Raw genomic sequence first — 144179 nt, 5'->3', positions numbered from 1 at the left:
AGGTTTATTTCAAACTTAACAGCTGGTTATATCAAGTTAGAAAGAAAGTGTTTTTCTTACTATGTACTTCCTTTTTGAATGTCCATCAAAAGGTAGATTAACCCTTATAAGGGATAAATACAAGAGGCTCTGGGAAACCCCTGAGGGATGCCTTAGTCAACTGCACTTGAGCAATCTGAGAGGAGATCAAGGGAACTGTTACCAGTGTTAAGAGGTCTTCTGTCCCTTGGCTGGGCCAAAAGAGTAGTCGAAACAAGCTATAGAACGAGTGGGAATGGACTATCTGCGACTGTCTGTCAGGTATTTTCCTGAACCCACAAAACCATTTGAGAAATAAAGGTTCCATAGTATTCTCAGATTGTAGGTCATTGTTGAGCAGTTCATGAAGAAGAGTCTGAAGTAAACGGGTGCTTTTTATGCAATTAACATCTTTGTGAAGATTGGCTCTCTTCTGAGGAGAGCCTTGTCCAACCCCTACAGCTAGGACATTCTCCTGCCCATCTGCAGCCACTGGATTACTCCTACGGGAACATTTCTCACACTTTGTTAACCTTTGATCTTGAAGACAATGTAGGGACAATAACAGTGTGTCAAGGCAGTCTTTGCTCAGGGAATACTCCATCTGAGACTGGTGGAATCAGAGTAGCATATAAGGCTATGAGGACATGCAGAATTTGAACGTTACTCACTTCAAAAGGATTTACTTCTTGCACCTGCTTTTCTACTGGAATTCAGTGATACTTTATGATATGTAAGCTAGTCTCTTGACAGTGGAATTTTTTTTTTCCTAAATGACAAAGAAGCTTTGAAAGGTCAATCTATACAAATACCAGACATTATCCTTTCTACTCTCTACTCTTTGTATTTCTAAGATGTATTTGTTTATGTTACATATTACACCATCTGTGAGAAGCCTCATAATACTTTGATTATTTACCAACTTATCTTTAGCACGTAATTGATATGCCAAGCTCAGAGCAGTTGAGTTTTTATAAAGTTATGCTTCAGTAAGACAATGGCACTCTATTACTTAGTTACGACTTACAAAGCTTGCCAGTAATTCTTCAAAACCAAGCTGCAGTCATGACTTCAGCAGCATATTCACTACAGCAATGACATTAATCAGCAGTTACTACAGAGCAATGGCTTCATGTTATTGTGCATTAATGCAGATTATTGAATTTCTGAGCAATTTTTCCCCCTCGAAAGATGTTGATAAGAGTTCTACAAGCCATTCTTCGGATTATTACATACTTTAACTAGTAAGCTCACATCTTCCCTTCTACCAGATTTTTTGTTTTCAAAGTTCCCCTTTACATCCCATTTTCTCCCAGAATGCAACAAGGCTTGGGTTTCAGTTGCCATGCTTTAGAGTCAAGTAGCAAGTGGGGAAAAGGCTGAAATAAGCCTTTCCTGCTCATGAAGGATTAAGCCACTTGCAGATACATTCATCTCCGAAGGTGCCAAAGTCAGAAGGTAAGAGTCCAGCTTGTCTGAAGCACAGAACCAGCTGAGACGCAATCACAGACCTTGTAAGCATTCTCAGTCAGCTCAATGTGAAAGGAAACTAGTCCCTAAACTACTGTCATGACCATGTATATAAATAAGTCACAAGTTATACAAATTTATCAAAAAGTGAGGCCTGCTACCAACTTGATTTAAAGCTTCAGCTTTCCAGAAAATTAAGCTGGAAAATTAAGAGCAGTGAGGACTCAAGACATGCAGTGTATTAAGTGAGACTTTAATCCAACACATTTCACTGCAGTTTTCCCTTCTGCAGCAGTCTGGAAGTAGACATATCACATAAGTTCTCCAGTTTTCATTCAGCTCAAAATGACTGTAGGATACCTTGCAAATGAATAATCTTGAAAGGTTAATCAATCAGCAGCCATTTTCTAGGCTGTGTGTGAAGCCAGGAAAAACAGAACTAGTTTTGCTGTCTTTGAAATTAATTATTTTTTACTATTTTACAGTGAAAATACACAGTTAGAAGGTATCAAGAAGGATCCATCTCATGCAAATACAAGGTCATATCCAATGACTAAGAGGCTGACAATTCCGGTGGGTCATAGGGTCATATTGCTGTTATTTATTTCATAACAATATAAGGAGGAAAAGTTCCTTTGCTATATCTGTCATCACAAGATCAACCACATTGTGCAACCACAGATGCTACTACCATGTAGCAACAGGGAATCAAACAGCCTGTGTAGTTCATCATTGATGTGCATTTGAAGTGACTTACAGAAAAAGCATCAGAACTATCGCATTTCTCAAGTTCTATGTAACAACTGAACAGTCAGGTTATTTACAATTCTTGTTGGATCTATTTGCGGTGATAGACCACAAATTCTGTCCATCGGCTGATCCTCAGGGTAAAGTTCTGTCACAGAAAGACTTTCAAAGCATCTCTAAATATCTCTATGTACATAAATGCTCAGCTATACAGCATGATCCCTACCTAGGTCATGCTTACAAAAACACTGTTCAACCTCGTGATAAAGGAATTAGAATTCCATTAAAATACTGAAAAAAACCCAGCACGTGTTCTGACTCAGGTTAAGCAAAACTAAAGCAATGATTTGTGAAGTGTGGTATTCTGATTTCAAAAATCATGCATTACTAAAAAAGTTATGGTCTTTTCCTGAAGCAGCCAAAGAGAAACAGGAAAATATTTTGTCTTTAAACCTGAAAGGCACAAATCTTGACCTCCTATAACTAACCTGCCAAAGGAAAGAGTAATCACATTTCTTTCAACATGTAGTTTTATATTATGAATTCTTAAGAGACAGGAAGAAATGAAACAGAAGTGACAGTAAGATGTCCAGGAGATGCAATGTTAGTTAGAGAATTGCATTCCCCAAATTATGTCCAGCACTTTAGAAGTTGTGTACTATACATGAAAGCTCTGAAGCATTACTATTTTTGCATTCTACTTTTACATTAGCCTCCTATTCCCAAAACAATGGTAGCATTTTTTTTTTTTCCATAAACACAGCTAATCAAATATTTAGGCGTTGAACTCCTAACTCCACAGAAGTCACTGCAACATTCCCACTCTCTTGACCCCACTTAAATATTTTTTTTTTTACTGGACAGAAATAAGACAGGAGGAGTTTAACCAGAGAAACTAATAGCAAGCACAATCCAGACCACCTTGGAAAGACAAACTGCCTAAACTACTGAGTAAAAAAAGGCAAATCACCCTCCCTATAGACTTCAAACCTCATCTCAACTGCCCATTAAAAAGAGATGAGACTGGAGGGATGGCTAAGGTCAACAACCTACTCATTTGCTGAGGAAACAAGGGTGAATGTCAGAAGCAGGACAGAAGCCCATCTCAGAAAGCTTTTCATCAGTAATCTAGGGAGTTGCTGACTCCATCAGGTCATGGGGCATGGAAACATGAAGCAGCCTCCATCTATCAGGCTCTATTAGAGAGAAGCAGCATTTTAAATTCAGAGTGTCTCTCCTTCCACGAAGGGCAATTAGATTGACAAGGCAGCAGTTGGCCTCTCTGTGGAGCTGCATCACACAAACCAAAGCAGAGTTCAGAGCATTATGAATTGTGATCTATCAAAGGTGAAAACAGACCCAGAACAAGAGGTTGCTGGGGTTTTAGGTATGATTGAAATTGATTTCAGGTAGCCGAGGCAGTGTTGGTGTAGGAGTGGGCAGCACTGTTTCCACCAAGGTGCCTGCGTTACAGCGCTTTGCCCTAATGGGAGCAGAGAGCCTCAGAGTGCAGCTTCTCTCAGTGCAGCTGTAAGCTACAGCACTCTCACCCCAACATGAAATCAGGACATTTCCACCATCATTTCCATCCCAGTAAACCAATATTCTGTCACAGGACTGGCCTCAGTGAAAGCCAACGCCATGCCAACGGCTACTGCCTAACCCTATTTCTTTGGGACAAGCAAAGACTTACGGCACAGAAAGAAGCAGAGTTCTCCAAAGACTCCTAGGGAAGCCTGAGGAGACCACTTGGAGGTTCACAGCTCTCCCTGAGGCAGCAAGGAGGCTGCCGGACACAGGAATCAGATGAGACCACAGTGCTGGAGGAAAAGCTCAAAGCAGGAAAAGAAATATGTATTTGCAGTGTCCAGCTGCTGGAAGTGGAAAAGTGTCTGTAGTCCTGCCTTTGAACCCAGCCACTCTCCTTTTTATCACAAGTCCCTGCTTTAAAATATGACAGACACTACAAAACCTGAAGTTAAACACTTTGGGACTAGAGATGAAATCTGAGAAGGAACAGTAAAATAGTTCATCCCACAAGAGATTTCTCTCATCTCTTTTCAGAGATAAGCACACAGGGAGCTGACAAGATAAATTTGCCCTTGATATCTTCCTGGGTAACTGGGAAGGAAAATTAAACCCAGTTTCTTTCCTGAACATATTTATTTTGCTTAAGGAAAATCATGTTTCTCAATTATGTGTAGCACTTCTGATTAACTGTTAGGGATGAGGGGAAAAAATAAAACAAGTTTTGTGGGTTTAAAGTGACCATGTATATAAAGCTGTACACGATTTCCCATGTATAAGCAGAAATTAAGGGTAACAGAGCCTATAATTTGGTCATATGCTTACCACAGAGCACTCCTCTGCTTAAGCTATGTGATGTGAAGACTTCTAGAAACTCTCATAGGATCAGGCCTTGTTCTTGACCTGTCAAAGGGTGCAGTGAATTGAATAGAAGGTTTATCCTTTTTTGTAAAATAAAAAACAAATTACCATTATCTATCATTTCACATATAGTCTTATATTGTTGTCTCAATTTCTTTCCAAAACAATTTTTCAAATTCTCTTCCCTCAGTGAAAGAAGTTAAAGAAATCTGCCCTAACACATTATTCAGAATTACCTCCCAAAGTCTTGTCAAAAACCAACAACTGTTTACAGAATATCATAAATTTATTTTTTTTATTTTCTTTTTATACTCCCTGTCTTATCAAAGAGGCTGATTTTCAGGCATTCAGCAGACATAATATACTGTATTGTCTTCCAACATCAGCATGTATTTATAATTAATAAGAGGCTAGGGATGTTTGCAGAACCAGGATCCCAGTTCACATGATGTTCAATTAATTTAATTTCATTGAATAGCCAATTGATTTTTTTTTTTTTTAAAAAAAAAAGCTTTCTAAATATGAGTGCTTCAGCAAGATAAAACTGTTTAGCTTAGATCCAGTTTCAGACCTTCCCCAGTTGAGAGTCTTCTCCTGAGCCACAGGAGACATCTTACAGAAACTTTAGTACACCTCTCTTTTACTGGGCACTAATCTCAGCTGGCCATTCACCAAGTGGTATTTTAAATGGAGGAGATTTCTGTGGGTTCAGATAAAACCTTCCAACTCTCTCCCTAATCAAGTTTCAGTCCTGCTAATAAACAAACCAGAAGAGCCATTGCCATGAAGCCATATACAGTCTCAACATTTCACATTACTTTTTATTAGTTGAGTAAAACCAAGCTAGAGTGGTGTGAACCCACCTGTTTCCTTAGTATCATAAACCTAACGAAAACCCCAAAGCCCTTTATCACATACTGCTTTGCATTTCTAGGCTTTAGACAGGCTACCAAGCACAACAGCGCAGGACGCAGAGATGCTTCACTCAACTCTGGCTGTTATAGGGTATTCTGAACACCGGTTATCAACTAAGCGCACAACTAGGGTAACAATTTTGGGGTCATATGGGGTACAGAAATCCCCATGTGCTGCTTCTCTGTAGAAGAATCTTTCCTCAAACAGCTTTTTCTGGCACACAAGTTTGAAGCACATGACAATTTTTTTTGAAAGAATGATTTCTTAAAGTGGTACTTTTGTTGTAAAAATAACTAAAGTAAATTTGCTGACTTTATGCTAAACTTTTTCCCTCCCAGTTTAAAGTGACCTTTGATGCAAACTAAACTGTGCAGGTGTCAAATTGTATCAGTATTGTATACCAGAGACGTGTACAACTGAGGTTTTTTGGCACTTTCTCCTTCCAATTTATTAAAGGTTGTGTCAGAATAAATTTATGTAAGCAAGGATCAGATTTTATTAGAGGAACATCATTTACTTTTAATGAATAAGGGTAATTTAGGAAAATAGTTGATTAACTAAGCTAACATTTGTGAGATTAGCTGTTTCTTCTCATTCCTATCACCACTTGTTTTAACCCTGCAAGTAAGCGTAGCATACACTACTGGATAGCAAGAAAAGGTGTGTTAAGGCTGTAGCCCCAATTCAGCAAAGCAGCTGACAATTTTCTCATGTCTATCATTTTTGAACACAGCAATGTGTGTTAAGGCTCTGTTACCTTAATGGAACTTTATGAAGTGCTTAGAGTGATGCAAATTTTTTTCTAAAGACAAGCTAATTCAGCAGACTCTCCAAGACTGCGACCATTTATGAGGTTATGAGAACAGGCTACAAAACAAGACTCCCCCATGGTAGACGAGGACAGACAGAATGAAGATGGCCCCTGGTCCCAAAGTCTAAGTCACAAACTCTTGGAATATCTTGCGGATTGTCCATCAGGAATGTAACTGACCCTCATGAGCAGAGAGAGATTTAAACTGACAAGGAGCTCTCCAAGCTATCACAAAGGACAGAAATTTGTTGAGCTCTCCTGCCACAAAGCAGCTCTTCCCCCGCTTTTCAGCAGGCTTGTGGGGACTGCTCTCTCCACCACCAGTGGTGATTATCATTCCTGCTTGTATCTTATTATCAGCCAGATGAGACTAAGAGAAAGTGTGCCACAGTTACATAATTCTACTTTGAAAACCAGTGCTTGATGATACCAGTGTGTAGGCTTTGCCAAGCTCTGGTAGGATGCATCAGCAATGAAATGCAAAACATCTGTGTGTGCCATTAGCATAAAATTTTTAAAAAATTCTTGCTGGAGGTACAGTATTTAGAGCTCACACCGCTCTTGGAAATGGAGATCTGTCTACTCTCCTACTGACTGTGAAACAGCTTACAATTTTTGTTAGACTCACCCCTTTTGACAATGAGTCAAACACACTTACTCCTCAGCACTTCCCATTTAGCCCCATGCATCAGACCTCAGGGGTGGCAGAGGCACTGGCAATGCCCTTCCTCCCCCGCCTGCTTTGCTGGGCACTGCTGGCAGCCACAGATGCTCTCCGTGTACTGGAACGTGTAAAGACACCGACCTGTAGAAGGCATATGGAGGTACCACCTATTACTTCAATACCAGAAAGAGCACCCCCCCACAAAAGGCACGGACCTGCTACACAGCAGGTTTGCTTTGATTTTTCTGGACACAACACAGCAGAAGACATTGCAATTTGACAAGAGTAAATCCAGATTTTGGGTCTTGCTACTGGATTAGCAAAATTAGGGCAGTTGATGCAGAGTGTCAAACTCATGCAATTTTATTCCACTTTTTGATATTTGGAACAGCTTTGCATGCTTTACATTGGACCATATTCCCTTAGTACCTCTGTAGGCTACCTAAACAAAGCTGAAGTAAGCTCCACCACGTGCCCAGTCCCATTTGATCATTCTTGATCCTTATCATGTTTGCATCCCCAAAGATCTAGTAGTACACACTTCCCCCTCTTTTTAAAACATATTGAAAATCTCTCTTGGAATTCAGAGACAGATCTGTCAGTCAAACAGGAGTAAATGCTAAAGGACCATTAGGTTTCCCATCCCTAATCATTATGGGCCACAGAGATAATTATCTTCTTGGTCTGAATCTGAGGTTTTTGGGAAACACTGCTAAGAAAGATTTTTCTTCCGCTTTCCATTGGAAAACTTAAAAGAAAAGTTTCTAGACAGCTAAGGCACAGATATCACTAAAATGTACCAGAAGCACATTAAAGATTTGCACGACCTTAGCCAGAAAACATACCACACACTCCAGAGACCAGATAATATGATAAAGCCAGGTACCTGTAATAATATCTTTGCTAGGCAACCAGATATCAGCATTCCTTAAGTTTATTGAGCCTAGGCTTAAATCCAAATCAGCTAAGTTCTTATAAGGATGTAGTTCCTCAGTTTTCCCCAGAGTAGCCCTGCTTATATTAAAAAACAACATCAAGGATCTAGGAAAAAAACATATTTACATATTTGTTTCCATTAAAAAGTGTTACTAACACAAGGTTGGTGTCTGTGTATGAAGTAGAAAATCCCTTATGTGCACAAATAAGTGTCATTTGAGAGATTTTCAGTTGTATGCAGTATGTGTCTATTGATTCCTGTTAATTTGAGGCGGCTGTTAGTGAACTGAACAGCCACTTTCCTCTTCTCTCACAAATGTCTGCAAAGATATGAAAGGAAAATAATCTCAGCTTTTTAACATACGCCAACAAGATAAAAGATGAAAGAATCAGCAACTCAAATCCCTGCTTTTTGAGCATGCAGAACACAAGCTAAACCACAAACACATGGAAGCAGAAACTAAAGGGCCTCTTCCCTGTTATTCCAAATTTTTACAGTTCATTGGTATATAAAGTAGCATCTGAACAGCCTGAAACAGCTCCATCATTGCTGTAATTACTGAATTCTAGCAACACACCACTAAAAATGCCTTCTTTAACTGCTTTCATACTTTTCCACAGTATATAGCCTATGCCACCCTGCTTCTTACCATGTATTTATACACACACACGTATGTATGTGTATACACACACACACACTCCCTGCCCCAAACCCGGCCATTGCTACAGCAGTTCGACACTGCAGATTTATTTTAACAGCCAAATGGGATCCAACAGACAGTTGTACTGTGGACTATGCTATTACCCTACCTGAAAAGAGAATTTTTAGCAAGCGTTAGAAGCAAATGCTGGGCAGGTATGAGTCAGTACTACCCCGAGTTCAGTTGAGTAACATCAGTTTAAGCAGCTACAAGATCTGTCCAATAAAGCAATGGTAAGTTCACTCGTTGAAGTTACCTACCTACACACGAACACTAATTTCATACTTTAAGATATTTATCTCTGAAGATTGGATCCATTTGGTATATTAGTCACAAGTTTCCCTAGCTATCCTTCAAGCACAGCATAATGTAACATATAGCATGAATCACTATGCTGAATAACCTAGGAGTATGTTTCAAGTATAACTTTTACCATACTCCTTTTTACTGATCTTTCTTTGATGGATCATAATATGATCACTTTAAAAGTACTTTAAATAATAGCTGCACTTAATTTTTTTCCCTTTTATCTTATTTAAAACTTATTACATCAATTGTCATGTGTCATAATTCAGCATGGTTATTAACACAATGACATTTAAATATTGCTTCCTTGTGAATTTATGTGTTAGGTGTTACCTGTTGCGTTCACCTCTTTAAACAGGAATATTTATTTCCTACAACAGCAGCCTCTTCCACTCTAACACACTTTCTACTTTTTAATCCTATAGCTGCACTCTATACTTTTATTAATAAAAGTCCTATGGACAGCAGTGATTGTTCCATATGGCTTATTTTTTTAAATAAGTGCAGGAGTCAGCAGCATTGGCAGGAGCACAGATTATAAGCCTTGCTAAAATAAATGTCATTCTGCAACCTCCGGTTCTGATAATGCCACGTTGCTACAAGAAATTCACGGCCAGGAGATACAGGTTCCCCTTCCAGTTCTGCCTCTGAAGTATAGATTGATTTCAGAGAAGCTGTTTGATTTTCCTCCATTAGGGAGCAGCCCTATTTTATTTAAGTATTAGAGCCAGAAAAGCCATGCCCCCGCATTATGATAGAGGGTGTACTCCCCTGCTTGGTTTACCTACGTTTCATTAGAGTAGAATTTGTACCTGACAGATTAATTGTTGTCAACTATGATTTTGGGACACCTGTGGGGGGAAACCCAAAGCAGCAGCAGTCAGTGTGTCTGGCTGTGAGAAAGCCCCTGTCTCCTCCTCACCTAGGGCCTTCCTGTCTACTCCCCATCCCCCAAATCAGCACCAGGATCCAGAAGAAAGACGACGACATGCTCAGGACAGAGGGGAAGGGCTGCATTCAGCAGCCAGGAACTACTCCTTGGGAAGCCAGCTAAGGCTGCAAGACTCCTTTCATGTGGTATATACCATGGGCTGAGGGAATTAAAGCTTCTTTTTTTGTCTTGGAAGAAAAATCTACTCACCTGTAAGTAATTATGCCAGGTCAAACTCAAAGCAAAAGAACATTTAGTTCTTCCCTTTGAACTCTTCTCCTCCCCACCCAAAAAACATCCTCTCATTATTTTAAGGTATCATTGTTTTTACTCCACCCAGTATGAAGCAAAAATATGATGCTATGCTGGACACACAAGCATATCCCATGGGCAGTACCAAAAAAAGCATCAAAGAATATTTCCTTTTTTCATTTAACTACTTTTCTCTCATTAGCAAGCACAGTTCACTCTCATCCTTCTGCTGACAGTGACAGGTATTCTTATTATTGAATGATGTTACGCTTTCTGTCAGCCCACACTCTTGTTGGAAGGCTACTAATCCTGGAGTTTGACCAAAAAAGAGAGGGCATGAAAAGCAGGTTTTTTCTACATGCCTTAAGTAGTTCTACTTAAGAGAGGATGACTTACTTTATAAGAGGTGAGAATTAGAGTTTAAACCAGGAAAACAGCCTCAAACTGAAAATTCTCACCTTATAAGAGGTGAGAATTAGAGTTTAAACCAGGAAAACAGCCTCAAACTGAAAAATCAGCAGCTAGCTTCAAAAACCCAAACTTACAAGTTAGATAAAATAGTTGCAAATAAAAGTCAAAGCTCATACTATGCAAGTGAAATCTTTCCAGCAAACAGCTGAGTACATCTGTGTAACATACAGCTGAGTAGTGACCTGGAAACACAAACATCAAAGCAATTTTATTTTTTTTTTAAATAATAATCCAACTTCCTTATGCATTGGTTGTAAACACTGACACCCTTGTTTAGAGCCACATTTGTCATGTTACTTTTGTGGCATCATTTCAAACATTTTGCAGTTTTGGGAGGTAAGCTAGTAACTGGTGTGCCACGCACAGCTCAGACAAATGCTCTTCCAACTAAAGCAGCTGCAGTTCATTTACAAAATTAAACTTTATGAAGGGAGAAAGGTAAAGAGTTGAAGTTTGCATATACTAAATTCATGGTTTAGTTTTATTATACATTCTCCTCACTCAGCTTTCAGTAGTACCTGTGCATTTCTGGTTTGGCAGTTTTACTGGTTTGTTGTTTGGTTGTTTTTTTTTTTAGACTTGCCCTAATTTGTGAGTGGTTCCCCCATTTTTATTCTCATAAAAGTCTCTCATCAATCCACATAAACGTCTGCTTTTCTGTGAGTTCCACTGCTCTTTATTTGTAAAATAGAGGATGTAAAGACAAGGCTTGAGGCACTGTTGCACAGTTATTGTACTTAGCAGAAGTATTAATATGCTGGGTTCTGCAGTACTCAAAATTATACATTCATGTAGTTGGCTTATTTCTTTTTCAGTTAAAACTGCTTCAGAGAACAATTGACCTAAGCTTCTTTAAAAACAAACAAACCAACCCCCCCCCCCCCCCCCCCAACCCAACAGCCCTTTCCTGCTTGGGAATGAAGTTGTTTATTGCCATTAATGTACTGAATACACCTGACTCATACTGACCTGGCCACATGTCAACATTTCTTAGTGCATAGAGTTGATGATCCCTTTAAGTCACAACCATTTTATTACTGAAATAGAAAAAACAGTTCCCAGCATGCTATCTAGATCCTGTAATTCCTGCAACTCCACACACTCACATCGTACAGCTACTGATAATGGGTGAATCCACTTGTTTTCCAGGTATGCTGCTTCTATCACTCTGTTGTCTTCAGTCATAGACTCTCTCAATAAGGAAGCCTCTATGTAGAAGAAGAAATAGGGGAAATGACAAGAGAATTGGAAGAATTATTATACTGAGTTACATCAAGAATTGCTTCATTTTGCTATGATCCTACTCCCACAGCCCCTGGAGAAAGGCTGCTCTGACTCAGCTACTTCATACGGTGATTCGGTAGGATTAAGTTTTTCAATGAGAATAAAGAACAATGCACCAGGTGAAACCTCTCTGTGTGAGCTCAAAGGCCACAGGTCTCCCCTGTTTGCAGAGATCTTTCTGCTCATATCAGCCAAGGGTCAGAATAGAGGTATGAACACAGGATTTTAACTCTGCTCTTCTCTCATTTTGGGACCTGTTTAGTTCCCAAATGAGTTTACGAGAACAGCCTGAAGCATGACAGTCCACTTACTTTGGCTCAGCGAAGGTTCACAGGACTGTTTATTTTGGGTCAGAGCAAATGTTTCTCTGGTACAGGAGATGAAGACAGCAAACACTGCAGGACTGCCTCAGATTGAGTCTCCAACATTCATACTCAGCTTTCTAGAGTCAATGCAAACCATATCACTGGGACAACTCACAGATATCTCATGTAGGGGGGTTCCTGTAGGAACACCGTACTGAATACGTGCCTCTGTCCAGCACCTCCATTCAGCAAACTGCACTGAACTATCCACCTTGCATACATTGAGTGTGCAAGGACATATCTTTGCAAAAACCTCCGCACCAGGGTCACCACAAGCACCAAGTACCAGCCACACAAAGCACAGCCCCCAAAGCTTGACTGGATTGTTGAACATGCCCAATTTCAGACAGACTATTTCTTCCCTGCTCAGATGAGCAGCTACCATCTAGACAGTGTATATAAAGGCTTGGACTTAACTATCAGGTAAAGACTAGATATAATGAACTAAGCAGCAATGCCTCCAGAAAGTATTCTGTATGTTCTGCCTTTGGTTTTGCAGTAATTAAGGTTATTTTCAGGATAAGACTATTACATACTGTTGAGTTCCTGGTTATGTATGAGCAAAAACCCTGGCAAAGTTGCATTTGTTCTTTTAGCATGAAAAGAAAGCATTAATGAACTGACAAGGCTTTCTCTCTTTCCATTTATAAAGGCTTTGTTTTTCCCCACCTTTCTAACGTATTAAATTAATTGGTTTTCACAATGTTCCCTGCCTGTTTAGTATAACCAGTAAGTGGATTTACCTTTTATCTCAGCCGTTCATAGACAGGTTTCTTTAGGAAAAAAAGGTGGTTATTGCTGCAGCTACCACACAGTACCCTATTCGTTACATATAGGAGACTACCCGCCCAGAAATTAAGACAAGTCTTGCTCAGCACATCCAAGTGTGCATTTAAACCTATTGTTTGCCCCTTTTTTGCTAGCAGAGATACTCTAAGCTTCATTTTTCACCTTGCTTAAGCCAAGTGTTATGGCACCTTCACTAAGCACATGGGGTGTCCAACCAGATTTATTTCCAATGCTGTCTCAGAGATGAATGGGAGACAAATGACTGCTTGGTGTGCTTAATCATGTCGCTGGCAGTCTGCATTCTGCTTTGGTCCATGGACACTTAAACATACACCTCCAGGGCACATTGCTGGGTCTTTCTCTAATCCTCTAGGAACTGAAGGATGGATGATGCTAGGCAGTGCCTGGGAAACACTGGCATTGACTTGCTGGTAGCATTCATTAAGAGCAAGGCTTTATTATATTGCCCCTGCTAGGCAATCTGCAGGATCACCATTTATGCATTGTATGGTGGTTTCACCTAGGAGATACAGCCAAGTACAGCCCGTAAAAGAAATCTGCACACTCCTATCATCATCTAAAATCTATACCACAGTTTTGCTGAGCTCCACTATGAGAAGACTTCCATTACATTCTGTCTAATGGTATAAAACTGTTGTCCCTTCATAGAGCAGTCATTATCATCCTTGCAAAAGTTTTAAAAAAATATCAAATTGGCAAGGCAAGGATCCCTTTATTGCACAAAATCCTTCCAGCAGCTTGATAGAATTTGAAATTACTTCCCACCAGCAAAGGAATATAGAAGTGATTTATGGCCCAGAAGTGAACCAAATGCATATATATCTGATCATGTGTGTTCATGTTATTTAATATTAACTATTGGCCATTTTTATCCAAAGCATACCCTCCCTTGATTAAGACTTGACTTTATCCCTCAGCTGAATTAATTGTACATCAATCTTAAGAAGGCAGATGTTTTCAACGTGGAAGTCACATAAGACCAAGCTTCTCTGGGCTGTTCAGTTCCTCTTTGTTCCAGAGGGACTGGAAGTATTGTGTGTCTATTATTACGCTCCTGTGCCCTGTGAAGGCTGGCAAGTCCTCTAGTCCAGGTACAAATGCAGAAACACAAAAATTCCTCATTCACATTTCCCCTGCTGCTTTCTCCCATAGGATGAGGGACGCTCACATCCAACCATGCTCTGGGAACTTTGTTTCAAAGTCCACGCTAATCACGAGTTTCAGCTCTGTATTCAGAGCTCTCCACAGCAGTGATGGGAAGTCCAGGTTGTGTTTTCACTTTGTATCTGCTCTTCTTTTTATAATTTGCATGATCTCTGTGAAAGGCCAAGAAAGGGCTTTAAAAAGGGACGGGAGACTGAAGCATGTTTTTGCAGCCGAGCTCACACAGCCCTGGCAGCAATTGCATTCCCACTTCTTTCTGAAGTCAGGGGGTTTGAAGGGGTCTCAGCCTGACTCAGGTAAGTGTCTGAGACACCATGAACACTTAATTCAAAACAAACTATAATGGATGGTGCCCCAGAAAACCACAGGGTTAATTGCTCTAGATTTTAATGTACTTAAAGTCAGGGAGCCAAATAATGTCAGTCTAGGTGACAAAGCAGGGATCAGAGGGGTCCGAGCTCCTCATTATGCTTTGTTTTCAAAGAGGTAACAATCTGTGGATCCTCTAACATCGCTGGCCAGCAGCCACATCACTGTATGATCATATCACTTTCCACGCCATTAAATAATTCTCATGTTATCTGAAATGCAAAGTAACACATCATAAGTTTTAAATAAAAATAAATCAATTACACATCCAGAACACTGGCAAATACGCGGTCAGGTTTTTCGTAGAAAAAGCTGCAACTCAGTGCTGTTTCACATCAAGACTTACTCCACTCCAAATTTTCGAACAAAAACCTAGAAAGTCCTAAAGACAGAATAACTTGTAATATTCCAATGAGTGGCTTAAGTGTACTTCATTCTATTGAAATCATCTTTCTCCAAAGCAATACATTTTGTAGAAATGGAAAGATCATCTCTGCAGTATTCCTTAAAATGTGAACTTTAGGTACCAGTGCAGAATCTTAGATATTTTACATTAAATACATGCAAATATTTTATTCAATTCACAACAGCAACACAACTCAAAAGAGACACAGTGATAGTCTTGATTCCCTCTTGCCAGATCCATTTTATTCTGGTGAGATGCCATTAGTTTCCAGATGGTATTGCTGTATAGAAGTGACATACGCTAGAATTGCTGTAGTAACAATGAAAACCAATCAGGCTCAATAATCCTGACATTTCAGTTTGTTTTTAAGTATCCCGGATAACAAGCCAAGGTCAGAATGATTGGTTTCAACGAAGTTTACCTAAGCACACAATCCTTTGAATTTCAGTAGCAGATGAGATCTGCTGAAGGTTTGTTCATCTCCTGCTCAATGAATTGCATTTCCCTAGTTAGTACTTGTTAAGCTAACAGATGCTTGAATAAGTTGTTCTCTGAATAATGATAGTAGAAGAAGCTATTTCAATTTTATCCATGTTTGATAGTTGTAAAATGTCACATAAGTGTGTGGCCTAAGCAGTCAGCCTGAAGGAATAATTCTAACATTATTTCTTTCATTTCATTTCTGCTGAAAGTCAGAGTTATAACAAAAACAGTGTTACTGTAATACAATGAATTGTATTTTGGGTCTCGATTCTTGGATATGCTTTCCAGAGCAGCTATGTTTATGGCCTCTCCTGTGTAACATAACTTAATATCTCCATTATGTAGATAACTCAGATTTATGCCTCTGTCCTATGAGACATTTCACAAATGCAGGCTTAGTGTTGTCAGGCAGCTTGATGGATGTTAAATCCTGAAATTTACTCAAAGACATCCTGATAATGGCATGGCAATGCTGCTTCCAAATATAAATGCATCACTGTTGTAGTAATCCATTCACTGCTTCCCCACCCTCATCGCTTTCTGTGATAGCAGTCATATTGCTAGAGAAGTGTAATATATTGGACATCACGTTAACATTACCCAATACACATGCATCAACACATTGAGACAGCCAGATAATTGAGTCCCACCTAAAGGGAAGCTGCATTTTTTCATTATGGCTCATGCATGCTGTGATCATCTAATGCAGTAAAAATGAAGCCAGGAATGAATTAGCAAGAAATTAAGAATAGAGTCTTTTTGCTTCATTCTGATTTTAAAAGGACTTAAACAACACTCGGAAGTGATGACTGCATGACAACCACTTCGTATTGACTAGCCTGATAAAATTTTATCTGACAACAGCCAGTAACACCACTACCAGATCCCCAAACAAGAAGCAATCATCCTGATAACTTTGTAGTCCTGGAACTCTTGAACCAGCTACCAGATCAAATGAAACAACTTTAAAGGAATCATGGATGCATATGTAAATAGTTTGCTCAATAGCATCTCATCCTTATTCTGACTGCAAGAAGCCTCTGTACAGCAAACAAGGAAAGAACTAGAAGCTGGTGTGACATGAAGGCAGGCAAAGTGGCCGTGTACAGTAATGCTGTAGGAGGCAAAAATGTAGCGTCATGTTGAAAGTCTTTAATGACTGGAAACAGTGGGCAATACCGAGGAAGAGGTGTGCTACCAGGAGCAAAATGATCCATTGAATTGGTCTGCTGCTTTTCCAAAAGACTGTTCAGTCTTGAATCTGTTGAGACAAGTCTTCAGTAGTAAAAGGGACAACTTTCTAGACTGGCCACCTTCTGTTCTGTTTAAACACAGCTTAAATACAAGGTCTTTAAAGGAATTTCAGACACTATTTCAAAAACCAAAACCCCACAACTGTATGAGCAAGTATGGTCAAAGTTATCAAGTACAGACATTAATGACTAGCTGAATATGAGGTAGCCACTTGCATAAGACCACTATTTTAGCTTTCAAGGAGCATGCAGTTTCTGGGCAGAGAGTTGCTTTTGACTGAACTAACCAACTTTCTATTATTATTTATTCTTTATTTGTCCAGAGCACTCTCATTCCCTTACAAAGCTTTCCAACCATTCCAGCGTGGCTTGGATCTGGAAGTTAGACTCAGCTACTTCCCAGCCAGAGGCTTCAGAAGAAATCACGCAGTGCCATGAGACTGAGGACTAGCAAGTACCAGTGGATGTGTGGTTCTGGGGATAAATCATTAAAACATCTGGGTAATTAGTTAGTGGTTCTAGTGTAAATCATTTATCTGAACCTAAGTAAAAGGGCAGAAACCTTACTATAACCACCCATAAATCCATGACAGATGTCGTTACAGCCACCTGGGGAACACAATGGGCACTCTATGCCAGAGGTCCACAGTTTAAAATCAGTTCCCTTTGTAATAAAATATTAGACTTGCAAAGAAAAATTAATGAGCAGTTTTCTTGAACCTTAAATGCAAGCTGTTATTTTCCATTATTCCCTGCTCTCCTTTAGGTGTGATGAATTATGTATCCATTTATCCATTGTTGGTTTAGCAGAGCATCAACAGGAGGTAAAATGTGAGGAGAAACAGTCAGTATTAGTTGTATCAAGCAAGTCTCACATCTGCAGGGCTCCTTTTGGAAAGCTGTTCAAAAGAAGTTCTGAAAGAATAAGCGTGACAGGAGGAAGATATAACTTCAAAATAGTACAAGTAGCTCTAAGCAGCATTGAAAAAGTAGGGTACAAGGTGCAGTGTCTAACAGAAGTTCAGGCCACATAGAAATCCATGATAAATGATTCATGCACTGCAGATTTGATAAATGACACAACAGAATCATTTTAGTAACAGAATGGAGAGATATTCCTAGTTGAAAGGAATGGAATAAGTTTGTGACTAACAGAACAGTATTTTACTTAATTCTGTAGGGGTCCTCCCATCTTGAGTTCTGTGAATATAGAGCATTTCCTTATCCCTTAGGCCAACAAGTTAAACAGCATTAAATTTATTCAGAAATCGGTAAGACTTCCCAGTCCCTATCCTTGCCTCTTCTAAATCTGAAGAAGGGAGAAGTAAAAGCAGCATTACAGAATGCTTTAAACCAAAACATGATGCTGGCTCAGGATGATCTGTCTCATTTCAGCCTTGTGGGGTATTTTGCCGAGTACAGTGCATGTATACTATGATCAGAAACTTATGATAATCTCAGTTTAAGACATTAGTGCATCATCACCTTACTTTTTAACCTGGTCCAGTCATCCTTTAATGACAATTCTAGAGAGTCAAAGTTAGCTCTATGGTCATGCTACTTCTCTCCCCAAGGTAGTCAACCCTACTCAGTCACTGATAGTACCTATTGGTGCCAGCTAAGTACTGGAGAAGGAACAAATGCATTCATCTTTGTTAGATAAAGATGATCCTTTGGGTTATCTGTATGGTGATCAGATCTTGCACAGCACACTGCCTTGTTGCTGTATAATGCAAGTCATTTAACTCACTTTCAGAAAAATGGGACCTTAGACTGGCTCGGAGGAAAAAAAAAAATTCAATTAGAGCCTCTCTTCTCAACATCAACATTAGAGCCAGCAGAGAGTCCTGGCACTGACCCCTTTCAGCTGGAAGGGCAGCAGTGCCTCCTCCTGCTCCCCTCTGCCTGATTCGGTGAGAGATCTGTGGCAGGGACCTCTCTCTGCTGGGAGGCAGATACTGCACCAGCTGCATTCAACTCTCATTTTCTCCACAGCCAGGAAAGCCGGTATTGTGAAATTCTGACTTCACAGGCCATTCGGGCCCTAAACCTGGGCAGAAAGAGCCCTGAACAGTAGTAGACCTGCGTCTCCCTCAAAAAATCAATTATTCAAGATACAAAAAAGCTGAAGCTTGGTCACAATACCATCTGAAGCTACTCATTGATTTTTGTTCATCCTGACAGTAAATTTCTCTCCCAGGTGCTATATCTTGATGTCCAGTAAGACACTTTTCACATCACTGCAGCCTGTTAAATAAACCAACAGACAGGTAATTCAGAGAAGGAGGAATCTGTGTGTATATATACATGCAAGGTGTTAAAGACAAGTTTCTTAGAGGTCCTGGACTTTCCAGTAAGTCCAAACTCCCTTCGGCATTGCCCACAATATTATCGCCACACACTGGATCTTTGCTTTGCAAGTTGTGCTTCCACAGGGAACTTTCCACTATTTAAGTTTTAGTATTGCTTTACTCTAGAGTGAAAGGAATGCAGATAAGCTATTAATCATGAAGAAAGGACAAGGAGCAATTTTGGCAATACATTAATCCTGTCACCATCTGGGATGAAATTAATCCAGAATTTACAAGAGAACTGATAATACTTTGTATTTCATTTCACTGCTACATTATACCAATATATTGTTTGCATGAAGAGGCACCTTCGTGGTCCTGGATTCCTGGCCCTGCATCTTCCTGTGTATGCCATATTTTGTATACAATATCAGTGTCTAGTTTACAGTAAAACAGTCCCACATTAGCCACCATGAAGTGGGAAATAAAGCCAGAAAATCCTATTTGTAATCCAGGGAAAGGATATTTATCCCCCTGCCAATACCCAAAGATATAGTGGTTTACTGCCACATAGCATTCTGGCCATGGCTTTGCTGCATATGACATGGCACTGAACAAGTCTAGGGAAATAAGTGATTAATGGCATTAGGGAGACCCTGCCAGGCATTTGGCACACACCGACAAAAGACCAAAGCTGCTGCTGCCACCTTTTTTTTTTTTCTCCCCTCTTTTGGGAGCCATAACTGAGACTTGGAAAATTTGTGTTTGGTTTCATTTTGTGTCATAATATTCCTGCATACAAAGCAGCACAGGGAAGGTCTTTTAGTCTTGCAGGCTCTATGCCCTGTATGAACAGCAAGAGAAGTAACTCCCAACTTCACAGCAGTATTAGGAAGATAAATATTTTAAAGTGGGATTGTGCTCCGATGCTACAGCTCATGCAACAATACCAGTACTGAGGAGGCAATAGGGCATAAGGTTAATTATGGAACCAGCCATGGTCAAAAGTGTGTTTGCAGGTCAACTCACTTCACACCAGGCATTCCTCCCTCCCACCGCCCTGCCCAGCCACTCTCGTCGGTCATGAATATGCCAGCTGGTCTAGGGCACTGCTGGTAACAGCATGTGTCTCAAATAACAGCAGGTACTGCTTTGGAAACATGATGGGATTTAGCAAAACAGGAATGCAAGATATCTACAGAAACAGGAGTTTATTGCCAGTCCATTTGCTTTACTACAAAGTTTGCGGCTGTGATATTTAATGCCAGTTTTACAAGATTTTTTTTTTAAGTGGCAAAAGATTCATCCTTAATGGAACAAAGCAGGATAATCACTATTGGAGGGGGACTCGTGGAGAAACAAGAACTTAAGAACTTATATACTGGCATTTCATAACCTCACATAAGGAAGCATAGCCTTTTACATAAAGCCAGCCTACACCTTAATAAAGTAGCAAGTTAGCCATAAAATGCTAGTATTTTTGCAGAAAGCAAGTAGAGGAGCAGGAATACTAGACAGACAAGCCATAGTAACCAAAGCCACATTATTACTGACAGTATGTTACACTCCAAGACAAGGTAGGTTTTTTATGTTATGTAGAAGTACAAGAGAAGTCCACATGGTGCTACTAGGGAAGAGATTTTACCATATTAGCTCTTCAAAGACTTTCAGAGGTCCCTCTCTGCTCCTACTACACATGCTAACGAAGCAACACTAACTGATGGTCTCCACACAAGTTTCCTCCCTAGTCAGTATTATAACTCTATGACTAAGCTTGCAAGCATTTCCCAGTCTTAACCTCAGGTCTTATTTTGCAGTCAGTTCCATCTGTAGTTCTTCATGGCAAAGTAAAGCAAAACAGGACTCAGCACGTAGAGATAGCAATGCAATCAATAAAGGTTATAAATTTGTATATATTTATTGTAAGCAGTCATGCATTACTACATGTCACGTCCAAAACAAATGCTAATTCTTGCCACTATCTAGCAAAACCCAGTATGAATGTGACAATACCTATAATTCTCTTTCATTTCACTAAGTCCTGAATGCAGGAGAGTTGCAAAAACTATTTTACTTGAGAGAAGCAATAAAAAGATTTATAAAAAATAAAGAAAAATAAAAAGGAAGTTTTACTAGATAGAACATCATAACTTTTACAGCTGTGACAATGAACATAATGATTGTTCTTACAGTAAAGCTGGTGGTATATGCTCACTGAAGGGCAGCATACATTTTCAGTTCAAAGTACCATGCTCTTCCAAGATGTGTTTTTTGCAGGAAAGAAAGGTTCTTCCTTATGTCAAATGCTGATTTCTTTAAATCAGCGCTCAAAGATCCTTGGCACTTCTAAAGAAGTGTTACCTCATGACAGATTGTCAAAAAAGGTATCAATTCTCCTTACACAAATGGATAGTGAAATGCAAGCTGCGTTAAGAAAACACCTTCAGTACTTTATCAGTTCCTCAGCAGAGGAGGATACCTCCAAAATAGATTACCCTCCTCCTACACAAAGAGAAGTCATTCCAGTGCAGCTAAAAGGTAAATTTGACCCAGTTTAAATGAGACCATGGGAGATAACTCCAAGTGCAGGTTGAATTCTTTCAACACCAACTCAGATACATATGTTTCACCTTAATCAGTGTAGTGTATTAGCATGCTCCATTCTAGATTAAAGCTTAAAATCTTAATAAATTTTGAAAAGCAACATGCATCCAGTCTCAAGAGACAAGCTATAAAGTTGCCACTATTTCTGTAGCAAAGTCTTTTCATAAAAAAATACATTTCCATCCAGAGATTTCAAGTCCAGAACTTGACTGAAACTTAACTACAGACGTGTACTATCAAGTCATGCTTTTCCTTATTGCTTCTGAGGAATTCCCCAGCATATTCAGTTCCAAAATCCAAACAAAGCTTCACTAAAACAGAAGGTAAGGAGCTAGAAAATAAAAAAGAGAAAGATACTGCTAAGTGACCTATCTAGTAGAAACACATCACACAGACATCCTACATTTAGGAACTTCTACCTTTCCCATACGCAATAAATGCTAAAGCACATCTTACATAATATCTCCCAGTATTAGGATTGAAATCATCTTGCATTAATGTAAGTATATTTACACACTCTCACATATTCAAACAAGCATTGCCTACTCAAACTAGCAACACTGAAAGGCCAATCCTGCAACTCTAGCAGAAGACAGTATTAGAATTTGTATAGAAGTAAAAAAGAATTAGGAAGGTAGTCAAACCCACAGTCAGACTTGTCCCTCTCAAGACCAACAAAATAGGTTACACAATTAAGCCAGAAAAGCATTTCATCAGCTTACCTTAGAGCAGGATGTCATTCTCCAGAATTAAGTCCATCTGGATTTCCTTTCCAGCAAAGGATCACAAATACTATAGCTTCTCTTTTTACAACCTCTTTTAAACTATCAAACACAGAAAAGGCTCCTAAGCCCTTTTGTTTTGCCTTCCTGACCCTGATTGGTCTTTGTTTCTCCTGGACCTCCCAGCAATTAGAGAACTAATTGATATTGGTTTCACCTGATGTTTGTTGGGCCTGATTCCCCTTTCTGAGCACATGGTGGGCGTTTGAACTCAGTACCCTTTCACATAAGTCCTTTTCTTAAAATTCCTGTTCCCTTGGTTTTAATTAGTTACTGTATATACTGTTGTATTTCTCCAGACTTCTTTGTTTGAACCTTCCTTTCACCCTCCCCCCCACCCCCTTCGTTCCAAGCCCTTCTTCTTCTCTTAGCCTTAAAAACCAAAAGTGATAAGAAAACGTGTATCGTATGCAACAGAAATTATGGTATTTTCCACAGCCTTCCCCAGGTGAAAAACACTGAGGCCAAGAATTCTCAGGTACTTTCTTATAATCAGTGTGTTCCTTCAAATGATGTGTCTCGCTTGGCCTGTTTATATTCTATGGTATCTATTCCCCAACTATGTATTCCTAAACTAAGAAACCTACAGAGAATTAATGAAATATGTGCATTTTACCCATGCCTGTGGCTGAAACCATTTTTGTAAAATGAAACCATGAATGGAAAATAAAGCACAAAATATGCAAGTGGCTAAAGGTATTGAATAGAAATAACAGCAAACAATTGGCCACGGAGGCTTTCTGCTTGTGATCCTGAGTCCTAATACATTACCAGAAGACCAAGCGATCTTTAGCAGAATGAATGAAAGACACCATCCCAAACTGCAAGGGACCCTCCACATGTTAAGAGCGACAGACGTGAGCGGCAGGGAGCAGGGTCTGTGCTGCGGGAATACCAAAGAAGACAAAGTTGGGAAGTTCACGCTCATTCACACAGCAATGTAAATTAATAACGACATGAGGGATAACACAATATGAACAAAGACATCAAATTGTTGCTAGCAGATTTTCCATTAGCATGAGAGAATGAATTTGTATTTCTAAATTATGGTAATACTTTTGCTAGTACTTTACTAGTTCTTTGTGTTTTGCTTGAATACTTAAAACTCAGAAAGAAGGTTAAATAAGGTTTCTTCAAAAGAAAAAGCTAGTTAAAAAATTAGGAGACTAGAAGCACAAAAAAATAAACAAATAAAAAACAACCCCCAAACAGATGGAAGTCAAATATCTCCCTTTAGGGGTGACTGTTATTCCTGACAGTCCAAACCAAAGATTTTCTATGGTTTGTTTCAAGACAAGGGAAAAATGTATATATTTGGGATGGCAATATCAGAATGCTCTCAGCATTATTTTGGGAGACATTTATAGACTGTGATAGGCTTCCAGAAAGACAAAGTATTTTAGTAACATGTCTTTATATCTGTCATAAAGAATCTTTCATAAGTGCTGTAAAAAATCCTGGCCAAGAAACAGTGTTAAGTCTCCCTTTTATAATTTTCATTTGTTTGAATGATAAGATTCAATACATACACTTTGGAAAGTAACTTATATCAAGCAGTTACCAAATCAAACAATAATGAAGACAGATAGAAAAACTCATTACAATCCCATCGTGTTATGGTGAAAATTATGATACCTTATATACAGGCTAATTATTTAATACTGTGCAGCTGTTACATTAACTACAACTAATTACTATTAGAAATTACTACCAGAAGTTCATGGGGTTTAATAAAAGCAGGATATAACTGTGGTGTAAGTGGAAGGTAAGAATATATTCTCAGTTTTGCCACTGATCTTAATGCATGTCATTTCATCTGTGAAGACAAATGATCACATTAAACGATTCACTATGAATAGTCTAATATTTGGGTTCCTCCAAGAGGTCCATCTTTAACTGAAGAAAAACAGTGTTTTAATTTAGGAAAACATTCAAGTACATGCTTAATTTTTCCCTAGTCACAAAAATTCTCAGCTTCTGACTAACTTTGATTTAAATGGGACAGATTCATAGATTTAAAGTCAGCAGTGTGCCTAAGACTATCCCGATGGGTCTCTTTTCTTTAATCTCTCTGTGTTGCATCAGCCCACGTTTCTCCCTCCTCTAACACCCAAGATCATGGGCAAGTGTCTAACTTTCTTCAGCTTTGAAGAGCGGAGAAGAAAGGCACAGGGCTCAGTTCTCTGAGCAATGCAGTATCACCATTTGTACGCTAAATCCTCATTCTTTCACAAGCCAGCATGAAGGCAGGCCTCTCTTGCAAGCAGACCTAAGCTCCGAATTAGGTACCACATACCAGCATTCAAAGGCCAGCGTTAAAGATGTGTTTTCCTCATACAGTGCCTAAGGAGGGTGGGGTGGCTTGGGACAGACTAGGAAAGCCTGTATGATGAATGCAGAGATGCTGATAAGAGGCATCAAGCACACCAGCAGTCAGCAAAGCAGCAGAGATGCTCCTACCTGCTCAAATCACATAGCTGGGAGCACCTCCTGGATGGACGCTGACTAAGAATCACTGAAAAATCCAAATCAGGAACATTTTCCTAAAAACAGCAGAGGAATACAGGACTGTGATGTCTGGTAGCTAAAGCACTTGGCCAAGAAGTTGGAGGTAGGGGTTTCAGAGCTTTAATAGGCTGAGAGAATTCAAACCTTCTTCTCCTGTAGAAATTTATAAACCAGGAAACCTGGGAGCCTGCAGAAAGGTAAAAGCAGCCCTAGAGTTTCCTCTGCAGGGAACAGGAGAGTCCTGAGCTTGATTTCTGCTCTTTTGATTACTGCTTTGGGTTTACATCTAGCATGACTTCATATAAAAAGAGTAAATAATCTTGAGGTCTAAGACCTGAAGCACACTGTGTGATTCTTTCAGTACTGTTAAAAATATATTAAATTGTTTGCCAATGCAACATTACACTTTTTAGGATGGCATGACATATATTTAGTAGCTGTACTATGTCCTCCTCCCTGGTAAAATGTGCTACTTACTTTCTAAGCAATGAGATACTGGACCCATCCACTAGACTTACAATGAGTAATAGGCTTAAAAGTTTAACTGCTGTGCTGCAGAATAGGTAGAAAAATTGCAATAAGTTATTTTCCTGGCATAACTCTTCCTAAACAAGTTTCCACTCTTACAATAGATGTGGAGGTTGAGAGGTTTAAATGACACGCATTGCAATGTGTCTTCCTGAGCATCTCAGCCTAGGTTGCGGTCAGAAACAGAGAGGCAGAGCCAGCAGACCTAAGATGAATCTAGTGAGGGTTACAGTTTTTGCAGTGCTGAATCAGAGCGGGACCACCTTAGCACAGCATCTTGTCTCTGGTAGTAGATGTCTTAAATCCTTCTGCAGAGAATGCAAGGAACTTTACAGTGATCTGCTTTCAAATAATCTGCTTCAGGAAAATTTCATCCTAACTACAAGACAGTAATAGTTATTTTATTCTATGAAGAGTCATCCTGTATTCACTGATTACTACCAGTCTTCTTACTGACACCAATGGGCTCTGAAACAAACTTACTGAAAAAAATATAATAAAAAATAAGGTTTACAGGTGAAGAAATTCTGAAAAAGCACTAATATTTTTTAATTTTTGGTTAGCTAGGAAAATCCAGTTATAATTAAGTTCCTAGTGTTTGATGACTCCATATCTTCTGTCTACTTTCCCCAGAAAACATTTTGCTGTTCTCTCAGCAAGCAGTGAGATTTCACAAACAAAGAACTTTTCAAAAAATGAACCTACTCAAGGCTATTCTGTGAAAAGTATGACATTCATTTTGCATTTATGGTAATGTTTAAATAAATACGCTCCCCAATGTGTTTCACAAGACCCTGGAGTGCTGCACAGAGTGGATAGATGGCTTCCAGTCATCTTCATTACAGAAAGCAGATTAACATGGGAGAGCAGCCAGCAGAGCAACATGCAGAGAACTCACTGGAATGACACTCCTGATTTGATAAAGATGCTAACAATAGCTATTAAAGAGGTCAAAATAAAAACAAAGCTAGAGAAAGAAGTTGCAACAGCTGGAGGCTTAAAGCTGCTCTCTATCTTCAAGCCTGTGCTACCACAAGCGTGCAAGCCTGCATTGAGGGGGACATGTTTATCCAGGCAAATGTGAGGAGGGAAAGAGCACACTCAGAACTCATTGTGAACTGCACAAATCCATCTGAGGTTGAAACAAATTCTCAAAGTAGTTGTTTAATCAGAAATATCAAAAGCACTTCAGTGATTCTCCTTTAGTTCATTGGGAGGATTGAAGGAAATAGGGTTGGGGTGGTAATTAATGCAGTATCTCTACTTCTCAAAGGATGGTAGTCCTGCAAAACATTATTTATTTAATAAAAGAAATAAAATATTAATTTTCTCATCCTGGAAAAGCAAATATATTGAGCATTTTCTGTTGCATTTATATTGAGGTGAGCCAAGGGGACTGGAGATTCAATCCTATTAATAATAGATAAATATGAGATTTTCTTGTATAGTTTGGAGAAGTGCACAAGGCTTAACAGATATGGAGCAACACACTCCCTTCTCTTTGCATGAGGGAGACAAAATGCAGATGTGACATTTGCAACAGGTAGGGAAAGAGTTTCTGTGAATACAGGGAGGAGGGCTGTAGGGGTTGACCAAAAACCACTAAGCCCATGAAATGAGTGCTGCATTTCTACTTCGGCCTCAAAAAAGTGGAGTAATAGGTGGGATGGGATGAAAGGAATAAGAGCAGCATCATAACAATGAAATCCCCAGTGCTAGTGCAAAAGACAATAGTGCACCTCAAATTAGTTTTAATGAAAGGAAAGATTTTCAAGAAGGATTAAATTTGGGATACAAGGCTCAGAAGAGGATTTTCCTGCTATTGTTTTCAGATGACAGAAGAATAAAAATTAAAATACAAAAAAGACCACAGTTGTCAAAAAGAGATGCCAAAATTCAGGTCAGGATTTCAGAAGCACAAGAGTGACAGAATTACAGATTTAAGGGGTCTGAAAGATGGACCAGAGATTTAAGTCTTGAAGGAAAATGGAGACCTAAAAATTAACACTGAGTCAGTAGCCAACAGAAGACCAAAGACTGGCATTGTAATCAAAAATAAGGAAGTGAAAGCATGAAGGAAAATGCTTGAAAGACTGAGTTGGATGATGGGGTAGCACTTTAAGGTGGCTGAAAAGGACAAAGTACCAGAGGTGACAGGTAGACAGAAAAAGCTGGCAGACAGACACCACGGCTAGAAGTGGAGGGAGCAAATCCTTAAGAGACAGATACACCAAGAGCTTTTATTAACTAAGACAGTTGTTTTGCTTTGCCACATCACAGTTAGTAGTTAGGCAGTACACAGAGCTGGTAACCTGCTGACAGTGCTGTATTTACTGCTGTGTATGTCTGTGTTGCTGCTACGCGTTCATTCGCAGCATCCCCAGCTTCTCTTTAGAAATCCCCAGAGACAATGGAAGAGTGCAGTGTTTTAGGGGGAATATTCCTCCTTTTATAGCTGGAGTTGCAGGAGCGACAGGTCTGTGTGCTAAGCACCGTGTTTCTTACTATACTGCATTTAAGTTTCACATGCGTCATTCAACAACCAGCAATTTAGAGTGACACTTGGTACCTTCTGGCTGCAGGTCCCAATTAATATGCGATACTGGAGAGCGTGGCTGTTGAAACAGCAGTGCTGATGGTGTAAACAAGCCAGTTAAAAGTGTGTCACATCTGTTATGAGCTGAAGCACCACACCTGATTCTTTTAGATTAACTGACAAATTGCTGCTACGTAAATCTGCACTTTAAATATTATACTATGCCTCTCCTGAGGCTGAATGAGGATCAGATGAGTGAGAAAGTGAAACAAAAAAACCAAACACATGAAACCTGTGATATCTCACATGGCAGCATATCCTTCCAGCGTAGAATGCAACTCTGTCCTTGAGGCAGGATTACTCACAAACACCACATATATATATATAATAGTATCCCAATGCAGACAGAAAAGAGATGGTATTTCCCAAACTGTCTTAGTAACTACAAAAGCTGAAATAGAGAAAATTGTCAGTGCCACCTCTCACTCCATGGAGAAATTAGTTAAATGATCTCTGACAGTCATTATGAATGTTGGACCTTCATTCCAATCCTGCTTCTAGGAACATGCAGGCAAAATGGCCCACTGCAGTTAAACACAGGGTCACTCTTTTTATCATTTGTGGATGTGTAGCAGTGGGGGACATTGCCGTGTGAGCAGTGTTGTCCTTCTGAAAACCCCATCATCCCACCAAGGACCGATATAATGCTGTCCTGACATTCCTGCCCCATCTGAAGCCACAAATTGGGTTCACAGGTGAACAAGCAATGGAAGCAATATCAAGCTAGGCTGTGATAATAGTGTCTGCCATGTTGTGTGGCTGGCACAATCCCAGACACAGCTGAGAAAGATGCAGTTCCTGCTGCACCAGTAGGTCTTAGCTCATCTCCCTAATCCCCTTGCTAGTTTTGGGAGTGTACTAATGGAGTGGAAATCCTGAGACTTTATCAAAATGCTTTAGACTTATTCAGGCATCCAAAATATTTGAATACTGTATGGGGGTGTGAACCTGACAGCTGAGAAACCTTTCTCACCTGATTCTGAATGTGTCGGCTGCTAGTCACCAGCAGAGAAAGAATACTGGGCTAAATCATAGAATAGTTTGGGTTAGAATGGACCTTTAAAGCTCATCTAGTCCAACCCCCCTGCAATGAGCAGGGACATCTTCAACTAGATGAGGTTGCTCAGAGCCTCATCCAACCTGGCCTTGAAAATTTCCAGGGATGGGGCATCCACCATCTCTCTGGGCAACCTGTGCCAGTGCCTCAGCACCCTCACTGTAAAAAATTTCTTCCTTATATCTAGTCTACATGTACCTTTGTTTGATTTTCTGTGACAGTGCCCACATCCTCAAAAAGTCTTTGTGTCCTGTCTGGCCGATTACCTGAGCATGGGAACGATTCAGACCTAAATCCACTCTTTCCCTTCTTTGATATTCAACAGGGTACTCTGTTTCTTCTTTCAGATTCTATGCACACTATTGAACAATTTAAGACACAGTCAACCAAACAACATTTGTTGGGGCTTAATATTCTACACTTTGCTGAAGTGCTTTATGCTGAACAAGAAACAGTGGCTGGAAGCATCTATTTAAAGCCTTTGGAACAGAGTATGGACAAAGAGTAGCATACAAACTGCATTGTCAAAATACTTCCTGCTCCTTTTCATGCCAAAACCCCAGGAACAGCAACATTTTCTATCCAGTCTTTGAGTTATCCAATAGTGTGACAAAGTTGTTGCCTTTCTAGCTGTTCAAGGAGATGTGGTTTGAAGTCAGACACATTGAACATGTCTTGTTGCCTTAGGAAAACTAGTTTTCCTGTCAACTTCTGGTGCACCAGATGCATCAGTATTTTAACATACCTGCCCAGCTATACTGTTCAACATATTTCGGGAAGACAAACTGCTAGGTACTGAACAATTATCAATCAACAATGACAGCACTAGTGTATACAGCTGAGCCTCTGAAAAGAACAAAACCAGCATTTTTTGAAATTTTGAAAATTATAAAACCTAAATTCTAAAATCCTATATTTTCCCCATTGTCACTTAGTTTAAAGCTGAGAGATCTAAGACAACAGGCAGAGGGAAAACTGTACATATAACATCTAATCATTCATCTCAACTAAATATTATAGATCCTGACTTATCAGAATGGATACTTAAGAATTAAATGAGTAGTCAAAATACAACCAAAAAGTTGCAAGTATGACTATATTATAAGTACATTTTTACTTTAAGATTAAAGTAGGACAAATCAATTAATTCATCAAAATCAGAAGAGAAAGGAACTTCAGTTTCTGTAATTCAGTGATTTTCAAAAATAGAACTTAATTGCATGAAATTGTGCTCTGATCCATATGTTTCCGCGGACAAATGCAATTACTGCCTCTTGTAAACAAGTTAATTGATGTGAGACAGTATAGTTCAGAATACCTTACATGTGAACGTTTCACAAAAAGCGCATAGACTTGGGGTTGTGCTATGATCAATAGTAATCAATATAGTCCCACTGAAATGGTAAAACTATTCTGTTCTGTTGGTGTATCAACTGAGCTGGTTCAGTTTTCCTTAAAATAAGAAAAACATGTCCTCTCACCTAGCAAAACAAATTAGCTTTTTAAGCTCTCAAAAAAAAATGCTCATTAGCACAAAGGCAAAAATACTTTTTTAGACATAGCAATCAAAAAGCCTCAGAGCAACTCTAAAATCCCAACTCAATCAGTGATTGCTCAGTCATTAAGCAGAACCCTCTCAGGAAAAGAAGCATTCAAAATGGTAGCTGTTACATTGCCAACAAAATTACAAATGCTAGTAATTTTTGATTTTTGCTATCAGACTCATAAATTAGGATGGCATAAGACCTTGTGATCAACCAGTCAGACATTTTTGTGGGAAAAAAAGGGTCATGGGATTGCCGTTAATTCATCCTTGAACTGCAGGGCTACAGTAGAAAAATACACACTTCCGAAGATGCTTTAATCTGCTTACTGTATATTTTATCTTGTGTCCATCTACCTTCTAAACCTGAGACGTGCATTAAAAAAAAATTCTTTCAACAAGCTGTATTTTTCCAAAAACTGTAAGTATTGCTATTAATTATGAAACTCAATAAATCAGTCTCCTCAAAGATTGAAAAGTTTCATGTTTTTTACGTTCCTGTTTCTTGTTAAAAATTAATTTTTAATCATTTTTAATATAATACATTTAGTTTTAATGTCTTGCCTTTAAAAATGTTGGTTTTCTCCTAAATGAGATTTGCCCAGAAGTTACTCCCATGCAACAGGTGGGTGGAAAGGTGAAAATTTTCTGTTTACAAACTGTCTTTGAACAGGCCATGCACTTTTCAAAATGTGTTTGGCATTGGTTGAATGGAATTTATACCCATCACAAAATGAGAACAACTTGTCAAGATTTTATGGAATTGCTTTCAAATAAATTGTCAATTTTCTTTTTCCTTGTAAGGCCTGATCCAAAATATGCTGAAGTAATTAGAATGGTACTGAGCTTTGCATCACATCAGGCTGTATTTATTCAGCATATAGAGCTGGCTAAATAATTCACAAATATATTCACTGAATTATTCATGTGTTAAATTTTATGTTTTTACGCCTAAACTATTTGGGAAATAATATTGTCCATTATTCATTCAGCTCTAAATCATGTTCACTTGTAAACAAAACAGAAGACTAAAGAAGCATTGGATAAAAATTACGGTTTTTTGTTCTCCTGATAGATGTGATTTCATACTTGGTAAAATAAGATATGGGTGAAGAACAACATTTCTTGGGTTTGCTGCCATGAAATAGATCCCGCTGAGGACTTCCTTGCCATTTCCTAATTGTGCTGAGAAACAGAGCAGCCAGTTTGTGGGAAGAGCTGCTTAGACATAATTGCAGAGGCGCTGGCACTACCTCTTTGGAAAGGCAACGTTTCTGGCAGTCAGAGACAGCTCCCTACCCCCGGCAGAAGGGCTCACCTTGCTTTTACAGGGATGGCCAAGTGAGCTGCGATGTACACACATACAGGACCCTCTCCGAGCTCTCAGCAGCTTTCTTCTTCTCATCTTGTGAAAGGATTTTCCCAATGTCCTGCTGCAACACTGGAGCAGGCTGAAAAGGGAGCAAGACCATTGCAAGCTACTGTGCCCTCCCGAGCTTTTGAAAAGAAACTGTTTCCCACAGACAAAACCGTATGGCTGGGCTCTGCTATTTATACCCGCAATGGTCCACTGCACAGGACCAAGGGCTTTATACTGTTGCTGTGAAGAGCATCTATTCTATGTGAAGCCTCACGGAAGCAAACTGACATTTGATATAATTTCTTACAGATATTGCAATTCTCCCTCTTGTATATGCTGCCAAAATATTTGCAACCAAGTGCATTTGACTGAAAACTTGGCATAGGACTTCCATCAATTATTCTCAATTCACTGAATAGGTAGATTAGTCAGGGAAAAAGCACAATATATATGGGCAAATCAGCAAGCCAATCATTGGCAGATGCCTTGCCTCAGAATTAAAGTATTTTAACCTCTCATGGCAGATAGTTTAGGGAAGTTTAATAACAATGCTTTGCTTGTTGAGATCAATACACCACATGTGAAAGGCTGTCTCACAAATGGAGACACTCTCAGCACAGTGAAATGACAAGCTTTTTATAAATAGAAGAGTATTCGGTCACTGCAACGGCAAAGGAAATGTGTACTTTCACATTAGAGTGAATTAGGTAAAGGGAACATCAGGTTGTTCCTCCAATACTGCAAAGAAAATCAGATGGTGAGGTGGCTGGGCTGCAAGGAGAGGCCTGGAAGAGACACCTCACTCTTCACCTTTAAACATCCTGGATCTGCCTGCCTCAAGGACAGACAAGTTCTGAAGGAAACCATCAGGGAAGATCACGTCACCAGACCTTTGGATCTGACAATGTTACAAGTGGGCAAATACTACCTAACACCAATGTTCATTTGAGATAAAATCCTGTCCACTGCTTAAAGACACATGTTTTCCACCAGGTAGTGCAATGCCTTCTCTCATACTAGACTTGCTCCATTCACAGCCCAACTCTTGCACTGACTCTTGCAAAGTGCTTGTGACAAAACCACATCTCTGCTGTTATTCGTTAGTATTCCCACATTTGCCAATTGATCTGTTTGCTCTTAGCGCTGTTCAGCTCATGCCATAGCAATATTTTACTCAGTGCTGTAGTAGTAACACTGCTGTTACAGCTATGATATAAGCTTCGACTTAGGAAAACAAGATTGTAGAGAGGAGTCCTATTTTATATCAAAGCAGTTAAAACAGCTGGGAAAATCAGAAACCTGATAATGGGACTGCATGATCAAATGCTTTTCCACTTTTCCCGATTTCCATTCCTCTAATGAAAAATATTCTCTTTGTCTTCAAATCTCACTTCTCTTATACTTACTCTGTTATCACTTTCCCATAAATCACTTTTTCCACTCTCTGGATGAATCAAACTCCTCGTCTCTGAGTGCCTGAAAGCCTGTCACGGCCATCTAGTGAGGATGTAGAAATGGCAAGTACAAATGCAGCCCAGGACATTGCGTAGACTGTTGCACATTCATCTCAAAATCATTCTAAACCGAACATTGCATCCTCTTGGATTTGTTTTAGCCTTCCTGGAACCTGACAGAAAAATTGCTTTTACCAAATATTAAACAGCTTGTTAAGAAATTAGGAAAGAATTCTTCACTGAAAGGGGGGTCAGACATTGGAACAGGCTCCCCAGAGAGGTGGTGAAGTCACCATCCCTGGAGGCATTCAAAAAGCATGTAGACGTGGCACTTTGGGACATGGTCTAGTAGGCATGGTGGTGTTGGGTTGACGGTTGGACTTGACGATCCTAGAGGTCTTTTCCAACCTTAAAGATTCTATGATTCTATGAAATACTAATCAACTTGTTTTAATCATGATAGAAGCTCACCTTTAACTGGTCTACATTCAACAATAAAAAATCTTATTATACCAAAATATTTTACAAAGCAAGGGTCATAGTACCTAGAGGCTGTTCTAGTTTATGTAAAAATAGCTTGAAACAGCAAAATAAACTGTAAGTTATTGCTCTGTGGACAGGCTTTCAAAGGTATTTCACAGTAGACTAGTGGTTTTTTTACAACCTCGGCCGTTCTCCTTTTCAGAGAGAGTGTTTCAGGAGATTTTCAGATCATGTTGGATAGAAACTGAAGTGCAGCTTATATTAACACTGTGGCAATTCTGAAACCCAAATAATCTTTCCTCAATTCCTTTTCTTTTTATTGCTATTTTCTTTCGAAATATTTACTTACTATATTTTATCTGGTTTTCTACACTGATGTAGGAGGGTTAGTTTCTCCATCATAGAAAGTATCATTTATAATACTTCCATGATGACAAGTAGACTCAATGGATGTAAACACCCTTTTGAAAGATGCCTCCCTGACTGGTTTAAATCTCTGTAAAGCAAGATACCAGCCCCGTTCTAACTGCAGTACAAAGGGAAATTTGGATGTGATTGAAATCATCTGACTACAGATGCCAGAACAGTTTTGTTATATAAAGCATGTGACCACAGCTGCTTTCTTATCACAAGACCCAAGATGAATACATCACACACTGAAGGGCAGAGTTACCTTCCCTTCCGCCTCCTAATAAATCCCCGTTGACGGGTTACTTTCCATGGGCTGCTCACAATACAAACTGAACCTGTCCAGAGTACAAGACACAAGGAGTTGGTACCAAGCCATCTCCACTTTCATCCCTCACCCCTATTACTTTCTGAATGCTATTTTCCAAAGGCAGCAGGAAGGAGATCCACTCTGCTCCTTTGGGTACCTTTGTGCTGAATAATACAAATAATTTCTATGGAAGCTAATAGGGTGCAGCCAGTCAGATGCCTGATTTGGAAAATCCTGGGGTGCCATTTGCCATGTAGGCATTGCAGTGAGTCTGCAAAAAACTTTCACTGGCAAACAGTGAGAAAGCCATTTCTAATCTATTCTTGACCTGGGAGCACCATTTTATTGAGTGAGCTCTGCAATTTAGTCAAGACCACTGTGATGATATCAAGATCTACATGGAATCTCTAAGATTCACCCCATTCCCTGACATGTGAACAGAAACACATTAAAATTTCACTGTCACTGTATACACAGGACATACACAGTTTGACCACCATCTACCTTCTAAGAGAGGGTGAAATGTAAAATATCTAACCAGCAGAACCCACATTTAAAGCAAAGTTTTCCTAACTTTCAACATCTCACCAGTCTAATCCATTTGGGCTTCACAAGTTTCCATTTAGAAATCTACTTCAATATTTTGCTGATTCAGAATATATAAGAAAGGGGAGGAATATTCCACTAACCAAGATTTTATCATTTGATATGGAAAATACAGTACAATAAATACCACTTTAAAACAAGTTTTCCAATAATTCTCACAAACTTTTCTGCTTTCTCTATGTAGTATTCACACTTCACATGATAACCATCTTCCACGTGACAAGATCCTGAATATTTTGGGGAGAGCGCAAAAGATCTTTGTGTCAAAACCCGGGAGAGTGAATGGCAACACAACTCCTTCAGCTTCTCAGATGCTCAGAAAACTGAAAAGAGTGAAGAAAATTGGCTAGCTATAGCACGAATCAGATGTTAGTACTGAACTAAAACTGATGCTCTTGACTGAAGGCTGGACAACACATAGTGGCAGTGATGAGAGAAAAAGAAAGGCATATTTGAAAGACAGCCTCTACTGTCAGAAATCCAGAGGCTTCCTTCAGAGATGGGGGAATCTGTGAGAGCAAAGGTGGGTCAGTGAAGTATGAAAGAAAAATGTTTGGCAGGGGCTTCATTTCTATTCTCACACAAGGCTGTGAACACTTAGGATTTTATTTTTTTTTCCTTACAAGGTGACTTTCTGCTAAAATTACACACAAAATTCTCCCTCTGACTCTAACATAAAAATACAAAGACGAAATCAGATTTATATACATTGGAGGAGATCAGGCTCCTTTACCCCTTCAGGTGCAATAGTATCCATATAACTAAACCATTCTTCGCAATCTGTTACCAGCAAAAAGATTATTTACAATTCAAGTCTTTGATTTTAACTTGTCCAGAACAATTTCATTTCTATGTTCCATAAAGGCGAGAATAGAAGAGATATCAGGTACAGGAAACTGTGATGAAAAAAAATCTCCAGAATGGGTTTTGCCGTACTGAATGTTGCCCTCTGGTCTGGTTTCCGGCAAGTTGTAATAATGTAACCTGACTCTCAACTATCCTGACCTGTGGCTATTGTCACATACTTTCCCGAATCATCTGCAAGATGTTGAATGAACTCGGCATAACTTATTTTTGTTATGCAACCGTGTGAAGAATACAACTCAGTATCATGGACTGGCTGGCCCAGAATAACTCTGTGCAGAAATGACTCAGTATCCAGGGAAAACTTTTAAGCTTGCAAAGACATGACATTTTCCTGGAAAGCAACTGTTAAAGCTCTGACTAATGCATTCCCTTCTTTTCTTCTCCTCTTTTTTAAAGTCTATCCATATAAGTTTTGAAGCTCTGAACATTCCTGGGAACTGAAGACAATGTGAAGTGGAGACTGTAAAAAATGTCTGAGCAAGAAGGACAGTACTCTCTATGCAATATTTTGGGAACATTTGGGGGAAGTGTAGTGATCCAAGGGCCTAGAGCCAGACATTTCCTTTTTGCCCAGGCAGACTGAAAATTGGCCACTTAGTGAGCTGCTTCTGCAAGCACAGTTCTTACGCAGGTTGGATGAGCCACACTGACAGGCTTTGAGTCCCAAGTCCTGCTGGCCCAAACTAGTGAGGGCAGCTCTGGGGACTTCAGGAATTATATCCCTGCCACAAGCCTGGCAGGAGCAAAGCTCGTCTCTCTTCACCCTCCATTCCAGCTGGAAAGCCTCCTGATGCCACATCCAGAGATGTACTTGTAGTGAAGTGAAACTAGGTGAAAGTGGACACTAAGTGTAAATAAATATTAAGAAGTTGCTTTAGAAAAGGAAATCTACAGATTTTGAAAATATATATCATCCCCACCCAGAACTCACCTAGAATTTGCTCCTAGGAAGCTAAACTTTAATGAATGTGACAGAGAAAGTTCAAACTTGGGAAAACACTCTGATATTATATACCCCCGGCTTTGTTTCAGGCTACTTCACACTATTCCAGTCTCCTACGTGAAACAGCTAGTCAATCCCCATACTCTAGGTATGCATCATAGGAATGCCACAGAACTTAATAAGAAACTTTGATGTAAAGCTTAACATGAAATAGTATCACCTGAGTATGCTACAGAATCACAGATACCCCATAGGAAGGCATGCAAAATCTCAGTTTGTTGGAAACAGGCCTCTCACCTTGTACCTTGAGGTACGCCCATCTGTTTGCCATGGAGATAACCTTGGGCAAACTCTTCTCCCTCTCTTCATCTCAATGTATGTGCTCCCAAGATAGCTAAACAAGACCAACATCACAGACAAGCAGCAAGAATTACTAAGATTTGCAGTGTGCTTTGAAACATTCAAAAAACCACCACTATTCTAGGCCTGACTACCAATACCCATTGTGAGAAAATTACCCTCTATTATTACGTAAAGCCACAGAGTTGCTAAATACAACATGGAATATAATAGATGAGCATGAATGTTAACTACCTGAGCTAGCAAGAGAAACTCTTTCCTCACTGAAATAGCCTTCAGCATGTTTGGATGCAGTACTTTGTCTTCTCCAGAGCAACGGTGACATTTTAGATCATCTTCTGTGCTATAAATGGAATACTGTGATCTGCTGAACATTTGCTACCTGGAAGACCATTTCCTGGTGCCCGAGTCATTAACTTTCTTGGATGACATTGCCACATCTGTAACGAAAAGATGTAATGTGCTGCTAATTTATGAGGCTACCGTAGTGCTGATATTTTAAACTACTCAGGTGTGAATAGCAAAGGCTGGCTGGTATTTGAAATCTCTTTGGCAATATTAGCTCACTGTGGATGATATTTGAAATCATTCTGGCACTTGGGGCATCAGAGACAGACAGAACAGTACTGGCCACTGCAGGAGCTGAGACAATATTTCCCAAGGCCAATGTTTTATTTCTAGTGATAGGAGAGGAGTGTATGTGAACAAGAACTTAACGGGGTTCTCAGATTAGTGCTTTGAACAAACAGTGTTCCTGTAGAAAAGGAAACCACTGACTTCAGATTTATCTTTTAACAATAGATGGGGAGGAAGCAAAACTTACTTCCGCAAAAAATGCAGAGCTGGATGGTAAAAGGTGGTTTTCGCTTTACAAAGTAGAAAATTAATCCATGTTCTGTGGGTCCTATTGTAAGCCTTTAGGGGACCATTATTGCCATCTAGTGTGACTTTGAGCGTAATATAAGCCACAAAATTGTACCCGCTCAAGTCTACTTTGAGCCAAATAACCTCCACTCAAAGTAGGTCATGTCTTTTGGAAACATTTGCAGGCTTGATCTAGAAATATGTGCTGGCTACGGTTTCTCTGACTGCTACATCATATTACTATATTGTTTGAGTATCCAAATTGTTGCCATACTTCTGATGTCACCGCTTACCTTCTTGATGCTGATTGATCTATGTCTTATGATAACTTAGAGAAAATCAAAATCCCTATCCCTATTCAACAGAAAATTGAGATAATCACATAAACACCTCCTCCCCAAAATCAGGGAGTATGGCTTGTGCTGAAGAATTAACCTTGCATTAAAGAAACCGTCCTGCCCAGAGACACCACGCATGCTACCACTTCAGTGTCCAGTAGAAAAACATGCAAATTCTAGTATGCTGATTTTATAACTATGGCTATTAAATTATTAAAATCTAAACAAGATGCATGTAAGGCTGTCAAAATGCTCAAGGAGAGATTTATTTCAAGTTCAAATCTGTAACTGCATGTCATCCATGTAGACTGACAATCAATAAACATGAGGACAAGAAATCAAAAAGTCTCTTGGGTAACACCTTATTACACCAGTGCTCACCCCTTTGGCTGGGAGGAAGAACAGTCCTCTCCTAACTAATCCCAATTCCCTTCTTTCAAAATATAGAATATAAATTAGTTTGGCTGCAGATAATGATGTTTCCATTATTAGTAACACCCTGAATAGCTCCAAACTCTGGCTGGGATTTTAACTCCTGGGGACTTGGCTTGGCAGGATCTCCTTTTAATAGACCCTGCTCAGCGCAGAGTGTGAAATGGCTTCAGAGTCCTCTCCAGGGGCACTGATAGGCCTGCATGTTTCATCACAGGCTATTACACACTCAGATTCACTGAGTTGAAAATCTGTGGGCAATATATATAACTTCAAAACATCCATGAAACTCCTCAATCTGTCTGGAATCATTACCCTGTAATTCTGAATGCATTTGCTGACAGAAAATAAGGATTTGGTATGAAATCCTTTTCTTCTGTGTTGTTTCTATGGCTGCCCAGGGATTCCCAGCAGAGAGACTGAACCAGAGGCTTTCAGTTTCATTTTTAAGACACAATTTTATGGTGTAAATCAACCGAACAGCTTGAATTGCAATGGAAGTAGCCTCCTCAGACAGACCAGAGCAACAAGACACCTGGCTAGGAGAAGATCCTTTTATCCTTCACAAAAATGGCCTCATTCATAATGGCCAAGACTTGTAAGTCTTTGGTAGGGTTACCAGCAGGAATAAACCACAGGTCCTTCACTCAGTTACCTAATTACTGCTGGTTTGTGTTATCTTCTAAGCACTAGAGGTGGAAATACCTCGGCACTGTTATCAATGGAGAGAAAAGGCATTGCCACATGGGATGCAGCCACCCGAAGCTGCTTATCTTTCTGCATTGGCCATACCAGCAAAGAGACTCCTTTCTCAGCACGTCAGAGAAACTGTGAACGTGACATGGGATAAATCTGGGCCTAGGTTTTCCAAAGTGGCAGAGTCCCACAGGAGGATAACACTTATGGGGACATATAGCCTTGAATACAGTTTACAGCATGTTTTAATCCAGTTCTTTTCTGTAACAATGGTGTCTTCACAGGAATTGAAATTTCACTTAAATATGGATTTTTATGAAAGTGAATTTTTAAAATTCTAAATGTGAATAACCGTTTTTAATGTTTTCAGAATATGTTTCTATTCTTTTCATGAAATATATGTTAAAGTTCATCGCATTTAATATCCATTGAATAGTCTAGACATTTTAAAATAGAAGATGGAACACTATATTTAAATCATCCAGTATTTCTTTCCTCTCGCAACATCTGCTTTGGGAAAAAAAATCCAAAAATTCCAAAACCAGACCCAAGCCCTGTGCTCATCCTGGCTTTGGAACAAAAAGTTATACAACTGTGGAATTCCCCAAAAGCCAGACAAGGAAGTGCTGCCAAAATCTTCACTGCCTCTTTTGAAAACATAAAGTTCATGCAGTTCAATAGATTTCCATCAATTTAATCAGATGACATTGTCATCTAATTAATTCTAGTACAAATTCATGTGCCTGCAACAGAGAATCAGCTGAAGATTGAGGCTTCTTTTAGTTAATTATAATATAAAGACAACCTAGTTTATTATAATGTTTCTTGGGGCAATAAATCTACAGTGACCTTAACCATGATTTTTTCTCTCAGTTCAAAAACATAATCTTCATTCTTGGTTAGCCAGGTGATTTAGTGTGTTCTCCAACTGCCCAGCAACAGATTATTTCATTTATGCCTTCCATTTATTCTTCCAACATCGCTGATCCAGGTAATAAAGAATCAGGTTCGCAGCTATTATCTCTGGTTAATCCATCATAATTGTCTACATCTTAAATTAGGGATATTATGCTGAATTGCATTTAATACAGTAGCTTCATTGTGTGCATCAGACAAGCTCAAAAAAATGACCTTGACTGACACATAAGCCATTTTAGATTCCAATTCACTAAAAAAATCTCATTTAGAAGCATTAGGCAGATGCAGACAATGGTCCTTGTCCTTCCACGTTACTGTTGGTTTCCACAATACACTGACAATGTATCTTAAAAAAATGTACTCCCTCGCAATAAGAAGAATACTATAAATGACAGAAGTTGCCATCAGAAGATGAGTTTGCATACGGACACTGGCATTGTGTTTTGTCCTGTACTACTCACCTAAATTATGTTCTGCTCTACTCGACCAATGCTCATTGCTGAAATCTGTTTTCTTCCAAAGGATGCTTTTCTTAGGTTTTGTTTCCACAGATAGATTGAAGAAATGAAACCCTAGCAAAAAAAAGAAGGCAAGTGGGTTAGTAGGTTTAGTTTGAGGCTAAAGAAATCCAAGTCTTTTGTTCCCGCATCATGGCTTTATAGCCACAGATGACATCAGAAACATTGAACAGCAATGTTACACTCACAGAATGGTTGAGGTTGGAAGGGACCTTTGAGGCCAGCTGGTCCATCCCTCCTGCTCAGGCAGGGTCACCTAGAGCAGGCTGCCCAGGACTGCATCCAGACAGGTTTTGAATATCTCCAAGGACAGAGAGTCCACAACCTCTCTGGGCAACCTGTGCCAGTGCTCGGTCACCCTCAGAGTGAAAAAGTGTTTCCTGATGTTCAGAGGGAACCTCCTGTGTTTCTGTTTGTGTCCACTGCCTCTTGTCCTGTCACCAAACACCAATGAAAAGAGCCTGGATCCATCTTCTTTATATCCTCCCTTCAGATAGTTGCACATGTTGACGAGATCCCCCCTAAGCCTTCTCTTCTCCAGGCTGGGCAGTCCCAGCTCTCACACGTATGTGAGGTCCTCCAGTTCCTTAATCATCTCAGAGGTCCTTTGCTGGACTCTCCAGTAGCTCTCTATCTCTCAATGTTGAAATAATTCCTCCTTCTTTTTCTTCTTTCCTTTTTTTTTTTTTTCCCCCCGGCAATCAGAGAATGCAAGCAGAATAGTCAACTGTTATCAAGAGCACAAAGAAGTAAAAATTTTTAAAAAATAGACAAAGAAGAGATATACACCAAGTTGAAGGAAAGATGTCAGGTGAGACTGTGATCTTTTGTTCTACCTCATCAAGAAACTTAACAGCACACAAACCATTTTGCTTTAAGAATGTCCTCCAGCACCTGCTATGGAGTGACTATTGGAAGGTGACATTTTCCTTTTCTTGTGACTGGTTATGTGCCCTGGGAAATGTAAAAATATCACCAAGGTATGCATAAGAGAGGAGTTAATTAGTTTAACTTCCTGATGGGAATATATTAACAGTGTAATAAGATGCTCAAATACTCTCTTTATGATTGTCCCTGCCAAAATAGTTGTTGGAAAGCTTTTTTGTAACACAAAAAGTTTTATCCTCCATATGGAGATCCAGATGCTGACTATGAACTTTGTGTGGCAGAGGTCACTGCAAACACTCAGCCTCTACATCTCAGCAAGCTGCACCTCTGAGACTGTTACTGGAAGGATCCCATATCATGATCGATGTCTATAGACAACTTCCTCCTAAATTCCTCCCTGAAGCCAAAGGGAATCATTTCCCTGTATCAATACACAATGTTTTGAGAGGAAGCAAATATGGTTTGGAGCGTTTTTATTGTTACGCAGTGCTTTTGGTTTTTAAACTCTTTTGTGGCCAAGTTCACACGCGATTTGTCCTGCACAATCATTGCCCAAAGTGGACAACATAATTAATCATCTATCTTTATGTACTTGTGACTTAAAATGACTTTTCGCTAAACACTCTTACCCTAGCTCTCCCCTTGATTAATCCTGAACCATGTAAGCATGAATTTTATTACTGGCTCTCTCCTGTCAGCTGGAATGTCACTTTGGAGCTTAATCTAATGAAAAAAGCATAGTATGTTGATTTCCCCACTGTTCTAAAAAATGTCATCTATTTTTCTTTTGAAATACTTTTTAAAATAGATTTTCGATAGCTGGGATGACCAATATGATATTTCCTTCTGAATAGCTTTCTAAAATGATACATAAAATACCTTTCTACTTAAATACTGAATATGAGTGATGTAGAATTATGTTCCCCATAATAAAAACTTAAATCAACTTCTAGTTTCTTTACAACTGTCTAGACAAGAAAAACCTTCTTGAAAAGCCCCACTAACGTTAGGATCATCATTTAAGAGGACACTGTCTCCTAGGCTATTTATACTTTTATCTGTATCTGATAGAAATCTGTGGGTAGGACACACAGCCTAGTTTCTATTTCCCTGCTTTATAAAACCAAATAACTACATTTAGCTGATTCTTTCTCTCCAAGAAATGCATTACATAAACAATAAAGAAACTAAGACTTTAAGCGGCATAGGCAGCAGTATGTTCATTTATATCATTCCAGGTTTACAAACAAGAAGGACTGGAAAACCTGCTTTTTTAAGGTTACAGTGGAATGATGGCAAATTTCCAATTATTTCAGGAGATCAAGTAGCCCTTTTCAATGCCAGAGTTTTTTACATTTCTGTAACGTTGTCTTGACTGATTCAGCCATCTCATTAGTAATTGCTTGCATTAAATTATAAAAACTTTTGAAGATATCAAGACAAATGTCTGTGAAAATAAAAAAATTCAAAATTCAAAATAAAATAAAATTTAATAAAAAGCCTCCTGTCACTGCACAACTCCAAGTCCCCATATTATTTTGCTGATTCATTTATAAAATTATATATTAAACAGCCATCATTTTGAAAGGCCTTTCTGGTGCAAAATAAATTAACTTGACACATAAATTGTTCCCATTTTGCAACTTTTCTAAAAGATTAAATCTTGTTGCCAAAAAAGCAAGCATTAAAAAAGACAAAAGAAAAGAAAAGAAAAGAAAAAGAACAACAAAAATACCCAGTGTGGGGAAGAGAGATCCCCTGGTTTCCAGCACTCACTGATCACAGGAGACGTGCCTAGGAACCAGGATCTTCAAGCAGATCCACATCTCATTTTGGGAAAAGATTTTTTCAAAGTGAGTAGAGCCATTTTCGTGACCACCACTTTGAGTTATAAGCAGTTTATATAAACGTAGTGCTATTTTTTTGCCATAAACAGTAACAACATTGTCATGGGCTCCTTTGAAAATCTTTCCCTCAACCATTTCACAAGGAAGGAAGCTGCAAGATGAATTTCTAGTCATCTGGCCTCTGTTTAGCTGTACTGGAAAATCAGACCTGGTGCCATAACTGAAAGGAAAAACCTCATCGGCAGTCTGGGTTCTATTCTGCACTTACATCACCTACACAACTGCTTGTGCTAAGAAAGTTATCCGAATAATGGTACTGCTGTATCGGTGCAGCTCATTTCCCTGCTGATCCAAGAATGGCTACAGCAATATGTTATATTAAGTCCTCTGTGTTTGCACTAGCAGGATCTCACCACTTTCATAGCACTGATAGAGCTTAAATACTACAGCCATACTCTGGATGACCATCTTCTCGCATGAAAACTGCTTGATTTGGAATAAATAAAGTACTTCTACATATTATTTATTTTGAATGAAAGACTTAAAGTTCTTTAAGTTCTTCAAGAACTTTAAGTATTCACTACTTATCTGATAGGTTTCAATTACTTTAACTTGCCAGGATGACACTCCCATTACTCCTAGACTGCCTGGTTGTAATAACTAGGTAAGCTGTCAAACTGCATATTGTGTATCTCGTATCACTGTTGTTCCGATGACTTTTATGTGTTCTCTGTTTTTTCCCAAGCAGTATTTTATTCTGAGACATTGATATAATCAACATCTTTTCAAATCAATTCATGTCTTGCTCAGATAGATAAACATTAATCTATAAAAGTGATGCACTTTAATATGAAGCCTTTATCCTGTCTCATTGATTATTAACCAATTACGTGTTATCAATGCTTTTTCATTCTGCAAAAATTTAAATGACAAACAATAGTTGTTGTGACAGCCAACTTAACCATCTAGCACCATCTTGAGGTTAAACTGATCTTGACATTCTAAAATAAATGGACATTGCTTGATCATAATCTCTCCAGAAGCTCTAGAGTAATGCTGATACCTATTTTTTAATGACAAAAAAAAATAGTAATTCATCAGTTATAAGACAAATATCTTATAGATTTGTTTTCTTTGCTTCCTTGCATCGACTTTAAGACATTTCTCTTAATTCTGCTGGCAATTAAGCTTAAACTTCCACTCCAAAGGAAGAGTGGGATACTACCCATTTGTATTTTGTAACTGCACTGGACATTGCACTCAGAAATGAGCTAAGGGAACGTCTAAGGTTTAGACCTTTATACGCAAGTTCTCCTACAAGTATTTTCCATTTTCTCTGCGATTAATTCTAAAGATTACTTCTGCACAAAACCATACATTTACAAAGTATGCCTTATTCTAAATGATACTGGGCCACCCAGATACAAATATCCTTTTAAAATAATATATTTCTAACTGAAAATATCTAGGTATGACTGGATATGATATTTTGAGGTTTTGAAACATAATGAAAATGTCAGACCAAGCTATTGAGTTACAAGGTTTTTCACTGCTCACCCTGTTTGAAGCTGATCATGACACTGGAACACATTTCAAATGATGAGCGTGGTACAATTATGGCTTGGAATGAGAAGGAGGTGAAGGCTGGGATCTTTTCAAGGAAGTCAGGCAACAGTGAGGAAACCATTCTGAGTTTCTCCAGACAGACTTGCCAACTTTGAGACTTGCTCAAAAATATTTATATGTATCATCCTTTTGCATGTATGGTAATGAGAGGCTGAGTTATACATTGTTTGTATGTTTATTTTAAACAAATCTGATCATGAGTTCTGTGCTACTGGGCTGAACTACCTGATGAAACTCATGGGTATGTCATAAGAATTTGAGTAAACACAGCCCCGGTTTTATGAGCGCCTCACACAGCAATATTCACTCAAGTAGTCCTTGCTGTGTCCGCAATGTTGTGTTGATTATCGCGTTTAGAGACTCAGTATTTAGAAATTGTATCACTTTCAAGAGCTGATATTTTCATTCAGTTGAGGATTCAGGAAAGATACAGCATCTAAACCAGTTTACCTTTAATAAGGAAATGGGAACATTTAGGACTCAGAGGAGTGCAAAAATACATGATTTCCATAACACTAGGTATCAGCACTTTGTGCACGTTGTTATTTCTGCCTCAAAACCTGCCTGCAAATTCAGAGTGGAGGAAAAACTAATTGATTTAAAACTCACTTGCCCTTCTTAAAGTGTCCATGTGATGATCAGTTCTATAGCGGGGTGACATTTCATTGTACCTGGAAGGATCTAATCACATGTGAATCTATCTGTGTGTTCCCAAAACAACATATGAAGCTTCTGAAATTAATTGCTGTACTTTCATTTTCTACTTCACGGCTCTGTGAAAGCGTCTTTCATCTTGCAGTGACATACATTTAAAACTGGAGAGCTGATCTTACTAAAACACTCAGACTTCCAGTGGTTGGGCTTATAGGTTTCAGTACAGTTTAATGTGAATTATATCTGGACTTTTTCCACAGCAAAGATAATTGCTTTTTGAAAATCAATTACAGCCATTGTCAATGTCAGGGAATTGATTTAAAATCAATGTTGATGGTAACAACTGTATACCAGAAAGACAAATGCAAACAAATGCAAATGCAAAACAAAATACATGATAATCAATAACAGACATGGATACCCAGGAGATGGCCCCTTCTGGGGAATCTATTCCCTGGAGGCAGGGTGCCTATTTTCCCCAGACAGCAGATAAGTAAGGCAAGGGAAGCAGAAGAAAGTCTAACTCCTCCCCAGCCAGAGCTTTTAGAAGTTCCACCAGGATTTGTGTCAACGCTTTGAGAAAACTGAGCAGGGTATCACTGCCTCTTAGATCACAGCAAGAGATGCAATCCATAGGGCCGGCAAGGCAGACTTTCAAAGAAAACACAGCTCTTCGTATCTGGAAACTTGCTGGGAAAGTGACCGAGACACTAGTCTTGTGAATGGGAAAATCTACTTCCTGGTTAGCCATAATCCCACGACTGAGCCCCCCAAAATGCAGTTATAAACAACTATATTGTGGCGCTCTTAAACTTAGATGAGACAGCAAGAGGAATTGAACAGCATTGAAAGTTCCCCTATTGATAGGTTTTGTCAAAATATCTGCAGCAGCACTTCAAATTTTCAAGTGACATTATTAGGGGAAATGCCAGACATGAAAGCTTCTTCCCAAAGCAGCTGTTCAAAACGTCGTGTAGATAACTAGCAAGAGGCATAGACAGACTAGCACGTTCAGAGACTGTAATTGCCTTTCCTATTAATTCACACTACGCTCAGAGAGAGAATAAAACAGGAATGTGGGGCAATACTCCAGACAGTGGCAGGTCTAAAACTCCAGATTGAAAATGTGCATCTGGATCTACACTTAGTTCATCCTGCAACTTACATCTTGAAAGATAGCACTGTACAGAAACTACATCTATTTCTGGCTCTGCCCAGATCTCCTTTTAACCTCCTGGCTCCCTCCCTCCCTCTTCTGTCACATCAATGTAGGCTGTGTATTTTTCAGAGCAGCAGCTGTGTTTGTGTACTCCACTGGAGAATGGGACCTGGCCTCAAGAATCACCTAGATACTTTGACTATTTTGTCATAAAACCCCAAATCTTGAGATTGGAGGAATCCTCATATTTTTCTAAGGTCTGTCTGTGTCTCTTCATCCCATCAATGGTTTACAAATTATGGATGAAGGAGCTAGGAAGAGAGCAAGCACATATACTTAAAGACTAGCCCAAATTATGGTGTTACTGTGATTTACTTGACACTAGTTACCTATTGACATTTTTTGGTTATATCCATGCCAATCTAATTCTTTCCTGATTGCTCAATTTAGACATTGAAAATGAAAATTACTTTTCCTGTTCCAATTGCTCTTGTTCCATCATGGTACTTGACATCCAAAACACCAGCCTGGCTGAGTACTTTAATTCCAAACAACTCCTAATCAGTGCTGTTTTCTTTTATGAAGAAAACCATTTTCAAATAACAAAATGTGTGAGACAATAGAAGCTTGGAGCTCCCTGGTCAGCACAGTAAAATGCTATTTAGCCTTTATTGAGATAATTTGTTTGATGCATATTATGTTTGCTAAAAGGCAAATGCACTCTTTAACATTGCAGTTTGTCTCTGAACAGGTCACTTCATTTTGCTGAAAGCTTTACAGCACCTATTTTTAGCAAAACAAAAGAAAATGTGTAGGTCAGATCAAGTGCAGGAAGCAAAAGGGCAGTCATTCAAAGGCAGCTACAAGGGCTAGTTACCACTCTAACTTGCAGCCTGCTTTAAAGGCTGATGGAGCAGTAACTGAGCTCTTACTGAAAAATAATTTCTTGTTTGAGGTGATTTTGTTTGGTGGTACTGAGTCAGGTGCTTCTGCACAAGAGTCTGCAGAAGGCAAAGAGCATACTCTGATGCAGAGGCAGAGGATGAGGTAGATGTTATTCCAGGATTTTTTCCCTTCACTTTTTTTTTTTTCTGATAGTCAGTGCTTGGCCACAACTGGAGCTGAGATACCAGGTGGGATGAACATCTGCTACAAGGGAGTATAGCAAAGTTGCTGTCTTGACACCTAGTTTGTTGACCAGCCCAGGACTATATTGATCACTGGGGGGTGGGTGGGTTGGTTGGTTGGGGTTTTTTTTAACATATCCCTTCAAAACCAGGGGACAGGGGAACACGTTTCATGACTACCACAGCAAATTTCACCAGATTACCAGAAATAGCAGCGAGGTTAGTCCATCTGCTTCCTGTATATGGCACACCATTCAGTACCTTGAAAGTTCAATAATATAATTGAAATATTTGGGTTTTACACAGTGACATCTGAGTGAAATGCAACATGCTCAGATACTCAGAAGGCCAGATTAGATGATCTAACTGGTTTTCTCTGGTCTTAAACTCTTTGATTCCTCACTCAGATCAAAGGGGTTCTAACCACTGCTTCTCCTTAATCATGTAGAGATTTTATGGTACCATAAACACACAGAAACATACCAGATGTTGCCTGTTGAATAAATTGGCTACAGTTGTGCATGCAAAAAAATAAGAAAAAAGGAAATAGATCTAACTCCATCGTCATCACACTTCTCAAGAAAAATTTCTGCTGAAGTCCACCCTAAAGCAGGTCACCCTTCAGAAACCACTCGTGTGACTGTCACATCTGAGAAAGCCATTCATTCGGAAAGTTCCCCCACCAGTCCATTTACAAAACCTAAGGATCTATATGCACCACTCTACCAACTACCAATGCACAGCCACATCTGCAGTAGACTGCTTCTTATTATTAACACTATAATAACAATTAGCCACACCCTGATTCAAGAAAACATCCCTATTCAGATGGGGCATATTTATTTGTTAAATTAGACATGCATTTGTGTGCTTTTTTCATAATTATGTCCTAAAGACTGTTGCAAAAATGAATATCCTGGGTCTGATCTGAAGCCCTTTAGAAGTTATTGGGTCATTTTCATGGCTTTCAGCAGGCAGCAGCTCAGATCTTATGGCCATTTGGAGTAGCAGACAAAATTTAGATATTTTAAACAGATCTGTATAAATTCACACTATTTGTGGGATAACAGTCAGGGAGTCCAGACTGTGGGTTTTTGCCATCAGTATTAAAAGCTCCAGTCCCAGCACCATGCTATGGACTGTGGTCCAGAGCAATTGGGAGAGACGACAGACCTTTGAGAGGAGTATTTGTGAAAGGCCTCTTCTCCCTCTAATATCCCCCCACAAAGGACTCTGTTCAGCCCCACCTAGCTGATATCTAATTGGATATCTGCAGCTAATGGCTATTTTTCTTGCTGACATCACACCTTTCCTCGCCTCTGACTATAACCTTCGTGATCTTCAGCTGAAGCCTCAGAGGTGAAGAGCATGCAAGCTGAGGATCAGATCAGTGTTCTCCTGAAGGAAACTCTCATTATCATAGTGCCATGAACAGCAAGCTAATCACATAGCCATTAATATCACTGAAAGCCCCCTGCCAATTAACTTCATGGAAAGAGATGTATCTTTTGCGCTAACAAAATGCATCAGGCAAGAATATCAGGCTCTGTAGAGAGAAGGCATAAAAAGATGCTTTTCTACTGCCAACTGTTTTCAAAGCTTAACTTGAAACAAGTGACAAAGCAGTAGTTATTGTACAACAGACTGTGTGGTTGCCATGAAAACCAAAAGTTTCGGGACTCTTAGCTATCATTAGGATCCTCACTGGCACACTGAATCTTGACAGTTGCAGGGTACAAAACAGGAACCCCAGTGGGACCATCTACCCAGTAATTTGAATGTAGCTGTGTAGGAGGCCAATATTTCAAGCAGACTTTGTGTATGTGTTCAGGGTAAATCTAGGAACCTAATAAACTGTAAAAATGTATATCATCTGTCCTTCACGGGTAAGACTAATATCCTCTGATGATAATTTCTAAAATGTGTTATGAATACCGAAATTTTAAAATGTTGTGAAAAGCAATAAAACAACAAAATCACTCCGAGCAAGCATATCAAATTAATGTGTGATAATCCCTCCCTTGCTGCAGCCAGGAGATTTTATTTTTAAGTTGCATTTTAAAAATGTCTACTGCGAAAAATAAAAACAGTGGGGATGTGATAACACTGAACAGCACCAACTGAGAAAAAAAAAAAATCCCTGTCCAAATTTGCAAACCCAAGATCTTTTATTTTCAGACCAGGATGCATTTTTAAATGACAATGTGCAGATGAAAAAAAAGAAAGGGGGGGGGGGGGGGGGGGGCTACCCTTGGAGCAGTGCTATTCAGACAGAGCCTCAAAAAGGCCTCAAATATCCTTCTGGCAATCCTGAAATCCATCCCCATTCTTTACCGGCCTGTGCAGTACGGCACCAACTGTGTTCCCATATGTAAACCATGCTGCTTTGCTATGGAGAGTCAATAAGAGAAATACACATTCCTGAGCTTGAAATATTTCCACTGCGCTAGAAGATGGCACCATTTCTTGGCTGCAAAGGGAAGTGATTTTTGAGGAGGACATGAATTCTTATTTTTTCCATAAATAACTGACTAATATTTATTGTCCGTACTGGTTTTGTTTCAGCAAGATACAATGAGAAAGCTCTCAGAGTTTAAATTTCCTAATTCCAAGGGCATTGTAAATAAAAAAAAGTCTGAAGAAGCTGAGGATGAGTGAGCAAGCTGAGTACGTGGTTTAACCTAAAGAGTTTCATTTCCACCAAAAATGTTACCATGAAAGGATCAGGACATATCTAACAGTCCTTGCTAGCCTGTGAATCCAAACAATATATTGCAGCTTTTAGGCTGTGCGCTTCACTGTAGTTTGCTATTGAATATTTGGCACATTTTCTATCTGACATTCATTAGATATAACCTACTGTTTCTCATCCTCAAGTACAAAAGACATTATGGAAAAACATCTGAGAAAGATGTTGTGTTATAGAGCAACTTCAAGGACAGGTTCTGTACCAGTTTCGTAAGCAGAAACTAGAGATTTCCAAAACACATTACTTGTATTTGAGAAAACTGTGTACATAATGAATTACCTTTCTCTAATTCACTGAAAAATAATATGAAAGTGATCTTGAATGCTCAGTGTGATAACAGATAAAGCATGAGATGGGATATAAGTGACAATTTTTACAGACCATAAAACCAGAAAAAGTAAAGGATGCCTGGGTTCTTAATATCAATTCATAGTTTCTACCTAGAGAAAAATGTTGCATTAACATGCAAGGCTACAATATGAAATGTGTACCTTAAAAGACTGGTACTAGTCCAGAAGCTAATTTCCTAAATCAAAAGGTTTGCATCCAGTATGCTAGGAAATCTATATTAAACTTTACCTTGAGAGATAAAGACTAATTCCTCCTAAAGCTAAAAAATTGTGATACTTGTGGTAAAACCAATCATCCTACTGCATTTCTTACATACAAGCAAAATGAAGTCTAAACCACAGTGCTTTTAAAGAACCAATTTCAGAAAGCTAGAAACAATTACAAAAGGGATTGTTGCTGTGAATTTAACAGAAAAGCATGAATGAGAGCAAGTTACAATGCTATTATTTTTCCAAGTGCTACAAAATAATAATCAAGGAGCTCTACTAATTTTTGAAGATTCATTGTAGAGATGAAAGAATCCATGAAGTAATAAGAATACTTAATACATTACAAAAACAGGGCAACTGACAATAATACACATAAATCAAGAGGTAGAAGTTGTAGAAAATTGAGACAAGGCAAGAAGAGGAAAACTGTTAGCCAGCACAGTTAAGACAAATAGGAGCTTTTTAAAAAACATAAACCAACAAAACTAATACAAAGATTACTTTCCCAGATGTCATTAAAATATGCCCCAAGCAAACTAAGTTCAGTTGCTTGCTTTTAAAAATCTTGATTTGTGGTTTCAAAACTCGGAGGGGGAAAAAAGCAAATTATCAATTTTGTTGCCATTTTTAAATTATTTTTTTAATGACAGGTTATTACCATTATTGACTGCTGGCTTGTCTCTATTCTATGGTATTACTCACTGCTAATACAACTGCCTTTATCAAACTGGTGTATCCTGCTTTGGAGCAAGAGGGAATTTATCCTCTGGAATTAGAGGCTGTCAATGGCTGAGAGGGACGAATTGTGAAACCAAAAGCAATCGGTAAAAAGCATGTATTTACCAAGAAATGTAACTGTGCAGTTGCCTCGGTAGTGTTATTGTTTTCTCTCAGGTAAATTGTTTTATGACAGGCGGTGAATTTTTTTTTTTTTTATTATTTCCAATCCTGTAAGCAAACAGCAACTACAAACAAAATTGCCCCCAAGGAAAAGAGGTCCAAGAATAACAAATTCAAATGAGATGGTAGATGTGACAGAAAGCAATTCGCAGTGCAGGTTAGGCAATTATGAGATGAAAAACATAAAATGTTACAAAAAAGGCTTTTTTTCCTATTTCCTGATTTAAATGGTTAGTGTTTGAGCCTTCAGATTATGAAACTCGATTAGCAGTAATTTAATTACTAACATATATTTTGAGGTGCAGAGCTCTCCAAAAGAGACATTTGTTCCCTCTGCAAGGCACTGTGAAGACTTATAGCTGTATGTTGCTTTAATCAGTGATGTCTTCTAGTCACCCAATGCAGGAATGGGACAATAGAGAAGGACATATGTGACCTCAACTCTGTCTCAATTTATAACTCTCTATTGTCTATCAGCTTGCAACTTTGGTATTCTAATGACAAGCCACAATGTTCTTTCTCACTGAGTTCAGAAAATGGAAAAAGTGTTCATGTCTGGCAAAATATTTACGTGTGCAAGTACATTCCTTAGGAGACAGGTACCTGCCACAGAGCCCTGGTGCTTCATCTATATGATTGAACTGTATGGATTTGAAAGTGTCTTCCCTGTGAGAGAGAAGGGATGATACGTAAACCAACAGATTTTGGGTTTCCAGTAGTTTTTAGACTAACTCAGCCTGCATGTACATATTATTATTCTTTTCCCCTGTGTAAAGGGCTTTGACCTATTCCAGTAAAAGCTACTTTTAATTGGTCTCTACCTTATCAGTATAAAGGAAAGGAGTTTTCGTGGGCATGTTTTCTTTCTGCTATTTTGGAAATGCTTCCATTTTAGTCATTTAAAAGAGAACATGAAATCTCTGCAGACGAACAAAGACAGGGGAAAGGCTTAAAAAGCAACAACCACATTATCATTCAGCTATTCATGGCATTGTCAGCGAGGAGAAATGTCAAACTTGCCAGGCCAGGAAATACCGCACAGTTGCAATTTTGGCAGCTCTCACTCTCCAGCTAAGTCTTCAAAATCAAAGGAACAGAAGGTAAAAATATAGCAAAGCGTGTGCAATTTATTGAAGTGACATAACTGGCAAACTCACCTTCAGGACAATACGACAAAATATTCATAACCTGGTACAAACAGACTTTTCAGCCAGAATGGGTAGGATCTGAAGAGACATGGCAAACTCAAACAAGAGATACAACTAGCTATTAGCATCTGTAAGACGACCTAAAACTGGCTTACAGAGACAGCTCAGGGTGTACTTTTCCTTTCCTTCACTTAATAAACCTCTTGCATTCCCATTCAGGTTGAATGTAAACACAAACAACTTCAGCCTAAATTTTGGTATTTAAGTGAGGCAGCTAAGTCAGGAACTCAGTCCCCCTCTGTTCCCTCTGCATTAAAGTAGAAATACAGATGTCTCAAAAGGTGATTTACAGCACCAAGGCAGCTCACTGCCTTACGCAGATGCAATCTCATGGATTTTGCTGAGAAGTCATTGCAGACACGTTTTGCTTACAAAAATTGCAGAGTGGGAAAGTAAAATGCTATTACGGGCCTTGAGTCCAGTGTGTCGTGTCCACCACTGCAGCTTTGATGAGAATAAGGTGGAGTTGCACTGAATTCGAACTCTTTTGGCCTCAGTCTGCTCAACTACACTTCTCATGAGAACGTTGACCTGGAACTTCAGTATATTATCCAATACAAATGCCAGTTTGGCCTGAATACATAGAAACCTAAGCCTAGCAGCTAACTACAGCACATAGTACTGCTCAGATTGATAAACAGTCTCTAGACACAGGATTGCTTGAGGATATCAAATAGTATTCTCATAAAGCCCAAAGGGCTTTGGCTGCCTTTATAATGAATGGTGAAGAGTTGCGGTTTCTTCTCTCTATAGAAGAATAATTGGGGCTTGGTTTTGCTACTCTACTACTCAGAGGCTCTTCTGATCTCTCTCTCAGACAGAAAAGAGTTAGTTCTCTGGAAGATGTAGCACTTCTTTAAGAGGTACTTATTGTTACTGTCACTGCACGTAATCCCAAGGTGAGCTCCCGCTATGTTTTCTCATGCTTTAGCTTTTTCTTTAAGTACAAAGTAGGGGACATTTTTCAAACTCTCTTGTTTTAATAACTAACAGATTGATATTCATGTTGAAATGCAAGGTTTTCTCAGGGAAGCAATACATTTTAATAGACTAGTTGATACCACTGGAAAAGGCAAACAGGCTGTCAGACATACTAAGGAGATACAATGAAAAGATTGGGAAATTGTTCTGGTTTTCAATGGTATTAGCCAATTCTCCCTACAAGCCTTATTTCTTTCCCAACCTTAAATCTTCATAAATGCAACAATTCTCTGCATATTTTTATTCAGTGTTTTAAATACTAGGGTGGGTGGTATATTTCTAATTTAATCAATTAAATGTCTCTAAGGTACTTTTGAAAAAGTGGTTGGGTCTAAAATATTTTATGTCAGTCTGTAAAAAATTCTCTTATCATTTTGCACCAACATCTCACAGAATTTTTAAGATAAGGTAAACAGATGCTTAAATATCATTAGTTCCAACTTGCTCAGGTATTTTCTGAAATCCCTAGAATTCACATCTATCATTAGATGAATAAATAATTTTTGACAAGGTATTTCTTAACTGTGTTTGAAAATTTCCACAGGTGTAGTTTTACTCTCTATAGAAAAAAAATAGTTTGGAAAAAAAAAATCTGTGGAAAGTTGGCAGCCTACTGTTTCTTATCTTGAACTATCCCTCTTTATAATGAAAAAAAAAAAAAAAAGGAAGTTTGAGCATAATAATAGCACAAAAACATTCTATTGTGAATATAATGATAAATAGCAGTGAAGTCTTTAGATATGCCTAGAGATCTACAATTAAAAAGGTGTTCAGAAAGTTGCACTCAGGTATGCTCCCACATTTGTCAAGCATGTACCCACTAACACTGCTTTCTACAGGTTGGATACAACCTTCTCAGAGGAAGGAGTCCGATTCAGACTACATACAAATTTGTCCAAAGTGGTTCAATAGAGTTTCTCACCACTTCAACTGGAGTTGAATGGCTCTTCAGTATACAATGCTGTATTATATATTTTTCATTCAGAACTGCCTTTCACTGAGAATGGATTATACAGCTGCCTGTTCTAGGAAAAAGGTGGAGTGGCAAGCAAGTATTTGCAAACACGAAACATTTATTATTTGCTAGAGAAAATTTTCTTGCTAGAACCAGCAGCAGTAGAGAATCTAAATCTCTATTTTATTGTGGATTTGGATGCTGACAGGGAAGAAAGGCAAAATGCATCATGGATTACCTAAACATAATTAGATCACAAAGGCATAAATTTCTCTCTCTGGCCTTCATGGTGTAATTTATGATCACATATGGACAGTCTCAAATGGCTCAGTCCCATAGAAATTAATGATAAGTGCCAAAAGACAATCAGATGCTCCGGATTTAATTAGTGAGTTACATAAACATTGTAGCTAATTGTAGGAAGCAGTAGGAAAATTAAGTTTAGTAATATATGCTGATTAGGAAAACCTAGAAAAAGCTGTTCCTTACTCACTGAAAACTCATGTCTACAAAAATTCACTTTCTTTGTTAGCAGGACTAATAGAATAGCCTAACAAATGGGCTATGCCATGCAGGGCATTTCAGAATATGCTCTACACTTCAAGTAAGCCTGCACTCTACGTAAGCTCTGACATACAACAACTCTGTGCCTTAATTTATTAGCATTATTGGTTATGTTTATTACAGCACTGCTGGTCTAACCATTAGATGCGACATACTACAGCAGACATTGAGTAAACTCATTATACATCTGACACACTCTGGAGAGTTACAATTGATAAATGGTCAAAGCAGTGGTTTAACCCTGAAGGGAAAATAAAATGGATACACAAATTTTAAACTGTGAATTCTATGTACTCCATTCCTTATATATTTTGTAAAGGTTCCTCTTGGAACTATTTACATAGGTCATATCTACTGTGACCAAATTTACAGCTGCAGAGACTACAGACTTATTTTTCCTAAAATAAAATAAAATAAAATAAAAAAATCCAATTCTATTGTGATACTGAGCCCTCTCCCCAATGTATTCTCATGACATGAACCTATAAAGATTGTTCTGAACTCCATTTGTTGTGCGGTCATTGCTCATCATAGTATGAAATCCTTTTCTCACAGGCAAAATTCTCCCTTTTCTTGCAGAACATCCTCCTCTGGCATGTATTACAATGAGTGAGAAGAATTCTGATGACTAATTAAAAGCTTCATGATCCCTAATGTTTTCAACTCCTACATTTACAAAACCTTTCTGAGACAAATCTAAAAATACAGAAGTGGTATTATGCTTATCTCAGATGTATAACAATGCTTCTGTTAATTCATTAATTTGCTTTACATTTATCATAACAAAGCTCAGGTTTCAATTCAGAATCAATAATGCCAAAAAGCTCAAAAGTCTTTAACACATCATACTGGAATTTGCAAGAGATCAGTCTCTGACACAATTCTACCATTTGTTAGTTAAAATCTCATAGGAATAACTGTTCTCACAATATTCTTGCTGCTTCTGAAATAAAGCTCACAAACAGATCCTTTTACCATCTGACTTGAGAAACCACAAGAAACTGAACACAAACCTGTCAAACCTAACCTAAACATAGTAAAGACCATCCAGTAAAATCCTACTCGCTTTGTTCATGTCATTAGTAGTAAAGCCTAATTTTTCTGGGTTGAAAGCAGAATAGCGTGTGCAAACCCAAGAAGAAAGCATACAGCGTGGTTTTTTGGTTGGTTGGGGTTTTTTTGAGTTATGCTGAATCTTAAGACAGCTCCATTTTACTCTGAAAGCCTATGGATTTTTAGACATGATCCTGCAGATAAGGATGGAATACCTGCAGAACACCAGAACAATTAATTAGTGACTTCAATCACATTTGAAATTTACCTTTTGTTCAGGAAATTCTCTAGGTAGGATTTTTTCAACCTGGAAAGCAATGTTACATCATGTCACATCTGCTTCTCCCCAGCAGAAGTTGCTCTTTCCCTTGATGTATTCTCCTGCAGGTGCCTCTGTTCTTTCTCTCCACCTCTAATACCATTCACCTGGAAGATAATAGATTATTCCAGGACATTGGATCCATTGCAGATTGCTGCCATTCCATGGAAAAATGGATGTTATAATTATTTTACTCAAATACTTATTGCTTTATTGATAAAGAGCAGCAGGGCAGGCCTTGCAGCCTTTTTGCATATCTTCTCCATATGAAGGAACATAGGTTTGACCTGTTATTAATTAGAATAACTCAAAAAGCAACCACAAATTAATGATGTAATTATAAATGAAGTTTCCTTCTGGACAGGGAAAAAAAGAGGCTATTCTAGAAGATAACCAAAACAGCATTATAACAGAGGGGGATACTTATATTAAAAAATAAGATGATGAGCACAAGAATAACTTCCAACTTAAAAGGTTACAAAAGTAGCAAAATTTAAAAAGTAAAAGGCTTTGCTCTTCCCCATATGCATGTAACCTTCCGTACCATTGTGGTTTTTTGGCTGCAAGATAATTAATAGGGAGAACATTTTTTACAAACATATTTTCTACATAATTAATGTTTTATACAAATACAATAAAGGTTAGCTTTGCCTTCTGATCTTCTAGTTGCCATATGTGAAATAATGTTGCTTTGTTTTGTCATTAGTGCTGCTTAAATAATTGCTATATATTTCTTTAAGATTTGTACCAATAGTAAAAGACATGAACCAGAATGAGAATGGAGAGTCATGCAGGCATAAATTATAAAAAAAGTAAGGCTTTCCTGTACTGTTTAACAGGACCTCATCCCAATCTATTGAAAACGCTATTCTTTTTAAATGCTCGTCCTGTACTTGTATGAAAAATCCATTCAATGAGGAGTCACTATAGGTATTAGTCACAAATTGTGTTTAATCATGTACTATTGTCAAGAGGAGGGAAAAAAAATCACACGTACAGGATATGAGGAACAGGCTGTGAAAAGAGTAAGCAGTTCAACATGTGCCAGCTGAAATAGAATTAAATAGCGTTATTACATCCTCTGGGCTCAGTACCATGTGAAATTTCTAATTTGGACAGAACACATCTGCTGCAAAGGCATCAGTGGAAACATCCATTAGGAAGGGCAGGATGGGACATCACAATAAACTCAGCGATGTGGACAGGGAATAAGGAATTGTTTTACAGATAAACTAGGATCCTAATGGAAAGCCTTTTGACTGCCATAGGAATGAGTACTTGCTTCTTCATTTCTTCAGCTTTACACTGCGTTATAGTCACTATCCTAACCAAAATGGCCAAATGATCATCCAATATCAACTGAATATGATCACATAAATCCCAGTCTCTGCAAATGCAGCTGTCCATAACAACTGGAAAAAAATGTACTATAAACATTCAAGTACATGAAAAAATGGTTAAAAAACAGGAAGCCATTTCAACAGTAGTAAAGCTCTGTAAATATCGTGACATAATTCTCTGGACTCAATCTTAAAAACAAGAGAGAAATCTCACTGCTGTGTGGCCATTCTGTGGTCTGTTCAGCACTTGCAGACGTTCTCCATATTATCTAACTAGAAATATTTGTAACAAGTTGTTCATATTTACATTGGAAGGATGTGTCTTATTCGCTTTGGCATATAGCCATTTTAGTTACATTAGAAAAGGTTTTGCCAGTAAAAGTTTAGTAGAACTGAGACTGAATGGGTCGTGGCCACTACAAGTCCTGCTTGAGTTTGTAACTTCACACATAAAAGTTACTTTGGCACCTAAAAATACAGTCAGCTCTTCTTACCCTTTTATTATACTCTTTCTCGTGACCTTGACATGAGCAATTTTTTGCACATAACAATGGTTTCATATATTTGGCTCATTTAATAGGGAGCGTTTAAGAACATACTACTTTTCAACACGTATCCTGAAATACTGTCTAAATATTACCAAAGTTACTAGCACATTGATAATATGAAATTTCACCATTGTAAATTAGCACATTCTTAACTTATGTGTATAGAAATATTTCTGAACAATGTAGATATTTATTCTTTCTCAATTTTCCCTGTTCTGTTGATAAAAACAGGATAAATTTCCTGAAAGCAAAAAGATTCAATTCTCATTAGTTTTTCAGTATCCTAAAACTACAGCAATTATTTCCACCTAAGGGCACTGAAGCTTATAATTCTGACACTAAGCAAAGTGCCATTTTAAAATTTCAAGATTTGTTTCTGTGCCATAAAGGGAATTAATAAAAAAATGTGCTAAGAACTAGGACCCAATATGCGAAATAGCTTATTCTATACTGACAGCCTATCTAATGTAAGCTAATACAGTTTCTCAAGGGGTGAAGATGAATCATTCTTTCTCTTGCATTTATTTATATTAAGTCATAAACCTGTAATACATGGTTTGAAGACAGAGTTATACTAGTCTATTCATTTTATTTAGTCTACTAGCCAAGCATAAACAGGGTGTAAATCTTGTTGAAATGCAGAGGATCATGCAGCAGCCGAGGATGGCAGGCTCCTCTGGAGATCGAGCCCCCCCAGCTCAAGCAGGGGCAGCTAAAGCAGGTTGCCCAGGGCCACATCCAGGCTGGCACGCTGGTTAAAAATAAATAGAAATCCAATCATAAGTCTTCTGTTCTTCCAGATCATTTGATCTTTGAAAGAGTCTTGCAACACAAATTCAATGGAAAATCTCTCAGTGATAACTTTTCAATATGCCTTACTCTGAGGAAGTTCAGCACTTAAACATCAGAGTTTACCTACAAAATTCGACTTCCTTTATTTTTGTCGCTGAAAATTTTTGGTGTAGAAAACGGGACTTTTGGAACGGAAACTGTACAGTTAAAACATGAGAGAAAAAGTCTTTCCAAGCATTTAAAGGTTGCTGTATGAATAATTTTGGACTGTCACTCTGACTTTTTATCACGCACCGCTTTCCAGATTGGGCCTCGACAAGTGCAAAGGCAAGTTCCCTGACTGCGGCAGAACCAGGGCTTAGCACGTGCTGACAAAACAGGCCAGCTAAATAATAACACAGTCGGCATTTTGAGAAGAAGAAAAATAACTATGGATGATTTAAAACGGTAGAGACTAAATGTCAAGTTTATAAATCAAGATTTAAATTTCTATATTGCAGAATCCTTAAATTTCAGCTTCCCCTCCCCATTAAACTGTTTGAACATTTGGGGGGGGGGGGTAGATGGGGCGATTAAACACGTTATTGAAGTGTTGTATTTACTCTGAAAATGTGAAACACTTGTGAAATAGATACAGCAAAGGAAGCAAATTAAGATGACTAATTCTGGTAGTGATTTTAACTCAAACAGAATTTTGTTAGCGCTGTTGGCACACTCAGCAAGAGCATCAAGAGATCTGTATGCATAATATTGTGCAGCACTTATGAAATACAACGGGCCAAATTCTGCTCAGTTTCTGTAGATCTGGTGTATATCTGATCAAATATGATTTGCACCAGTTTAGGTGATGGCAGGTTTTGGACCTTTTTCAGCTGGCTTCAGAACAGCTTTACCTGTCCTTTGAGTAGACTGACAAAATCAGCAGGAAACAGGCACATAATACCTCCACTGGGAATTGATATGCCCCAGGCTGACCAAGAAATTAGACAGCTATATTTGCCCAATTCTTATGCAAGGATCGGTCTTAGACTTACACCTTTGATGTTAAAATTGTAATTTGGTTTTCCTGGTTTGGTTTTTTGTTGGATTTTTGTTTTGGTTTGGTTTTTGGGTTTAGTGTTGGTTTGTTGGGGTTTTGCTTGTTTGGGGTTTTTTTTTTTGTTTTTTGGTGGGCTTTTTTGGTTTTTTGGGGGTTTTTTTTTGTTTGTTTTTGTGTTTGTTTTTTTTTTTTTAAATAATGAGAGAATTATGCAATTCCCCATATTTGAAATGTAAATATCCCATCCTCCCTTATTTCTTCCATCCAAAACCACACACAACTCATCTATTATACAAACAGAGAAGGACAGAAAAGTCATTTGGCATTATAATCACATAAATGTGTCACCAGCTCTGAAGAAGAACGCCTGACTGAAGGCCAAGAATGCCTCTATTTCCCAGGATGATGAGGCGCTTTCCTTTTAACAACTACTTTAAACTCTTTTGAAATGACTGAAACAATTACAATTCTGGCAACCACTCCAAAATTGCTTGCCATCAGAATTTGACACCAGCACAATGGCTTTCATCCTTTCACAGTGTTTGGGATTATTCACATACAGATGAGATGTTGCTCAGTTAATCACAGAACAGATTGAGCCAAGAGAGTGAAGAAGGGTTCCCTAGCACAGATTAATACAGATGTGGCACAATATAACACACACGCAGGTCCTCTTTCCTATCACAACCTAGCTATGGCTCAGTTATTGGGCTGAGAGCTCTTTATGATGGCAACGATCCTTATTTGTATGCACATTGTTGTCACGAATGGGAAGGGCATCCCATGCCATTACAGTACAGGTAATAATGTGACTCGTTTGCATCAACACCACTTAACAGTTGCAAGTTTTGCTAAAGTGGATCCTGGAATAACAGCCTGTCTGAATCTCATTCTAAAAACACATCCACACTCAGGGAAACCAAACCTGTCAGTTACCCCACACTTGAGTTTAGACAGCATTACAGAAGTACACCTAAAGAGCTATTGTCAGTCTGACTGCCAACACTTGAAGTCCTTCCCGTGTTTGCAAACACCTACCCACATTAGTCCATAACAAGAGTGAAGGATTCCATGGAGGAGTCACTGCGGAGGTTGAGAAGGCTGTTTCAGCTGACTATGTGCTCCTATGCCATAAGGCATTCATTTTAACCATTTCAAAGGTGTGTTTGCCTTTCTATCCTGTAGTTTTAGAGGCAGAATTAGTAACTCAGACAGAAAGAGTTGTTGGAGGGAAACAACCTAAGGAATGCCAGTTTCCTACTTCTATTGAGAAGTCCAAAGAGCCAACATGAGCCATCAGGACAGCATTTGCTGTACACTTCCTTTTCCTTTTGCCTCTGAAATTGGTGATCCCAAAGAAACACAACAATCTGAAAGAGTAGTAAACTGTGATACCTCTACAAAGTACCATGCCTGGATAGAGACAACTGCGGGGGACCTGTGAGGGCCAGAATGCCATCCTCGAGTAGTGTTTTCTGTCACAAGCGGTCCCTCTGAAGTCATCTGGACTACTTGCTACATAAGTGAGCAAGAACACAGTGATTTGGTTTTAACTGTGAAAAGGCTCCAAGGAGTATTTCTCTCGTGAGGGTATTGGACTAGGTTCTCATGCCTTAGGGATATGAGTAATTTGTGGCTTTGTTCTTACCCAGTCCTACAGTCTCCCTTCAGGATGTGATGCCAACTTAACCTCAATGGAAGTAACCTTAGAGGGTCAAGCCAGTGACGTCCGTGTACCCAATCTTATCCTCTGTAAATATAATGCAACCATAAATTACAACTCCTGGGAGCACAGTGAGATTTATGCAGTTAATATAAATGTACTTTGAAATAATCGATTGGAAAAAAAACACACAAAAGAGGAAGAGTAACAGTAGCAATAACACCACATTTGAGTCTATGGGGAGTCTGAAAAGGCATCTTTACACGTTTCTACTTTAAATAATTCAGAGCACTATATCAGCAGCCCTTGGATGTTGCACTGGTTTGTTAACATCATTCCACTACAAACATACACATTGTAATCCTGTGAAAGTCTCAAGAGTGCTTTGGCAATGTTTACCACCTAACACTCCATTGCAACAAAATGATTATTTTCATTTCCTTGGTTAATCCTTTGGGGCACCTGGCTTCATGGCAGAAGGGATTTTCCAAGGTAAAGTTTACAATTAAAAAGAGAAATAGACAGATTTTAAAATTCATATTAAGTTTTCCCTAATTCATCCTTTTAAAGTAAAATTTACTTGAAACTTGAAAAGTACAGTTTAAAGAGAATGGAAATACATGGAAAAGAAGTGATCATGAAGATAAGTTCTGACTGATTTATGTGTCTTTTGATCAGCCAAGAAAAATTCAGTTTATCTGCAGGCCTAATGACTTCTCACTGTATGGTCATATTGCACCAACTTTTAATAGATAATAACAAAAAACATGACTAGATTTTTATAGATTTAGGTCAACATGAAAATGTCAGCAAGGCGGAGGTGCTAGCAGAGTTGGAAAGCATTGCAGTAATGATCTGCAAGCCTGCATAGTTCAAAGTGTTAGAGCAGACTTATCTCCCTCACAAGCACTTTATTTTTTAAATTGATTCATGCTATCTTTATGGATTTCTTGAGTCAAGGTCAGTACTTTCATTCTGCAGCCAGGAATAGGCTAGACAATAAAAGTTGCAGAAATTAATTCATCTAAAAAAGATGCGTGTCATTGAGATTTGAGAAGAATAGAAGTATCTTCAAAAAGTTGCTGAGTGTAAATATTATCCTTTGTTTACTCAGCTCTGCAGCATGTGGAATCTTGGAAAAGTAGTTTAAAGGTCACATTCAAGTATATCATATGTTTAAGTCTGTTGGTATATGTTCCAGCTTTCACAGTAAATTCTGTGTGGACATGAGTTAGGTGTAGCACATCTAATATAGTCTTTAAAACAGAGACCTCCAAAGCTCTAAGACTGTGCTTCATTTTTATATTCTCAATAAGAGTTTCTTCATTCTAGTCCCAGGTTCTGCAATAAGGAATTTAGTGAAAGCAACCACCTGGGATGATATAATGATTTATTTTTTGTTTCAATATGTCTTGTATAAGGAGTGCAGCAGTTCCCAGGATCTCACGCTTAGGTCTCTGAAGCATCGCGACCAACTTCCATGACACTTACGAATATCTAAGAATAGATCTAAAAATACAAGTGTCAGAAAACATAGACTTGTTTATAGGGTGGTTACAAGGGATCAAAAATTGCAGTGCAATGAGCAGCATGAAAATTATATTTGTTAGCAATGAATTCTGGAAGAAAAGGAACCTTAAGGATTAGTCTAAGGCCTCATACTTGTAAGGATGAATCTTTATCAATGCTTATCTAGTGAAGGACAGATGAGTCTGACAAATTGCACTGATTGTATTTTCAGTATGCAAACAAACTGATATTTTACCCTCATTACTTCTCCATTGTTCTATTTTGAGCTTTCCACAAGGTATCTACAGGAAAGAAATGAGCTATTATGCACAAAGACTGGTGTAACTTTACTTTTGTTATTGAGGAAAAGAGTAAAGAAAATTCAGAAGTAGAATTAACAAGATGAGTGGGATTCCCATTTACTTGATTTTCACAAATTTACATCTCACCTGGCTAAAAAAAAAAAAAAAATAAAAAAAAATTACTAGTGATATCTTTTTCAGAACTCACAGATGAAAATTTGTATTTCCTGGATTTACTGCCTCAACACAAAATTGCACACTACATTTTTCTCATAGTCAATCCTCTCCTAATGCAAGGTAGCACTTACCCATGTTCCTTAACTACAACTGTATGAAGTGCCCGCTTGATCCCAGTGAAACATTTGAGCTTTTCCACAACTTTCTGAATCAAGGCATTGATCTTTTATGCTAGCAATTATAGAGCTTTAAAGGAACTATTTAACAAATAACTTGACCTTGAACATGCACCTAAACTTTTATAAGTTAGAAGAACTCGCTTAGATTTGGTGGTACTTCAAAACCCTCAGAGATTCTCAAAACTGTGATATTCCTAAACAAGACACAAGCTCAGTCTCCCCTCTGAATACTCTGATGGGTTTCAGACAGTAGACATGATGTAAGAGAGAGATTCGGTGCCACAAGAGCACGTTAACGGCCTGCTGTTAGCTACAGGGTTGAGGGGATAGACCCTTCCAGAGATGTTCCCCTCCACAGACTCATTTATTTAGGTATGTTGAACACAGAAGGACCCTCAGAAGAGCATCATCTGGTCATGACTTTATTGAGTTTAGAAGTAAGAAAAAAATTGTGGAACTCAGAAGAATCCACTTAAGAGTTAATGTTTCTCCAATAAAAAACAAACAAAAAATCTTTTGTCTTTTAGAGTTGTTCCACTGTTACTACACTAAGAAGTAGAAGAAAGCAGTTTTCTACTCTCGTTTCCCAGAGTAATGAAAACGGACTGCATTTACCTTTAATGACTATGTTTCTGGGAACCACAGTGATGGTCTAAAGCTCAAAGCAGATGCCAAAAAGTGAGAAGAGTAGAATAGACATTACTGCCCATGCCATCTGCTCTCATCAGAGATTTTTCCCTACTTAAATTACTGTGAATGATGTAAGATAAGGCTGCACCTGGGACACCACATACACACTGTTAACACCCACAAATGCTAACTGAAAACATGGTGAGAGGCACCAAGCTCGGAGTGTGTGCTTTCAGCATCAGCTTGCAGTTTCCCCTCCATCTGCCTAAGGGTTTGAGAACTTCCACACAAAAGACATTTGCAACGAAACTACTCATAAGAATAGGGAATAATATGCCACTTCAACTTCCATCCCTAATGCTACCATATTACAGAGAAATATTTTTTTATCTTTGATGAATTAATAGAGAAATGTGAAAGGAAATAAATAGTCAGACAAGTTTTGTCAATTAACTGGTGGTAGAAGAAAACTCAAGTGGTTTGCGTGGCTTTCTGGTAACAGGGTAGATAGACATAACTACATGTTTTCAGTCAAGTGTTTCTATTTGCCTCCAGATTATGGAGAAGGTGCAGCTTTGTTATAACTTGAATTACATTAAATTTAATTTATCCCTAATATTATAAAATTGAAGCAAGATAGGCACTTACACTCTTATGACAATGGGATGTCAGTTGTATCTCCTGGATTTGAATTGTAGATTCAAATAGTTACATTTTACGTAAAGGACATAATCTTAACACAATTTTCTACAGATACTAGTAAGTATCTTTAACTGAGAAATCAAATACATTTTAAATTCATACGCATTTTTTCATCTTAAGGCATCCTCTACATAGGAAAATAATACAGCATATATTTTGCAACTGAAATTTTTCAAATATTATTTTAGAAGCAATGTTCCCAATATTCAATTTCAATTTAAATCTATTTAGGGGAAAAAAGAAAAAAAAAATAAAAATCACCTCAGCCTTCAGGAGGGCTTGGATTTGCTACGTAATTTTCAGTTTATAGTGAATCAAAGACTCAATCCTGATTCCACTAGATCCATGTAGCTTTTAATCTTAAATTTACTGAAACAGTCAGATTTGCCATTAGCTGAATTTACATGTCATAGACTGTACGGACAAGTGCCTCAGCAAGTTAAGATTACTAAATTGTGCAGTGATTATTGTGCATCCTTGCACTGGTCCAGACTATTCAGCTACATTTCTGCAAACAGGTCAAAAGGAGCAGAATGTCTATATTATACAATATTTCTGCTGAATAGAGCCTTAATAAATTGATGAGGCTTCTATTTTAATCAAGCATCATGCACACAGTGCAAAAAAAGAATATGTGGAACAGCTTCTAAATAATCCTGCTATCTGTCTCTTTGTATAAAGAAAAAAAGACCGACTTAGAACAGAACAAGCCTGCTTGAAGATGTTTCTGATATTCTAGAATGCTGAATAACATCAATAAACAGCAGAACAGGGATTGGAGTAGGTCAACACATGATAGCAATAATAATTAATAATAATAGTAATAAAAGCTGATACACTTTAACTGTGATGCCTCTCTCCCTACCACAAGCAAATTTGCATTGTACCACTGGAGCTTTTGGCTCTGTGATTTATGCAAGATGAGATTCACAATCAAGGAACAATGAGAATTTCTAGAAGCTAAAAACTAGATGAAACAGTATATCTCAGACCAAGTCTGCTGTAATCAGAAATCTAGTACTATTGGTATATTCAATTTGCTATCACATAATTTTTCACATTAGAACAAATGAATGTCATTTTGGAGCTCAAACAAGCTGCTCCAGTGGTTTATGTTGTATAAAAATATTTTATTTATTCTTTTCTCTAGTCAATTATGCTATCTTCATCATGCTGGTTAGAATATCACTAATAATCTTCCTAAGGCCGCCGTTAAAAGATAACACAGGACTGGAACTTTGTTTGTGTGCTTTTGTGTGGTTTTTTCATTATGTGTTTTCAGTATGAATTTTGGTTTAGTGAATTTGTGTGATTGTGACACAAAGAATGAAAGATGGTTTACTACAAAGAGTCTCAATAGTTTGCTGTTAGTCATCACCCCTTTTCTCACGGCTTTGAAAGCACTTCAGTGAAGATACTGTTGAATAACTAAATGAGGGAGAAGTTTTTAATGGCTCCATGAATATTTCACAAAGACAGCGTGTTAAAATATCAATATTAAATAAAATTAATTAAGTTATTTGACAACACTACTAACGAATCAAAATCATATTTCTGGGTTCCAATATTCATTAGAATGAAACTTGCAAAAAAAAAATTTTTTTTTTCAATATCCTCCCAGGTCAACTACAAAACATGCAACACTATGTTCTCTAGAAGCAAGGGGTGCATATCTCTTTCTACATCATTTATTTATATTTGTGCATCCTTAATGAATACATCTACCAAGAGCATTCAGAGGAAGTCCAGGTGAAAGCAAACAGGAAATGAAAGCACTCCATCTCTTTCAGTTTAAAGTCTAGGGAAATAACAACACATGAGCATTTACAACTGCAATATGATAGACAAGACAAATGTAAGATATTCCCTGGAGCACTGAGACAAGTTGGAAAGAATTGATGCACTGATGCTCACAAAATGTAAGACAACATGGTAATTAATTTTTTTTTTTAAAAAGTAGAAAGAGAGAGATTTTAGGCAGAGAGAGAGATTCAGACAATGAATTAAAGAACTGAGAAAATACAGAAGATACACCAAACAGAAATGGTTCTGTTCTTGATGGGCACATAAACAGTTCATGGTGGAGCCACAGTGGTGGGTGGAGAACCAGTATCCACCACAGAATTCCATAATTGCCAGAAGACCGACTGACCATCCATCCATCTTTTATCCTTCTCTGAACACCACTTTACACTCTGCTTTTTCACAATGTTAGTCTCATTTTAACCAACATTCTCTCACTGCTTCCTCCAGCTCATCTCTTCATCCAAATTTATCTACCAACCCTGGTATCTTTTGTATGACATATAGCTTGCTACCTCTTTCAGCCATAGAATGTATGTTTATTTTGCATTCCCACAATACTTGGCACAACAGAGTTCAGCAGATTCAAGCAGATGCTAAAATTGCAAAAGCTTTTGGGTCATCCGCAAACATGAAGCACAACTAAATTAAATGCAGAGGGGTACTGGGCAGGGAGCAGATGTTCTGTTCACATCAAGTAAGAAATCTATCACGGTCTGGAGGGAAAGCAGAAGTCAGTAAGCTCCTTAATTTGTTCCTTACATACATCCTATAAAGTCCAAAGTTAATTTGGAAACCTTATTTTGTGTCCTTTGGGGTTCTTATCTACCTGGCTAAAAAAACCAAAACAAAACAAAAAAAAAAAAACAACAAAAAAAAATTATTATCATTCAACAATTTTAACAAGAATTTGTAGTTACTAAATTCAGTTTTCCCTTCCAACACAGCTCCTTTATGCCATTCTGCCGCCTCAGTATTTCCAAAGTCCCTAAACTCTTGCTGAATATTTGAGGTGCAGAAGAGAGTGTCACTGAAGTATTTCTACTTGAGCTATTCCTAAATTCTAGCAGTCTCCATCACAGCATCTCTTTGACTCATCTAGTTAATGGCGTTCAGTAAAGAGAGAGAAAAGGAAGGAAATTAATGGGACGGCCTGTCTCAGTACAAGAAGCCACAAAGATTCCTTACTGACTCTCTCTACAGAGTTTTCATTGCAGAAAATGCCAAGAGCTCTTAACCTTAGAAGGTTAAATAATTTCATGTTACAGTTGAAAGATACAGTTGGTACAGGCTAATGCTATACTTCCTATGCAAGACATTGTGATACAACGAGAGGTAACAGACACAAAATTGCATGTTTATGCCTAAAACTTGAGTGGTTATTGGTCAAACACGATTTGACTCAAGTCTTATATGCAGGAATAACGGCATTAAACAAGAACTAAGGTGAATGTCAAACACCTGTTTGTTTGGCAATCCAACTGCTGACCGCTTGGCAGAGAGCAGATTAGCTGTGACAGTATTGTGCATGGCTTGGCAGGGGGAATGGAAAGGTGATGTGGAAGGAAAACATTTTTCTTCACACGATGGTCATACTTACATCCATGTACGAGTGACTGCTTTCTGGGAAAGAGGTCAAAAGGAGCAGGGCCTGGTTATTTGGTCCATGGGTTACATTCATCCTCTTTCTGAGCAAGCCATCCTGCTACTTTGGTGGAGATTCGGTATGCTGAATACTCTGCAAGAAACACAAACCTTTAGTTGCAGAGCTGAAAGGTAGGTCTTCAAAGCTGTAAATATCTTGAAAAAGCAAAAAACTAAAAAGTAACATATGCACATTATACTTACAGTCTATCATCTTAACGTGCTCATGATGGCATTACAGGACTTTTATTCTTTGAGGGTTTTTTTTATTCTTTCTCTCAGCTTGTGGGAAGCCTCACTTTCTTTAGCTCCCTTCACGTCCGATATATGCCATAAAATCACTGGGTATGTCCAAAGAGGTGGAGAACAACACTCCTGCTTTGGGATCATTTGCTTATGTGCATACCAAATATCATTCCTGCCTGATCTCTCCTGCACAATCTCTCCTCTTCAGCCTGACTCCTTTTGAAATGTGGCAAGGAAGGAGCCACAGCATGCTCCATCAGAAATCCCGATCCAGGGGCCAGCACTGAGATCACATTGCAGGGCATGTCTATCTGCAGTTTAGACACAGCCAGTAGGACTGCTACTAAGAGGAAAAACTAAACTTTTTAGAAAGTAGTGATTAATAAAATAAAAATAATGATCTGACATGGGAAGAGAGATGAGAGATTCAATGTGTGTGCAACTTGTTGTACCTGACCTGGATTCACGGGATGTTAGAATAGATTCCCCACTAGGGAAGACTGCTCAGAGGGTTTAAGTTTTTCCTCTTTGGGGAACTAGAGAGCACAGAAGTGGAAGCAGTGGCTACCATCCCCTGTGGATGCTGACAGGCACCACAAAACCTCTTTGTAGTCCAGCCCGACTGACAGCCCCATCTCACCAGAAAGGTAAAGTGAGAACAAGAGGAGTACTGTGGGCTGGGCTTGAGCTGCACCAGCAGAGCCGTAGAGAGGATTCTGCAGATAGCCTCGCTGTGTCATGCCAGGGTTCAGTCAGTGTCATACAGTTTTTCTCCTTATAAGAGTCAAATTAATTTCCAACATACACATATGATACACCCTCACTCGCAGGAAGAAAAAAACTATGATTTCTACTTCATTAAGCTCTTGAAGGCTTAGGAAAGGAAGCTTTCAGTTTCTGTTGGAAAGCTTTTGAGAAGGGTCATCTAGGAATATATGTGAATGATAGACAATGTTTAATTTATTAGTTAATCACTGGTAGAAGGCTCTCATGAGGTATTTTATTTGCTTATCTCCAATACTTTATTAAAAAGAGACAGTGCTTAAGACACAAAGCAAACAGATAAGAAAAACTATTCTCTAATCTATCATCTTTTATTAAAAACAAAGAAAAGAGGAAAATTCCTATGGCAGAGTGAGCTTCTTGTTTTAATGATGTTGGAAAGATCATGCAGAAGCAATGGGAAGATTCAGTTTGCTTTGGATTATTTAAGAAATGATAGCTATTGCGTTATGTATTCACCAAGTTCTCTGAAGCGAGGATTTAGAGCTAGCATTGATTTTGTGCTGGATAAGACAAAAGGTTTCTATCACAGGAACACAGAAGCTAACACATCAAAATAAAGAACAACAGTTAATCTAATTCAGTTTCTTCCCCAGTTCTCTGTTTCAGATGCTGATATTCCTCTGTAATTACAAGTAACTATATAACTCAGTGGGGAAAAAAAAAAATGCACAATGAAATTTGAGCAAGATTTGAACAATTCGGATGGGCATAAGGCTTGTGAACACTATATTACACTCAGCTTTTTTTTTTTTTTTTTTGGACAAAATATCTTCCTGATACTTTCTCCTCATCTTCTTGAAAATCAATTTAGCATCATCTGACATTATTATATAATACAAACTGCATCCATTTTAGAGAACTATCTGAAGGCATTTAATTCTGGAGCATCTGACTCAGAAGCTCGCATTCACTTAAAGGCAGGTCTCATTTGCAGAGGACCAGGGCAAAACATAACCTGAAAATCCTGATCTAAAAGTAGGATTAGAACTATTGCTTTTTTTGGGGGGGGGGGGGGATTTTGGCTGTTGACACCATCTTGTTCCATTCTGTGATAACCCTGCAGAGCTGCAGAAGAACGCAGCGCCTATCCCAGAATGCCTGATTTACCCCCTCTCACAGCTGATTCTCAAGGCAGATCAGTGTGAAAAGTGCCGATGTGCCCCATCCACAGGCACGATGAATCACCTCGGGTCTCGTAAGCCATGGGGAATTTGCAGACTGAATTGAATGCTTTCAAATCAGTAGAGCAGAGGATGCAGGTAAAGTCAAAGGAACCAAGGAGAAGATGCCTCCTGGCTGGGGCAGTCACCCTCAGCTGTGTCCTGGGTGACTCCGTGAGTACGATGCACCTGGCGGGCGCCACAGGACAAAGGGGATGATACAGCACAGAACTATGAATGAGCAAGAGAGAGGCCAAGCTGCAGGGAAAGTGTGAGGCGGGAGAGTTTTGTGTGACTGTCACTTCCAATCCGAGAACCTTGGCAGGAATGACAATGTGTAGGCTTGACTGCCCAAAGCCGCACCTGCTGCCCAGATAGGCCCTGCACAACCCCGGGAGTGAAGCAGTCGCTCTGGTTACCTACATCGGCTCCTGCTCCTCCTGCTCTCTCCCTCCCAAGTGCAGAAATGGATTATGCAAGGGCCGTGCTTGCAAGGATTGCTTTAAATCAATAGAAGCTGGAGCAGAAAAAAACCTGTGGCCTTAAGAATGCTTCCTGCTCTTCCCAGGCTCCAAGGTATGCACTCCTTCTCTTTGTGTTCATCTGCCAAACAATTCAAAATACATCAGCTGAAGCTGAGGCTTGTCTGACACACTGTAAAACTGTCAGGTACAGATCAACCTTGGCTTCCAGCTCCCATGGAGAGAAAGGTGGGGGAGGCAGTGCTTTGGCTGTGAAGTACAGCATACAAAAAATACACGTCAGGTTACTGCAAGGTCCTAAGGCACTAAATACACCGATTCAAAAGGCCCCAGCTATCATTGCTGACACTCCACTGAACATGTTGCTTGGTTCACATCTATTATATTGGACGGAAGCCTGGGAGTGGTTTATCTTAGTAGAAAGCATCATAGGACTAAGAGTAGACGCAGATGCAGCAGAAGCAAGGGGATGCAATGTAGCAAAGAGAAGGTTTATCAAAACCTCTTTCAAAAGAAGGTTTATAAATTGCAACAAGTGCAGTCATTTTGAAATAAGTATATAGACCAGCTACAAAAAATTAAACAAATGCCTTGTTCGCTTGTTTCTTGTCATAGAAAATTGTCACAGGGTATCGCAGAGAATAGGAGTGTTCAAAAGGAGACCCCTGAAAGCTATGAGGTGAGGTTGTCCATTGATGCTTATTAAACACAACAGAGCAGATGCAACCTCTGGCTCAGGAAGTCCTTAAATTGCTGGCTGGTAGAGTCAGGGGAGAATATAACAAGGAAAGCGCATGCAATACTTGCTTTATTTTTTATGTCTTTCCCTAAGCATCCGCTACTGTTGGCATTGTCAGAGTTTCAACCATGCACAAAGGAAGCAAAAAAAAAAAAGTAATTTCTCATGGTTTATTAGATCCAATTTTCAGTCAATCTGATTGTAACATGGCAATTTGGTCTGACCTAATTCAGCCTTTCTTTAGAAGCAGAACTAGTGAACATTTCTATTTGTGAAGATTGGACCTTTTTTAAAGCTGAAAACTTTTTAGGAATGTTGGTCGCTTACATGCTGCTTCAGTAAAGACCATTTAGTTTTTGCCTTTTTGTTTCTATTTTCTTCTTCTGTCCTTTTCTGGCACAGAATAAAACAGGAAAATTGTTAATTACAGGTTTTTTTCTATTTTTTTCCTTCTGACTCAGTACAATTTTGAAAAGTAAAACTTTTTTTTTCAAGTTACTGAAGGGTAAAAATAAAATCTTCTTCCTTCAACTGGAGTACTCCCAAAGTTTAATATTAATAATAATATTAATATTTTAATATTAGAGAATAGCCCAAGGTAAAGAAAAAGAAAAAGAACTGACCAGATTATAGACACTTGTTCTATTTCAGTACACAATAAAAGATGAATGAGTAGAAAACTTTTTTTAAAGAAAATGTAATTCACTCAAATGACTAAAAAACATTAGTTTTACTCTCAGTTCTGGTAATCTAAAATAAAATCAATTGAAAAAAAAAAATTTGGATCTGTTTTTCATTCCTAGTCATTTCTAGGTGAAAGAGACCACAATCACTACTTTCAATGGAGCTTTGCAGTTTTCTGGACCAGAATATCTTTCTCTCGTCACGTCTGTATTCCCATCTAGACAGACACTTTATAAAAGTGGCTAATGCCATGCAAGCACTGTACCAAAGGCAGCCCCAGTCCCAGAGAGCTTACAAGCAAAATTAGATTCAATTAAACACATTTATAAGCAGTAACATGCATGAATAAAGATTCAGCAAGAGGAGTTTCTGGAATTTCTGCCAGAATTTCCTAACAGTCTCTTCTTCTTGCTGGGAAAAGAACAGTTCTCTAGGCAAACCCCAATGGCACAGGTAGATACTAGTGCATCACAGATGGACAGCTGAGCTGAGGCAGGTGTTTTCACTAGTTTTCCTTTGTACTTTTGAATGCTACATAAAATCTGACCCATCTCCCCATGTATACAGCAGCTGCACTGAAAAGAAACATCACTACTGAAAAATGTACACAGGGAAAGATGCTCCATTTGCTAGTTCAAAACATATTTTCTTTTTCTTATGCTTCTTTCCTCTATCCAATCTCCCTCTTCCCTCCCAGTGTTTCAGTATTTAGAAAATAAGGTTTGAAATAGGCTTCTAAGGTTTTAAATTTAAAGAGCAGCTTCATTTATGTTAAATATACCAGAACAGTTTCTCAAAAGCCATCACAAGATAGTACCACTGTTGAAAAAGGGTGTGTTTCCCAGGGCAGTAGTCTGTGTTTTGTCCATCACCCAAAGAACAGTTGTGGAACTACTGCTATGCCTTACAGGAATTTCAGTCCTGTACAGAAGCATATGGGCAATGGAATTCCTCACATAATCCTTTTTTTTTTTTTTTTTTTTTTTTTTCAGTCCAAATGCTGCCCACCTGCACAGGGTAAATTTCATCCAGACAGAATAAAAGGTTCCCATAACTATGTCCTCTCTGGTGAAAGTTCCTCCAGAAAATGAGGAAAAAGCTTCTATCATCTCTTCTGCAAAGCTAAGAAACAGTAAACAGATCCTATTCTTGTCCCTTTAAGAAGTCTGAGTCATAATATTAAACCATACCTTTTTACAGCATGTACATTAACAATTATTTTAATTCATAAACATTATCAACCTCCCAACTCTTGTGGGAGTTACCTTTTGTCTTGTGGTTATGCAGGTTCCATCTCCTAATAATTTAATTTTATATTTAAATGAAAATATCATTTTATTTCTTCAACAAAGAAAGAATAAATGATGTAAAATGTCAGCCTTTCCAAATGCCAAGGAAACCCTGGCACTCATCAGCCACAGGAAACCTATTTTTAGGACTAAAGGTTTATAAAACTAAGGACAGCTTTTGTCCTAGGTAAGTGCACAATTTCTACTCGTGTGGGTGGATTTTTAGTGATTAACACAGAGTAGAAGCAAAGCTAGTGCCTTGGCAAGGTATGAATATAATAAATGTTGTACAATGCTTACAGGCCAAGTTGGACAAGTTTAGTACAGGTGCAAAGCCTCTGGTTTCAGGAGGTTGCTTTCAGGATGAATTTTGCTCCAGTGGAATCCAAATCGTTGCTCAGCAGCACTAAAGGGTCAGTGTTCTGGTCATTTTATTAATGGGGGAAACCACTGGCTTTCAAATAATGCAAGAGAATTGATTTCTACTGATTTATAGCCCATTGGAATAATTTTAATTGCTCATTTTCTGCACTTATGGCTATTCCTTTCTTAACTGTTTGTTTTTTCCCAAGCAGTGGAGCACTGAGAAAAATTACTTTAATGATAATGTAGGCAGAAAAAGGCCCCTTAGTGGAATTAAAACATTGTTAATTATAGCCCCTTCTGGAAATACTTTGCCAGATGCTTAGAAAATAATGCCCATGAATAGCTTAAATCTGGATTTTAGCTGTGTGATTTTTACACATAAATATTACCTTTAGAGGGAGAAAAAAAAAAAGTTCCTGCAATGACTTTTTCAAGTAACTTTTCATTTTTAAACCTGTGGATTAAATCTTCCCGTGTGAGTGCTGGAACCGCACACATCCGTGTTCCCTGATGAGATCGTTTTCCTGTGGCAGTGTTGCATTCCCCAGACATGACATGTCCCCCTCCATTTGCTATCCAGGTGTCACCACTTGCCTCACTCTCTCAATACAGTCCTCTGGCCTCACTACATCCTATCTAATCCGCAGTTCCTGTAAGGTTAGCTGCAATGTGAGCTTCAAGTCAGTCATTTACACCAAAGCAAGCAGTTACACACCTCTTTTTTTCCCCTGAACTTTCTGAAGGAAGACCACGTGCCTGGGCAATCACTGCGAGCAGGGAGCGAGGCAGCGCGGCAGCCCGGCGCAGAGCCACAACAAGCCGGATGAGCGGCTTCTGGACCGGCGCTGCCTCACATTCAGCCAGCTCAAAAATGTGGGCAGAGGATTTAATGTCTCCATACATCTACTTGTACTGACATCATCTAATTTCAAATGCCCGGCTGCCACTTTGACCATCTACAAAGCACCTTACAGGCCTACAAAGGTCTACACATAGGCCTTAAAAAAAAAAACAAATCTACTATCTCCACTTACTTATTTTCTATTTTTCCAGTCAGATCACACTGTGTAGCAAATACAAGGATCCACTTTCTCCTATGCAATCGTACCTTCAGGGGACAAAAAAACCCAATGCAAGTTAGAAGTCTCCAACATTTAAACACATAAGAGGTCTCTGCAGGAGTTATTCAGGAGACAGAAGAGAGACTAAGGTATTAAAAGCCTTTTAAATAATTTGCGTCTTTGAAGGTCATAACTTATTTCTATCAATAATTCAACGTATATATTCTGTGACTAATTAGAGACAAAAGGCCTAGAAGATTCCCACAGGCAGTGCCCTGGATGACAACTCTGTCGCAGGGGCTGCAAGCGAACATACCTATTGGTAATGTAAATGTGGATACTGTCAGAAGGCACTACTGGCTTCAATGTTACTAAAAACTGAGACTATTCTTTGCTTACTCTCATGACCGGGAGAAGTTTGCCCACAAGCCAAGAAATACTATACTGGGTAGGTGAGCTGAGATCGCAAGCCAAGGGGTAAAGTTTCCCCGTCTACACAGAACAGCCAGGAGAGAAATCGGAAGAAAGCAGAAGCCAGGCTTTGCTCTCCATGGTGCACGCATGAGCCTGGAGTCACTGAACTGAGCAATCAGCACGGTCCTACTCTTCACATCAGGTCAGAAATCCTCCATTCTGGGGGGGGGAAGGAAAAAAGGGGAAAAAAAGGGAAGGAGGGAAGCAGGGAAGGAAGGAAAAAAGGAAAAAAGGGAAAAGAGGAGGAGGACTTGTAAACTAGCAGTGGATACTTAAGCATGAGATGCTTAAAAAGAGACACAATGCCTCTTTTTTCACCTTGAACAAAATCAGTAGATAAGAGGTACAAGAGAAAGGTGTATGCTTTATGCTTGAACTTAAAAACAAGTAAGATTCTTAATTATTTTTTTTAATTCATCATATATGCCATTCATTTTAGCTTTTTGAACTTGGTTTCTTTTCTTCTTTTTCACAAGGCAAGAGTAACAAAACTCAACAGTTACTGAGCCTTGAAGTTGAAGCCCAGTTGCTTTGGAAAAAAAATTTGGAGGCTTCACAATGATGGACTTGGCAAAAAAAAAAAAAAAAAAAATCCTTTTTTGCCAAAGGACCACAGAGGAGGGAGAAAATTCTGTCACCAACAATTGCTATTCTGGCCCAGATGCTGCCTGGCCTGTTTGGAAGGCATCTGCTGCTATGCCCATGGCATCAGCAGACATGCTCATCTCACCCCTCACAACATCATCTCTGCAAAATACCTACTACAGCAAGACCAAATGGATGGGTTTGTCAAGAAAAGCTAGGTGCTGAGGGAAATCCCACCTCATAGCTTTGTGAAATCCTGCCATCATATAGGAACAGCTTCACTGAGTCAGGGCTGATTTAAATGTTACCTCTGCCTCTCTGCTCCTGCCTGTCTTCTGCAGAAAGGACAGCAGTTTGTGAGACATCCGCCTTTCCTCCAGCAAACTGCTGAAATGCTGTTCTCCCCTTCTGTCCATCCCCCCAAATCAAGTCCAGTTCATTATCTAGGATTATGTTCTATCACTGCCCCCAGTTATTGGTTATTATCTATTTGTTCACTGGAAAACAACCAAGGTTGGAACTATTCCCTTCCCAGATAGCACCAGCCAATGAATTCATTACTTCCATGAATCCTGCATGAAGTACAGATCCCATTCTCCTCGCGTCCTCAGTGTTGTCTCATCACCACTCAGGGCTGGCCAGTGTCCTCCCAAATGGTAACCTAGAAGCTCCTGAAATTACCCTTCTTTGGCACAAAATAAAGTTTTAACAGTGATGGGCCTGAAGAAGAGAATTTATGAAAGTATGAGAAATTCCTCTTCTAAATTTGTAATTCATATTCACTTTATCTTTAAATTTAGCATGGTTTATTTAGAAAGGCAGATCATAATACCTTTCCCCCACTAAAAAAAAAAAATCAAAACAAAACCCCCAAATAATCAGAGATTTAAACAACCCGCATCAGCTGTGGCCTTTTTCTAGAAATACTAGCAAAAAGTTATTTTGGCAAAAAACGTCTATTCACCTTCAGCCGAAACTGTTTAATGTCACTGAAAATGACAACTCTGCCCAGTATCCCTGCATTCACTTTTAATCACCACTCTCCAGGCTTTACTACATGTTCTACTCTACTGGCTTATGGCCATTTCAAATGTTATGTCCTTGAGTAACAATTTTCTTCTTTCTCATTTTTTCCCTCAAGCACAATAAAGGGTTTCATGGCATTAAGCGCGCAGAGATTTAGCTGCATAATCCTCATTGATATTATTTGAGGAGAAAAGTCAAAATTAGAGTCAAAATACAATGCACATTATATCTTTCTTTTTTTTTTTTTTTTTTTGAGATATACAATGAAGAGTACAGTACATTGAACAAGAGGTCCTTTTATCCAGAACATTCCCCACATATGGTAAAGGGAAGCTTTACACATTAGCTATGTGTGCATAATGCATTTTGTCTCTAATAGAACTGTTTGGTTTTTTAAAAAAACTACATTAAGTCAAATCTCAGGAATATTTCTAAAGGAATTTATTCTCTTCTAGTAAAAAAATTAATTGTAAAATGAGCTCATTATTAAATTCTGTATATTTTTACAAAAACAAGTTCTTAAAAATAATAATCTGGAAGAATTCTGGGGTGTTTATACCCAAGAATGCCACTGTGCCCTAAGGTTAAAACATGCACCTGATATAAGGGATTTAGAGGAATTCACTCCCTTCCAGGGGCAATTCAAGCATTTAAACAAGTGTAGTAACCTTTTGTGCATCAAGAGTCAAACTTATCACCAGTGTTACTCCTTAGGGAACACAGTGGGGCCAGTCCTGAAATTTGTTAGTGTCCCTTTTTTTGGACATCAGAGAAACAGAGTCTCGATAATAAAATTTCTTAAGGGCTCCCCACATCTGTCATATAGCCTCTGTAAAGGGAGGAATCTGGGCTCTGTTGAGGCTTGGAAATATTAATGAAAATTTCCAGGAATGCCAGGCTAAATTTTTTGCTAAATGTGCACAGCGCTGGAAATCAATAGGTTCATACCTCCCATTAGCTAGTAAATCATTTGACTCCAAATGTGCAAACACAAATAACTCCCTTGCTAATCTTTAAAAATGTCTTCATTGTAGAAAACCTGCATTTATTCATGATATATTATAAAGATTTTTAATTATACCTGTACCCATCATAATTATAATGCCTCATTATATGATTATACAGGTTTCTATTCATTATAAAAATGCAATTAAGAAAATGAAGGAAGAAGAACATCACAGACACCTCCCAAAACTCTGGAAAATAGCTATGGAGAAGGCTTAACTGCTGGCTTTACTTGCACAAGAAGTCTCACAGTAGAGAAAAGACAAGCTTCAGGACAAAACAGGCATTAGGCGTGACAGTATCTCCAGTTCCTGTGGCTGTCTATGCACTATGTACCAGTGAAGTTAAACAGAACATCATTGTACGGTTCTTCTATTGCACTCTGGCTTGGTACCATCATGCTAAATTGTTTCCTTTAGCACGTTTATCAGGTACTTTCTTGCCTTAATGAGGATTTGGTGAAGATGGGCAAAACAATTTCTCTTGACAGTAACAGCTACACCCTGCCAGCAGGTCTGTAGAAACACACCATCATTTGCTCAGTTACCCAAAAGATTTTCATTCCACTTTTGAAAAAAACCCTTTTGTCTTTCAACACTGAGCTTTCAATTTTGGCAGCAGCCAGGCTCTTTTCTGCTATAGTCTAATCCTCTGCTACCTAATGGAATATTGATCTTTCTAAGGAAGTGTAAAGCAATCAATACACAACAAAGAGGAGAAACAGGTAAGAGAAACCATCTCCTTATTCTTTTCATACATAATCGGAACAAGAAGTGGACTGAAACCTACAAATCAGAAAATTTTGGATGCTAAACCTCTTTTGAGGGGTCTCCACTCTGAGGCAAATTTTGGACACATCATGTTTGACATGATATAGAGACACTTGGTGTCCCGTTTTAGTTGCACTGTACCCCCAAGCTTGAGCTCCCAGGCTGTGGGACCGAGTGAAGACAGTCAACAGTTTAATCTATTGTGTGATGCTTCTGGTATGTATTCATGAGTTTCTTTTATTTTTGTAATAATATTTTTTGTAATAAAAATAAAGGAGTAGATGGTATGCATCCAACCAGGAATTTGGACATGTCTCTCTGTTCATGTAGAAATAGCTTCCAGCAGGTACCAGCTAGAGTTAGCTGGGATGAATTTGGCCATACCAACTTTTATCTTTCTGAAGTGACCTTAAATCAAGAATGTATCTTCACTTCCTATGTCAAGTGAAGGTTCAAAGTTACATGTCACTTTTCATGAGAGATATCTATCAACTGGGGAAGTCAGCAGAAGGTGATCAGGATGGTTAGGGGCTGGAGTACAGCACTTGTCCTGCAAGGACAGGCTGAGAGGATGGCATTTATTCATCCTTGGGAAGAAAAGCCTTCAGAGGCAATCTTACTACTCTGGTCAACTTCCTAAAGGAGGGATGATATAGAAGATAAAGCCAGAGTCTTCTCAGAGATATGCAGAGAAGGCAGAGGCAACAGTCACAAGCTACCACAAGGGAAATACCACCTGGATATAAGGAAAACATTTTTCATGGTGAGCATGTTTAAGCACTAGAACTGGCTGCCAAGAGAAGCTGTGAAATCTCAGTTATTGGAGATATTAAAAAGATTACCAGACAAGGGCCTGAGATACCCAAACTAACACTGAAATTATGCCTGTTTCAAGTAATTGGACTAGAGACTTCTACAGGTTCCTTCAAATGTATATTATTATATGATTCCCTATTTCTTAAGTAAAAAAATTACTTGTACTTTTATTTATACTGCAACATGACCATTACCAAATGGATTTCCAAAGCCAGGCTGTTATTCTAATAGCCCTGCCTACATTCTTCCTAGTAACACAAAAATCAAAATGGATCTCTTATGAGTGACCTTTGTAGCTCTTCCTCATTACACTCGTGGCACTAACCTATTTTCAGCAAATTCTTGTCAGCACAGCCAATCGCATCAGAGTTTCTACATAAACATTCTTCCTTTCTTTCTAGAGAACCATTAACAAAAAACCCCGCATACACCCAATTTCTGCAAACCATTGACAAAATCATCATCTAGCATTACAGGTGATCATTGGAGTATAGAGTAGATGGAGTACTAGCAGCCCTGCTAAGATACTACATGTGTTTTTTTCTAAATTTATAACCTAAGTTCATGTCAGGCATAGTGCTGTGATTTCTCCTTACCTCAGAATTCACACTCCTTTCTCTGGTGAGTAATCTTTGTAGCCATTCATCCACATACTTTGGTGAAATCTGCTTAGTAGTGGAAATAACGTAGCTTAATTTGATGTCCGGATGCAATGAGCAGAAAGGAGTCGCAGAAGTAGCATTTCGCATCTGAGGGCAACACTTTGCTTTCCTGAGAATTGCTCTGACAGCGTGTGCTCTGACACTGCTCCTCAGTGTCCAGAGCGTCTGTGAAACAGCAGGTCCGTGGCAGGGCCATGGCATTCTTCTGGTACCAGTGATCTTTAAACTGCATAACCTGGAGGTCTTGTGTGTGTTTGTAAAGTCGCTAGAAAACTGGGAACTGAAGCTGTGCTATCACAAAGTATATGCTCCCAGTCCTATGAAAGCATCAAGGCTCTGACATCAGATTTGTAGGCAATGATAATTTGGGAGCTCCTAGGGTTCCAACTCACTTTCACTTATATCACAAATAAAAATCCCTGAATCTCTGCTCTAAATTGAAACTGGGATTAGCTTCTAATGACAAAATGCCTTTTTTAATTTCTGTGACATAATTAGCACCATAGACTTTTTCATTAAGATTTCTTATCTTGCTCATTATTTGATTTTTTTTCTTTTCTTAAAGATGGTTAAAGACACACTATTCACCAGGTACAGTGAGAAGAACCAGTCTTGTGCAGGTGCAAGCTCACCTTGAGCTTGCAGGATATTCCAGTGGGTTGGCTTTGCCAATTTCTCTTACCTGTTGCCCATGGTTCTGGGTGATGTCACAAAGGAATCCTTTCATGGAGAAAAGCTCTTCTCTTGCAGTGTATAAACTAGGTCAGATCGGGTCACGCTCAGCTTAGAAAGGGTTAAGACACTGCTCAAGAGCAGGATCCTGGGTGTGACACAGCAGAGTCTGAGCAAGCAGCAGGTGGTGAAGGCATGGATCTGGGGGTCCATGGAGACATCCCTTCTCCTCCCAAACATCAAAAGAGTCAGAGTATGCTGGAGCACCACAGGATCATGGCAGCACTAGAAAAAAAATGCAGGGAACTGGCAAGAGGTGGGCAATGAAGGCAAAATCAAAAGAATCAAAAGAAAAAGAGGGTAAAAGATGTTTAAATAAAAGAGGAATATCTGAGGAAAAAAAAAGAGTGGGAGAGCACAGCAGGGAAAAGGCTTACCTATGTGCAACAGTGCATATACAGATATATTACAAGATTAAGCCCTCGGACATTTATGTAGGAGTCTGAGAATATTTAAAAAAACTCCTGTTGTTCAGCTCTGAACACGGCTGCTGGCTGGAGCATTAAAGACCACCTTTCACTTGTCTTCACTGAGAGGTCTTCAGCACTTAAAAAATTTCCAGCCTTCATTTGCTTACTTCTTATTAAATATGAAAGAAAATAATACAAATAGGAACTTTGCCCATGTACTTAAGCTCTGCTCTAGGAGGTCCTCTCAAGCAGATTCAAATTTTCTTTTCTTGGCCTGTCAGCTAACATTTGTGCTTGCTATGAACACACATGGGATCTTACTGTGCTGGTCACCTGTGAGAGGAAACATTACCTTACTGCTGGGGCCTTCGCACACAGTAATGATTCCTGATATGAGCTTTACTAATTTAGATGTCCTTTACACAAGTAAACCAATTAAATGTTGCATATTAATAAATTATTTTTTTTTCCCTAAATCACCTCAATTGTGCTACTTCCATTGCCAAGCCAACCCCACAATACTACAGATAAGAGCAATCAAGTTAAAATGACCTCTGTCTTTATGTCCGTCCTCTTTCTGTCCGTATTGGCCAGAGGAGCACAGAAATTATCCCAAACTATAAATTGAGGTAATTTTTCTGCTTGATTAGGTCAGCAGCAAGGGTATTTCTCTGCATTAAAAACCAACCAAGGATGGTTGACTTGGGATTGGATGCACTTGCCATAGTCCTCAATTCCCTTGGACTTCTAGATTAACAGAAGCTCTGCTAATCTCTTTGCAAAGAATCTTTGCAAATCCAGTGCGGGCATTGAGATATCTCCCCACTCTTTGCACATTTGCTGTGCTTAAACTTCATCAAGGTAACGATTATTTGCCAAAAATGCTGCGCGTGTAAAGGAGACACACAAAACAACTGTGTACACTGGCTAACATAAAGAAAGAGGAATTCCCACCTCGAGTTCAATTCACGTACTACTGGTGGCTCTTCAGAGTCACCCATAAATTAAACTTTCTTGTAAGCAGCCTTTACCTAATGCTTGAGTAATGTCAATTTAGCTGAAGTGGAAGATTTAAATACCAAGGGAAGTATACGGCAAATGAATGGATACAAAATGAATCATTAGAGTCAGGACTATTAAAATAAATTCATAATGTTAGCATTTTTAAAACATTGCCATTGAGTAAACATAGGAAATTAGTCAGGCCAACAAAAAGGGAAATTTAATATTTCTGTGAATTGACCCAAAGAATCAATATATATTTCCCCAGTTCAATGGAAAATTCCTCCACGAAAGAGATAAAAAGGGAGTATGAAAAGCTCTAAAAAACATTATTTCATTATTTAGCAATATGTACAATAGCTGGTGCAAGTTCTGAATGCAGCTCCTGGAGGACAAGTCCATCTTATTTGTGCAAAAGGACTAGGACTGGTCCTCTCATTAGGATCATTAACAGGTAAGAATCAGCCACAGAAAATTAGTATGGAAAACAAATTTAACAACTGTACTACAAAATGTGATCCTGATATCAACAGGAGGGGTCTTTTTTTTCCTCCTCTTATCTGTTGAAAATGAACTGGAATGAGGCTCCACTGAGAGCTGGGATCAAATCATGCCAGGAAATGCAGAGATTAAGAGAGAAAAAAAGCTATTCTTTGAGTTCATAACACCCAGTCAAAGGGAGGAAGAAATGAAAACCAGCAGCTGAAGAATATCAACCATAAAAGTGCCTATTTCTTTCTAACAGCATGTTTTGCCTTGCTCCTTTCCAAGTACTGCCACAATCCATGTGCATTCAATCCCTCAGATATCTATAGGCTCAAAGCTCTAGGCTAATTACAAGAAGCTGAAAACAAGGCCCTTCCTGCACAAAATAACATTTCAAAATAAAATAAAATAAAATAAAATAAAATAAAATAAAATAAAATAAAATAAAATAAAATAAAATAAAATAAAATAAAATAAAATAAAATAAAATAAAATAAAATAAAATAAAATAAAATAAAATAAAAGTAGACTCTGGTCAGCCGCTTACATTTGTTTCCTCCATTTCTTTCTGCACGTTACCCCATTATTCTGATAGATATCAAGGAGTTTGTGCTGTATTAATAAAAGGGATGAGAGATCATTTTGATATTCTCCAGCTGAATGATTTACAACATAAGATGCAAGAATGAGATCACCTTATCTCCGTCTTTCAAAAGATGTTCAGTGAGAACTGACTGAAATGAATTTCTAATTTTTTGCTTCTAATCAGACGACTGCAAATTACCACAAATCTTTCCAGTCTCTAGGGTATTTTCAATATGGCAAATATGATTTTAAAATTCTTTGATCAAAAGAGGCAGCAATAGCTGTTTCAAATTGCCTTTTAATTCTTATATATCTGTGATGGGGAATAAGCTAAAGGAATCTCAAAAAAGACAAAAGAGAAAAAATTCCACTGAGCGATTGCCTTGGGGTTCTATCTTGATATCAGTTTACGTACGCCTAATTGATATCATAGGTTTTCACAGAAATAAGATCCATCTGATGAAGACGCAAAGAAAACTATTCAAGAACAATGAAGAAATAGACGGTAAAAAGTGAGAAGAATTAATATTTCTCAGTAATGGAAATGCTAGCAAGAAGTGGAAATAGTGTATGCAGCCCTCATCCAGGAAAGCAGAGACACATGGTTAATTTTAATTTTAACCTCATTTGATGCTGGAGCATGTGATTCACTGCCCCATTTAGTTCAAAATTAAAATTAAGCATGTGCTTAAGTGCTTTGCTGGACTGAGGCCATATACAAGAGTACACTGGTCATGAATCCCTATTGCCATAGGTCGATTCAGAATAGAAAAGTCAAAGTTTTAAGATAAAATACCTGGAATTTTTTATTTGTTTATTTTTAATGCAGGAATGCACTGGTAGCAGGGAAAGCTACAGCAGTTACACAGCTCCTTTTGAGAAACAAATGCAAACCAAACAAAAATTCCCAGAACACTTAGCAGAAGAAATTCATATAGAAAATTCCCAGAACTTAGAGAAAGAAAAACTACTTTCAAAGATTGTTTACACTCTCCTATGTATCTGTGTGCATTGTGGCTGCCAGTCTTATGTATTTTTCCCCCGTTCCACAGTATGTGGGTTCACAGTCTATGCTGTAGTGAGATACAGCTGAGAAAGAAGCTGCTATGAATATCCCAATGCAGCAGTCTGGAACACAATTTCTGGCTGACTTACCTCCTGGTTATCCCTTAGCCATTGCCTGAGTAGAGATCTAATCCCTCTGTATGCCCAGGGAAATGTCATTTCTAATGTCACCTCTCAAGCACTGGAGCCAAAATGCCTTTCAATGCCCACTAAATTCTGCAGGTGAATGCAGAGAAGGGAGCCACAACTCTGTCTTTTCCTTACTCTAAGTGATTTGTTACCTGTGAGTGCAGAACAGAGCAGGCGCAGCAGCAACTAAGCAAAGGAAAAATACCTACCACAGTACTGGGTGCCCCCACTGATTTGTTGCAGCACTGTAGCTCCTGTTCAGGTCTTAAGGAGCTCTGGAGTTGCCCAGCATGAGAAACTGTGGCCCATCACAAGAGGGCTTGAAGTGGGGCACACCAGACAAGTAAAGCTCTTTTTACCATCTTGGCTCTCTTCCAGTCTCCTTCAGACTGGCAAGGACAAACTACTGTGTTGAGTATTTCATTAACATTACAGCAGGTCACTAACTACTCTGGTGTTGTATGATGCACAGAAAGAGACTGAGCTTAGCTTTTAGAATGAGAAGTACTATGCCTATCTCAGAGGACTGCTGCTTTACTCAAGAAAATCAGGGAAAACTAAAAGAAAAGAGACCATCTGTGATTGATGCTGAGGAACCAGAACTGCTAGCCAGAGTCTCTTGAAGTCACCTGGGGCTCTCCATTTGAGCATCCATCTCAACTTTCGAGTTCTACATATCACACTAATTGAGCCCAGAAGATTCTGGCCTGCCAGGGATTTTTGAGCCTGGCCATATTAAACTGTAGAAATATGATGTTGACATGGTGTTAAGTGTCTGACTATAGTCCCAAAGAGGAAAGTCTTCCAAAGAAAGCAGTTAAAGAAGAGAAATTAAAAAGAAACTTCCCAAAACAGAAGCCTACCTAAAAGCAAAATTACACTTCCTTTCTCTTTATGGGCCACGGTTTTGTCCTAGAAACTCTGTGTAATAAATTACGTCTCCAGGAAATATGTGGTATGAAAGTAATCTCAGACATTATTGCAAGTGAAATGGCAGAGATTTATCTGTCACTGAGCTCTTCTACCACCTCCCAGCTGCCCCAAGACAGACTCTGTGTCTGCTTGCTTTAAACTCATCAGCCTCCTTCCACAAAACATATAAACACAACTGTAAATCAGCATTACCAACATGTGTTTACATGCATTCGACTGTAAATAAGGCAACCTTTTGTGCCTTATGGAAACAGACAGTTGAAAGCTTTCTGAGATGCTAATCTGTATTGTCCATGGGAACTGCACGTTCCCAAAGCCAGACACCGTATGTTGTCATCCTCCCTCTGGTACTTTGCAGGGTCTTGTTCCCTCCTCCTCCTCGGTCACACAAGTACAAGGGAACATTGTCAGTCTTACTGAAGCATCAGCACCTCTGTTGGTAAGGAGAGCACTTTGATCATGCTAATAGTTCACATCGGTCATTGTTAACAACCAGTTATCAGTCCTTTCACGTATGTTTAGGGTGAAACTGTATGTCAGAGGCTCACAAGCTTGAAACTCTACCTGTTTGTCCAAGGACTGAGGAAATAGAGACACTTCCTTCCATTGGAAGGAAGGCTTGGAGAGGCTCATCTGGCTATCTCATCTTCATCCCACGCTGCAACGGGCCAATGGCCTGCTTCTTCAGGACATCTCTGTAACCCAGGCTATCTGGCTGCACTCCAACCTTCTCCTGCAACTGCCATTTCCTCCACTAATGGCACCAGAAATCTGTGACTCTCACATAGCGCTTGTTACTGGTAGCTCTTAGCTACTCTTTCACAAAGGAGATGGGTATATTTAATCTTATTTTAGATGTAAGGAAGCTGAGTAACAGAGATGTGAGATGAGTCATTTAAGGTACCTTAAAGATGACAGGCAGGGCCAGGGACATACCTCAGTGCTCTCTTAGCAAGGTTATGCTGAAAGAATTTGTGTGTATGTTTCTCTAAATAGAAGTTTTGCTTATCAGAAAATGCCAGATAGAAGTATTAGCATTATTTAATACCAACGGCGCCAGGATTCCCATTTACATTACTACTTCTACTGATAGCCTTATGGCTTAGCCCTTGAGTAGTTCTCACCTTGAGAACATCCTTCTAAGGGTCACATTGCACAGCCTGCAGAAGAACAGGATCTGTCTGGGCTGGAAGTGGTTGCACAAAGACACGGGACTGGAGCCGTGGTTCTGCTCACCTAATCCGCCAGCTGGAGCAGCCTCATTAGCACAGGAGGGGAATGCTCACCTTGCCTCTTTGCCTTCCCACACTCATGCACCACCACAGGTGAGATGAAATTTTGGGTTAAAATCCCTCTTTAAAGGCCAGTTGGATTCCTGCGGCAATGGTTACTATACATAGTTCCAAAGTCCTGATGCTGGCAGACTTCTAGAAAGAAAAATACTTGTTTACAGAAATCAGCTGGATGATTATCAATATGGGAAATTGTCAGATAGTTCTGTGTTAGCATTTACTCTCTCACAGTTTCCCTTTCAACAGCTTGAAAGAGCTTCTATTGAAGAAGACAACAGCTGAATGCTGCACATAACCGAATGCCAGGGCTGTGAAGAAAAACGAATGTGGATTCTTTTTTAATGAGTTTCCTTACCAAGACTTTGTGCTACTGCATGCTTGTTGATGGACTACTCAGTGAGGAACTAGCTATGCATATAAATCGGCAGGGAGAAAATTTACCTGTGAATTTGTTTTGATATCTTTTTGTTTTTCCTATAGAAGGGGGTTCTCTGCAAAAGAAGAGATAAACGTTATTGTAGTTTTGTGCAAGCATCTCTTATGGTCCAGAGTAGATTTTTTTTCTTTTATATATAACAATAAGGGGAAAGGAGGCAAGACGTATCTACTAAAAAAAAAAAAAGCAGGAATCTCATGCAACTGCCCTTGCCTGACCTACAGCTTCAGTTTCTCTTGTTAAGCTGTCCTCTTTTGAATGTTCATTAGGCCAGAACCAGCGGTCATCCTATGCCTGGTATTCAGGGTACTCTGCTGTCAGAAGTGTTTTAAAACCCAAGTCAAGGATTTTTGTGTGAGCCAAGGTCTTAGCAGGCCAAGTAAGAGCTGCCAACTGGTGGCTGTTTTGTGAAGGTTTGCTTTCACTCTCTGTTAACAGTTCTGGAAGCTCTGGACAAGTTTCATTTTCATAGTTTAAAAAAACTTATTTTCAAACCCTTTTTTTTTTTTTTTAGGACACATTTTACCTTCATGCAAAAGTCTCATAAAACTCCAGCCAGTCCTAAAATTACACATCTCAGCTTGAGAGAAAGTAAGATTTTCTTATTCCAGTGGACATTATAATTTGAGAGCAATTACTTCAGTGGAGTTCCCTGCCCCTCTCAAAGATTCCACCATTCTGGAAAAAACTGCCTGGTTAAAGCCTCTCCCTCCTTGGAATTTTTATAAGATGTTTTCCAACTAACAAATCTCTCTTATACAGCACTGCCTCTTTCTCATTGTCTCTTTCAACAATCATATTTCTGTTTACCTGCTTCCCTCTTTCTACCTGTGCTGTAATTTCCCATCTTCCACTCCCTCTCCTGCCATCTGCACCATTTCATCAAGGCACTTAAACATATGCACAAGCCTATTAAAGCGTGTTTAAGTGCCATGACTAGGAGGATGGAGTGCTGAGCTGAGGTGCAGGACAGAATCTGACCGCCATAAATGTCTCTTTGTACTAATTTGTTAGTCCCATGGAACCTCATAAGGTTCCAAATGGGCTTCAGAAGCACCTGTTGAGATCCCGAGGAAACACTAGGGCCTTCTTCAACCCCCAGACATCACTCTGACAACTTAATGAATTGAAACCACTTGCACTGCTAATGAAAGTTGCTGGGTTTACTTCCCCTTTCATGAAATAAGATTCATTCATGAGAAAACCATGTCAGAAACTGAATTTTTAAATTTTTACTCTTTACAATATCTCAAGGATGGAAATTGAGTCTTGCACAGTCCAGGTGTTATTTTAAAAGTACAATGGAACAGCATATTTGTGCACAAATTGTGAAACAAAATTCATGAGGGACCTGTCCTTTGGCAGTCTCATCCCTTTTTATAAATTGTCCTTTCTATTTTGGAGACTGCCTGGACCTGGTCACCAGGGGAGACAAATCACCACAGCCTGCAGAAGTTAATGGTACACTTGGTTTAAACTCACCTGAGAATTTGGCTCTTGGCATCTACTGTGCTTATGATTAGATATACTCCTTCCATCTGACACACTAGTCTTACTCCCCATATCTTGAAAAATAATATGATTGAGGAGTTAATATTTGCAAAGGATTGACAAGGTGGGGATTGAGAAATGAAATGCTGAACTGGGCATAAAAGATCAGCAACATCCCACTCTTTTAATCTGTAATTTCTCTTGTACAGGACTGACCTCCTAAGTTTGTATGGCATTGTCTGACTTAAATGCACATATGCTGGCTTTGTGATTTGTAAACATGATTTAATGTTCAACATACACTCAGAAAATATAATTATATAGCTAATCTAAGTTCCATTTATACTTAGGCCACAGGCGTAGAAACAGTAGAGAGGCAAATGACATGTAAAATAATGCTGTGGGCAAAGCAAACTTGAACAATCTGAAAAGGGAGAAAGAAAGAGGTAATTATCTAAATGGAACATAACAGCCATTTGTTAAATATTCACAGCTTGATCTAAACCCCACTGAAGTTAACAGAAGGATCCCCCTCGACTTCAGTGAGTTTTGAATTAAGCTTTTAAATATTAGGAATAAGAATATTAAAGTTTTTTGGTTTTTGGTTTTGGGGGGTTTTTTGGTGTCCTTTTTTTTAACACTCAAACCAGTTACTTCAGACAAATTTGACTGGACATGACTACCATCTCAGTGGCATTAGGTTGCAATACCATGGAAAACTGTCACAAAATTAAGATTTCATGTAAAACCCAAAGTGGTGTAATTGAAGTGATAGCAGAGACACCTTTCTAGGCACGTACCAGAAAGGCATACTTTCTACTTTGGTATATCAGAGAAATGGGCTGATTTGGTGAAATTACAATTCCCATCATACTGGGATGAATAAATAAAAGTTTGTTATCATTGACCCTCCTTGGATGGGTGACCTACAATGATTCTGACCAGTCTTTACATTCAGCTTGGGTAGAGTATGGCTCCAGGTGTGCCTCTGCAAAGCTATACACATTTGCTAACTCTTGAGAAGAACAGATAAGCCATATTCAGAGCAGGTTACTGGAGACTGAATGACCTAGAGCATTCACCAGGTACTCCTGGACTAAAAGCCAGGTTCTTCAGATGGCTGCACTACACTTTACAGTGAAAAACTGGATGTGTTGTTTTAGCAACATTTACAGCAGGAACAATTGATCTATAGAGGGAAAAACACTTTAAAATAGTTCTAATTACAGGCAGCCCTGTCATGTTGTTAAATGAGGCCCACTGCTGTTTTATGAATAATTTGCAGAATTCATTGTCAGTAAATTATATTACGAACTGGGAATAGGCTCTGGACTGCAATGTAGCAGGTTTTCCCTTCCCTCCTGCCTTCTTATAATACATTCAGAGTATTTGTTATAACCACAGAACATAATTGCAATTATACTCAAAGACAAGGAACTATAATGTACAAACAACAGTGTTTCATTCCCCACCAGATTGTGACTTACACAATACAAGTAGCTGAGTTAGCAAGAATGGAGACTCTTTCCAATCAATGAACCAAACAAAATGCTTTACCTACACAAGGCTGTAAACGGTAATGGTGAAGTTTCTTTTAAACGTTTTTCAGTTGATGCCAGGAAGCCCCCAAATGTTTCTTTTCCTCCTGAATAAGAATCCAGTATCATAGTATCTGTAGCATAGCCTGGAAGACAAGCCACCCAAAATCTGGCACAACCACAGAGCAGAATTTCAATTAAAATAGAACTTAAAATCTAAAAATTCATCAAAATGTTGAACTCTTCATTCTCTGCCCTGCTCTGTATTTCAGAGCCCTATGTCAGAAGTGAGCCTGCTCTTTCCTGTTGCACTGATCCTTCTGCTATCAGAAACTGCATCCCCACTACGGTTCTTGTAGATGACTGGTAACTTCTTACTTTATTCTGAAACAAACAAACAAACAAAAAACCCAAAACACAAACACCCAGACTGATTGCGATCAAAAACAATTCTTCCCACTGTTACTATGAGATGTGTCTCTAAGACTTCAAATCATTCTTGCAACTCTTTTTTTTTTTTTTTTTTTGAACCTCTCTAAACTTCATTTTTGGCATAAAATTCACATTGGTCAGCTGCAGTAAACAAACTCACCATCAAAAAACACGGTGTGACTTATATTCTATGGTACCATGTAACTTATGCTACTGTCCTTTAATTCTTAATTGACTACATTCTAAGCCAGCATTTTCATGACTTCTCCTGAGCCAGTGCCAATCTAATGTGTCTGTATTCATCTTGACCACCTTGTTTTATTTTTTTGTTTATTTAACACTGGCATAGCATTTGATTTTCTTCAGTCCTCAGGAACACGTATAAGACCAATACAGTGGATTTCAATACGATGGTTTTTTGTTAGTCTCCTCTGTAACCCAAAAACTAGATCACAGTGTTCTCATGATTTAGGAAGAAAATTCGAAACATTCATGGCGCCATGGGACCAAGTTCACATAACCACCACTACATGTGGCTTTGACCCATTTCATTCCATCTTCCCTTTCTACTGTGCCGTGCTGTTGGCATTTTGTACTTTGCATTTCTGTAGGTAAATGTTATTAAAGATTAGATTTCACTCAAGCAATTATGCTAATCAGTTAATTAAGTTTAGCTGAAAAAATTTTCTCACATTTCAAAAATCTGCAATTTTTACATCCTTTCTGGTAAACTGTGCTTTTCTTATTTATGCAAATACTCCTTTTGACAGCCTCCGCTTTGCCTCCACTAGTCCAAACACTAGTCCATAACATGTTGTTAATTAAATCAGAGGATAATTGATAAACATAGATTTATACCAAAGTATATAAGACTTGGATAAGCATCTCTTTCTCATTATAACCCATAGAGCTGTTCTCTAAACTAGCTACCTGAAATGGCCATTATTCCCCAGATAAATGTTTAATACTCATAGCAGCTACCTGAAAATATCCTTTTGGTTTTGGATGTATTGGAGGAAAATCCAAGCAAAGCAGATAAGAGCAATAAGTAGAGTTAAGGGGAAGGTAATCTTTGATTAGGGAGGTAACACAGTCTAGACCAAAGACAACAACTCTGGAAAACTAAATCTGAATTCTCTTCTTGACCCCGACCCCAACCTACAGTGTGAGCATACTCCCAACTCCATTTCACCTCTGTATCCTTTCTCACCTTGCTTTGCTCTCTGTAAACCCTCAGTGGTTCTCTCTTGCTTTGCGTTACACTCTGCCTAACAGAATGCTACTGCAGTGCTGCTATAACATGCCTGGAAGACACTCTCTGACAGGATTTTTTTAGTAACGTGACATAAAATAAGCCACGACATAGTTACGTGCATTTAGTACGTGAGCATCCTACAAAGAGGATACTGGATGATTTTTCTGTGGAAGATACTGAATTTCTTTATGGAAAGAAAAAAAAGTCCTCAAATACTGAGTTCACTGAAGTCCTGCCCTGCTGTGTAGATCAGAGGTTTACATGCATACTCTTAGTTTTCTAGAGCCATTTCTGTGCAAGGCATTCTAAGCTTCCAGAGATTACAACAAGGAAAGATCATAAGTTCGCCAAAATAGTCACCAAAATAGTCAAAATTGTGACTGGTTTATAGTATAGTTAACTAATAAAAAAAGCTCTTGCATTTATAGTATAGTTAGGGGAAACCTGGAAATTGGTCTTGACATTACCTATTCTTGGCTGCTGCTAACTTCACAGTTCCTGGGACACTAGCAAAAAAATTCATCTAAATACACAGGGTTTTCAACATACGTATAATCTCAACATCATCAACACAATTTTAACACAGCTCGAGCCAAGCTCCATGGTCTTCCCATAATGTTAAATTCAGCATCTCTGAGTGGGTCACTTTGTCCATAATACGATAGACTGTTTCTGCTATATAAGATATATTTGTCTAGTGAGAAATGAAGGAGGATCATGAGATGACAGCAGATAACATGACAGCTGCACTTCACTTATGCAAACATCTTTTCAGCATCTTGGGAACAGGGTGCAGGCCTTGCGTCAATCAGTTCTCCCTTTAAGACACAGATCAAAGAAACATTGTGCCACATTCTTTCCTCTCCCTTTTCTGTCTTCTTTTCATTTTGAAATCTGTACAGGGATAAGAAGCAGATTTCTACTTACATGACAATGTCTACTTGACTTCAGAACCAGTTTTGAATTTTTAGTGGTGTGCCTGTTTAGCAGTTCATCCTGTTTCCGCTGAAGAACCCATTACAATGCCTATGATGCAGTAAATTACCTGGGAATATTCTGATCACCCTGCTGCTGCTTTCCTTGATCATCAGTGGCCTGGCTGCTCCAGCCCATCAGCACAGCTCCACTGCATTCTTGAGGCTGTTATTCCCACAGACCTGTTTTTCCTCTGTGAAGACTATTCAGATTAAACCAGGTAATTCTTTATGCATAAAATTCTCTGTGAAGATGCATAACAAAAATCCCAGCTTTTATATGATTAATAGAGCTGTCCGGACCTGTTTGAGATTCAACTTCCTTATTGTGAAAGTTTAACTTACTAATTTCAGAATAAAAACCTACATAGATCACAGTGTTATGGCAGTTGAAAGCAGGGTTGAAGTCATATGGATGCATAGCCGCTGAGGCAAAGTGTATCCATAAAGAGTGTTCATTGTATTGAAGTACTATGAAAATCATAGTATTCAATATAATGTATACACAAACAGTGTTTGAATTTTTTTAGTTCTAGCTAAGCAGTTTGAATCACCAATCCAGTTAAAAAATGTGGAACCAGTGTGCCTAAATCCCCAGAGCATCACTGAAGTCTCTGCCTTCGTGTATGTTGATCTGCTTGCACGTTAAGCAAACAATCTGAAATTTTATCAGAGTGTTCACAACTCTTATTTAATATTTAAGCTACATGCATTATTTCAAAGCAGTATAAATTTATCGGATATTTTGCAAAATATTCTAAGCATCTAAAGAAGCTCACCCCCCTGATACCCAGCACAATGGCCCACACTAACCAAACATAAATCACAATTACAACCAAAGCCATCTCCCAGAAACACTCATTGAGTGCAGGCAATTAGGCTGCACAGGATACCAGTTCAAGCAAGACTTACAGAGACATCACCGGCCAGGAGGAAAAGGCTATATCTGAGTGAGATTTGGGAAGGGATTCACAGGGGACCAGGAAATACGTATCTGAGCACTAGTCAGAATATAGGAGAAAGTCTGAATCGGTTATTAACTGATGCAGGGAAATTCAGAGTTAGCCTATCTCCTACGTTTGCATTAAGTTATAAAATTAGCTTGGATTTTTCATATGAATACTCTTCTAGGTGTTAGAAACATCAGTGGTGGTAGGAGGATAGGAATAAAGCCCCTCTCTGACTTGCCACAGCTATCAGACTGTTTCTCCCTCCTCCACAAAGCTCCAAAGTTTCAGGTTCTACCTTGGTTTATCTTGGAACGAGTAAGTCAAAGATGCCCATTTGCATGGCACAAATTCTGCCAATAAAGGCAGTGGTCAGCCCACACAGCCAAGTCTCCAGCTGACTCGCCACTGATGTGCATGGACCTGCACAACAAGCTGCTTCCCAAACACCCTTCCTGCCGGAGGTCGCTGCCAGCACTAGTCATCATCTTTATCTACTCTCTCCACTTGCTAGGCACCTGTCTCACTAGTAGAGGGTGATAAGTTATCTAACAAATCCAGATGTTCCTCTGTTGATCCCTATCCTGATCTAGCATTTAGGTACAGTTCATCTAGAACACAGGCACTGTCTCAGTGACACAAGACTGAAGTGTGTATACAAAAATCTACATGAAAGTGGATAGTCTGTGCTGCCTGCTTCCTTCTCCGAATTGCTGCAGTGTCTGTCTGTGGTAGTTGTGTCGAATACCAATAAGAATTCGTCTGATGTAAACTCCAGCCAGTAATTTTTAGATCATTAAAAAACCCCCTATTCAGTATTTTTTTCTACGTCTTAAGCAGGTTGCTTTGCCCAGAGGTTTTCTGTGAGTCATCAGGCTATACTACTCTTTCAAGTTGCTATGTTTACTGTTAGTTTTAGCTAAATTTCAAATCGTATCCTCAAATGCAAAGGTACGGTAAATGAGCAGTTCTACTAAAAGATTTATATGCAAAGTTTAGGGTAACCTTCCTGGCATATTTGGGAGTAGTTTTCCACTGCCTGGCTAGAACTAGGAGCTTTCCTCTCTTTTGTATAAAACAGATAAATATAGAAATTAAACATTTAGCTTTAACATGGAAGTGTTAGAAATGTCTGCAGAAGCAAGACTCAGATAATTGAAACTGCATAATAGCATTCAGCTTAATGAAATGTTGATGTTGTAACAATAGAAAAACATTGCAGAGTACCCATATGACAACACTGAATAATCTGATATTATAGCATTAAAAAATATCCACTTCATTAGAGGCTGGGAAACAATTCCCTTGGAAACAAATTCTCTGCTCAATAGGCTGTTTCCGCTGCTGGATAATGAAACTGCTACATGAACAACTGCTCACAGAAAAACAACATGGCACTAAGATTTAAATTTTTTTGCCAGGCACAAAAAAGTCAGTGATATCCAGCATAACCCACACTCTGAGACAGCATCCCGGGTTTGTACAGATCCCTTCTCCATCCTCTTAGGAGATGGCAGCCTTCAAACTGCGCCATGCCAGAACACTAAAACCAGCAGCGTTTGTACCACGACTATTTTGTACTACAGTACAACCACAGTCTTCAAACCTCGTCAAGGGCCCCTCTGAGCTACGCACTTTGCCTTTACATAGCCATAGGCAGTCCCATCTTGAAGTTTATCATCTGAACACAAGGTGAGAGGAGATACAGAGGCAGAGAGATGAAGTAAGCTGCCCTCAGTAGCAGCACTCAGAGCACAGGTTGGCTGTGCCTCGGCCCCTGCCCCTTCCGTAGCGTCCTGCTGCTCCCCATCGTTAACACCAAGGCAGGCAGAGCAGGCGCAGCACTTACTGTATGTCTAGAGGAGGTTACATTAGAATGGAAATACCATGTTCCTCCAGCTTGTTTAAAGGAAAAAGGACTTCTGTCTTGTTTCTCATCTTCTTTTCACCATAAATCAAAAAAAAAATTAATAAATTTGATGTAGCTACACTGATACAAAGCAAATCTCGGAGAACTGTGAAACCACGTAACTACGATCCAAGGCAGAATTTATATGAAGCCCTTGTCTAATCATTAATTTACATCAGCCTACTGGGCAAACCTCCTGCTAGGATAACAATAGACAATTTGGAGGAAGAATTGACTCCCACACAGCCAGGATGTAGGTAAGATTTCATCAGAGCATTAACAGAGCCCCAAAAAAGGCATAGAAAAAAATGAAACAAAGTACTCAAGACGGTTTGTCCTTGCATATTGGCCTTATTAACATGTAGACACGTATTCTTTCAGGCAGGCAGTTTATACAGAAGTTCATTATCTCACACCAGTGCTCATAACTCCTTCCACTTTAAACTACAAAAGCAGCTTCTCAGCGTTAATTCTAAAGCAGACATAAAAAGCATGTAGTAGGTATTTTTAAAATGTTTTTAAAACAGCCACTAGTTTTACTTCCAAAGTGTTGCACTATCTCTGGGTTAAATTCAAGTCTATTTTGCATGAAAACAACTCCCTTGGCATCAGTGGAATTGCGTCCACTTAAGACGTAGGTGGTGACGTTGTCCTCAAAATTCAGTTTTGAAGTGCATTTCCGTCAGGAACAGAGGATTGCAAGAAAAATCATTCCGTTTTACCTCTTCATTTTCCATTTCCTGAGCTTCACCAAGGCTCACCAACTTGCTGCCACACTGTCAACCAGCTGTGGACATGGGCTCCATGCAGCAGAAGAGCAGCAGCAGCCAGACCCAACGCTGCTGGCAGGAAATGCCTTGTTTGCAGATACAGAAAAGGAATACATTGGGGTGCCTTTCTCCTTGGACAGTCACGTTTGAGTCTCTACCTATGTAATTTGGTTTAGTGAGTGAGACCGACACAATACAACTGGGATATTCAGTTGCTTAAACATAAGCATCTAATACCATTTTAGATAACTTGCAGTAACCTGGGGGCTGGTTTCTAACAAGTCCTATGTTGTATCAGCCAGCCTCATTAGATGTCTTCCTGTAGGCAGCTAGATCCCACATTTCTTGACCAGTTGTGACAATCTTTCCCATCCAAGCGGTCAGCCATCTGTTGTACAAAAAATTGAGCGGATCTATTGCTGTACGACATACATTTTAGAACTCGGGGAAATAAATCTTGAAAATGAGAATGGTGCAGTCTTCTAATATTATTTGAAATAGAGAAAGGAGAAAAAATACATAAGAAAGATCGGTTTGGCTGAATTGGTTTTCTCTTGTATTGAAAGTACAAGAAAAAGTACTGAAGACTATATGTGAGGTAGATCTTTTTCAGAAAGGACTTACTTTCAAAACAAAGTTAGACTAGCTTATGGGGAAATGTGGTTCTGAGCAAAACAAAATACATAAATAGACTGGCTAGATTTGAGAGAATAAGGCAATAAATCAAATCCCCATAAATAGCACTCAGAGTCACGTACCATACAAAGTGACCTAAAGCAGTGCAGAAAGAAAAAACATTTGGAAATCATAAAACTCAGAAACCAGACAATTTCAAGAGGGCAAACAGTGCATAATTTATAAGTTAAGTAAAACTGCAGTGGTAGCAATAAGGAAGTGAAAAATAGAAAACTAGACTTTTCACTTCAAAGTTTTCCCGTAAAGTACAATAACTGTGCTGTTGTCAGGGGTTTGGCGGATACAAGCAAGACAAATGCACAGCCCTCTGATCCCCCAATAGCAGCTTCTGGTGGGAACTCACTGATGTAAGCACAACAGTAACATAACATCCAGCCCAGCAAATGACTCTCCACTGAAGGTACTTTGGTCATCATTAATCTTGACACTAGCAATGTCATATAGCTCTCATTTTATCTGTCTCAAGATGTTGTATACAATTTGCAAAGACACTGGCAAAAAGAGTTGCTGGTTTTGAACACAGTTGAATGCAACTCACGTGATATTTTAGTGGGCAGCTTGTTCCCATTTCTTCACAGTAATAAACTTGAAAAGTGGAAGGCACAAAAAACCACCCCCCAACAGATTCTTGCTGGTTTCATTCTTTTCCCTGTTCACACATTCCCCTCTTCACACAGCCCAAACTAATATTGCTTTCCAGTCTAGGGTACAATTATTTAAAACTTCTTGCTCTGATTGATCTGTAGCTCTTGACATTTTCAGGCTACTTTGGATGAATGTTTGACGTGGCTTTGAAACTGCAGCGTGATAGTGATGTGAAGTAATCTACCTGACTCTCCCCCACCCAGCAGGACAAAACAGGATAAGAAAGTTCATGGCTGGAGACAAAGACACTTACCAACTACTGTCACAGGTGAAAAAACTCCACTTGGGGAAAATTAAAATAATTTACTGACAATTAAAATAGATTCAAGTAGTGAGAAACAAAAAGACAAACTTTTAAACAATACCCTTCTTTCCCTTTCCCAGGCTCTCAACCTCAGTCCTTCATTGCCAACTTCTCTATCTCCTCCCACCCCAAGTGGTGAAGGGCTATGTAGGCTGTGGGTCAGCCCATAACAGCTCCTCACTGCTGCTCCTTCTTCCTCACACTCTTCCCCTGCTTCACCATGGTCTCCCCAGGGGCTGCCAGGGAACCTCAGCCCTGGCACCTGCAGCACCTCCTGCCCGTCATCCTGCCCTCACCTGGGTGCTCACAGGGCTGGTTCTCACACTTTTTTCCTCACTCCTCACTGCCTGCACAGGGTTTTGCCCTTCCTCAACCATGTTTTCCCAGAGAGGCCGCCATCTTGTCTGAGAGGCTGAGCTGTGCCCTGAGGTGGGGCAGCTGGAACTGGCTGGAACCGGCTGTGTCCGGCAGGGGCAGCCCGGCCCTCTCCTCACAGAGCGCCTCCCCAGCCCCGCTGCCAACACCTTGCTATCATACCCAACACAAAAGCACACCTCACAGTCTTTCACAGTAAGACAAGGCAGGGTTTTGATTCTCTTTTTACAGGTGAAGCCTGGACACAAAAATGATGCAGCAAGGCCACAGCAAGAAATTGCACTGAGGCACCCCACAACCTGCATGACATTCCTCAAGCCCCAATATGGCTGTTGACTTGAAGGAGGTGACCCCCTGCGGTCATAGAATCGTTTTGGTTGGACAAGACCTTTAAGATCATCAAGTCCAACCATTAACCTAGCACTGCCAAGTCCACCGCTAAACCATGTCCCTGAGCACCACATCCACACGTCTTTTAAATACCTCCAGGGATGGTGACTCTACCACTTCCCTGAGCAGCCTGTTCCAGTGCTTGACAACCCTTTTGGTGAAGAAATTTTTCCTAACACCCAATCTAAACCTCCCCTGGAGCAACTTGAGGGCATTTCCTCTTGCCCTCTTTCCTTCCCACCCACCGCTTCTCCGCAATTCTGTGAACATTGTATTTCCAGGACCGTGATATACACAATTTCCACACCACTTACATGCAGCCTGATAAAGTCATGGATCTTGAGGGACAGGTGTCAAACCAGAACATGACACTACAGAGGGATGGCTGGATGGAGATGCAGTGGCAGTTTAAACCAACTAAATCTGTTCTTCCACCTAGTTTTTCCTCTTTCTGTTAATGTCTTATATTCTGCAGTGCAAAATTCATACCAGCTAGGGAGAAATCAGGGCGTTTTGCATATAGAATGTCTATATGGACTCAGTGCAGGTTAGGATCTCTCAATGGAGGTTTTGACAGCCTCATGGTGGTTTTGTTCATCCAGTTTTTCCAAACAGACATTTTGGCCCAGCAAAGACATTCTTTGGAACAGTGGCACACAGCGGTGGTCACAAACATAGTATCATAGAACAATTTTGGCAGGGTGGGATTTCTGGAAGTTTCTACTCCAGCGCTCCGCTCAAAGCAGGTCCAATTAGATCAGATTGCTCAGGACCTCTCTCTCCATACTTAAAATTAATCTATTATTTTAGGGCAGAATTTTTTATTACTTAGAACTAGACTTAGCATTTTAGGAGTTCTACCCAAAAGATTAGAAATGTTCTTCTCCCCATCCATGGTCTAGAGAGACTTATGAACATAGTCTTAGCAACAGGGCAATGGAGGAGAAAACATCTGTGCCAATAATTACATTCCAAAGAGATTACATCAGCCAAGAAGTAAAAAAGAAAGCAGAGAAGGTCATACATATGTTGCATTGTATGTATACAGTCATAAACCACTTAAAATCTATTACGAACATAAAAACCTTGATTTTGCTTGAACAGCTGTGGGGTGTTTAACCAGCAATAAAAAACATTGTGATGGGCAGTAACTCCTAAGTAGTTTGTCATAAAAGATGACTTTGCTTTAGACTAAAGTTGGTAAAATATATGTTCACTCTACCAAGCAAGTTTTTAAGAAAAGAATAGTGTCTGAGTTTGGAGCAGACACAGGGACAGCGATGTGGGCAATGAAGGTGGGATGCAGGTTTTTGCAAGCAAAATAGTCAAAGGAAATGAAATAACAGATCCCTGCAGCTGCATGCAACATATTTTTTCCTAGCATCTCTTCTAAATTGGTTTGAACATTTCAACTGAAATGCTCGAGAACACAGCACACAAAAAAGACAGAGCTAGACATCTATGATAGGAAATCTTAGTGTAAATTAATTATATTTAAACAGTGGAAGTACCATGTAACCTTAAAAATAGCATTATCAGCATACCCCAATTTATTTGTAAAGGAAAATTGAATAGAAAAACTTCAAAGGAATTGGAAAATGAAGTGTTACTATGCCTGTTTTACACCCAAGAGATATAGAAATGTTCAATTGTCCAGTCGCAGGCTTGTTCGGTTATATTCTTGTTTTCATGTTGAGCACCAAAGAATTGAAAAGCAAGGTACATGGATGAGGAAAAATGGGAGTCAGAGAACAACAGAGAAACAGCTATAGGAACATAGGAGAACACACTCTGATCCACTGGGAAGTGCCTTGTTCCCTTTAGGAAAATCAATCAAACAATACACCCACCCTCAAAAAAATTCCCCAGCAATCCCACTAAGAAATTCATCCGTGCAGCAATATCCATAAGGGACATGAGAAACAAGCACTTTATCTTGCTTCTCAGATCTGAGCCAGAAGCATAGTAAGATGCAAGAAGCAAAACCATTTATATAGGCAAATAAGCCACAGTCCTTATCTGCAAGAATAATTGCCTTAACCTAACGCCTGGTGGATTTCATGTTTTTTATTTTAAGCACAGTACAAGAGAGGCAGAACATTTATTGTGATTCCAGAAGTTCTCATCCTCTCTACCTCCATTTAATACCATTTGATATTAGCTTGACACTGAAAATGCTGACCTAGCTGTGCACATCGATTGCACAGTTAACAAAGTGTTAGTTTTCTCTATAGGACACCTCTCAAGCTTATCATCTTGGGGAAAAAAGGAGCTTTTAGATGTAGGGGGAAAATGGTGCTGGCTGGCTGTGTAGTAATCACTGCCAGTATGAAAAATAGTAGGAAGCAAAAAGCCGTATTATCTACAGTGTGCAGAGAGGACAAAAGTACAGCCATGACCACACTTGAACTGCTATTAGTGCCTGTTTCTGGAAGAAGATGAAGCCTGGGATATCTAGCAGTGAGTTTATATGATTACCACATTTTATAACACAACTGCAATTCAGACAGGTTGTCACAAGAAGCCCCAAGCTAAGCTTTGCTGCATTTGCAAAGAAAACGAAGTCTGCACTGACAGTGCTGTCTTTGGTGCTGGGTTTCCCTCTCAGAGCAAGGATTTCTTCTCGCTCTGCTACCGTGTGTGCATCGACTCCTTGCAGCATTCAAAGCAGAGAGCAAGATTACAATCTACAATGAGTCTGCAGGAAGAGGGGTTTAGCTCAGTGTCACTGCTGATTCCCATCACAATTACTGCCAGCATGAGAGGGAATAACGAATACCACTCAGCTTTTACGTCCTGCCTCCAATGAGTGCGAGCTTTAGTTGTCCCAGTGTGTCATGTACCCTCCATATGAACACCTTATTTTGACCTTTCAGCATTTTCTGTTTCAGTCACCTTTCCTTTCTCATCCCCTCCCATCATGGACTGTGATGGCTGTATTTTAGGAGACGGTATGAATAGACTAGCTCGTTTTAGTAGCTTTTATTATAAGCAGAGCAGTTTCTTCTCCTGGGCAGTGTGGTTTGTCCTATGAATCTTTGACTGAGTCACACTGTTTCCAGCAGTGACATAATTATTCACTTTCCTCCAGAAGTGGGGACACTGGGGAACTAAAAGATGCAGAAATAACATCTACACCTAGTGCTACTTGTTGGATTTTCACCCACTCTACTCCTGCGTGCTGGGCCAGCCTCTGCAACAGGAGTCACTTGCTGCCAGGCGAGATGGGAGACAGGTCCTGAGAGGATGCCATTGCAAAGGGTCTGGCTCTGTGAGCTGAACGCGAAAGCAGACTCCCAAGCTAGCCCTGCTGCCATCAACCTCTGGCTGAGGAGAAGTGGCAGCAGTCTATATAACAGTCAAGGAAAATTTAGAAGCAAACAACTGCCTGCGAACCTTGTTTCCTGATGCATCACCATCAGGCAGCTTGCATCTTTCTGAAGGTCTGTTTGAAACAAGACAAGAAGAAAGTTATTGTCAGTTGCTTTTGTATTTTGGCTTAGCATTGAGTTAAAAGTCAAGGAAGCAGGAGCAGAATATTGAAGAAAAGAGCTACTAAACAAGACACTTGCCAAACTAAGTTAAGTTCTGGCCTACCCACTTTGACAGCAACTCTTTAATCATATACCAGAACAAGGAGATGATCGGTGCTGCTGAATTAACTTCTAATTTCTTCTGAAATATTTAACATAGCACTGTATAACTGTGGCTGATAGAATATGACTATGACCAAGCCTTTTGGAACATGACGTTGCCATGCTGAGAAGCCCTAGACAAAGTATTTTGTCATGAAATGTTTGTGGTGGACCGCAGGGCTCTGAGGCAGTGTTATTCCTGCTCCGAGACAGAGAACACACGGTACGGAAGCCAGCACAGCAGCCAGTGCAACCGCATCCGAGTTAAACGCTGCATTAGTGCCTTGATAAACCAAAGTCACTGCTAGCAAAAAAGGAGCTTTCAAAGCACATGTTTGGTTTCAGGCAGCATATGCGCATGAGTCACTGAAGGACCTATGCGTAACGCTGATAAATTCTGAATGATGCTATAAATCTGTCTCTGTAGGAATCACTGTAACACCGGGTCCCTCTGCCTATGCAGCCCACCCGTACGCAGGAGGGGCTGGGCTGCCTGAGTTACTGTGTGCTCACAGCTCACAGCACCAGGGATTATTAGAGCTCAATGATCATCTGGCTGATGTATTTCACTTCGTGATCAGGGATCTTGCTGGAAGATGGAAGAAGCAACAACCCAAAAAATTCTTACTCTCGATAGGACAGAGATGGCAAAAGAGAATTAGAAATGGTCCTATAAGGAGGAGATGAGGAGAGGGAAGGACAGAGAGGGGCTAGGAGCTCCGGGCAGAACCTACAAGGATTAGAAGGGGTTTTGGAGCAGCACAGGGACCCGCAGCAGCCAAACGATGTGCCCCACTGCCTGGACAGAGCCGGGCAGTCACAGGCTTGGGTAGCAGCACGGTGCCAGGGAGGAAGCGCCTGGAGAAGAAAGCCAAGCACTCCAGCTCTCCAGCCAGGAGGGGGGGACTGGGGCGGGGGGCGTTTATTGGGCTGGTCCTTTCTGCCATTTCCAAAGGCATTGCCTGCCTGCAAAGGCAGCTGATGCACTTTCTTGTTGCAGGTGACATTATGTAATAGGAGGTGTGTAGAATAGAGTTGTAAGTATCTGTATCATATCTATGTTGTCTATTTTTGTTTCCAGCAACTCAAAATATTAGTGAATTGGTCAGACCTAAGCATGTTCACCTTTTATATCTTAATTGTATCCTCACTGAGGAAAAAAAAAAAAGCAATAGAAAAGTACGTGAGCTGTTCAGGTTTGTCAGAGTTTAAGGATTAGATTGGGGGTACATGTCAGCCCACACATTTTAATTTACTTGTCAAGCTCATGTTAGGAATTTTGATAACTTTTCATAGGTTTTACTGCAGATGTTTTACTAGCTGTTGAAGTACTGTCTGACAGCTAGGTATTTGGGACAGATACTGTAAAAACAATACATGGAGCACACCCACAGAGATACAGTCTCCCACACTCATTCCAGTACAGCATTTCCATTTCCCAGCTGAGCCTCTCCCATCTCTTTTGGGAGAGATCTTTGGCACAGGTAACACGAGGACCAAACAGAGAACACTGCAGCCGAGGTACTTTGGGCTGATAACCAGGTACGGGGCTGGGATTTAATAAAGGAAGGCTGAGACGGCAAAGAACAATCTGAACAGAGGAGACAAAGCAGGGAGGAAAAGAGAAAACAGAAGATCTTCAACAGCAGAGAAGGGAAGACTGCTGTGTAGCCCCAAGGTTTAAACACCGCCCTGAGAAATCAATGTCTTTGCTTAAATCTGCTAATGACATGATTCAGAGGACTGGAATAGCATCTGACCATCAAAAACTTTGCCAACCAGCAGTGAAAAGCCCATTCTGCACATTCTTGCACCATCAAAGAAAATGTGGGGGGAAAGAGGGAGGTAAGAAGAAAAATCTGCTGAGAGCTCTCTGTTGTCAAGTTTGAAATACAGTGCGTCTGTGACAATAAATTTCTCCAATAGTTACATGTCAGAAAGTCTACCTTGATAATTGACCTTAATACCTTATACAAAGCTTTTGAACCTGCATTATACTTAGGAATTCATTTGCACAGCTATAAATAACTACACAGGGCTTGTGGGGAGGTGTCCTGAGATCTGAGCAGGGAGAACCTGCGTGGGAACCACCCGTCAGCACTGGGAGAGCTGCAGATGATGTCATGCAAGGAGGCATTTTAATTCATTCTTTTCTGAAGGATACTGAATAAAACTGTCCATTAATCTAATGGTCTTAATATAATTATACAAACACTGTGTTTTCTTGATGGCTTGTATGTATTGTAAGACAGCCGATAATGACCCTGTGAGGAAAAATAACAAAATAGATGGTGACTTAGAGAAACACCTGGAGAGCAAGTAATGCCATTTTTACAGTGCAATTTGAGATGTCTATAGAGAGTGATTTAGTTCTTTCAGTGATTCAAGCTGCCGTCCCTCAGAGTGGCGTAGCACTGCATTAGCACACTGCACTAGAAAGCAGGGGAAAATTCATATTCTGGTGGCCAAACCAAGCTCATGTATCAAAGACATCCCTGACTAATTTTTCATCTATAAAAACAACATAACAAGCTTTTAATTACCCCCATTTCCCTGTCAAAACACAAAGATTCCTAAGCAAAATAAGTATCCATATTTTGGGCACTGCTGATACTTGTTTCTGTGGCACACGGTGGGGAGCACAGCAAGCCTCCCCACCTCCCTGAAGAATTCGCATCTGGACTTCAAGGCCGGTGTCAGTGAGGATGAAAATTGTCCTGTAACCAACCTAACACAGTCAGGCCACACGGGCTGCCCTCCGGCACTGCCTACGTCAACAGAAAAAGTGCAAGAAGGGATTGTGGACTTTCCCCAGAGCTGCCACTCCTCTTACACCTATGCCCCATCCTAAGGGCCAGCAGAGGCATGTTCAGCAATGTGACACTAGCACCACCAGTCTGAGATATGACATCGCCGCAGGTGATCTGACCCAATGGTTCATTAATATTGTCAGTACAGGATGCACAGAGCTGGCTGCAAGGGAGCACACAAGTGAGTCTGGATTATGAGTTTGGAGAACTTTCCTCATATAGAAAACCCAATCTACAAAAGACCTCACAAAACAGATACAGAGGTGCTAAGATGGGGATGGTACTGGGATGTACATGAGGGTAGAAAGGGAGATGTAAGGGGACTAGAGGAGAGGTATTGAAGTGTTCCTCTGACTTTTAGGGGATCCAAGGTATGTTAAAAGCAAAACAAAAAGGATACATTTTCTCTGTGTCGTGGTTTAACCTGGCAGGCAGGTAAAACAACTGCTAACACAGCTGCTCGCTCACTCCCCCCACCCAGTGCGATGGGGGAGAGACTCAAAAAGAAAGAAAAAAAAGAAAAAATTAAAACTCACAGGTGAGATAAGGACAGAAAAGGAAGTCAATAATAATACTACTAATGATAACAGAATATACAACACACGTGATGCACAGCACAATTTCTCACCACCCAAAGCCGATGTTCAGCTAGTTCCCGAGCTGCCCCACCTCCCAACCACCCCCCCAGTTATACACGGAGCATGACACCATATGGTATGGAATATCCCTTTGGTCAGTTTGGGTCAGCTGCCTTGGTCATGTCCCCTCCCAGGTTCTTCTCATTGGCAGGGCAGTGTGAGAAGCTGGAAAGTCCTTGACTGCTTGGCAACAACTAAACCATCAGGTATTATCAATGTTATTGTCATCCTAAATCCAAAACAGCACTATACCCACTGCTAGGAAGAAAATTAACTCTATCTCAGTCAAAACCAGAACACACTGTTATTGACCTTTTTTGTCACAGGGACTGCAAGCATTCTTGAAGAGAAAATACTGATATGACAGGCAAAAAGTGACTCTCAGAAAAAGGGAATATAAATCTGGAGAGCAACACCTGAAAGCACAGAGGCAAAACAAAGCGTACTTCTGATATAAAATACGTAATTCTCTTTGAAGGGGAATATCTATTTTTTAATTTTTGTAGCCTGCACTTCTCAAAGGTCTGGCATGGTTTCTTTCCCTTTCTTTTCTGTTTCCAGCACCAATTCCAAAATTGTTTATATGCCCAGCTCCAGCTCACAGTGCATACAAAGTTTATGCAAATCAAAGGACACTTTCTCAGCCTTTTTTACTGACAGCTTGCAGAACAGAAATGTCTGAAGCATCCTGGGAGGTTTTTTTTTTTGTTGCAAGTGCGTTTCATTTTACTAAGAGACCATACCAGCTGTGGGTACCCACACATTTGAAGGGCAGAAACACCATTATCCTCTAAATCCAACCCATTTATGATGAGCCATAAAAATTCCATCTAGTAATTCCTACATCAAGCCCTAAATCCTATTTAATCAAAAGTGTATTCTTTAGATATAGGTTGATACATCAATACTGACACTATGGAACTATGCTCAAAGTACTTCTGATTCCATTTATAAATTATAAGTTTCACATCATGGAGGCAACCATGACAACAAACCAACTGAAAAAGCTGACTATTTTCTGTCACTAAAGAGAACTGTCGTTACATCTTACTCTGACTTTCAGATTTGATGGAGGACGAATAGCAAGGCACCACAGAAAACATTCATCAAAGCTGTCCTTCAAAGTTCTCTTTTTTCCTACCCTAAGAAAAATTAAGCTTTAAATTCATAGTAGGTGTTTATAGAAAGGACATAGAATGAATACACAATTCCAATGATTACTTTGGCTACTTTATACTTTTTCAGTCCTTATTAATATTAACAATGAAAATACAGCACTATTTTTCTTATGAATTCATATAGAGGTTGCAATAAAATAAATTTGATAATAGACTAATTATTTTCTATGCTGCAAACTCATTAATGGGATTATGGTTTTGTCTTTTAATGGAATTATGTAATTGTCATTGTAGGATCTTGCTTCACATCACAAACTGATGTACCACCTTTCAAGGTGGTACTTTAGGGTTTCCCAATTTGCTAGCTTATCTCTCTTTGGTTACAAGCTAGTCGTTTATTTCAAGAATATGGCAAGACAACTAACCACAGATTTACAAGAGCAGGTGATAACCTTATTGGAAGAAAATCAGAGCCTTTATGGGGGGGGAAAAAATAATAAATAAAAAACCCAACCAAGGATATGATCATAGCCTTCTAAGATAAGAACAAGCTTGACTAGGAAAAGAATATGACTCTGGGAAAAACCATGACCCTTTGGACCAGTGTCAAGACCCTACTAATGGATGAAGTGGAGCCTGGGGAGAGTATCTAGACCAATGGAAAATTGGGCTAGACCTTTGGAAGAAGGAACTGGACCTTTGGAAAGAATAATTCCTTGGAGGGTAAAAACATTCACAGAAGAAAACACAGCCAGAAACCACAGATGAAGCACTTGTGTGCTTGGAGTGAATTCCATCTTCTTAAGCTAATAAAGCTTTGACTGGTTTTTGAAACCCTCAGTCCTTTATTTCCAGATTTCCTCGGTTAATTGTTTTTGTTTTCTCTGATGTGACAGCACCATTTGACTGCCTGGTCCTAACTCACCAGCAGGTGGATAATGTTGCTAAATTTTACCTCCATTAAGGATAAGTCTTAACCATCAAATTTGTACTTCTCCTAATAAAATAATACTGAAATTTTGTTAGAGTTAGTAATTCTCCTTCATTAAAAATTAGTGAGAAAAAAAATATATAGTGAATATTGTGTTTTAGGCTGAAAAATAAAATTAACTCCAAAAACATTTGGATTTATGATTGGTTTTTGCACATGAGGAGTCTTGGGGCACTGTCCATTTCAAAAAGACATGAGACACGTACATACCATCTTGCTCAAAGATGTACATAAGGGATGAAATCTAGCAGGTACTGGGGGACTGAAAAGGAAGAGGATACTGCTTAGAAATAATCATGGTTTCACTATTCCAAGTCCCATAACAGCATTCATTCTCTAGAAATGATCAGAATACTCATTTATAGATTATAATTCATTCCTTTTCAAGGAAGTTACAGAAATCAGGTATATGAATCCACATTCCCACTATCTTCTACTGACAATTCCTAGGTATGACAAAGTATTTTGGAATAAGTGAAAAGGGGAGAGAAGAGGAGAGAGGGCAGTGGAGAAAGAATGCAAGCCAGTCTGACAAATGCAAATGACAGGCAGAAAACATTTCTAGGGTAAAGGTGAGTTAACTGCAGAGGGTGCTTTGACCTCTGCAGTGTCTGGATGCTCAGAGCTTCATGCAACAGCATCGCATATTCCCTTGAAATCATGTCTATTCTTTCAAGAAAGGAATACAGCTGTCTAATTCTCCCTTCCTTGTAATCAAAATGAGTTCAGATGATGATGCATTAATACTGAAGTTTCCAGAGTAATCATCGCAGATACACAGCAGCTCATTCTCTCTCATGCAGATACTGTCTCTCTTTGGGATAATTCCATGAACTGTTGATTTCAGCGACAAAGTAAACCATTGCTTTTTTAGTGTTTGTTCATCCATATTAGCCTGAGGTGATGCAGATGTCAAGCATAATGACTTAATCCAAACGATGCTCTGCAACCTCTGTGCTGATCAGTTGCCAAAGCAGCAACATTTTTAGGTTCAGCAGGTCTTTGATGGGCTAAAAATATTTTGCAGTAACGCACTGTAGAATATTTTTTAACTGATATTAGAATTTTTAAATAATTTAGGTTGGGACCTTTGGAGGTCATCTGGCCCAATCCCATGCTTAAAGCAGGGCCAACTTCAAAATAAGATTTACACTAAAATTAGAAACACAGCACCTCAAGGAAGATTTCACAGAAGTACTAAGAAGATTGTCCAAGATCATCATACACAATTCATCAGTTTTTTATTGTGCTGAAACTCACCCCACATGTGTGCACTGCAAAAAATATGAATGCACTAGTTCATTTCCCTCACAGTCTTTGTCCCTATTATTCAGGAAAATAAAAGCGACTTACATTGACTTCAAGACTTTAATGGATTTCTTTAAGCTTCTGGGAGAGGGACAGAGAAATGAGTTCCTGAAGGTTCACATAGAAAAACTGTTTGATCAAATGTTGGCAAGTTTTAAGGGAGAAGGAAAATAGATTTAATGGAAGAAACAGATTGTCCTTAGATACACAGAAGACTGTACAATAGTATAACAACTTGCATTCACTGGTAGCTGTTCTGCGGGATTATTCTTTAATCACGAAATACAAAGGACTTCACACAAAATGGTGTCTACTCAGGAGGGCGCTTGAACTCAAACCCCTGACTGGATATTCATGGTTTTCTGGTTTTAATTCCAGGTTTAGTCCACTTATCAATTTGTCTGATTAGCTTTGTCCCACTATACATTTCTGGTTCAAAGTTTCTGAACAGTAGAGTCAATTTATCTAGACACGAAGAAGATACAAAAATTATGCAGGAAAACCCAAGGATGGGTCAATAGCACATAACCACAGAAAACGTTAAGACATAAAAACTGCTTAAGACAGCTAGAATATAAAATACAGGGAAAGAATTTCTTGCCATGAAAGAAAAGTACAGTTTTGTTCACTTCTAGGCAAAAAAGCATTAAAAAAAAAAAAATCCTCATTTAACACTGCAGACAATCAAAATGACAAGGGAAAACAAAAAAAGACAACAATCACAATAAATAAGAACCATCAACATGAGAAATTTTATAGTCAGACATGACATAATCATATAGTAAGAACTTTTCCTCCGGGATAGCACAGCCCAAGGAATATCATTTGGTAAACTTCTCCAGCAAATCAGTAACTGGTGTTGAAAGAAAGTCTCCTTCTAGAAAGAAATTGAGTCTTCAACTGCTTTAAGTCATGAAGGACCACATGTTTTGGTTAATATTGAATTAGTTTAAGAGTATACCTTTGATTTTCTGAAGGGGAAACTGTGATAAGTAAAACCCACAACTTCCAAACTCTGTCTTTAGGTTTGAATACTCCTATTTTGTGATGTGTTTGCCTTCAGACACATTGGATTCAGTCCCAAGAGGTGGCTAGGGCCAAAAAATGAGAAGTAAAACCCATATGGTGTGACCTTACAACTAGAAACAATTAGCAAGCTACTCTGTGCTCTAGAACTGGCTGTGATGGTTTCCGAGCTCCTCACCTGTACTGCAAGCTCTGCTAACAAAGGCAGCACAAGTGTCTTCAGGGCGACAGAAAAGCAGCAGGTTAGTTACAATACAGAATATATTTACTCATAATTTAATACTGAAGATTTGATTCGTAGGTAAAAAGAATAAGTAAATTAGTCTACCAAGAAAGGGATCCAAATATCTAAAACCTTTTAAAAACTAATTATTGAAATGTAACATCGCAAGGTTCTGAGAGATACTGAGTGCAAAAAGGAACCTGCTGACCACTTCACCCATTCTGGGAAAGGTATTTTGGAGAAAGGTCTCAGGACACATGCTCTTAGGAAAGCGTACTCTGAAATGCAGTTGCAATATCTAGATCTTTGTGGGCCAAACAGACTTTGATAGTGAATTTGCCTGGTGTTGACTCTGTCTTCCCAGACCATAGTTCATGGATGTATCAGAGACATTCACTGCTCACTGACAAAGGCACCTTTTACTCACAGTCGTTACATCATACGTTACTATAAGAAATGAGGTGGTTTTTTTCTTATCTCTTGCAAAAAATATATTACCGGATCTGTTAACTCCACTTTCCAAACAACACAGTATAAAAAGAAGTAGTCAAAGTGTAAATTACATAGGATTGCACCTCTATATTACCATTACATTACCATATTATTGTAACAAACAAAACTTGCCTTGTATATCCACAAAAACATGCACTCACATATGCTAACAGAAGTAGTCTATGGGGTGAAAAAAGGTCATTAGCTGCAAGAGTTTAGTGTATTTCATGGAATCATTAATTCATAAACCTCACAAAATAAAGTCTAAAGCAGAAAAGATACAAAATTATTCCTGAAAGAATGGTCAAAAATTACAAAGCACTTTTAAATACCTGTGCAAAGAATACCTATCTTCTCACAGAGCATAAGTCATAGGACAAAGACTGTTCTTCTCTTTGTATTACACTCATGGTACTACTAAACTAGAAGTGCAGATGTAGAGGACAGGTATTTGTGTTAGTTACAATTTCCTTTAAAATTAAGGCACACACTGGCTAGTAACCAGTGAACAAATCTGACGATGCAAACAGCAGCACAGCTGTAAGCTATTCAGTAAAGAACCAGTGATAACACAATAATCCCAAAATGATTGTGACTAGTGACTATGAATGCCACGCTGTAAGACAAGCTTCTTTTAAGTATGTTACATTTGATTCTGAAAATAGAGGTACCCAAATCATTTGTCACTTCAGAAAATCATTCACCGTTAATTTTTAATAACCCGACTCATACTGCATTTATGGAAAGACCTGATTAGTTGTAGCTGAGAATTTCTTATGTAACATAGCTTAATTACATTTCATGGAATTTATAGCTAATCATACATGCTTACATATTCTGTGAGTTTGTTTTAGGGATCCTAACAGTGTCTTTGCACAAACACCTTCCCTGTTTCACTGGGAGAAGCAGCCAGCATCCTGCAGAACAGTGCACTTGTACTTGAAGACTTCATTGCTTCACCCTGTCAGAGCCAAGCATCCAGTTTCTATAGTGTCTGTTACAATCCAAATGAAAGAAAACAAAAACCTCATCGCAGGAGGGAGCAAATAAAATGCTACCTGCTTTCTGCTATTCAAAGACACAGAATAAGATCTTCCAGGCAAACTTGTCCAACTTCCAGAAGCAGGAGCTTTGGCAGGATTTTGAAAGATGAGAAAAGAGACTTCAAGTAGGAAATGAAAGCCTTCTCCAAAGCCATTAAGAATTTCCGTGAAGAGATCAAAGTCTTTCAGGAGGAGACCAAAGCCAAAGCCTTCCTGAAAGACTTTTATTTCCTTCCATAAAAGAACAAGGCTTGCGCATGGAAGAGATCAAGAATGCTTTAGAAGAGAGCAACAGCTTCCTACGGAAGATTAGGGACTTCCAAATGAAAAAAAAGTTTTCCAGGAACAAGTTGGTAGCATTCAGGAAAAGTCTGAATAATTCTGGAAGAAAATGAAGGCTGCTAAGGAACAGATCAAGGTTCTTGAAGAAAGGAATAAGGCTGGTCAGGAAGCAGTCAGAGCTTTCCTAAAACAGAATCAAGATATCAATAAAAGAATAAAGCCGTGTATAACAGGAACAAAAATCCTGCAGGGAAAGAGTAAAGCTCTGCAGAGAAAGAACAAGGCTTTCTGGAAGGACTATATGGCTTTCTGGAAAGACAGGAGCTTCTGGGAGGAAGAGCTGCCCATCTCAAGCAACAAACTGATTCTCTGGGAAGAATCTATAGGTTTCAGGGAGAATGATCAGAAGATTTGAAAGGAAAAAGAAGCTCTGTGAGATGTAATAGAAGCTCTGTGGGACGAGAAATTTTCCCTCTTGAAAAATATATATATATGCCTCCAGGAGAGGAGAAACAACCTGAAGCAGAAGAGAACAATCTTCGTTGCAATTATGGCCCAGCTGTGGACACTGGAAATGAAGAACTGGAGTAAATCAAGCAGATCTGAAGCACAACTTCACTTTCTACAAGAACCTAAGAGCCAAAACACAGACAAGCATTATTCCTTTCATCCTAGAAGCTTGAAAAAGTCATGATGAAGCTTAAGAATTTTTTTTTTTTTTAAAGTTGAGATTATTGGTTTAGCTTTATTAATGTGTTCACTCATTTTTTCTTATTTGTTTCTTATTTCTTTTACCTTGACTTCCAGGCTCCAACACTCACACTTATTAACTGCAGTTCTGTTCTCAAAATGCTCCATTGAGATGTGCTTTTGAGTTATGCACAGACACATGCTCCAGCCTTTCAGACTGAAATGCGCCTGGGGTTCACTGAGCCCACTCCGGACAGTTCCATTTCTTTTGAAATGTCCAGGTCAAAATAATAGTCTGTTATCTACTGTTACTCACAATTACCTTTTCTTATCTGCATTTTTCCAGATCTCCATCTTATAACTTTAAAAATACTTATCTGAGAATTTCTGAAGTCCAGTTTTAAAGAAAATCAAGATCAGATAGTTCAGTTCAATATTTTTAAGGCAAATAGATTAGCTGTACTTTCCACTGTATCACTTGCTTGAATCAATTATTCAGAAGAGCAAAGTAATGCAACAACCCAGTCTTCTGTCTTTCTGAAGCCAAAACAGTATATTATACAGAGAGGCAGTGTATAGATATAGCTAGGCTCAATGGCTGCCTGAGGTTGGCAATGCATTATCTGGATTTAATTATACCTCTTTATTTTTGCTGCCTAAAAAGCAACACTAACAGGATAGCTGATTCAGCAGCTTCAGTAGTAAATCAATAAAGCAATCAGTTCACAAAGCCAAATTCTCCTCTTCTATATAGTTGAGGGAAAAAAAAAAAACAAAACAAAACCAAAACACACACACACCAAGAACAACAAAAAAACCAACCATGAGACAACAATCAAATAATTTTGATTCATGAATTTTCTGTTAACAGGGAAAAGGCGTTAGTTCATAAGTATGATCGCTCATACGTGTCGTGTCCCTTCCACATTACAATTCTTCAGCTGTTACCTATCCAAGACACTTAGTCAAACAAATGCAAGTTCCTGAAGTCATTCTGAAATATGGCATCTCATAATCAAAACAAATTTTAGTGAAGGCTGGCCAGTATAATAAATTGATGTTCATTCAACAATGTGAGTTTTCAAAATAAGTCTAGAAGTGATTTATCTCAGGGAGAGAATCACTATTGGAGAAACTGCCTGTTTCACATATTTCTTGATCATGAGAACATCATTAACATGATTAAAGAAAATCTTTCCCTCTTTCAAATATATTTAGCAGAGAATTTCTCATACTAGTCCCAACATCTACTCTGACTGTACTACTTAGTAAGGACATGGCTCTAACCTTCAGCTTAAGATGGTAACTTTTGCAGAATATCAACCAAAAATCAAGCGAATAATGTTCTTATCTCTTCAGAATCTTAATTATTTACTACATGGACAAGTATAAAGCCTAAAGGAATGTAATAGTGGTGGGTGTTTCATTGATGCTGACAAAGAACAAGGAGAGCCCGTGTGATGTCTGACTGAAGAAGATGGTTTGATATAGGGAGCTGTAAGCTAGATAAGAACTAGGAGTTAGAAACAAGGCTAGATGTAAACAAGGCTGCAGGAATTGCCCTATAGAACAAAGATATTTTAAAACGGATATTTGGCAAATGATATACAGGACGTGACTTCTGATTTGACAGGCAATCAAGAAAGAAAACAATTTAATTTTTTAGACATGTTGCGAGTCAAGCTGAGAACTGTGAACTCATCTGTGTAGGAGAGGAAGCTGAGAGGAGCTGGGGGACAGGTGGGATCATTTCTTTGCTTGGGGAACTGCCTTCTGGATATTCCAGGCTGACACATTTTGTTGTGACATGTCCTGTCAATTTTTGTCACTTGTATCATGCTACATTGTCTCTTGGACTGTAATTAAGTTTGACAGAGGAAAACAGACTTAACGTGATGTGGCAGTTAATAGATATGCATATTTGTCAATAGTTTTGTTAAATAAACCTCACCGGCAATAGACTATGGAAAGGGCAAAGGCAAAAAGATAAGTCATTCTCTCCCATGTGGAGAAATAGGATAAGCAACATGGTTGGAACCCTCTTGAGAGTCTCCATGTTTTCATACACAAGAGGAGTGGGTGCTGCTGTTTGGGTGCAGGGCAAAAACTCTTCTTAATTGTACTCTACTGACTTAATGCATTGTTCCAATGGAAGAGACAAAACAAGCAGTGTTGGACAGTCTCACTCCCTTCACCTCTCACAAGCCTGTGTCCCTGATATGCAGCACCAGAGAAGCCATCAGCTGTATGCAGGTACTTCCTTTAGCACTCACGGCTCTTCTCCCAGGAGAGAAAGGAATCTTTCCTGGCCATGACTTGCGGTGCATCAATGACTGCCCAGCCAGCTTCATCTAACTCCCACTAAGAGGATCACCTGCCTTGGGATGCGCTCCAGGATGCTCCAACAAGCAGCACTACCCAGACGCAGCCGTACTGGCTGCCCCGGTGTGCCCGTGCAAATGTCATGCTGTTCAGTGCAGGTCACTGCTCCCACCCCAGTGTAAGCTGCAATAGGTCCCAACGGGCCCCTTCAGTGGGGAAGTGGGGTCAGGAGCATTGTGCTGATATCCATTCCAACAGGGCTGGAGACTCTGCTTCAAGGCAGATGGAAACAGGTCTACAGAAAGCTCAGCTGCAGAGGATTGGCTCAGCTCCATAAGCTTTGATAGCACATTGCTAATTTGCTCAGTCCCGGAGGAAATCTTGCTCCATGCCAGTCTAGGAAACCGATGATAAAAAATCAACTTTTCCAAATCTACTCAGTAATACTCCTCACTTAAGTAGGACACTAGTCTAGCATATTACCTATTAACTGTATCTTGGACATCCAAAGTCCCTCTCAGAAGAAAGACATACTGACCACTGAGATTGCTCTGCAGGGACCCATACGTCAGAAAAATACATAGATATACATTTCTTCAGTTCTTCCTTACTCTTTCTAGGAACAGATTATGTAGATAAAATAAAGCTAAGGTGTCTTTTGCAGTGAAACTGTTCTGCTAGAGAAACAGCACTTTTTTCTTAGCTTAATGGATTTGTTCTTTAATCTCTCTCAACTCTTGACCTCCGTTCAGATTTACATGTTCTGAACGGGTGCACAGAGCAGCTGGATGCAGTTGGTAGCAGGGGGTTAACAAGGAATTCTAAAAAGTTGTGTTTAGGTTGCCGTAAGCAGATAGTGCAATTAGGGGGGGAAATAAAAAACAAAACACATCAGCTTGTTTGCTTGAAAGTTATATGGAACAAGACAGATAGATTTGAAGAACATCTTATGTCAGGTTTTATCATTATGTTATCATTGTGTTGTTTTCAAATGACAGCCAGTACTGGGCATGTCCTATGAAAAGCCGAGACACTCCTAGAAGATGCTAAACATTCTCAGCTCAAATGACAACAGGAGCTCTCTGAAGATGATGTTTGGTCCTGTAAGCTATAAAAGCCAGAATCTCAAGTGACTGTATCATAACAATGTCACTTTTATACAGCTTAATCTACGCTATATAATTAAACTGGTACATAAGTTGTAAAGTAATTAAAAATGAGCCACAGTGAAGTCTGCTATAAACATTTGTGCTTCAGTGCTAATTGCTTCCATTATAAATACTGCACACCAGCTTCTCCTCTGTGTAACTCTGGTGAATACATATAGTTGCACTAGGGATAAATTATACTTAACTACCTTTGCATGGTCAAACAAAGCTTTATTGCTGTGGAGTCATTAAACATATTCTAGTCTCCATCATTGCTGTCTTGTAGCAGAAAGGAACAGAGTCAGCGTAGTATAGGTGTAGATGTGGTTGCATCAACACTGCAAGACTCTTGTCCAGATATCATTCTGACCTGGTAAAACAGGTATGGACTTCACAGCACTGGTCTACTCCTGGACCACACATGTCCGGGAGTGGGAATCTGACACATAGTAAAGCTTATTTTACAAGCTGTTTATCTAACACATAGTAGAGCTGTTTATACAGCTCCATAAGAAATTTTAAAGAAGCGTTATGCCTTAACCCACACAGAGCTACACTTACAGATGTTCTCTGTGTTATTTATCACAAAGTTAGGCCATAAACAGTTTCCTTTGGTTATTTTTTGCTCTTTCACATTGTGCTTCCACTGGGCAGCTCAGCACAGGATCTGTGCTGCCCTGTACTTTAAGTCTTGAAGCTTTCCGGCTTCATTATTCTCCTTTCTCTGATCTCCATTTCTGGGGTTTCCTTATACTTGACACACTGTCCTTGGTTTCCAAATGCTTTCTTCTTTCTACCTCACCATCTCCTTTCTGTCTCTCCCTCTTCCCAGATTTTTTTTGCCTGTGTATTCTTTCGCAGCTTTTCCTCTTGCGCCCTTGAGCTTCCCATCCCCGTGTGCAGGTGCAGAGCTCGCCCTGCTCTCTGTCCCTCTGACATCCTGCACCCGACAGGACTGAACTGCCACTCAGCCAGGAGCACGGCTTGGCTCTTGTCCTCTCCAAGCTGCTTCGGCAGCAGATTTTTTTTCTCGCAGATACTGCCAAATCTGGCAAAGAGGCAGCTCCATTTGGCTGTTTCAGGGCAAGTTCAGCTGAAATTTGCCAAGATACACGCTCTGACTTAGCAATACCTTGAATTTTTAAGCTAGGTAAAACATTGCAGCAGAAGCAACTCCTCTCTTGTGACACAGCTCTGATATTTCCTTTTCCACAATTTTTTTCCTGTGGTAGTTCCGTGACTGCAGTTTGATTGTGGCACTATGTGAAAGAAAACTCTTTAATAAAGATCTAAAACTACAAGTAAAAAAAAATCTTACAGATAAGGAGATTTTATTGTTTCCATGCACATATTTTAAAGCTGATAGACTTGTTTTGCTCAATTTCTATGAGCTGAACATGGTGTAGTTGTCAGAGATAAGAAACTGTGTTCTGGGAAATGAGATGTCTGGGAGGTCAGAGGAACAGTTCTTGAGCTTTGGCACTTAAAAAATAATAAAAAAAAAAAAGGTAAAGGCAACTTCAAGGGAATAAACACCAAGATAACTAGGGTTTTGCAACTTTCACTGGATGCAGACTAAATCAGCAGTGAACTTCATTTTGTTTTCATGTCTCATTCCCAGTTTGAGGTTTGGACAGATGCTTGCTTTGCCAAGGACACGTCTCATTTCAGAGTTTAAGCCAGGCAGGAAATGGCCCTTCCTGTTTTCTGGCTTTTGTGGGCTTCCCCCCCACTCCCCAGGGGCTCCTGCCAGCACATGAGGAACCCAGTCCTCATCACTAGGGCTAACTGAATAATCCATAACAAACTAATTTGTGGATTAGTAGCAATTTTTGCAAACTTTTCAAATTGTGGGAGTATCACTTAATGAATTCATAGAGGAGCCAAGGCTTTGGAAGTAATCAGCCTCTCAAATGAAGTGTCAATACGAGGTTTCTCTTATCAAAGCTCTGGAGAGCAGAAAGCACCAAGCTTTGGCGTCACCTTTTCACCTGCATAAAATCTACTCTACTCCTGCTCCAGGCAGCCCTTGGCCCTGTCCATCCCACTTTGAACTGAGCCAAAATCTTTCACTTTTTCCCCTTAATTTTGATTTTGATGAAAACATGAGGGAGGTACATATTTTAAAATGCCTTTTTTTTTTTTTCTCCACCCTGAAGAAAAAAAGAGGGGAAAAAAAGAAAAGAAAGAGGAAGATATATTTTTTGCAATATTTTGAGAATAGCTCAGAAAGAGGGGTCTCAAATAATTTCCTTACCTGTGGAAGTACTATTCTAGTAGAATACTAAAAGCTTACTGTTAAAATAAATACAGAGTAATGCATCCCCTCATATTGCCGTGCCCAGCTCTCTAGCCTAGGAAGGTCAGACTTGCCTCTACTCTATTAATGAGACTACTCAAACCCGTGAGATTCTTACTTCACTTAACTCTTAATTAAGTAATTTGGCTCCAGTCCTGATAGATGTATGGACCCAAGCCTGCACGTAAACGGAATGTAGAATGGCTAAAGCATCTAGCAGAGTGACCTGAAATATCCACATCAGCCCGAAGGACATGCTAAGCCCATGGTGACCCCGTGGAGGTTCTCAGAGTCCTTGGTGGCACTGGGGGAGTACATCACCACCTTGGAGATGGGCACGGACTTCATGAGATGAAACCAGCATCTTCACTGAAACCCCCAAGGTCACTAACCTGGGCTCCAAATACAACCTCCAGAGTATCTCAGAGAACCATGCCTGACTACACTCATTAAAATCACTCATGTATATGTGCGTATATGCACACACATCAGCAGGGATAACTTCTCAGCTAGGACCATTCTGTTGACTCCAGTGGAACTGTCTTGCTTTACAACAGCTGAGACTTTGGTTTACACTTACAATGCTACAAGGGAAAAGAACTAGATCTTTAAATAAACCTGCCTTTACCAAATTTCAGTCTAAGCTTATTTAGATGATGAATAAAACTGAGTTGACAGTGTTTCCTTCATTGCTTGAATTTCATACTTGCTTTCCGTGATCTGCGATTCTTCCCAGTGCCCTGATGGCACTGCCATAGAGAACCATTGTAGAAATTCCAACAATAAGGAAAATAGGGTAATGCAAGCAAGGAAAGCTTCCTGTACACCACAGACCACAGGTTCTGGAACATTAACCAAGCCAGTTAATCAACTTCAATATTGGCTATTCTTTACAATGTACATCACTATCCCTTTGCCATTGACAAAAGACTGTCCACTAAAAGGATGCTGAAAGCAATTAATATCTAACTTCTGCTGTGACTATGTTCTACCACAAATTTAGAACTGTTCCCTCTTTTATACTATTCCAGTAAAGAGCAAAAGCAAACCAGATATTTTTCCCTGGCATCAAACAAAAATGTCATGTTACTTAAACAACTTTTATTTATTTATTTTATTTGATCAAAAGATTTTGAAGTGATATTTCAAACTCAGATTTAACTGTCACATTTATATCATCTCATATAAAGTTTGAGAGCAACAACATGCATATAATAAATAAAAAAAAATATTTGGCAAACTGCCATAAAGAAGAGGTGGCAAGTATAAAGTCAGTCAGTAATATAGGGACAGAAACAATAGACCTGACTGAATTGAACGCTTCAGATGCACTTATATTATTTTTATGGTTAGGGAGACTTTTTCTCTCTTGCCCAAAAGTTAAGACGAGTGGAGTGGTATCTTGTTTTCTCCACTCCCAGCAATGTTTTCACTTCACCTTTACCCAATCATTGCAACATTAAATGAGCCATGAAAAAAACAGAGCTCAAAGCTTACGCCTCAGGAGGATTTTAGCAACAACTGCGTGTATTGACCTAACTGTAGAGATTAATTTCTCTATAAATCTTTAGGATCTCCTTTCTCTCTCTTTGGGATGATTCGGAGCTAGCTGAGTCTTCCACCGCTGCCTTACACAGGGACGCACGAAGCATAGAAAACAGAAAGCAAGACCTTCAAACGTATCAGGAAATTGGCAGCCATGGAGAATTTGAGACTAGAGTCTCAAAAAGGTTCAGATTACACTTTAAAGTAAATCCATCACACACGCTGAATTTCTTCAAAATTCTGGTTTAGAGAGAAGCTTATGCCAGAAAGATACAAAGCAACTATCACGTACATATTGTGAACTGTAAGACCTGTATTTATGATTCTATATGAATATATTGTAAACCTCCCCAACATTCTGTCTGTTAATTCCTTCACCAAACATAAGTGTTTGGCTGTGGGAAGACCAGAGAACACTTGAGGTACACAGACCTCATTCACAGCCCACAGATGCTATCACCACAGAAAATGAGCAGACCGTGGATTTGGGGTGAACCCACCCCTTTGCCCCAAGACCTGAGTTTAGCCAGTCAAACAGGGGATGTTTGTCACTGTTCTCCTTTCAATGCCTATCTTGCAGGTATACCATTGCAAAATTACATTTTGCTTTTTTTTTTTTTGTCAAGACAACCCATCAGAAATGAATGTGGGCAAGAAATTACTTTTACTGAAGGGAAAACAAACACAATTTATACAATCAAGCGATTTTTAGTAAAACTTGAATCTGTTGCAAACACAATAGTTTTAGTCTCTAGAGAACTATTTTTCCATAAACCACAGAAATAAATATTCTCAATTACTTTTCTGACATAAACACATTTTATTTTCTGGTGGATGCTTCCTTCTTCTTTCCAGCTGCAAATCTTCTGCAAGGCGCTGGGACAAGTGTAGCCCTGCCATCACTCTTGTGATTTCAGTAAGAGGCTAAATGAGTCCATTATGAATACCAAACCATTGCCAAACCATTTACACTTGTTTACTAAGGTACATAGCAACTTACAGCATCTCAAGAGAAAATTACCACTCATTACTTCATGCATCAGATTATAGCTAAATTATTGTTCTCATAGTACAAGTCTCATGTATTATTCAAATTCCAACCAGAGCATTAACTCTGCCACTCAGCCAAGATTACAGCTAAAAATAGACAGTACATGTCCTACTTCAGAATATGTTTAACGTTACTACCAACAGCATCTCAGATTTCACATGTGCTCAGATTTCACGTCTTTGACCTTCAAGAGAATTTGAAGAGTGAAAGTCAGTAGTATATAATTCTGAAATGAGTAAATGAAAACCTGTAGCTTCTGGCCACATCACACCAGTTGGCAGTTTTGCATGATTTGCAGTGGAGGAGAGAGTTATGTTTATTTGGATTGTTTGTATTTGACTGCTTAGGAATACTATAGCACAGAGACAGGAATAACCATATTCCACAAGTAGCCAGGCCAAAATTAGAACTATATGTTTAAAGTGTCTCTAGATTCACAGTAAGAAATAGTGTTTGACCTTCAGTGTCCATCCTTTATCCTTGATCTTCCTGAAAAAGGATAACTTCAGGTACTGCGAGTACAGAAAGAGCTAAGGGAATATTAACTTTTCTCCCTCTTGAATATGATCAGTAGCGTTGCAAGTACTCCTTTGTCCTATAGTGTACCCATGCATTTGCCCTCCTCCTCCTCACTTGTTTCCTCCTGTTCTCTTCCCTCAAATCCACACTGAAGAGTTAAGAGCTGGAAAGATTCCAGACCCAAATGGGAATTCTCTTGTGAGAAGAGATGGTCCTCATCTGATTTATGCCATTTCTGATGGAAGATTTCCTCTACACTACACGTACCAGGCCATTCTCTACTAGCTCTGCTTACGTTTCAGCCTAAATTCTGAACCACAGTATCATCTAAAAAGAGCTTAAATCACAGTATGAACAGACACAGGCAAAGCACACAATGGATATCATTCCCAATCACTTACTTTTGAAAGGATGAACAAGTTTTCCTAACTTTTTGCTTTTTTTTACTAGCATCCTTCAAATGTCAGCTCAGTTTTGGCACACACACAATTTCATTGTGACATAGAGTGCACATCAGAAATACAGCCATTTTATCATTTAAAACACAGTTCTTTTTATTCTGTATTTGAAAGACTTTTCTCTTAGGTTTGCCCTAAAGACTTAAATTGGACATAAATGACCTGCAGTAGGACCAAAGTGTCCTAAATTGGCTTTATATAAGTGAGAAATAATCCCAGAGTATTTAAAATAAATGCTCATCTAGACACAGATTTAGTAAGAAATGGTTCTACATTCATTAATCAACCTATTCAGCTTCCAGTTTAGACACATTATTAGAGGTACTATTCTGAAGATGGAATTGGCCTGTGATCTGTTTATAATCCCTTTTAAGGTTCTTTTGTGTTCATTTTCCTTTTTCATTCTACTTCCCCAGTATTCTGAAAAATTAGGGCTAGAATTAACAAGGTCTGTCCCACGGTGCTTCAAAAGTTTCCAAAGCCAACAGCTCCTGCCAAGGTTAAAGATGAAAAGTGAAAACAACTCCATTGTATTTTCACCTTCAGAGGCCTTTTTCACATGACTGATTTGCTGTAGTTCCCTGCAGTACAAGAAAGTACTTGCTGCATTCTTATTATAAAACTCAGGCTTTGTTATCTGCTATGCTAGTTAAACCACTGTTTAGGTAATAGAGAAATGAAAGAGAGAACAGAACCGTATATAATACTGGTTTTGGCCTCTCTAGCATTTATTTAGATGGGAAACTCAGTTAATGAGCACTTTTTAAAATAACGTATAAGCCATCTGGACTCTAAGGCTATGTATCTATTGTTTCTGGAATGCATCTACGTATTCCTTCTCCAATATGACACACATTTCTCTTGGGGTTGGCGGGGCAGGGGATCTATTTTGGCCACTTCATCTCGTATAGTATGTATCCTGCATACTTCCTGATGAATAAATTAAGGAGATCACTTCCTGAACCAGGACTTATAGCCAAGGGAAAACCCATTCTTGCTTGTGACAAATAAAGGACATTATCATAATTTATTGCAAGTGACAATTGCACCACAGAGTTTCCAACATGAAAACCTCTTCAAATTTTTGAGATGCCACTCAGGGACAGCCTTTGTGCCCTGTTTGGCAGTTGCTTCCCTAGAATCTTGTTCCATCTCTGGTGGAGGTTTTCTCTAGCTTATAGAGATGCATAGTAATAGAGCAAAAGCCTAGTTTAAATTGGGGTGTATTAAATAATAAACCTGATTCTCTGACAAGTAATATTGTCAAAGAGCTGAAGAAGGAGAATTGAAAGCTACACTGACATTTATTGCTGTGTATAAAGCCTCACACACCAGTTCTTGACGATGTGAACTTTAATCTATGCAGTAATATATTTTGCATGAAGGATATTGAGACAGGTTGACATGCACAGAGATTTATTTGCACAGTCTATAACTTATAGCATGCATCAACTCTATCAGCAAAAGTTACTTTGGGGAAAATAAAAACAAAAAGGGAAAACTTGCCTTTGGCCAGCCAGAAAAAGAAAAGCAATGTGATGCCCAAAAGAAGATCCTGTCCTGGGCATCCTCTGCAGTGCACCAAGGGGGTCCCCCATAGGAGTATCACTTTGCTTGGGACCCAGTCGAGCACCCCACCAGTCATCCTGCTGTTAGCACTGAACGGAGCGTGCTTTGCTCTGGGGCTGGTGCCACATGATAGCCTGTTGCGTGGTTGTGTGCAGGCACATTATATGTAATGTAAATGAAAAGCTACAACCAAAGTGTGGGGAAAAGGGGGAAGATATACCAATAATGCTGTGTGTGATTAGACATGTTTGCAGCCTTTAAAATGAAGATGCCTCCTTTAAGCCCTTTTAGATCCTTCTCCAAAAGTGCGCACTAATGTAAGTGGAAACATTTTGTTTCTGATACGGTTTGGTTACACTTGTCAATACTTAGCTCATCCAAGAGTGGATGAGTGTTTATTGTTTTGACTGGATGATGTTTATTGTTTTGGTTTGATTTTTCTGAGCAAAATCTGGCAAAATCAAGGTTATTTCTAAGCAGAAGAAAAGGTTATTTAAACGCAATTACTTCAAGTGAAGTAGGACTCATTATCAATACTGTAATAACTCTCCTAAAAAGAACTGGATGCTTTTGACATCCATGTTCAATACTAGTATTGCAGGTAACTTCACATTTTGTTTACACTGAAGTCAGAGTAACTTGCTTGGTGGAGTAACTGGGACTTAGTGCAAATCAAGAGGCTTTCACTGATTTCATTGGAGCTATACTGACAAATGCATCTCAGGTAGCATTTGTCATAGAAGCAGGAAAAATAAGTGTTAACCTTGATTAATGCTGTCTGGAATCTGCAGAATCCAGAAGCCTTTAGTATTTGTAACCTGCCCTAGAAATTTTTTTTTTCTTGATTTGTAGATCTATAAATAAAAAAGTGGAAGTTTTTTAATATCTTGTACACTAAATGTTCCACCACCTTAAAAGGTCAAAGTGTCACAAAGAAATTACAAGAAGCAGCTGCTCTTGCACCAGTGAGAAACACAAGAGGTCCCAGCAGCATTTTCCCCTTTTCAGGACAGACAAGCAAACTACCTGACAAACACATTAGAAATTAATTGTAGAATTCATCACGTAGGAAGCAGCACCTTCAAAGCAGTATCTTGCACAGGTAAGGGTAAGGCACTTTTAAGCACCACTGATGAAGTGTCTGATTGCCAAGGGGCAGAGAGGGCTCCCCTCACTGCCGGCGGGTGGGAAACAACCGCCCAAAGACCCATATACAACCTAAAGCTTCACTTTCATCTGCTGTCCTGCTGCCTATTTTATTGGCATCACGCTCTGAAATTCCATTACACTTGTCTGCTCTGAAATGTGACCAGGGATAAACACTTCAAATGTTTGAAATAAAAGTCTACTTTGCAGTCCATGCCCTCAGTCCCTTAGAACAAGTCTGAACAGGAACATTTCCAAGAAACAGGCATGATGTGAGGAGCAGTAGCTGTGGAGGACAGCCAGCTCTATAAAATCCTGCCCATAGCGCTCAGCCTGCATGCAGTGTTCCGACCCCAACTGAAACTTCAGATCTGTCTGATTTGCCTGTAGGTTTTTTTACCAGTCAGGAGAGACAGGGGCACGCTAAAGTAAAACTATTAGCTTCTCTCATTTTCTATATGGGAACTGGATGGGGGGGCAGGGGAAGATATTTTTGTGTGTCCCAAAAGGCTGACCCAGACATAAAAGAATGAATGTGGTATAAGAAATACAGCTAAATATAAACAAATATCTACCTGGGAACTCTACAGTCAGACCAAGACACAGTCACTGTCAGCATATGAAAGTAAGAGAGGCCTTCCATTACCAAAAAGTGAGCTATAGCCCTTGAGTATCTGTTCCTGTTCTCAACAAGAGTGCTGGTCTGTGCTATGAAATGCTTCTGCCTTCTATCCTGAGCCACAGGAAATGTGGGTTTGGAACCAATCAAACCATGCCAAGAAGCACATCTCTACAAAAGACAAATAGATAAGGTGGTAAGGAAGTATGTTCACTCTAGCAGAATGTTCACGTGTCAAGTTCACTGTAGTTAAAGCGTTCATAGAATTTGTACACCAGTAGTAGCCCATTCATCTTCAAAACATATGTATTGATACAGTGAAGTACCTAGTAGGGTAGTGGGATTCATTTTAGACTGTCTCGCCCAATTGTCTGCTGACTCTGTGACCAACTGAAACCGGCACATGTCCAACATTATCTGTTTTGTGTCAAATGCTTACCTAAGGAAATCACTAGCACCTTAGAACTGCTGCCTTCTTCCTCGGTTACAAAGGGAATCTAGCTTAGAGAAAATCAGCTGAGACAAATCCCTTTCCAGCTGACTTGGAGCACAAGATTCACCAGAAGTCAATGGACTATGCTGTTGCTCACTAATTACATGATTTTTTTATCTTTTTTTTTAAATAGGTAACAGGAAATAGGTATCATTGTGACAGCAAGCAAGTATGTAGATATTTTATTATGAAGATTAGTAATTATGTCTGCTTTAAATACATATCATGATTCATTAAACAAAATATTTACATGAGAAAAATGGAGATTAGTCGCCTTAGCAGTACCATGAAATATTCCATTTACAGAAAGAAGAGACAGTTTTGCAACTGCAAACCTGACTGCTTGTTCCCTGTAGAGCAATGGTCATATTTATTTGTGAGCATAGTTCTCTAAGCAAGCTGGAGGCCTCCAAGATGAAAGCTGCTCTACAAGTACAAGGTGACATTATTGCAACATTTGTCTTCCACTGAAATTTTAGCTCTAATTATCCTTTAAGATACACGGCATCTTGAGGTACAACCACAGCTAGCACGAGTTATTTTCAGAGTTGCGTTGTGACTATATATTACAAGATATCATCTGAGTTGCAGACCAGCTGGATGCAAACGAATAAATCCTGTTTCATCTTGCCGGATATAATTTGTAACCTGAAAGATAGATCTTCACTCCATTGTCCGGTGAAATGTTCAGGACATAAATCCTTGGACACTACTAAACACATTTCAGAAGAGATTTTTATGTAATTATGAAATAATTACAAAATTCTACATTCAGAGAAGAATCTCTGAAGCTCCGTTGCACTACAGTCACGCTGCAAATCAGCTCTAGAACTCCAGCTGCTGGGGGACCCACCTCAGTCCCGATCTGTGGCCAGCGCTGGTGTGTGAACTGCTTAGTCCTCCCCACCTTTGTATGCAACAGAAGCAGCACAACAAGATGTCTCTGAGCTCTGTGTACCTTGTAGCTCCTTCAAACCCACGGGTGCCCAAGGGAACCCAGGGGACCACGATGCCCACGTTCTAGCTAAGGGGTCACTGGTAGAAAGAGATCCTGGAACCAATAACGTCTTTTTAGGAGATACAACCTAGTGCTAATCTTTCTCAGAAAGTCACAATGGGGTCTGGAAGACAGGAGGAGACAATCCGTAGTCACTAGGATATGTTTACTCAGTTCTGAGCCATTGGATGAAAGTCCAATGTCATTACCAAGTCATTGGACAAAAGGATGTTTGCCTCACCCCATGGCAACCACCTCTCTCTCATGTAAGTAGAGATAATCAAGCCCAGGAACTAGTTCTAACTTTCAAGATTATATTTTTCTATGTAAGATGCATCAGGTTTCTCTTGCAGCAAAAGCACAACTCCATATTCACAGTGACGCAGTATCTACTATATTGCCTTTGCCACATAAAAAAGTATAAATGTTAACACTATGCTAAAGTCCTGATTTTCGTAATTCAGTACAAGATTTACAGATCCAAGACCGGCAGATGTTAAAAAATACCCTGCACAAAATCTGTCCATATTCAATTCTTCCTCTACAACCCAAAATATATATTACAGATTTTATCACATCATTAAATTAGTAGCACAAACTTTTATAGCTAGTTCCAGTGACATTTTAAAAGATTTTTAGTAGTATGGTAAATAATTGAAAGCTATGCTTATTATATGGCTTTTTACAGAGTCTTTATCATTGCAGTGATTTGCTATTTAAAGTTTTATGACAACAGTATTTGGAGCAGTTGAAGTCCCAGGGTACTCACAATAATTACTCCACAACTGAGCCACTGGTTCACCTGGATGGCAACGTTTAACTAGGAGCAGAGGACGCGTAAGGAACAAAAAACCCCAAGTATAGAGGGGTCAATTTTATAAAGTGCAAGTAAATAAAAACTACTGTTCTGTGGTTTTCCACGGTTTACACACTTCTATAAACGTACTCCCTGTTTCTGGGGTTTGAGCACCGCTCCTTTGCAGAGTTGCAGATGCTTCAGTAAACTTTGGCTTATTTGAGGTTCAAATTCACTTTGTATTGCACATACCTCTTCCAAAACATATTAGTGCAGTCAATCTGCAAAGCAATCCTCACCTCAGCAGCTCTGTGCTGCATCCAGTCGAATGCTGTGCATGATTTGCTGACGCTTAGCCAGCTTTCCTGGCTCTGCTTTCCACATCACAGGAAGCTTTGCAAAAATTAACTTTTTTGGCAAACATCTATAGTCCCGTCTCTGAACAGGCACTTTTTGAAAGCTGAAACTGCAGAAAAGAGGCTTCTTCCTTCCCCCTTCCTGGAAGCTGTCTCATTGCCTCCGACTGCCCTGCAGCCAGGAGTGAGCGAGGAAGAGGCAGCCGTGTTCACGCACCGGCATCACGGGGAAAAGGAAATCATAAAATACCAAATAGATCCATCTATTCTCCAGTTTCAACTATATTGCCCTGCAAGTTTAGTGAAGGGCTCTCACTAGCCTTATACAGCATCAAATAAATTCAATATTTTCCTTTTAATAAGTGCCAGCCTGATTGTTCCTCTGGCTGCTATTGTGCTTCCAGCATTGTCTGTCTGTGCTCATCGCGGTGGGGCTCTGCACACAGGACCTGCCAGCAACCCAGAAAGTGCATTGCTATAGAGATTGTCACCTACTGAAGTACACACCCTAATTAAATGTATGGCATGCAGAGTGCAATAAGCCTGAGCCCTCTACGAGGGCTGGAATAGCACTTTTCCCCTAATCCCGCTCAAAGCGCCTGGAGATCTGCATCTCCTGCAGTGAGCTGACACCCAGGAGGCAACCTGCTTCCACAGTCTTTTGCCATCATTTTCAGCAGGCAGGTCTGGGCAGTCTTTGCCACATATTTTTCTTCTGGAGATAAATGTGAATAACACTGATTTTGGAATTCCTAATTAAAAAAAGTTGAGCACAGGCTTTCTTTGGCATGATAATGTTAAGAATGTAGAGGCTTGGGCTGATATTAAAAAGAGAAAGTCTAGAGGCCTTTAAGAGCTGAGCTCCCATTACTTTTCTGACTTCCAGACAAATATAACAGCTTTTGACAACTTTGAAAAATTCAAAGATCTGCAATTATTGCTCCTCATATGGTGGCTGGCAATGCTGTGGCTTTGCATGATCACCTGAATTTAAGATTTCATAATTTGAATTTCTACCCAGAGGTATACTATCAAATTTAATCAATTAATAGACACACCAAATGCTTAAGAGCAATGCTTTTATAGATGGATAGATGACAGTAGTCTACTGCTTTGAGTGAATGAAATGTGAAATACAAATCACATTTTTAGATTTTTATCTAGATATATCCTTTTCATTCAGGTTAAAAATGAGGATACTACAGTCCTGTCAGATCTTATTGCAGAAAGTGATACAAAAGTCTAATGCATCAGAAATGCTAGATGTAAAAAATAACAATAATAAGATACAGATTAAATCTTACTGACTTTTATAGGAGTTGGATTTTGTTTGGTTGAGGGTTTTGTCTATGTAACGGCTCCTAGTGGGATTTGGAAGACTTTGGCTTTATAAAATGGTGTGGGTTTTTATTTATCATAAGAATTCTTGAAAGGGATCATGCAATCAGCTTTATGACTTTCTCCCTTGCTTCTGAAAACAGCTGCCATAGGCAATTCTGTCAAAATCAGAATTTTTTAGTTTCTGTAGGAAACAGAGAGCTGCTCCCTTCAGATTGAATGATTTGACTTGTGTTAGAAAGCCTCAAAGTATTATACATCCAGAAGATGGAGTGAAAGGCATGACAAATGTTTGTGCAGCCAGCCCATCCCAACTCCAATAGCAGCAGCAGGTGTAATATTGTAATCATTCAGACTGTGCAGACCAAGTTCAAGGTGCTTATATTCCTCAGATTAGGTAGAGGTAAAATGTCAGGAATATTTTTTTTTCAGATTATACACAAAAGCAAAAGAAATCATCAGTTATTCTAAACCCTAAATTATTCCCCTTCCTCAAGGAGGAGCCCATAGTACCTTTCTGACACAATTTTAAGCTATATATGTTAGCTAAATCCAACACCCAAGAAAAGGGAGGACGACTAACCCAGGAATGGCATTCCAAATTCCTAATATTAGTGTTCAGTTCTTGTTACACATCCCCCCTTCATTCCTCCACTAATGCAATCAGCCGGTTTTTACCCTTACCTCTTGCAACCTACAGCTCAGTCGATGCCCATGGCCAAGGTAACAGCCATGATATCCTCACCTGCCTACTCTTACAGCCTGAAGAGTATGAAGACGCATTACCTGTGATCACTGGGGTCTCAGAGGAAAGCACCTAGTCATTGGAGTGATAGTCCTTATTCATCAAATAACAGATAGACCTCTCAGCCAACAAATGTACTACCTGTTCACGTATCCAAAATTCTTCATAGCCGAGTATTTGCAAGGTTTTTTTGCTGTCCTTATTTTAGGGTAAAAGGATAAATTGAGAATTACTGTTACTGTACATTTAGAGGGAACAATCCTTGAAAATAAAAGATTGAGGAAATTTATTTTCTTAAGGTGAAAATCTAGGACCAGCAAAAGTTCACAGCAACTTTTAAGCCTTTCTTGAAAGCATTAAACAAGTTGAAAAGTGTTTTGTGTTCTCTTTCTGAAGAGGGAAAGTTTTTTCCCCTCAGTGTTTTACTGTCTCTAGGAGAAGCTAAAATTACTTACTAAACAGCACTGAGAACACCTTTACAGACCTCAACACAGTGTAAACAGGATCATTTATAAAGCACTGACATGATAATACTCAGTTCCACGCTAGAAAAATTAGGGGGAAATGTGCACAGTCAGTCCGTGGCTGTTGGTGTGTTGCCAGTCTGCGCACAAGAACTGAAATGGGATGGTCATTTAACTTCTGAGCCTAGCAGCTTTGATGGTTATCACTGACATGATGCGCTAAATTTACGGATCTGTGCTGTAAACTGGTTTTAATGTGCAGGTTGAATCCTTCACTTGAGAATCGATTCCACTCTAACCTGGAAATAAAAGACAGATGTTTCATTTTGTACTTTTGCTGAAGCCATCTAGGTTTGTTATTTAAAGATGACACTAAAGAATACACTGGCTTTACGTAAGCCATTCTTCTTCAGAAAGATCAAAGTATTATCACTACAGCTACATCCTCACATCATGCGAACAGGCATTATGTGCATCTTGGGCGACTCAAATAAGTGATATGATTATCTTTGTTTCCCCGTAAAGAGACATTAAACATGCAACAGTTTTTCTGAGGAAGGGATGTGTCATAGGCCAAACAGTGTACAAAATGGACACTTGTTCATGACTAAAGCCAAGATCAAGGTTTCTCAAAAGGGCATCAGAACATGTCTTCACACCTTTGCTAATACAGACACATGGGAGACTTATTTGCACAGGGAATACCTGCAGAAGAAAAAGATTAAATTCATATCTGATAGCCTGGTTATATTCCACATCCTGTCATCCACCCATACGTTGCCCTATGATTTCATTTGATTTGAAGTTTAGCTGGATAGAAGCTAGCCAGGGTAGCTGCAGTACCAAAAAAATTTGGGGGGGGGGGGTGGTGTAATTTTTTCATGTCCTTGGAGACACTGAATTCTGTCTGCTAAAAAATGCATATATTCTATTTGGATGAAACAGCATATTGCTTGGTTGTCTTTGGAGTGATCTAATGTTCACTTTTTATCTTTTTGTACTCAAATTGCCTTGTCTTCACAAGGCTGGAGCCACCCTTCCGTTGAAGAAGTACAGCCTATATCTGTAATATTTAACAGACCTTGCACAAATAAAAGCAGCCTTGGAGCTTGAGGCATGCCCTTTCCTCACCTTGTTAGATCAGCTCAGTTCATAAGCAAGCAAGAAGCTGACCTTCCAGTTATAACTTGTATCTCTGGGAATTAGGACCATGCAGTATTTTGTGGATTGTATCTCCCTGGTAAAGTTCGCCTTCCAAAGAATATAGGAGATGGTAAGCTAACAGTGAAGGAAATTAAGAGATTTAGTCTTGCAAGTTTACATTTACATAACATGGAGAGATGTAGTACATTAAGCCCAGGAATGTCATGCTACTGCCTGTGTTGCAGTGATAGGAGAGTGGACAGTTGGGGGTATTCCCACTTTAAAAGCAAAACAAACAAACCAACCAAACAACACATAGTGCAGCAAATGTCCTCCGTTCTTACGATAAAACTATCTGCTGATGCAGCCCCCAGTTCTGCATATTACAAGAGGCACCAAGCAGTTTAGATGAAGGGTTGTTTTATCATTTCCCAACACAACAACTTCAGAGGAAGTGAAAGGAGTTTCACATAAACATATCTGTATGTGTTTCTTGGGAGTGAAATTCATAAGGTATCAAAAAACATCCCACAGTGAACTAAAGCACATCTCCAGGAGTACAGAGTCTCTTCACTTTCATCCATCTTAGGCTCCAGCATTTAAAAATCACTGAAAGGCATAGATGGGGGGTCTGTAGACTTTTTTCAGCTATTCTAGAAAAAAAGGAAAGAAGCCGAACAAGCGAGCCCCTCACCAGAGCTCACTACAAGAGAGTGTGATTATGCACCTGAGTCCCTATCTCAGGTTCCCACCTGAGCTACTTCACAGCAGAATATTCCTGAGGGCACTTGCAGAAATGTCACAGGTACACTGAAACAAGACAGAAATGAATAAGACTTGTTTTCAAATCCCTGATCAGAGAGTATTTCAGAAACACCGATTGGTTAAATAGTTTGAATGCGAGTCAGCAGCACGTCCTTGAGGAACATACTAATGATGATCCACTACAGTCTGGACAACATCAGCAAGAACATAGTCAGTGGGTCAAGGGAAGTGATTATTTCACTCTACATGGCACTTGTGAGGCCACATCTATAAAGCTCTATCCAGTTTTGGGTCCTCTAGAACAAGAGAGCCATTGACAAACTGGAGAGAGTCCACTGAAATGCCACAAGGCCCTGAGCAACTGATCTAACTTGAAGTTAGTTTTGTTTTTAGCAGAAGCACGTGTGCATTTTGCCTTAAAGAGTAAAGACATGACAGAAAGGAAAAACATTGTTCTTCTGGCCCATCCTCCTGGCACTTCAGAAGAGAACCACCCGATTTCCCTACTGAGCTTACCCACCCATCCCCCAAATGGTAGAATACAACGGCAAAAATGGCAATACAAAAATCGGCAAAAGAAAAAAATTACTTACAGTGTTAACCTCCAGTCACTGAAAGCAGATATTATCCTGCCAACGTTAATGCAGTGGAAAATTAAGTGGATCTGGGGCATGCTGAATTTACAGACCACTTCACTATGACTTTGGAAGTGCTTCATTACTGCAGCATTCTCATGCTGCTCAGGAAAGCTCTCCAGCTATCATCCCTGTCTAGCTGGTGACTGCACAGGAAAAGCAAGGTGTAGCTGATGAGGTGATAGTGTAAGAAAACTTGGCCCTGGCCAAATACAGTATTTCTCTCTTTCAGCCAAGACAATACTTAAATCAAAACAAAGCATGACTGAAATCCAGTTAGATAACTCAAAACAGCACCTCTCATGCAGCAGCTCTGATGCCCTCTCTGTTGGAAAGATTCAAAGTTTTCTGCTGGCACATTCTTAAGAGACAGATAAAACCAAAACATCCATTAATAAACTATGCAAACAAGAGCAGTTCACAAAAAGAATCCTTTGAGCTCCTTGCAACACGCGTAGTAGTGCAAGGTTGCCTTTCGATCTTGGACAAACTGGAGTTTTGGAGTTCCCAGGCTTTCTGATTGGAAGATGTGGCAAAAACAATACAAAAAGAAAAGAAACTGTCTTCTGCTTTCTGTCTATATCAGAAATTTGAGTTCATGAGACTGATATAAACTATTTAGTGTGATAAACCTTGCAATTGGCAGTTTTCTCAGCGGTGATACCATTGACCATTTCCTTACATTATCAGCCTCTCTATTGCCCGAGAAGCTAGTGTAGTCACAGCTTGTGTAATTATCTGGCCAAGAGCAAAACACCACCCACTGAGGAGTAGTGTGTTTTCTGAGCGACTCAGCTCTAAAAGCTTCCCAGTTCCTATTCTCCCTTCACATTTCATTGGGTAAATGTCCTAAAGTACTGAGTGTTGCTGCCTGACGTTATTCCCAACACTTCTTAAATACCTTTGAGTGGAAGAGTTGCACAGAAGTCTGTTATGTTTGATTATTAATGCATGGATAGATCTGCTCTAGCTCCACTGATTAGAGAACTTTATATTTCCAAGCTGACTTTATTTTCTCCTGGGATTAAAGGCATTTCTCCCATCATTTCTAGAGTGCCAAGCCTTGCATCTCCATCCCTGAGTGGCTGCTTCAGCAGTACCATTACCAGAACAAGAATCATTTATCAGTACCATCCCTACAGCCTGCTCTGGACCTTCTGCACCAAACTTGAATACACATCTCCACACATGATATGTCAACACTAGAGGTGACCAGATCCAAAAATCAAAAGAGTTTTAAGAAGAAACCAGAATGAAATACAGACCATAGATGTTTCCAGGTTATCACACATATTTGACTGCAATAGTATGCAGGTAATTTTGTGTTCCTCTCACAATATCAGCCTCACACCAGTATTTGGATATGCCAAGGCATGCAAATAATCTGTATTACGATACTACAAATAACTTGTTTAGATGAAGGACATTTATGTTCTTACACCTGTGAAGAAAATCTCGTGTTAGTCAGTTGCTTCAATTACATCTCTTCAGGAGGCCAGAACAAGACTCTGTTGACCTTGGAAGTCTGGAGGGTGCAAGACCAATAGAGAACGAGAGGAGCAGTCCCAAAGTTTGGTATTTCAGCCTTGACCCTGCACTTCTATGGCAGCTCAGTGCTTTATCAATCGGTAACACGATTCTGGCAGGAGATCAGCCCTTGCCCAAGTGATCGCTGGTGCTGGGGATTATTCATGGAAATCAGATCCATGGATTCCAGCAGCACACTGACTCTCGTGAGACCACCTGTCTGAGAAAGGACCCGTCTGAGCAAAGCCTAGAAAACCAGTTTGCCAAATGCTGGGGGTAACTTGTAAGTTAACTTGGTACCACATCCGCACAGCACTTTGACCCTCGTACAGTCCATTTGGTGCAGATAGAGATGAGCACTTCTATATACCTATCAAGCAAGTTTTAATATTACTGTGCTTATAAGTAGTACATTTTTTTTGTTGCTCTCAGAAGATTTAAAAACGGTGTTTATGAGTCAGTTTATAGCCTTTCTCTTCATAGCAATTCCCCCCTTAATGGCACTTCACTCTTCAAATACACAGTAAGAAGTTGGATTTCAACCCCTTGGTCATATATTTTTGAAGTTTCATATTGTAGTAGACTCTGACATCAGTGAAGATTACTTGGGAGTGATTGCCCTCCAGCATGAGTAATGGACTGACTCTCTGAATCCTCTCAGGGCGCTCCTGCACAAGGAGGGCTCTGCATTTGCAGCAGCTGCTACATCCGCAGCACTGGATGTAAAGGTTAATATTTTTATGGGATGGATTGATAGGCACCATCAAATGAAGTTCTTATGAAAGACACTCTCGTTTCTATTTTAACACAGTCATTTCACAAATAGAAGAGATGTTTAATTACACTATGTATGAAAACAGCAGCTGAGAAGCTCATTTAAGTGTTCTGATGTAACAGGAGCACTCACAAACCCATCAGAATTTTGGGAGAGCAGAAATCTTTGGCAAGAATGAGCAACTCAATCAGTACCTGCCCTGTATGTAGCCCTGCCTGACTTTCCAGACCTGTGGGGGTCAGGGCACGGAATATGCAGCAGACTATTTCTTACAAGTTATGTCTTTATTTATACCTCGCTTTCTCAAACTTTCCTTGGGATAGGATTTGCAGAGACTGTTTCCCCCCGCACCAGTCTTTTTTTTTTTTGGGGGGGGGGGGCCATTCTCAGGCTCTGCTAGTACAAAAATTGATTTATGTGGAGAGAGGTTTGCTATTACATTAGCATGCCAGACAGAAAATAATCATATTCCTTATGGTTTACTGTTGCTTGTTAGTTTGCAGGTTTGTTTTGGATTTGAGAGACAGCTGCAGTAGCACTTTGTACATCTCTGCAAACTGAGCTGAATATCTCTGCAACTACAGCCATCAAGACACATACGATATGAGCATGAACTGCAACTGGTGCTGTAGGTTCAACAGTTAGCAGTAGGGAAGGAAAGAGGTAAAAGAACCACATGCACAAAGGAAACTTCCAGTGAAATGCTGCCTGGTAACAGTGCAGCAGGCCAGGAAAAGAAAAAAGTTAGCTAATCAAACAACAGAACATTCCAAAAAATAAAAATTGTATTTGTCTCCTTCTGACCTTAAGATGTGAAATGCTTGAGAATGTGCAAGTCCCGTTTCCTGGAGCAGATAAAGTGTTCTGATGAACAGTACATGCTCAGCCTCCTGCCAGATGGGATTACTTGTTTCTTCTCTGTTCAAGCCACACGCACAACCTCTGCAATCTCACTGTTTTCAGAAGGGATTTTAAAAACTACTTATTCTAAAAAAAAAAAAAAAAAAAAAAGCTGTATCTATTCCAGATAGGTTCTTGACATTCATTGCCAGACACCAGATCTTCACCTGGCGTAAAGTAACCACCTAAGAACTCACTGTCTGCGCTTTGGCAACTGAGAATGTCTCTTGATCAAGGAAGAACTCATCCCTTCTAGGAAACACACTGGCAAAGAAACTGCTAGAAAACTAGTCCTTTGGAAGAATTTCTCTGCTTTTTGTCCTGTCTTGCTACAAATAAGTCAGTGTACCTTCATCTGTTATAGTACATTAAATGTTAAAATCGTGCATCAAATGCAGGTTTTGCTTTCAGTGAAAGATTGAATAAAGATAATAAGCCCCTATCGGTAGTTCCCCCAAGTGGAAGTCACAGGTGAAATTTTGTCACGTAGCTTCTCAATACCAAAAATAAGTCAGTAAGTATTAGTGCTGCAAATGCATTTCACATAAGATCGTGACAGCGAACATGTTTAGCAGCAGTGTGCCGTATTGTCTGCCTCTAAAGGTGAAGGAGGTGATCGTATTCCCATGGACTCAACCTCCCTGAACAGGAAGGCCCGAGGGACCAGTAAGACTGATGATCACCAAGAGCAGCGACTAAAGAAGGTGAAGGAGGAAGTGATAACCAAACCAGTTACAACCCACAAACGCAAAGAGCAGTGCATTTGTAATGCGAGCACCAATCATGCAACACTTTGAGCACCAATGTGGTAAGAGGCCACATTTCACTACATAAGTTGGTGGCTCTGAAAGTTTGGGCCAATGAGCCACCACCAGATTGCAATACTACTTGTAATCTCTGTTTTCTGAGACCTTAAACTTTGCCCTCAAGATCTTCCACAGACAAAGCAGAGATAAAAATACGGAATGGAAAGAATTGGCCAGAATTATGCAACAAACTTGATGAAAAAACCATGACCAGAAATCAAGCTACCTTGTGTGAAATCCATGCTTCCATCACTGGAGTGCAGTGCTGCTGATTTTTTTTAATTTTATAAATATATATGTTGGTCTGAGATTGTGTTCTATTTCCTCTTAGAATGGAAATAAATACATATTCCCATAATTTTCACTTAAGATACCTGTTACTTACTTGATTTTCTGTGCAGAGCCTAAATGTTCTAAGTTTTTTTAATCAAATGTTTTAATGAAAATGAACTTTTTAAGATGAGAATGTTATTTTAATCACTCGGGGACTGCCTCAGGCTCGACTAGCTGGTTTTAGTCTCTCAAGCTTACCCATGCTTCCTAGTGTCTTATGTCATGACAAGCTCCAGCAGAATCAGAAGAAAACATGACCTATGGGGTTTTGCTGTAGTCCCAAAGACATCAAGTTAATCAGTTTAATAAGAAAAGAAGATAAGACTAGTTAAAAATCTGTATTTGCAGAATAATCCCTTGGTGAGGTTGAGATTGTAAGGTGCTGCTGCCAGAGGCACTAGGGTCTATGCATTTTGCTGATGACACAGTTCCAGGGATCAACAACCATGTTGTGGGCTCAAGAAGTGAGTCCCTTCAATACTGGAAGGGGACATCGTTCTTTCATTGACAATTTAAAGCCTGTGTCTTCGGTAGCTTATTGGGCTATTTACATCATGCAGTACCTTAGCAGTCTAACACTTTTACATCTAAGGTCTCAACTGGAAAGTTCAATAAACGTGGAGATATATGGCTTCAGTAGGTCTGAAGCAGTAATGTAGGAGATTCCTGATGTGCTTGATATATTGCACCACACTGGTACTGGAGCTATCCAACTGGAAAGTCATAAAATAACATAAAATAAAGCGCTGGAGCAGAAATTATTCAGTCATTAACACCACAGACGCTCAGCCATTAAACCTTACCCACAAAACGTACGGCAGAGCGCTTACAGCGAGCACCCTCCGGACACAGGCAGAGGGCCAACAGCCTCGTGGATTCCATCTCATGGCCCTGGCACACGGGCAGGTGAGATTTACATAAATCACAGGGATTTGCCACAGGGTTTATCTAGGAAGTGAAAACTCATTATTATTTTGCTACTGGCACTGCTGGCTGTTTCAGTTTCATTTTAGGAACATCCATGCCCCAGATGTAGGTTCCCAAAAAGGCACTTGCAGTATCTTCATAATACAAAATTAATTCAGATTTCTCCTAATGGCTTAGTAAGGATTCCTCCACGCTCTGGAGCCAGAGCTATAACAGACCTGAACTCGTGCAAAGCACAGAGCTGTTCTCCAGTGGAATTACTTCATCTAGCATCCCTCAAGCTCTGTTGCTTGCCAGTTTGGAAAATGGAAGACGGCAATGACAGCATTCATCGCCATGAAGCAATGTCAGTTTACCGAGATGAGAATCAAGCCCCTGAAGAAAAATAACCCAATTTATCATCACCTTGCAGTTACTTTGTTATTTTGTTCTAATGCAAAGGTTTACAAAGTACTAAATAAATCAAAATGAGAAATCATTTCTGTGAAGACAATGCAAGGACAATGACGAATTGAGCCCAAGCCTGAGGGGGAGAGACTAAAGGAAAGATAGGAAGCATTGAAGCAGTGAGGAAATACAGAGGAGTAGAGCATCCACGCAGGAGTAAAGAAGGTTTTATAGCAGGAAAGACAGACCTCTGAGCCTCTTACAATCCTTCATTTCATACAGCTTTGTTTATTATAGCATCTTTCTTCCTTGAGGCTGTGAGCTTAAGACTTTGATTTATACTTCAGAGCTAATTTTTTCCAACCTTGAAACAAAAGAGAAAATGTAAAGATTTGTCAAAACAACTGCAGGGAGGCTGTAATGCAGCCTTTGCTTACCACCTCCAAAGCAGAAGGTATTTCAGACTCAGAAGGCAGCATAGATATGAGGTATTCAAGACTGATTTCCCCCAGCCGTTGAGATCCAATGCTTCTGGTGGTTGTGAGACACTGCTTTTTGCTGGGTGGTGGAGGAAAGTAATGGTACGGTATCAAAAAACCTTCAGAGTTATCACAGGAACTCAAAACTGTGCGTTCAGGTACAAGAAACAAATAAAAGGAAAATTAATGCATTAAGACAACCTGATTCTGTTCTCCCCTCAAGATAATCACAAAACTTGTGCATATTTTTGGGAATGTGGGTATTAAAAGAAAGCATCTGAACTGAAAGATGTGAGTGGATGGAGAGACTTCCCAACAGCTTCATTTCAAATGTTGAATCAAACCTGTAAGCAAGAAATGAGAAAGCCTGCAACATCCATACCCACACCAAACCTAGTTTGCAGTGCCCACTTTAGCAGAAGCTTCATTGCTTTAAAAACCTTGATGGGTTAAATGTGTAACTGCTCTGAAGTGGTAGCCTATTGATATCTAGTGTTATCAGAGTACTTCACACCAATGTTTCACATTCATCCCACCTAACTTCAGGGAGCTAAAGAGCATAATCACTGAAGAAAGTTAATCAATGAACGGAGACGGGCATCTCCAGGGTGCAATTCAGCCCTTCAGACATCAATTGCTTGCTGAAACCAACATCTCATTATCTTTAGAGGAGCACAGGTTAAGTATGCTCCAAATTCAAACATCTCAGTTAAGTGTCTAAAGCTTGATGGAACAAATCCTGGAGTAAGAGTCTTTCAAAGACCCTTGTGGGCACTGGAAATAATCATGGATTTCAATGGGCTCTGGGTCAGGATTTGACTTTATCCTATTTTGGTAATAAAGTCAAATGCAGCCCTAAGCATTTAAGAAAGAAAGATGGAATTTATAACACAGCTGAGAAAGTTTTGCTGAGATTGTTATCTCTTTCAGTTTATCAAAGCAAAAGCTTGAGATATCCCTTGGTAGAACGTATAACACTGTTTTCAGAATTCTCCCTTCTCCCTCTTAAATACCAATCCAAGATCTGAAGATCAACTTTATTAAAAAATAGTCTGCCAAAAAAAAAAATTAACTGGTCATTTTAATCACTGGCAGAACAACCTATACTTTTTTCCAAGTTTAATGTTAACAAAAAATATAAAAACACATTCCCCTTCACAAATAATCAAACATGATTTGTTTGTTTCTTTTTTTTTTTTTTAATACCTTTTGTCAGCAGTGCCAACTTTTTTGAGTTACTCTTAAACACAGTCATTGTAAACAGAGCTAAAACCCGTCTACTCTTATTATCTCACCACACTATAAATTGCCTTGATAGTGAAATAACAGCAACTAGACCACAATATTCCTGCTAACAATCCCCCGCTCTCGCCGGAATCGGTAGGTCACATACACAAAGCCAGGAGCAGACTTTGGCCACAGCAGTGTATTAAGGAATACATCAGTAAAATGAAAGCTACCATCTACACACAGTATCAGCCACAGATAGCTACAGTCAATTATCTGCATTACTGCAGTGCCCGAAAGTCTTATATCCAAACCAGAATCCTATTCTTCAAAGTGACAAATAAATAGAGAACATAAAAATAGCACAGTGAGACAGGTACTAAGCCCTGCTGCGGAAGAGGCAGAAGCCATAACCCCGACGGACGGGGAAGGACCCGGTGCAGGTCCGTGGGACAGGGAGCCCTCAGCACATCAGCTGCCCACCCATCGCTGAATACCACACGAAAACTTTTATGGAGGAACTGGAGAAAAGACTGAGGTGGCTTTGGTTATAGAGAGCTCCTGCTGAGCATAGGAAAACCTTCAAGGTACAGCTCAGTACTTCGTAGCTGTGCTATTAAGGGTTTTAGCAGGGGCCAGATGAGAGCTGGTAAAATCAAGAATAATAAAAAGGAGGGGAGGAGAAGAGGACACAAGCAGACCTACAAATGAGGACAGCCTGCTTATTCCTGATGTGACTGGGAAGAGGGAAGCAGTGAAGGAATGCCAAGAGAGTTGGTGACATGATCGAGGGGACAGGCTAAGGAAACAACTTTTCTAGAGGCTTCCCAACAGCTACGAGGAAGGGACACCACAGTTACTAAATGAGAAAAACAGTTGCTCCAGTAATTGAAATGAGACACAACTAAAGCTGCATTTCAGGCCTTGTTTATGTATATGAATGTGGGGAAAAAAGTGTTCTGCAGCAGGAATCAGCAAGATTTAGACATTGGCCAAATAAAAGCATCTTCAGAAAAGTCTCGGTCAGGAACAATGCTTCAACACAACAGGTAGGACGTTGCCTATACTGGTCTAGTAAA

This window comes from Balearica regulorum, chromosome 15 (genome assembly GCF_011004875.1).
Source record: "Balearica regulorum gibbericeps isolate bBalReg1 chromosome 15, bBalReg1.pri, whole genome shotgun sequence".
Classification (NCBI taxonomy): Eukaryota; Metazoa; Chordata; class Aves; order Gruiformes; family Gruidae; genus Balearica; species Balearica regulorum.
The sequence above is the reverse complement of the archived record's forward strand: the minus strand, read 5'-3'. Positions refer to the sequence as shown.